The following is a 144,179-nucleotide window of genomic DNA, read 5'->3' as shown; positions in this document are numbered from 1 at the left end:
ACATTGACGCAGCTAACATCTGCAGCTTCTAATTCTAAATTTTTTTTCCCAAATAGCTTCCCAATGATGTTCGAGTCGTTAGGAAGTGAAAGAATCCCAAGGAGAAGTTTAAATTTCCAGCTGGAACTGATGGAGGTTTAAAAGAAAAATTCAAGATGGCGGCTTCTCCCTGAGGTCAAAAGTCAAGCCGTTTTGGTGGTGGCTGTAGACTTAACCTGGGGGCATGTAGGAAGCTTTTTTCTATATTGTGCAAAAATGGGAAATTTGCCAAATTTCACACTTTACCCCAAATTGTCCATCCCATAATGATTTCAAAACTTCCTCTGGATATCCCTGGCACATGTCTTTTGATTTCATTAGTGGTCTTTGAATTTTATTTTGAGCTTCGTAAGAGATAGTAGTAGCCCTTTTTATTTTTAGATGGTTTCTCCCGCTGTGATGTCATCATTTTTTTTAGGATGGTTGTTTACTATTATTACTAAATTTACGTGCAAACACGCAGTGAGAAAGAAAAATTATAAAAGAATTTGGTCCTTGCCACCGAGGACGTCTGCGGGACATAAAAAGACAAATGAACATTTTTACAAGTGCTATAACTAAACCTTAACTTTGACCCGAATCTAACCCTTACCTTTTTGCCGTTACTCTAAAATTTTATGATTTGGTTAACAGGTCTCACAAACAGTGCATGAATATTTATGTCCTTACAATAACACACACATAAACACAGCCCTGTGGGAATATTCGTCTTGGAACTTTTCTTCTTCTTTTAAAGTGACAAAAAAAAAAAAAAAGTTTATTTTTGGCTTTTCTTTCCTTTTCACCTTTTACTTTTGGCGGGAGTTAAATCTCCCAGAAAAACTCAAACATCTTTAATTAAATACAGCACTCAAAGGCACCTTCAGCTGTAGGGCACCACTGGGAGAAGCATATCATCCGACACATGACAACAGTTAAATGTCAAGGTGACACGTACTGCTAGGTGTCTTGCAGCTGCTCTGCACCTGCTCCTCTGCAACTGTGTTAGTGGTCTGGAAAGATGCAACAGAGCTTATCATCCAGCAGTGACACATCCTTCATTCCCGTCTTCTGCTGTCAGAGCTCTGTCGTTCCAACTTCATCTGTTTCCTAAAAATATCCTAAATAATGTATTTTGTTCTAACATTTCCTCACAGGCTGCTGTTTCATCAGTGGAGAAAGTTTATATTACCGACTCCAATCTACATCTTTGAGCTCCAAAGAAGATCCATCATCAAAGGACATTCTCCTGCTGAAATACTTGACCTCAAACCCTTAGCCCAACATCTGATGAAATCGCTTTTCGGGCCTTTCTTTTTTTGGGGAAGTTTGTATGCTTTTTTCTTGTGAAAAAAATGTAGAGAAAGAAACTAGAAAAAAATGTATGTTAAGCTCAAATTTCTCAGAAAAATGCCACAAATACATGTTAAAAACACACACACTGTCTTTCACCCTTGTGCTATCTTAGATGACCCCACCCTTACTTTGACGTGTTCCTCCTACAAAGATAAAGGTGGAAAGATTTCATGTAATCCATGGACACCAGTGAAGATCACAAATCACTGAAGAAAAAAGGTTCAGCACACTGTCTAGTGGGTCTAGATGACCCAACTCCCAATGTTAAAAGGCCTATGATAGCACAAGGGTTACATAGACTGAAATAAATGAAACTAAAGGGGCTGGCAGATACCAATTGCACATTGTCTTCTAATAAATGTTCCTCTCTTGTAGTCTGGTGTTCCCTTTGGCAGCATGCCGCCAGAAAGAGCAACTGTTTCTACTGTGGATAGTTCACTTTCAAGGGTGCAGTGTGAAAAAAGACCAAACCAAAGAAACGAGTGAGATTTCTCAGCTTTTTGGATCCACTCGACCAGTCCACCAGACTTTCTTCCCAACAGTTGTTTGCAAAAACATGGATAATCTGTAAGATGTCGCTTTTTCTCTGTCGTTCTCCTCTCATTGAAGGGTTTCTGTCGACTTTTCTGTTTCTCCCTCCATGTCTGTTTGTCTAGCTAATAATCTGTGGATGAGTGCACTCAACAACATCACCCCATCCACAGATAGACAGACAGACAGACAGACAGGCTGGCCAGTGCACCATCTGTGTATGTGTGTGTGAGACGTACACACACACATGCAGCTAGTGAAAGGGGTGGTCCGGTCTCCACCTGTCCCCTGTGTCATTAACCAGGAGGTGATGGAGGGTAATAGACAGTGAATAAAAAAAAGAGAAAATGAAGGAAGAGGAGCAGGAAGAAAACAGCGAGAGGAGAAAAGAAAACAGAAAGAGCTCTGACGGAATCAAAGGGAATGAAAATGAAAAACAATGACAGACGACTAAGCTAAGAAGAGTCTGAAACAAAGTCAAAAGGATAGAGAGAAGCTTCAATGGATGGAGATAGAAAGTGAAATCTTTGAGGAAAACGGTTATTTTGCTGTTTATAGTGACTCTTAGCTAATTGGATATCTAGGAAAAAGTGTGCCACTCTGAAAATAGGAAATTAGGAATTTTTATCATGAATGTTGAGGCCTTGACGTATACTGTATATCCATGAATACATAACATTAGGAGAAAATAGGAGAAGAACATGTGTTTAGCAAAAGCAAAATGCATCTAAAAATATCAACTATACATATGTTTGCTTGCTTAAGACATACGTCTTTAATACAAAAGAGATTCCGTCTTTGACAAACTAGACCCTGAAAGCTGTTTTTCCATCCCTGACAGCAGGGAAGTGGCAGTCCTGAAGCAGCAGATCCAGAGGAATCTCACACCAGAGCAAATTTTTCCTGGATATTAATTCTGTTACTGCGGATCCACAACATCTTTGCTGAAAGAGGGGGAAAAAAACTGCAGAAGTAAATATGTTTCTTACATATTGGTGCAATGAGGCAGTTCATTGTCCATCTGTCTTCTGCTTAAACCCCTCCATCTGGTGCAGAAGTGCTTGCAGAGCAGCTAATTCACTTCTCCTTTTACTTAATGTTCTCCAAACCTCTTTCTATGTATACTCTATTTCACTCTGGTTTTGTTTAAGGGTTCAAACAAGGTCAAATTGTTTCTTGATGGCAAAAATTTGCATTTGGTTGAAAGCAATAAAAGAGGGGATGAAACATCTGGGCTAAATTTAGCGGCTGGGTTTACATAAAATGACCTACCCTCAGAATATGCACACAAACACACCGATACACACCAGCTTGTGCGTAGTGTCCTCCAGCTTACTGCCAGATATCAGATATCATATGTGTGCTATCCCTGGATCAAAGGGAGGTCATGTTAATTAGACTATTTCATGGCTCTGTGTCAAGATGCACATGTGTACACACACACACACAGGCACGTACGCACACACACACACACACGCACACACATGTTAATTAAAGAGTTTAGACCACAGCACTGAAAACTGATCATCACTTTCAGGCTTGTTAGCATTGCGTGGCACTGATTCCGTCCACATAAATGCTGTTCATGTGAATTCTCTGTGTGCTGCAACTTAAAGAATATTCAGGGAAAGATTTATTCTTAAAATGACTTTCCAGACCACTGAAATAGCAGTGACATGGCAGGTGAGTTTAAAGAGGATCAATTTAATCCTAAATCGTCTTATTTTCCTCCATGGCTCCTCTATACGCAGCTGTCTGTCTGTCTGCCACAGCTGCTTGTCTAACATTGTTATCTGAAGTCATGTCTGCTGCATCTTCTGCTGGTGGTCTCCTGGTGTCCCTGTAGCCTGCAGCAGTAATTAGTGTAAGTGTTGGCAGATGCCTTTTTCTAGCTAAGTTTAAATTTGATGTGATCTTATTTATATTAGTGTGAGCTTTGGAGCTTGAGGGTCATCGGGTGAGGGGTCATTTTCTGAAGTCACCCCTGCATCTTACTACAACAGGATTAAAAATCATTGTTTCAGGAAAGATGTCGTTTTTTGATGAAAAAAAAAAGTGGCTTAAAAATTCTGTAATCTTGTTCAGTGATGAAAATGTACTCATTGTACATATATTTTTACAGATTGTCAATTCACACATTGTAACAATTTATGGACTGTAACAATTTAGGCATTGTTACAACTCACGAATTATTAAAATTTACGTATTGTAACAATTTACAAATTATCATAATTTACACATTGTTACAATTTTTGCATTGTAACAATTTACCCATTGTAGCAATTTAGGAATTTTAAAAATGTAGGCATTGTCACAACTTACAAATTGCTACAATTTATGTATTGTAACATTTTACGAATTGTCATAATTTACACAGTGTTACAATTTTTGCACTGTAACAATTTACACATTGTAACTATTGTTTTGTTTTTGGGTGATCTCTGCCTTTTTGTACTCCCTCCAGTGGACCATTCTGAAAACAGAGAAGATTCCCGTGGCATTTTCACTTGTTGGCCGTTTTTAGGCTCATAAATACTAAAGAATAAGGAAAAGTCAGGTATTGGAAGAAACAGAAAACTGACTGATGGTAGAAAGAATGTTTTAGAATGGATATGATTTTTAGTGAACAACCAAGTTAACTGCAATAAAAGTAACTTGCAAAGAGCAAAGTGCTACACAAACGTCAACACTTACTATTACTCAGCCTTACACAATGAAACATTTACACAAAAAAGTCCTTCCAGTGATAAATGACTTGACCAAATACATATATACATACACATCTACCTACCGACCGACCGACCCATCTATCTATCATCATATATATTTATCATCATGTATCGTATATATAGATCATCCAATACTGGAGCAAGCACAGGTGGTTGCTTTGCTTTCATTAAGATGCTCGACAAGTGTGTTTTCCGCTGTGGAGAAAGAACAACTCTGCTGGTCGTGAAGGATGTTCCCATTGCAGCGCAGTGGATGCAGTTTATTTGCACACAGAACAATGTAAAAATACTTTCTTTGGTATTTGATTCCTTAATGGGAAAAAAAACTGTATGATAAACTTGTTAAAAGATTAAAGGTTGAAGTAATTTGTTCCAATATACTTTAGATTGAAGATAAACCTGATAAAAAACTGAATATAACTGTTAGGTTTTATATTTACACAAAAGGAGACAGGAGAGAAGTAAGAGATAGTTATATGAACCATTAAAAATTCTCTTTTTCTGTCCAATAACTACATTTATTTGAGAGAATATCTATCAAACATCCATCCGTTATATTGTGATTTTAAAACTACATTTTGGCCGTCATTTAAACCGATTTAAACGGATAGATTCTCCTGTGATTGTAGACGTAAAGCAAACCTGCTGCTTGCTGCTGTTTACGCATGTGCATCTGAAGGACTCTGGAGAATTGGACCATCTGTGTTGTTCTTAGGTCTCATAATCCACACCTGGTAACCATCCACTCCCCAACACACAGACACACAAACCAAAGACAAAAACAGATCGGAAAGGTGCTCATTAGGTTTGTTCTTTTCCTTTTTACTCATGACTGGGTTTTTCCACATCGCTAAGATATTTAAATTATAATTTTGTGAAATTATCTTACTTTTCCAACAGCCTGATGTGAGAATTTTTAAGCAAAAATTGGGGTTTTGAATATGATCAGTGTGACAAAGATCAGACCCTTTTTGATTTTAAACGTTTTAAAGCTCAAAGCTGAAAACTTTGGCCCGTCAAAGGCAGGGTTATGACTTCATGGAGCTTTCTTTATTCCCCAATCAGAGGATTTTTATGAGAGCGTAACAGCTCACTTCTATCTCCACGTGAAGACTAAACCCAGCTGCTAAATTCCAGTCGCGTTCACTCATTGATCCTTGCCTGCTCTCTGCTTTCATTCATATTGCCATGTTAAATTGAGCGTGAACAGACAGCACGCCATTGCAACACAAAGTTCAGAGGTCAACCCCTCAGCCTTGGGCAGCTGCTGTTCCCTCTGACCCAAGGTCCTTGATAAAAGAGGCTTAAAGGATGAGGAGAAAGGAGGACTGACAATAAAGGGAGAGGGGGGGGACAAGAGACTGACAATAGACCAATAATGCACCTTGGACACACCAGAAATATAGAAAATATTTTCCCCCTCTGAACACAACAAAGATTTACGAGTCTTTTCTCTTCTATGACCTTTATTACTACAATTGTTGATGGAAAATTCCATTCTATTTGAGTCAGAAAATCACCAATATCGCAACATGCAGCAGTTTCTGTTATTTATTTATTTATTTTGGATTAATGTGGAAAATAATGCAAAACAAATTATTGATGATAGAATCTGCATGTCTGCTAAAGAACAGAAAATATTTTGAACTTTTTCAAATGTATTCACAGGATTAGTTTGTATACTTCATAAAAATTCCCCAAAATGGAAGAAAAGTGTCTTAAAAATGTGGAACAGCTGCAGAATGATCTATCAGAGCAGGACATGGAGGAAACCGAGGATGTTCACGCTGGAGGAGTAAATTGGAGGCAGGTGTGCAGTAGATCTGAAGACGAGGTGTGTGAGACGGGGCGACATCTGGCAGACTGGTGGAATATTTGAATGTGGGTGAGGGTGAAGACAGATGCCACAACAGATTTGGAAGAGAAGACCTTCTCAGAGCTCAAATAGCATTAAATCATGGGATTTTTAAAGTTTGAACATGTTCAAAGTCTTTTTAGTCGTTGTAAACACACAATTGGTAAGGATCATCACTTCTTGGTCCACTTACCAACCCCCTGTTTGGTTGTCAAGCTGATGAAATTTGTGATCTTTCATGTTTAGTTTTGCTACTCGTGCGTTTACTAATTTCTTTTTAGCGCCCAAAACTAATCTTTAGTTCTGCTGCTGGTCCCTTTAAGTGGTAGACAACATTTTATTGATTTTTTTTTTTAACAATAGCATCTATTTAATTGGGTCAAGCGATTCACTATGCACTAACATAAATAAACAAATTCTTAAAACGTTCCTTTTTTTTGTAATTCGAGTTCAGTATCTGCAATAAATTGACATTTTTTAGATGAACTTGTCGCCTGAAAACTGAGACATTTCAGGAGTCACCTGCAACTAATTATGGAGATTGCTTTATAATATACTGTAAGCAGTGTAAAATGACCTTTTTATCTATGCATCACAGTTCTAATATAAGAAAGTAATGATTATTGTCTATGTGATTATTTTTGCTGGCCGTCAAATTGACTCCAAGGGGGCAAGGCAAGGACAGTCTGCCTTTACACCACAGAGAGGACTGCCGGCACCTTTTGTCACATATTTATTACCGAGCTCTTAGAGTCCATTTTCAGAACAATATTTGATACTCAGCCAATCAAAGATGCTATCATCGCCATTTAACATTTTAATCCTTCACTCTATATTGATGAACTTTTCAGGCCACCATCAAGTCTCAAGCAGCTGAGATCTACTTTCAAATATAACAACCTTACTGTTTACTCTGAGGTTTAACTTTGACATGCTGCTCATCCAGCTCATCTGTGACTTTTATGGCTAATTGAACTTGTAGCTTTCCAGCTTGATGCACTCCTCCACCGGCAGTACTCACCGGCATCGTGAGGCAGGGAGTCAGAACGCACAACAAGGTTACGGAAATGCAGGACTTCCAGTCTGGTAATTACAGAGACAGCTACACAAACACACACTCATGTAGACACACACGTGCACGTATCTGTAGGCAACTGGTGCCATGGCAGCCAGCAGCTAATTGGATCGCTGTCTGTAAAGAAGGGAAGAGGAGTGAGAGATGAGAGGAGAAAAAAGAGAAGAAAGCATGGCAGGGGGAGGAAAATGAGATTAATGAGAGCAATAGCTCTCAGAAGACTGCTGGACAAGGTGAACTCACCAGGGATGAGTGCAGCAGCTTCATCAGTTTTCTAGCAGTTAAGCAAAAATGATCCATGTACAACACCACTTTCCTTTATGGCAAATCATCTAAAAATAAATTTCTTAATACTATGCATGTGACTGTTTTGTTGGCGTAAACAAACAGCTTTAAGCCTTAGTTACAACTGCCCTGAGGGTGGCTGTCTGAGGGTGCAAAATGGGCAAATCTGTACGGGGCACGCAGGTGGTCCGCATGACATATCGAGGTCGTAAACCTCTTGGTGAACCCGTAGAGCCAAAATGTTCATGCACGTTTTTTTCTCTATGGACATGCTGTGAGCGACAGGTTGTATGGGTAAGTAAGGGTGGGGTAGGTGAGATGCAGGCATGTCATACGAATGATCCTTTTTTCAAACTCGCCCAAATGTCTGTGGAGTGTGCAAAGGGCTCATTGGTGTTGTTCAGAGCATAGGTTGTGGCGTCATCCTGTGGGCGTCCTATGGGCTTTTATGCATTATCTGCACACTCCATGCATGTGGGATTCACGTGGAGTCGGTCAGAGGCCAGAACTTACATTACTAATGACTAGAGCAGTGTTTTTCAACCAGTGTGCCACGGCACACTAGTGTGCCGTGGGAGATGATCAAGTGTGCCGTGGAAAATTGCCCTCATTCACTGATCTAAAAACATTTTCCATCTCCATGATTTCAGCTCTCTGTTCATCCAAACAGGCCCTGATAAAACACTGAGGAGTTAGGAATATAAAAGATCATGCATTTATTTTATTTTATTAAAGACATTTTGATAAGGTACCGCGATTCAGCTGCACCTTTGGCTGTATTTTGGAAACGTCCCGTCCCTTTGACTGTCTCCACCAATCATTCTTGAAGGCTTAATCACATGTCATCAGTCTGACCAATCAGAAGTGGTTAAAGTCTTCACTTCCTTGTCCCGATTTAGCTCGTAAAGTCCCTCAGTTCTAAAAAAAATAGCAGCTAAAGCTTGTGTTTAGCGGTGTAGCTTCCCACAGAATCCGGTATCAGACCGTGGAACAAGTGAACAAAACAATGAAGCTCCGAAAAGCGATCTTTTGCCGTTTTATGCACTACATCTCCCATGATGCATTGGGTTGTGAGAGTGACAGCGCATACGGAGATCTGTTAAACGTCTTGAAACCAACGAACACACATCAAACTGTTTTTAAATCTTCTAACTTATCTTTTATTGCATCTTTTAGAAAAAAAACCAGCTGCAGTTTCCAGCTTTTTCTGCAACAATTATCTCAAAAATGCATGTGAGATTTTGGAGGGGCTGTAGATCAATACAGACTATGAGTTTCTCCTTTTTTTTTAATTTTTGGATGCTGGTGTGCCGCGGGATTTTTTTTAAGGTTAAAGTGTGCCGTGGCTCAGAAAAGGTTGAAAAACACTGGACTAGAGGATGATTCAAGGGCATCATACAACAGAGAACCCAAACATCATAAGTGGGTGCAACTTACATTATGATTACAAATACTTCACGATACACGTACCGCACTATTCATGACGCTCCTTAAGGTGACCATACAAGCCTCAAGGAAACTCCAGGACACACCTGTGCTACTTTCACATCAGGCATGTGATGTGGGTTCTTGAAATTGCATCCAGCCCACAGTGTTCACACTGAACACGCAGTGAGGGGCTTCTTCTCTTTTGTTTTCTACTGTTTATCACTCCGCTCTATTTCGATGAAGACTTGGTGTCACATAATTCCAGGCAGGCACAAGCCACGTTTACTGATTTTCTTTCTTCATGATGAGTTTTTTGAACGGTTTGCCCTTCCGTCAATTAAAAGGGGACGCCATCCATACGTCACTACCAAATCTGAGTCCCTGATTGGTCAATGGCCACACGTTTTGTCCGTAGAGTCTGAAAAAGGTCGGCCGTAGAAACTTGCGTAGTGACGTGTGAACGTAAGAGTTTTGAACACAGAGCTCGAAACATGCATAGACACGTGTTTACATAGACTTTTGTCGCTGAATGCATGTTGCTGAGGGGGGTGTGAGCGTAGCTCTGTCATGCGGCCGCTCCTGTGTAAGATGCTCCACAAGCCCAGACAACGCAAAAACCTGCAACACCTGTACAGGTCAACCTGTGTCCAGCTTTAAAGACTGCAGGTAATTCAATGCAAAAACATGGCATCGTTGTTTTCTCAGAGATTTTTCATTAATTAATATTTTTTTGGCATCCCTATCACTCATTTAAATTGACTCTGCTCCTGCTGAGAATTTTATGGTGTTTTATTAGCTTACATTTTCTTGTGGTTAGTTGTTTTATAAAGGAACAAATGAAGAATCATGACTGCCTGTCTTATGCAAATACTCCATTCAACTGGTTTAAATCCTACATTTTGGGATGCACTCAGTTCTTTCAGCTGAAATGTTCCAAATCCCATTTTTCTGCTCTTACCTCAGGTGTTCCCCTGGGCACAATCCTGGGCCCCCTTTTTTTAAATGTTTTTTTTTTTTTTACTTCCACTCATTAGTAAATATCGCAATCTTGTGTGTTGATCATGAAGTTAATTAAAGGAAAGAGCGGTTCCCCTGCTGTGTTTTGGTAGAAAAGGACACCATGTTGTGTGTCTCTGTGTCAGGAAATAATGACTCGTTGGGGGACTCTGGTGAGAAAATGAAGGCTGCTGGAAGGTCTTCTCTGGATGGGAATGTGTGCGCGCCAGCAGAGGGAATGCTGTAGAGTTGTGAGAGGTAACCAGGCCAAGTGTCATCAGAGAGCTGGCGGTCAGCTTGGATGGACTGTCACAGCAGCTAGACTCACATTCCCACCGCTCCCCTCCTCCTGTTGCTCTCCAAGTGGTGGCGGTCTGGAGGACCAGTGTGTGAGTGTGTCCAGAACATCAATGTAGCCTTCCAGCCAGATGGTAATGATGCCCCAGTGCCTTCTGTGTTGACCATAACACTGACATGTTGTGAGCGCTGTGGACGGGAGGCCGCGACGAGCGCTGACAGGACCGTCGCTTCCACTGTCACCGCTGGACACAACATGAACAGGCTGACAGCACAACGACAGTCGCTGCATGCGCTGACCAAAGGCTGGATCTGAGATTTGGTTATGAAAAACCAAGCCATCATCACGGCTTTTCCTCCGAGGCATTCGGTGAAAAGAAAAATGCCTCACGAAAAGCTGCAGAGGATTTGTTTTCAAGTCGGTGCTCGGAAGTCAGCATTGAATCCTTCAAGTCTTTGTATCCTGACCTTCAAAATAAAATATCATTGAAAGACAATATTTTCAAAGTGCTGTCTGGTTTTGCTTTTCTTTTTTTTACAAGGTTGAAAGCTTGAATGCCTCTGCTTTCCTTGTGAAACTCAAGGTTTTGATTGAAGGGCTAAACTAAAACACTATTTCCTCCAAAAAAAGGGTCCTAAACCCATAAATTGGGTGCTGCTGTAATGTTCCTACACTTTTTCTGTAATTGTTCCCTATATTGACAGGAAGTCTGAGAAGAAAGGCTTTTGAAATAAAACACTTTTTTGAAATATTTTCAGAAGATTTTCATTCTGTGGGAAATAAATTATAGGGGTTTGGTGTGTGCTTGTAACTGGAATGGAGACACACAAAAAAAGAATAAATATGTCTCTTTGCTATTTGTCACAGTTTTTGTAATACTTTATTCACACCATACGTGGTTTCCCACCGTCTGCAAGGACAAATGCAAAAATCCTGACCCGTCTTCTTCTTTATCAATCATTTTGCAGCTGTGTCTGTGTGTGTGTCTGCTGTAAAAAAGAAAGTCCAGCAGCTTCTGGCCTCTGCACACCAACTGTAAAAACAGTGGCGGCGTGGAAGGCGCTGCTGCGCCTCGCATTGATGTCAGTCTCTTTGTTCCAGTTCCATCAGAGCGAATGTTCCAACAGCGACCTGAAACCTTGAGTCATAGGAGAAGAATTGAATCCACGTGGGAAGTGACCATGTGTGCGTCCATTCATACTTCCTCTTTCCTTTTCCTTTTTCTACAATGGGCTGCTGCAGGATGCTCCAGGTGCAGGAAGGACCGAGGACTATGGGTTACAGACAAAAGAAGATCTGTGTGTGAATAGAAGTGAATTTGTTACCCTTTGCTTCTGCTAAATAGATTTAGCTTTGATTCCAGAGGCTTTGGCCTTTTTTTAGGATTCATTTGTTGCCCAGCTCTCTTTTCATTTGTGTGTCGGGGGTGTGGTTGTGCATCGGGACACAGCAAAGAATGTCATTAAAGATCTGAAAATACAAAATAAAGTAGCTTTTGTACATAGCTCATCACTTCTCAGTTGAAGCTTTTTGTTAATGGTCCAAAATATGTTATTGTGTAGAATACCTATTATGCTATTATAAAATGTTTTTTTATTTATTTTGTCACAGAAATTTGTTGTTTTTGTGTCGCCTCTTAACCCATAGGAACCCACACCCATGTTTCCTTAAATTGAAAATTATGTGGGATGTATACGCAGACCAACAGAACCACGCAACCCATTCTCAGATTACTGATGGGTCCTTATGGGTTAAAATACTTCCTGATGAATCTCATCCAGTGTGTTTATTTGAACAGGTTTGTCATGTTTGGTACTTGGAAACTTCCCGACACAAATTTTAACAACAGAATAATCAATCAATAACATTTATTCTCTTCACAATAAAAGTCAGCAGAAAGTGACAACAATGTTATTAAGTTAAGTTACTACATTCTTGTACCCATCTCCTTATTATGTGGGATTTTCCAAAATTTCAAAGGACAAAATCCTTTTTAGAAATTCTCCAAACATTGAAAAAACACGAACATAATGACTAAGTAAAAGCTGTTTATTTCTCAATAGAAGTCTATGGGAAGTCTGATTTTTGGGCCCAGCAGGTACTTCCTGTTTGACGGTAGAGAGGTCGCTCAGTCCAGTTCTTATTTACTGTCAATGGTGTGTATGCATTTAAATCCCAATCTTACCCACAATTCCTTGCAATGTTTACCCTTTCGCTCCTTAGAGGAAGGTGAACTCAGATGTAAGTTGACTGTATGAGAACATGTTCTTGCCAATCCAAATTTTTTTATCACAACATTTTTTCTTTATTGCAAGTTATTCATGTTATAAACGGACCAATCAGACGCCTCAGTAAAAGTACGTGATCTCACACCAAACGTTCGAATCTTTTGACAGATTTTATGTAGGCCACTTTCAAAACTTAGAGGGGTGTGGACTTCCAACAAGCTTACTCTTGATTGGAGAGTGGTTGCCATAGCAATGATGACTCTGATTAAAACCAATTACTACATACTCATGTCGTCTTGCTACAACATTTTGTTGGAAACAAAAGTAAATTATATTTTTTTGGGTGACATCCCTCTCACTCAGTCCAGTTTTCTTATACATTCACTAGCAGCAACATCCTTTTTACAAGTCAGAAGACTTTTTAAAACAGAACTGATACGAACTAGATTTACGTTGGTGGCTGTATCACTTTTCTCAGACAGACATGAACATTTTCTCACTTTCCTCTCTTCTTTAAACTCTCAAAGCTCAAACCTTCATAGAAAAATAAGACCAGTTTTACAGTATGAAAGCAAAGATCTGATCACGATTGTACTTTTATGTAAATGGAAAAACTGATCGCATTCTGAACAGCAGACATGGCATGGAGGAGATTGATTGACAAGATCTACAGCCAATCAGAACGCAGAACACAACACGTTTTTTTTTAAAACATGCAAAATTGCGCTTCAAAAAAATCAGCGAAAAAGCGAGGGGAACAGTGAACTAAAAACGTGAACTCTTTCAGCAGGAAACACAATCAGGGAAGGTGAAGCTGTTTGGTTAGCAGCAAGTAAATGTCCAGCAGGAGGAAAGCATGTTGTTCTCTGTACCTCAAAAAGTTTAAATGCTTAGTCCAGGCCAAACCAACCTGATGGATTGATTTTTTTTGGATTTGTTTTTAGCATTAAAAGGTTGAAGAAAATCCCATATTTGGCATCAACAAAGTGTGCCAATTTGTTTTGCTGTAGTTTTTCAAATGTGACATCTGCTCTGCTGACAGAATGTAGTAGAATGAAGTATAGGAATTATGTGGTTTAGTTTGGTTTTATGTTGGTCATGCTTTCCTTTTTGTCAGTCACACCAGTTTCAGGTTCATGATCTACACCTGTATTCAGTTCAGTTAATATTTAAGTGTCTGTTTTTCTGTTCATCCTTGTCGGGTCATCTATTCTTCTCTGCTCTGCTTTGTTGTGACACCTTTTTGGTTCTCAGTGGTTTTGTCTTGTTCAAGTTGATTTATTTAATGTCTAAGTTTCTGCCACCATGCCCGGTCTCCTCCATTTTGGGTCCTCTGCTACCAGTTCCTGACATAAACTCTAACAGAAGTGATTTAGTGCAAACTTCATTTATATAGAGGCTGGATAGCTCATGTATGGAAGGTTGTTTGAGGTTGGAGAACAGAATATAAAATCTCTGCAGTGGTTTACATCACCCTATAGGATCCATTTTCATCGCAGTGTGGGCTAAAATGCACATTCTGCTGCATAAACTGACTTTCAAAACTATTTCTGGAAAAACTGAGGAACGAGCGAACCAGAGACGGCAAAGTACATGATTTATTCTGGCCAGCATTGTCTGATCTGACATGCAGTGAGATGGAAGGGAAGAAACTAGAGGCTGCTGTCTAAGACAATACCCCACCACCACCACCACCACCACCATATCACCACCACCACCATCACCCACTCATCCTTTTAGCTTGTGTTTTTTCCCCTCCCAATCTGAGCAGCTCCTGAATAATTTAAAGCTCTACAGTGCAGGCGGTGATGAAGTCAACCAACCAGCAGAAGCTCTTGGCCGAGACCGAATCTGCTCGATATTTGACGCTCAGAAATGAGAAGAACATCCTGTTCTCATCATCTGCACAAAGTGGGCAATTTCTAAAAGTACTCTTCTAGATTAAGATGTTTTCTTAGAAACTGTGTTCAGCTGCATTCAGGTTTTTATGAAGCACCAAGAATTCCCCTCTGCAGATTTTTCATTTTAACTGCACTTTTATTTTTTATTAGAAAATAACAATTCAAGAGTCCCATCTGTAAACCAATAATACATTAGTTTGAACTCATTAGAAAGTACATTATGATTTCTTTTGGGAATTTAAAGACACATGCAAAATGTTGATATCAGATAATCTGTTACCTTTTTTTTTCATTGGGGTTTTTCTATTTGATAAAGCAAAACAACTTTACATTTAAACGTCAGTCACTTCAAAACATTTCAAGTTTTGTTTTTATCATATGAAAAACCTCCTCTTTTTCTGAACAAGTGAACGGCATTTTCATGTTGAGTCTATCTATCTATCTATCTATCTATCTATCTATCTATCTATCTATCTATCTATCTATCTATCTATCTATCTATCTATCTATCTATCTATCTATCTATCTATCTATCTATCTATCTATCTATCTATCTATCTATCTATCTATCTATCTATCTAGATAGATAGATAGATAGATAGATAGATAGATAGATCTATTTATATATAGATAGAGATATAGATATATCTATATATCTATAGATATATAGATATAAATATATATACATAGATATATATATATATATATATACATACACACACACACACACCCACACACACACTTTCTCAATCAAAGAGTAAATAGTTTTCTTTATTTGCATGACTATGAAAACTGTACAGCAGGGGTGTCAAACTCATTTTCACTGAGGGCCACATCAGCATGGTGGCTGTCCTCAAAGGGCCAGATATAATTTATACATATAACTAAATTTAATGAAAAATAAATGTAACTACTCCTTAATGTTAAATAACTCATTTTTTTATTATAACTTTTTAAAATGACAATTACAGTTGCATAGAAAACATATGTTTGCTTGTTACTCTAGCATAAATCCTTTTAAATTTGATCAGGTTCTATGGACAGTGTTTAAGTCCTAATGCATAGTTGCCCAATCCCATATTTCCAGTCTGATTCCCCCTAGATATGAATAAATACACACCTATTTTTATTTTAAGAAATTAAAAACCTTTATGCTCTCGCAGGCCACATTAAATGAACATTTGGCCCGCAGGCATTGAGTTTGACTCATGTGCTGTAGAGTCACACTGAAGGCATCAAAACTGTGAATTAACACATGTGGAATTAGTTACTAAAAAAGTGTGAAACAGCTGAAAAGATGTCATATTGTAGGTTCTTCATACTGTAGCAGCCACCTTTTGCTTTGATTACTACTTTGCAGCCTATAGTTTCTGCAGAGTGGCAGGAGTTCATGTGAAGTTTGACTCTGAGTTTTGGGAGGGATTGTGGGGGTGTTGTAAGCCCACCCCTTTCCCATCATACCTATGTTTACGTGCTCTCCGTCTAGCTTACAGCCCTTCGGCTCACAGTGCTACAAAAATGACGAACAATATTGGAGCATTCCAGCTGTCCAGTTTTCAGCCAGATGCCAGCTTGGACGAGGCAAACGAAAATAGATCTAGTCGTCTTGTGGATGTATCAGAGCGGAGAAGGAAGCTCGTGGCCTGCTGTGGTAGTTTCTACAACACAGAAAAGTTTTTTACAACAGCATTGTTCTGTCTGCTCCTGATTCACCATGATTTAAATTTAAAAAATAATCAGAAATACAATTTTAAGCTTAATATTCTCGATATATGTCCTTCATCAAAATGCCACAAGAACATTTCAAAAACCACAATTTTCATCAGAGTGGGTCTTTAACATCTAAGAAATGCCGGAGACTGAGGCTTTGGTGTTCTGTTAAACACCATCTCATTTTTAAATGAGTCTGAATAAATATTTGTGGAATAAAAAAAATGTAATAAAAGTGTATATATTGGGGCTCCATGTTTAAAAAATGTATGTGAAAAATCTGTGCTGCAGTAAAATCAGACAGCAGAATAATTTCATGCCTGAATTAAGATTATTTTATGTATTAATGTTATTTAAAGTCCTGTAAGGCAATTTAATTGAAATTGATTTGACCAAATTTTACCCTCAATGTTTAGCTGAAACATAGTATAAAATATGGTATAAAGCATAGTATGATACACTATGTATCCACAGTTAAAAATACAATCTACAAATAGTTTTTTTAAAACGTAATCTATAATCCCAAACAAAACATAAACATGATGCAAAATAACAGTAACTCATTTCTTTTTCCTTCCTTTTTTGCTTTTTTGAACAATTATTCCAATTTATGTTACCTCAAAGCAACTTTTTCTGACCTGTACTTTGATCAGAAAAATTAATATTTCCCCACTGAAGCTTTGCATTTTCTAGTTTTACACATTAAAAAAACATAGGAGGCCTGCTGTTTATCGGCAATGAAGAAACCAAATCTTCTTGCAGGAACCTGTAACCCTGATTGTTGATGAGATATTTTCTTGCTCTAGTCTCATTAAAAAGATCAAATGAACCTCCACTTCTTAAACATTTGCCGTGTGTGTTTTTGCGGCACACAGATAACAGCCTCTACGTGGAGGAACAGCGGCTGACGGCGAAGCAAAGATTAGCAGCGATGGCCGTGCGTTTGACCTCCTGAGTGGCTTTAAGCAGCAGATAAGCCTGATTGTCTGAGGAAATCTGCACACTTCTGCTGCAGCTATGGTTTGCACAGACCCCTTCTTCCTGATCTTTGATCCACCTCACTTCTGCACACTCCAGTTCCACAGTTTCTTCCTCATTTTAAGCCAACATGCCTTCAGGCTCCTGTTCTGCAAAGGAGGCTGCAGAAATCGGAATTTTTTGACAAAACTTATGCAGCCAGACAGGACGAAAAAGCAATTAAAGTCTATCACCGCTGAGTCTATCAAGCAGCCTGCACTCCAGACTCAGGCAGGCAGAGTCGGAGCCGATCGGGGTTCCCACCTTCAGCAGCTGGCAGGAGCTGCATTGAGCTTGGCAGCCTGAAACGAAGCGGCGCAGCAGGAAGCCGACGACAGAGAAAAACACCTGCCCGAGAGCAACTCGGTGGGAGACGGGGACGGGGGGGGGGCTTCATTTATTCACTGCAAACACATTACAAGGACGCTGCACTCCTCTGGAGGCTTTCCCCTGATTTATGTAGGATTAACATGTAATTTCTTCAAACCGAATAAGTAATACAAACAAAGTCATCCCAACCTGAGGCCTGCTTTCTAATTCCAACTGCAACCCAAAGGTTTTCTTCAACAAAACAAACGGGAGGGAGTTCAGACGGGAGGAATCTTCACTTTAAAGAGAGGTCTGTCATGGTGCCTCTGTCAGCTCACCTCCCCCTCCCCTCTCTGCTTGGCTCCTGATTCCTCTCAGCTGTGTCCACTCATCTCATCAACCACCAGACCTTCAAAAGGAGATCCAGAACCAGTATTCATCGCCAGTTCGTTGCCCCTGATGGTGCCTAGTCTAGTCTCATGTTTATTCTAGTCCATGAGCTGTCGTCTAATGTTGTTTATGCTTCGCCTTCAGGACCTTCACATCACGAGTGGACACCTGAGTCACCTGTTTACCTGAGCCAAAGAACCTCACGGAACTCCAAGGACCTCCAGCCACGCCACAAGCCATAGCTACCTCCAGCAACCTCACCTGTTGCACTCCAGCCACATCAAGATCCCAAGCTACTCCAAATTAAATTAAAACAATTACTTACCATCTTACTCACCTGTGTTTTCCTTCCGGGTTCCAGCGCCTGGTTCTGTCTTGCCTAGCTTGCCATGACAAGGTCAGTGCTTAATGTGATGACCGTGGCCTTATTCCTGCTTATCTCAACAGCTGTGGATTCTTCTATCTAATGATCCACAAGATAATCACCTCTTTCTGCAGAAATTTAGGAAAAACTGTTGACTTCTTTTCTAACCCCTTCCATAGTCCTTGGTGTAAATACACCTTTATGATTAAAGCATTCAGATCGATATGTGACTTCTGGGTTTTCTTCGTCAACATGTAAATGTTTTTTTTTTCAGTACAAATCTAAAATAGTTGATGGTGCATCAAATACTGAGGTGGATATCCAACTTACTCAAGTATAAATATTTCTACTTTACAATATTTTAGTTAAGTAGAAGTTAAAAGTTGTCCTATGAAATATCTAACTGCTATGTTTTATCAAATATTTTTAAACCACTTTTCAAGGATTTGCCATAAAAAAGGTCAAATTCCCTTTTTAAAAAGTTTAGAATGTTTTATGTTGAGTACGCAGACACACTGCTGTAGACATTTCTTCAATTAGCAAAAAAAAAACAACCCACTTTGAGCAATAAGACAGGACTTTTTTATACCTTGAAAAGAATAAAAATGTGTCTCGTCAGGCTTTTATTACAGGATCTGAGGTTGAATGTGAAAATTCTTGTATTCTCTGATCCCAAAAGGAAGAACAATTAAGAGAATAAAAGAACAAATCCTTGTTTGTTCACATGTTTTCTTTAAAAATGTAATTAAGTTAAAGTAAGGAGTACAGTGCAGAAAGGTTGTGATAAGAGTATAGTGTTTTCCCATGAAAAGTAATTTGAATAAAGGTCATTCACAAAACAATGCATCAAACAGCTACATCACAATACACAACATTAATCACCAAAGCATCCTACACAATTTTTTACAAGATACATGTAAGTTAAGTAAAATGTAATTTATTACTACGGTACTCTCCGCTGGTGGAAATTTGATTTGATGTAAAAATCTCACACACCAGCTTGATGTCGATCATTTCATCACCATGGTGGCTGTGGTGCAGCGGTAGGGCAGTTGACCCCTGATCGTAAGATTGAAGGTTCAATTCCTGGCTTGCACTCCCATGTGTTGAAGTGTCCTTGGGCAAGACACTGACCCCACCTTGCCTCTGGTGGGAGGTTGGCACCAATGTCTAGCAGTGGAGCAGCCATCAGTGTGTGAATGTGTGTGTGACTGGGTGAATGGGACTGTGACTGTAAAGCAGTTTGGGCCTTCAAAAAAGGAAAAAAAGTGCTATAGAAGTAATTGCCATTTACCATAAAGTTCCTGTTTTTCATAACATTTTCAGGATTTTTTTCCTGTATTCTGGTGCACGATGCCTTCTCAGCAACTGGTTCCAATCCCAGCTGGGGCCTTTCAGTGTGGAGTTTGCATGTTCTCCTCGTACATGCATGGACTTTCTCTGGCTTTCTCCCACAGTCTGAAACATTTCTTACACGTTAATTGATGATTCTATCCTGGGTGTCTAATTGTGAGTTTGTAACAGACTGGGGACCTGTCCAGGGTGTACAACGCCTTCACTCAACAGCTGAGATAGGTTCTTGGAGACTTGTACAGACTGATGCGTAGCATCTATCGTTATCTCTGCTGTCAGTGTTTTTCCTATGCATTCATTCGATTTCTGTGCAGTAGACTTTGGCTAATGGTTCCGCTCTTTTAGAAGAATGTTTTTTTCATTAATTGGAATTAAGAATTACTGAAAAAGAGGTGACAGTACATGAATCGAAAAGGGTTTCGCAGGACAAAAACAATTGTGTGGAAGCACAGTTCCTTTTTTTCCTGCGGTGTGTGTGAAACATCCCACTCTCCTCCCACTCCCTTCAGCTCAGCAGAGGAGCAGAAAGCAGAGCTGAATGCAAATAAATAAATAAATAAATAACTACTCAATACTCTGCACTTCCAGGTCCAAATGTGCTTTGAAAAGAATAAAAACAGGATGTAGAACAGTCAGGTCGTTTTGATTTCTTGCAACTGAGTTGTAGGTAAGTGCAGACAGAGGATGACACCACTCTCCTTTGTCCCTTATCTCCCATCAACAGCATGCAAATGTTTAAAACCGTCGTTTGTGACAGACTGTAGACGCCAATTTAACACAACTGGACTGGAAAAAAAGTTTAACCCCTGACCTACAAAAAAAGATTGAAAAAGTGTTAACCTGAGTGTTGTTCTGAAATTGCAAATGATCAGTCTTTAGATATGAAATCAATTATGAATTCATAGTTCAAATAAAAGCAGTGCTTTTTCCTCGATGCCCCCTCCTGACCCGACATCACGAGCTGAACGGCTGCTACGCTCCCCTCACTCTCAGCCTCTACGTCTCCCACTCTAGTCAGAGCTGCATGAGACAAATTCATAGCAACCCCCCCCCCCCCCCCCCTTACTTTTGATGGCTTTCTCTTTATTTTATCTCCATAGCAACCATTGTATGTTTTGGTTACCTGGGGTTATCAAACAGGTCTGTGTAATTTATTTAGAAAAATCAGCTAAAGTAACTTTTTGGATTTCCTTGACAACGGAGGTTTTCTTGTTAACCCGCATTCTATATATATATATTCTGTACATCATATGTTAAAATCTAAAAAAATCTGCGAGAAACAGGGTAATGAGAATTTAGCTAGCTCCCCAATCGACAACTAATAATGTCAACATCTGTTCCCAGTAGCTTCCCAATGATGCTCGAGGAGTTAGGAGGCAGTGGATTAAAACCCCTGGAGGAGTTTTAATTTGTATTTGCTACCAAAAGGTGATTTATTTAGAATATTTAAGATGGGGACCTCTTCCTGAGGGCAAAGGTAAATAAAAACTTTGATTGCGGTTTTAGCCTTGACTTAGTATGTGTGTGACATTTTGTGAAGATCACTCAAACAAACCTTCTTTTCCATATTGTGATCTTTGAATGTCAAACTCTGCCACAAAACGGCCACCAAGCCATAGGTCCTGTGGCTATCCCATCATGATTTCAAAATTCTGTTGGATATCCCACACGTGTGTTTTGGTTTCGTCAACGGATTTTGAACAATTTAATCTAGCTCCAAAGGAGATTTTGGCACCATTTATGGTTTTGCCTGCTGTGATGTCATAATTTGCTTTTGGGCAGTGGGGGTGGGGTGATACACAATGCCTCAAAATTCATTTTCAGGGAGTATGAGGTGTGTGCAGAGGTCAAATCTTAGCTCAAAGACGCTGTAAGAAAGAAGAATTAAGGAAACAATCCGGTCCTTGAAGTCCTGGGAATAATATCTGGAGAGGATGCAGTGATTTTTGTGTTTTGGAAAACGTCAGACTTCTTTTTATTTTTTTTACAAAAAAAGCCTTCTTTCTTTGAAAATTGCTTAAAGACTGGTTACTTTTTCTTTATTTTTTCATTTTAATCCATTCTGCATCTCTTCTGAATACCTGCGTAACACATCAAAGTACATCTTCCACTGTTTTACTTCTCTTAGTACTAATCGAGCGGAGCAGTTCAGTTAGTTCCTTCTGTCCACAAAATGGAAAACTGAAGAGTGAAATCCTGCTTCTTTCCTCCCACGCCGTCCTCCCACACCACTGCGCTCTCACACTTCACGACGGCCTGATTCTTGCCCACAGTAACTCTGAGACGAGGAAAGTGTGAAGCCTCACTGTTAAAATAATATTTACTGAGGCAACGGTTATAGGAAGTATGAATATCATCTCTGGGGAAAGGGCCGCTGCAAAAACCTCAGCGGTGAGTGAGAGCAGGACAGAGAGGAAAACAGAAGTTTGAGAGTTGTTTTTTATCTTAAGAAAAATGTCCTTGGGAAAAGAAAAGCTCAGAAGATGGATGAGTCAGTGGGCACTGATGACAGGAACTGCTAAGTAGCCAGGAAAGAAGTGATGACTTACTCCTTTTATAATGAACCTAACTAGAGACAGAAAACACAGAGGGACGGCCGAATTGGCCACAGTTATTTTCATATGTATAAAACAATGGATGGTTCAGAACACTTGTTTTGTTGTTCTAATCTCTGTGAAACACCAGGTTGATTATTGCTCAGAGTTCCTCTGAAAAGGAAAGAAGAACTGTGGAAAAAGGTACAGATAACCTGTTTTATTTTTAGCATCCCTTTGACCAAATCTGGATTTATAAGTGGATGGATTTGCTCAAAAGTTACAAATCTTTGCAGATGATCAAGGAATGTCTATGAGGCGTTATGCAGTAGATCTTCCTCATATCAAGAAGCATTTTAAAGGGTGTATTCAGACTGAACTAGAGTTTGAGCTGAATAAAAAATGAACTGGAGTTTTTCTCCCCCGATAATCCGGAACACGTTTTCAGTCTGAATACAGCCAGGCAGACCCTGGTCCGGGACCATGAACTGCTCTCTGACCCACCTTTTAACGTGGTCTTGGTTTGTTTCCAATTTCACTAAGCTTCGGTTCATTCTGAGATTCCTTAGTCTGTCCGGTTGAAAGGCAGTCTGAAAACAGACCACATTTAAGGTATGGCGCTCGATCCGGACCAAATTAAGTGGACTCGGTCCAGACCAACAAACCTTTCTACTCTGAATACACCCTGAATACACGGAGGATCCAGTTTGTTTCCAGAGTTCTGTTTGCACCTGAGACTTAGATCAAAGGACTTTAGTCGGTCAGAGACCAACCCATGTTGGCTTTTTTGATCAGAAACAACTGAACCTTCTTTGGACACATTTACTGTTTAATAAAAGGTTGACATTACACAGGTTGATGAACAACGAGGGAGGATTTGTAACATCACGGGTTGTAATGTTATGGACCAAATTCATTCTTACGTACACTTTTCATTGGAGGTGGTCGCTTGAATGTGAGACGCAGAGGACCGTGTGAACGTAGCTCGAGCTTCAACAGCTGCTTGTGGGGGACACACAAGTAAGTTCTGAACTGGAGGCCTATGATAAACTTTAAAGAAGAAGCAAGTTCTGGTTTCAAACTGCCAAATTTGACAGCTTTCTAATGAGTTTGCTTTTAACCCTTGTCCTATGACCCCACCCTTACTTTGACGTGTTCTCCCTACCATGACAAAGGTGGATAAAGGTGAAGAGGATTTCATGTCATCTATGGACACCAGTGAAGATCACAAATCATTGAAGAAAAAAGGGTCAGAGCACTGTCTAGTGGGTCTAGATGACCCCACTCCCAATGTTAACGTGCTCAGGATAGCACGAGAGTTAAAAATTATCCCTTGAGTCATTGTGCTTAACAAAGCATGATGTTACATTGAAGTCACAAACTAGGCTTTTGATGAGTTTATTACTGCCCAAATGTTCAAGCAGGCTTGTTTTTGGGTCATAGATGAAGGGGCCAAATGGGATCCAAAGGGTCATTAACCTGAGACTAGCTTCTGCATGCTGAGAAAACTACATCCTGCAAAAAGGCAAACATTACTTGCAAAAATATTTAAATTCTTGAGTATTATTTGGAGCAACTAAAATATGTGACCAGACTCTTAAAGAACACAGTTTGTATGAAGCTTCAGAGTGGCCTGCCTCTTCATTACAGGGAAAATGTGGCACAGGTTTCTATTAAGACGTGAATGTGTGTGTTTTTCCGCAGTTATCTGGGGATCAGTGGCTGTGGGTGTTTGAACAGATGTAGCCACATCACGCCGGCTCAATGCGAGTCGACAGTGCAGTTTTTAGAGGCTTTAAATGAGCTGACACGGCCCCTCTGAGAGGTAAGTATGGCATATTCCGCGGGGAAATTCGCCACGATTCTGTTTGTCATGCTATTAAGGAAAGCTGATGGTTGCTGTTTCTGTAAACACTTACCAACACGGCGCCGTCTAATGCTGCTGAAGGAGATTGTGGACCGCTTCTTTTTCTGCCTCTGACACAGAGCGAATAAGCCTGCAAAACTCTAAGAATGCCAGCACTAATCAGCGCGGTGAGTTCCCATTTTCTGGCCAACACTGCTGAGAAACGACAGCAATCTGGTGTGTGTTGGCTTTTGCAGAGATGTCTTCATTATGGCTGCTTTGTAAGCAAAAGAAAACATGGAACCACTAACCAATGTTTAAAGGAAAACTCACAGAGAGAGGAGGGAGCTTCCTGTCCAACCCATCAGGCAACTGAGACACTTAGTCACCTCCCGCCTTTAAAGACCCACCGTGATGAAAACTGTGTTTTTTGGTGTTTTAACATGTTCTTGTAGCATTTTTCTGATGATGGAGGACATATATAAAGAAAATTAAACTCAAATTTGCATTTCTAAGCATTTCTACATTCAAATTGTTGTGAATCAGCAGATCAGAAAATAGCACTGGAAAAAGATTGTATTTGTGACGAAGAAACTACAATCGGCGCACACAAGCTCCCTGCTCCGCTCCATTCTGATACTTCCAGACGACTAGATACATGTTTGTCTTTATTTTCCTCATTGGAGCTGGAATCTGGCTCTGATGACCCAGCATTGTAGCAGCATTCAAACGCATCACTTACGCACAAATTTGGAGAGTTGAAAAGAGTCTCACAACCCCTCGTGTACTTGTAACTCTGATCAGTGCAGAAATGTGGTTTTGTGTGTGTGTATCAGGAGCATACTATGTAAAGAGTTTTCTGTGTAGGAGCCGTTTCTGATTAGTTAGTTTTAAAATGCTGGGATTTCTTTTTGTTTGTGCAAAAATTGTAATTTGTGTTTTTAGGTTTCGCACATTTGAGTGTACATGTGAATACACATTTGCAAGTACACACAGTTACGCACACAATGTATTGTATGAGTTACAAATCAAGAATTCGAATTCAGATCTTGTGAATCTATTTGCTCTCCACAGTTATAACACTGTTGCTACATTGTCATGTGACACTTTGTGGCTCATTTCTAAAATGTCGACTGTAAATTTTCTTAACCTGCTGGATCCCTTTTGGGGTCTCGGGTCAACTGTTAATAAAAAAAGGAAAGGTTGACAGTGAGGGCCGCAGCTTTGAGGACAAGAGGAAATTGCCATATTTTTTTCAAGGAAACATGAAGCAAGTGTGTCTGCCTAGTATGCCAAGAGACTGTGGCTTTTTTCATGGAATTCCGTACGACACAACGAGACAAGACAACTAGGACGAGCTAACTAGGAATGAAGGGTGCAAATGCTTGATAGTAGTTTTGATTAAAAGCGTATTTAGATATATTTGTTTCGGTGTCAAGTCAGTAAAAGTCATGAAAATGTTCATTTGCATTTAGAGGGATTAAAATACTTCAAGGAATGCAGGCTGAATGGTTGTCCCTCAAACATTTTCACCTCACCAAATCAGGCCCTCTTTGCAGGGGACTCCTGGTGTAAACAGAGAGCTCTCAACAAAAGGGGAGGGGAAATGAGTGCTGGGTTGCTCTGCTCCGACGGTCCTGACCACAACTCAGAGGTGAATTTCTAATTTCTCTGCAGAAAAACCACACAGGTTTTTCGATTGCGGCTAAAAACCCCATGATCGTATTTAGAAAGATGATCGGAGTGGGAATCTAAGTCAAATCCTGAAACGCACCAGTTTCAAACTCTTATTTTTTAAAAGTCACTTTTAAAAGAATATTTTTTTAAAATGATCATCATTATTATTTTTATTAGACAGAGGAAGCAGGGAACTGGATCGTTCCTGATTAGTTTTGGGACATACATCCACTATATGAGCATCTAACACCCAGTGTAATTGATCCCCAATTAGCTCTTCATTTTATTTTATGACCTACTTCCATTTTCATAACAGGAGTCTCTGTGAATGACACGTTCAGTCTGCAGGCATTTAGATGGACATGGGAGTTACGGGGAGTCACCAGAGCAAATGAAGGTGTAATAAAAACTCTGATTACCCCCGTTGTAAAGAGTATAATCTGTTTTTATGGGATGTTCTGCTTGGCGTCTCAACAGTGTGTCTGCAATGCTGCAGCTGCTGGTCAGGATGTGTCCATCTGCCCTGAAAGAATCCAAGCTGGAACACTGGGAGGTCGGTTCTGCTGCTGCTGAGAGCAAGCAGGTGAACCCTGTTCTGTATGTTTTTCCATACATCCATCCAGCCAGCCAGCCAGCCATCCATCCATCCATCCATCCATCCATCCATCCATCCATCCATCCATCCATCCATCCATCCATCCATCCATCCATCCATCCATCCATCCATCCATCCATCCATCCATCCATCCATCCACAGGGCATCTGTGGCACTTTCAAGAATCTTATGAATCTTGTGCCAGGCTTTTCATATAATTTTGGCTGGGCACAAACTGCGATTTATAATTTCTCCTCCATTATGTATTTTTATTGGCTGGTACTTCCATGAATTAATTAAAAAGGATGCTACCTATATATCACTACCATACCCCAATCCCTCAAAGTTAAACTGGTTTAACTTTCAACGTGTGCTCAATGGCGCATTAGAGCCCCAGAACGGACCTAGAAACTTGCGTAGAAATGCATGAACGCGAGTTTTGATGATCTTATGCCTGTTATTGACTCCTGCCTGCCTGACCCTGATTTAGCTTTGTGGACTTTTAGCTGAGCCAATAAACCTGCTGCATTTGGATCCAGCCGTCTGCCTGTTCTTGTGACACAGCAATTGTTGAGACTACATATCAGGGATGTTACCGGCAGTCTTCCAGGGGCGGCTGGATGGCTCAATTAGCAGCTCGTAGGACTGGTTTCCCAGGGAGCGCAATGAGCTTCATCCAGTGTAGGTCCTTAGGCGAGACCCTTCACACTACTGCCTAACTATGCAGCCACAAGAGGGCCCAAGTCTGGGTCTCCCAGTGCCGGTCCCAAGCCCAGATAAAATACAGGGTCCTGTCAGGAAGGGGCCCAGCGTCAAAATCTCTGCCAAACCAACTGTGCGAATCAGTGAAAGCTGATTCACTGTGGCGACCCCTGAAGGGATTTGCCAAAAGGTGAACAGCAACAGATGTTCTTCCAGTTATTCATTGCAGTGTGGAACAACAGCAAAACTCTTCCAGACAAAAGTAGTTGGTGGTCAATGTTTGGATTGATCAGAAAAGTATTGTGTTAAATTAGAGCACTCCTGATTTTTCTTTTGCCTTAATTGTTTAAGATTAAAAAACTTTCCCTTAGTGGTGTAAAAGTAAAGATTAGAAATCTATTATAATAAAAGACTTTATAAATCCACTTTTTCAATTGTATTTTGATATTTTACTGTTAGAATTTAAATAAAAATACATCAAAAGGAAGATTTTCATAGCAATTATTAGCTTTGATTAATGACATTAAATTATTTACAGGTCATAATTAAAAAATCTGTCAAAAAATAATCATATGACACCACTAGTAAATATATAAATCAATAGTCAAGAACTGTAAAAAAACACAAACATGTTGGGCTGTAACCAGATTCTACTATTTATTACACATATTACATTCTTAAATAAAAATGCTCCACTTAACAGTTCTTGCATAGATATCTTACAATACCAATTTAGAAAAGAATTATGAAACAGACCAGTAACAAAAATAAATTTTCTTCTTCCTTAATAAAGAACATTACCGTACTAACATCATATAATACAAATAATATTTTAAACACTTTGTACAGCAAAAATTGTAAGTGAAACAACAGAACTTCAATCCCAACTGGAGTTGGCAGAAAAAAGAACGGAGAGTGAGAATGAAAGCTTCCAGATCCAACGTTGATATGAAAGTATCAGATACAGAGCTCTGGGAGGACGGATGGGAAGTGCGGTGGAGAGGTGATCAAACACACAGGAGCTTGTCATAGTTTCCACTTCTCCACACGCCATCCCAGAAGAGACAGAGCTGGGATTGCTCGACAGAGGCTGGATTAGGACAAAACAGGAGAATACACTTTCCATGATGTGCTGGATTAGCCAAACAGTATGTGGAAAAAAGGAATTTAGAATTTATGTATAAGGAATAGTGATGTAAATGGGATTTTATAATAAAGATCAATACAAATGAACGTAGAATTGAAACATGCAGATTTGAATTATTACAGCGTGTAAGTATGAGGTGATTTATTTATAAAACCAAAAAAAAAATACTAAAAACTGTATAAATTAGCATCTTCTTATCTGTTTAAAACAATGTTAATGATGGCAATCAAGAGTCTGGTTGGTCAGACTCTTGATTAGAGATGTTTTATTTGTTTTTTTAATTTAAAAAAACAAAGCACGATATCAACACCTTTAACATAAATGAAAGCTAAATAGATTGTACGTTTCTTTCATCTGGCCTAAAACTGATTAAAACAGTTTCTTTTTGACCTGCAGGGATGATGCAGCTGTGCAACATTTACAATCTTAATTTTTATTCTAAGTGGCAGGGATGCAGGGACAGAATTTGAATGAAGTATTTCAATCAAATCGTGAAGTAAAGATTTAAAATTTAGCTCAAAGGGGAATGGATCCAAACACAATATGCTATTTTCTTAATTTTATGGCACTTTAATGACTGTGTATATAGCAATTCTTAAATGATATTTACTAACTTGCTTACTGTTAACTTAATGACAAATTAAAAAAAAAAAACGATTTGCATTTAGCAGTCACGTCAAGAAGAAGGTTAGCGTTTCGTTGTTAGCCTCATTCGCTAAGAAGTGATGGAAAATCGACTGCCAACTACTTTTGGCCTACTATCGTTTGGAGTATTAGTTTTTGGATTATTCCTCTCACTTCTGCACTCCAACATTCTGGCCCCAAAGGACAGCGCTGTATGGTTCTGGTATTTTGGAAGCCAATTCAATCTTCAATTATTTGCTGAGACCGAGTATTGAAAAACGACAGACTAAATGCAGCCCGTCCAGATTTTTAGGGAACCACAATAAAACTAACAAAATTCGTTTTTAGACCAATCCTTTCTTCACATACTGAGAGGCTTTCCAGAGTTTGAAATTACTGAGGACCGACTTCAATGGAAAATGGAAAAAAAAACAAAAAAAAAAAAGTACCATAGGAGAATATTTAGCTGGTGATTTCAAAAAGTTACTGAAATCTCAACAAAGAAGTTGTGGGAGCGCCCACACCCCAGAGCTCATGAAAGAAATTGTCAGAAGAGTTGGATTTCGGAGCATGCTGGGCTCCAGAGGACTTTGACGATTGTGGGTTTTGGGTGAAGAGGGTTTATAGTGCGGAGTGTGGAGTGAAGCGTTACAGATACGTGGAGCTTAGATGTTTGGATTTGTTATATACCTACACATCAAGCATGAACAAACACAGTAGTTAGCGACAGTCATTCTGGGATGCCGTTGATACCACGAAAGTTTAACCAAGTCTGGCTGAGTGTTGGCAAAGGACACTCCCCCAGGGGAACAGTGATTGAAAAAGGCATTTCACTGGAGGGTGGGGGGCAGGTTGGTCTGACCCAACTGGATTAGTAGACGATGGTTCTTGGTGGCAAAGTACATCCTAGTCGTGTAAAAAATAAAATGTTAAGTGGATATTTGACAGAGTGCTTAAACAGACTATGCTAGCAGTGTGAAGAGTGCAATAGCTAAGTATAATCACGTTAAGTGCAATGGCTGCAAGAACTAAAGCAGATCTACAGAAATGTGCTGTTGCCACACATGGTAAGTTTCAAACAGAGAGGTCTGCATGTAAGATCACACGCTATTTACAAAAGCTGCCAGGAGGGGCGCTATAGTCGCTTCAGAACCATACGGTGGGACAGCTGAGGCCTTCGGAAAACACCTTCATGTGGCAACGTTTTCTACCGGAGTTTCTGCAATCGGAACAAGAACGAAGATGACCTCTCCTCACTTTTGTCCTCTGATTCTGGAGCCCGCTTCACAAAAGTGGTTTTGCAAGTATATGAATCTGGCAAACAGAATTTTCTCTTGGTTAAACACGCGTTACATTCAAAAATCTGTTAAAGCGATGATTCCACATTTTCATAAAGGAGATGCAACAAAATAAAAGGGGCCGGATGTAAAGGTTGTAAAGTGATATACTTGGAGTGGCAATTTCTTTTGGGACTGCACCTGAACCTTCAAGGGAACTTTGAGTAGAAGTTTTATTTCTTCTGCACTTTAAGTTAAGAAGATGCAAATATTACCACGTTTTGGCGTCCGACTGACTCGCCACAGTGAAAACAACTCGATGCTTGTGTCCAAATTCCTTCCCTATTTAGTGCTCTAAATAGCACGGTTGCCATATTTCGGCGTGTCCAAATCTACAATTGCAAAATCCAGGTCCCCAGCTTGTGTTTATGGATGCTCACTAGATTGGCAAATATAAACCACAATGCATTGCGATTTAACGATTTGTAATATCATCATTCATACATAGTCTTCATAAAATTTGGTTTTATGTCATTTAAAAGAAAAAGGAGTGAGCAAGGTGTCCAATTGACATAAAAATCCAGAGAACTGGATAGTCCCGCACTATACAGACTTTTAGCTGTTAGGGAGTAGGGAGGGAATTTGGACAAATATTGCTGAGTTAACATTTATGTACCACAGCAGATTGATATTTTATAAAGAGTTACAGTCCGCCTGTGACTCTGAAATGAGACTCTCCCAATGCTAAGAGGCTAACTTCAACTAAAGCTACTTTGCTCTTGTTTTGCTGCTAGAGCCATGACACTGGGTGACCCATAAGACCAAGAAAGCAATTTTTTGTTTTTTACATTTACAGAGCAATTAGTTTGGCTCCAGCTGACAGCAGCCTGAGAATGCTGTGATGCATGGAGAGCACGTCTGCCATCAAGATTTAAACAATCCCTTCAGTTTCCAGCTCCTACCCATCATGCTTTACCTGCGCGCTCCATTTCTGATGGTTGAACTACATTCACAACAGTAACTTTGCAAATCTTTGGGAAAATGTGTTAAGTGTGCATTCAGCGTTCCTGACAGAGCAGGGATCACTGCTGTGGGCGGAGATGGGGGATGACCATGGAGGAAATGGAAAGAAGAGGAACGCTTGATGGACGGGGATAAAATCTTTGTTGGGACTTTGCACAAGAAAAGGTCATTTGTTTAGTTTTTAAGCCATGAAATACAAAAAAAAAAGGTCTAATTTGAACATGTATGTGTGTTCCTGATTATTTTTTTATTAGTCTTACTTGCAAAACGTTAAATGTATGGGGTAGGATAAGATTTCTGGTAAAGGTGTTTCTGTGTTTTCCTCTGACTTTGAGCTATCTCGGTGCAACCGCAGTGCTAAAGGATTACCCAAAGGTATCTGTGCCGAGAGGAGCTGCAGGGTTGCAGCTTGGAGGAACCTGGGGGAAAAAATAAAGAACCCAAGGCTACAGAAAACTTTCTCCAACAGACTTAAACTAATACGACGAAAACTGAAAATGAATTTGTATCTGAAGTGACATTAATGTCAGGGTGGATTTCTGTTCAGGTTGTAACTGCTTTGTGTTACAGTTGAATGTAGTTCTTCTGTTTTACTCAGAAGTATTTAGGGAATACTTAACTAGGCCCGCTCGACCCCTGTATTGCAAGAGAGTAAATTGCGATAAATAGTTTCCTTAAATCTTAACAGACATGCTAAAACACTCTCATGCCGGCTTGAAATATTTAACGAATCAAATGAAGCCATTTACGCATTTGATCGACCCCTTCATGTGGTTAACCAATAGGACGGAGCCCTTTGATTTTAGATGCCCGCCTTCTAAGTGGACGAGGGTTCATTTGGTGTATAATTTAACTTTTAAATGACTGTTGCAGTGAAATGGAAATGATTTATTAGTTATTTTTGTTTTGCTATTTGTAAATATATCGCAAATTTATTTTTCATTGGAATATTGATGACTAATTTCGCACATTGCGAGTTTTTCTTTTATCGTGCAGTCCTGTCGTCTACGTTCATTATCATTTGTTCTTTCGATTTTTTCCCCTCAATCAACACATTTATTAAGCAACTTTGAAAAAGTCAGATTGCAGTTTGAAGTAATTTATGGTTTGACTAATTATGAAAACTGTTAATTATTATTTCTGCACTGAAGATGATCGCCACAAACAGTTTTTTGGGATCAGAGAAGTAAATAAAAAGCTTCATTGGGCTCTCAAACAAATAGGAACTTTTTCTGAGAAGAGTTTGATGAAATCAGAGGAAGCCAGATTCTGTGGTTGTTTGAATGTTTGAATCTTTTGAATGTAACTCAGCCTCTGAGATCAAGGAGTTTTGTTTTCTGCATGAACGAATGAATGAAATTCTCAGGGAGGAGGGGGGTAAATAAATAAATAAATACATACAAGATAAAAAAGTAAAACAGGATTAAAACCAAGCTTGAAAATTGTTTAGCATCAATCGTGTTCTCCCTCAAAACGGTCTGGATGGCCGCTTCCCTCACATTGTGCCTGACGTGAAAACCGGCTGAAAGTGCTCATGATCATCATTCACCTATGATTGTATGTTCTATAGCGGAGAGCCTCAGCCATTTAGAGGGACTCCATCATCCAAGCCATCCGAAAATGACAAATAAAAGCTGGAAAAGTCCAGGAAAACCAACATTAAAACCCTCGTTTTCCTATCGCCAGGTTTTTTAACATCCAGAAGATGGATAAAAGGCAACAGAGAAAACTGCCGCTAGATGGAAAGTTCTTCATCAGAAGACGAGGCTCTGCCCATGGCTGAAGGTTTTTTTGATATTGATCGATCCCCCACCCCCACTCCCCCACAGAGGGGAACATTGCTATTTCACCTGATCATGTTTGGCAAGACCAACTGGCAGAATGTGGGTGTGAAACCCCCCCACCAGCTCTAGAAATCTGCAGCAGTCAGCATCAGTTAGCGTAAAACTGTTGGCATGTGTGCTGAGGCATTTTAATGATGATGAGCAGAGGCGGAGCTTTGGGGGTTTAATGCTTTGATGGCAACAGCCGTCTATTTTAAATATTGAGCAAAGAAAACAGACTTTGATTATGGGTTAGCCTCCATGTTTACTCTTCCAGTCAGTGGTTGGATTCCAGCTGTAGCTAAAACATATTTTTGCCTACTAAAATCTAGTGTACCAGATCGTCCTGCACTATATAGTTTTTAGTTGTTCGGGAATATGGACATAGCCTGGGATGTAATTAGTTAAATTCTAGCAGGGATTTGCTAGCATAATAAAAAAAAGGATGTTTGCAAGACTTTTTTCTGATCATGAAGTCAGAGAAAAGTCACACCAACGTCAGATGCGCAGGGAACACTACATCTGTGGCTAGCGAAGATTTTAAAATCATTTGTTTTTTTTTAAAGCTACAAAAAATTCAAAAAACAGTTAACCAGGATTATGTACCTATTATATTTAAAATCAGCTGATTCCCAAATGTCTTAAAGATTCATGAGTCATAATTTACCTGCTGCCCCAGTTTCACTTATAAGACATGATCAGAGAACTAGCGCGTTTAGATACCCAAACGTATATCAAATGAAGTAGAACCAAACCAAATTTTTAGGGGTACATGCAAAATGAACATGTTTAGATTAACTGTTTAATCAAAAACTGAGATTCTTACTGCAGGCTGGTCATTAAGTTTCTGATTTGACTTGACATGAAGTTTTTCCTGATTTTTCCAAACTGGTGCACTCCGCTGTAGCAAAACATAATCACAGACTCTGAAGTGCTTCCAATGAGGCGCAGAAGTTCTGCGTGAGTTGAGAAGAGGCCGATTTCTGCCATCCAAACATTTGGAGAAGCGTCTTGAACCTTCAGCCAAGAGCAAAGGTTCTCTTCCACTAAACAACACTTTCTGCATCTACTGTGAAAACGATTCTGGAGCAGAGTGTTTTATTCCTGGGGTGTTTGTTCATGAGCTGGAGAGTGTGTGAGTGTGTGTGTGTTTGCCGTGACGTCTGCCATGTCGTGTTTTGTATCTTTTAACCCCGTTGGTAGGTTTATTACTGATCCTATTTTTTTTCTCTTGGAAGAAGCCACAGGAACTGCAGCGGGTGTTATCGGAGTCCATGTGCTTGCTTTGAGTGTGTTAAAGTGAGATAGATATTTTTTTGTATGACTTTAAAAAAATCTTATATGATTTTTTTTTTCATGTTCCTTTTTTTCCTTTTTTGTTGCTGTCAAAAATAAAGCAGAAAAAGCACAGGTAACATTGGAAATAAAGTCAGTGCAGTCAACGAATAGGAAACAGGCAAATGACAGGCCTTGGTGACCTGGTTTGTTCAGAACCAACAGGCATAAGTTGGTTGACGTCTGGAGTCCGATGTGATGAACCAAAAAGCAGCTTTTTTCCTCCTTCGCTCTTGCTCTGTGGTGTTGCCGTGGAGATGAGTCTGAAAGCTCACAGGAGTGACTTTCAGAACATTCTTTGAAAAGAAAAGGACTTAAACAAAAAAACTGCCAGTTTTAGCTGGATACTTCTCCTGGTGGAGAGCTAAACTGGAAAAGGTCATCCCAAGATTTCAGCTGCAGGACAAACAGAACCAAAGAAACCAAGACGTCTCTGCTTTTTGTTTTGAGTCCAAATCAAACTCCATCCACTGATTTGTTGCGGGCTGCAGGGGCAGAGTGAGTTTCCTCGGGATTTGAGTTCTTCTCTTCCCACACATTCTGCTGAAATCATCGTAGATTCTTGAGTTGTTTTTTTTTTGTGTTTTTCTCTCAAACCCAGTGAGTTTTAAGACATTTTCTCCAAGAGAAAAAAGAGCAAAGTGTCATTGTTTTTTAATAAGAACATTATGAAGAATTAACATCCTCTAAGTAGATAAAAAAAGGGAAGAAAGTGTCGCTGCGCATTTCTGTCAGATGGCCTGCGGAGGCGCCAGGCGTCTCGGTGAAGGTGAGAGATGCAAACGCCCCCTGGAGGAGAGCCTGAGAGCTGCAGCAGCTTTTGCCGACCGAGGTCCCAAGGGCGCTCCGAAAAACACCCCCCACTCCCGGGCCCTGGGTCCGATTGTCAGCCATGCTATGAGCCAGTCCATGTAGTCTCTCCCACAGAATAGGCATTGTTGTTTTTCTTCACGTTGATTTCAGAATCTGACTGCGGCAGATGATGGTTTCTTATGTTCGAAAAAGCAATAAAAACGGGTTGAATATCGGTAAAACACGAACAGCTATGAGTATTTCTTCACTGAACTACCTCCTCAAAAAAGTGACTCAATCATGTAAACACAATGGATAAAGAGACAGAAATAAGGCGGCGGAGTGTGAGTAGGGTGTGTGTGGTTTGGCAGTGTCCAAGTCCCCAGAGCGGCGTGACAGCTGCCGGGGTTCACCGGGATGATGCGATCAGAAATCCATGTGCGAAAAACTTGAAAGTGAAGATTTAAAGAAAAACAACAATCTAGCTGCTCCTCGTTTCCATCCTGTTCGTAAAAGCTGGACAGGACGAACGGGGCGGGTGGAAGGCAGCTAGCCTGCGCGTTCCTCTCTCGCTCCTCCTCTTCTTCCTTTGCTCCTCCTCTCCATCCATCGCCTGCTCGTTTTGCTCTCAAATGTGCCGTTTCATGTGCAGGGCCAGGTGGTCCGACCGGGAGAAGCACCTACGGATACAAGGGGAAAGGTCAAGAGTGAAACACTCGAGTGACTTTAGAAAAAAGGGCTACAGGAGATACAGAAGTTAACCCTTTAACAGCGGAGACGTCGCAGACGACACCTAAACGTCACAACTCTTTGACCTATCATACCTCTTCTACCAGCTGGAATTACGCTAATCGTGTAAACCAGGGGTGTCAAACATACGGCCCGCGGGCCGTCTCCGGCCCGCCAGGTGGTTTAATCTGGCCCACACATGAAGAGTAAAAATCATAAGGATGATTAAAAAAGAAAGCAAGTTTCTAGTCCATTCCTGTGGCAAGTTATGATTTTTTTTTAAAATCACCGAAATTTGCTATTCTGCCACTAGGGGGAATCAAAGGAAAGGCAAAACAGGTGAAACAGCATATCTCTGCACGTGCCAAAAGTAAAACATAACAGTTCTGTGTCTGGGTAAGATGCACTTTGGTTCCCTATGAGCCTTACCGCTGTTATCTTGCGATAAGGATGATCATTAGTGACACCCTAATGACCAAAATGTTGTCAAATGTGAAGTGGAGTGAAGAGCCTTCCAGGAAAAATGGACAGAGTTTTTTCTTTCTTTCACGAAGCAGAATGCAAAACCCCCATGCTTGGTATGTGATCAACATCGCAGTGCTCAAAAATTATAACATTCAGCACCACTAAGAGACTTAACATAAAGAAAAGTTTCTGGATTGCTTCCGAGTCAGATGTAAAATATTCAGTCTGTATTAATTTGAATAGACCAACTTTTTTTTATTGAAATTAATTTTGATTTCCATTGGCCCCAAGTGATTAGGCTTCTATGTTGGTTGAGGCATTTTTTCCAACCGAGTAAAAAACTAAGATAAAGCGGTTATTTTGCCTTTACGTTGCTGCTCCGGCCCACTTGAGATCAGACGGGCTGAATGTGGCCCCGGACCAAAATGAGTTTGACACCCCTGGTGTAAACCATTGAAGAGTTACAGAAAAAGTGGAGCTAAAGCTCTGGTGTTATCCGCTTCAGAGTACAGGAGACGAAGTAAAACCAATAACAAAAGACGTATATAAAAAATACTGTTACAACTTTTCTCGTATATTTGTCTTTTTTTCTGTGTGGGGTTTTGTAAATTGTATTGTTGTAGCATAGTTAGCGTTCCTGTCCGTGTGTTTGACCATTGAATGTAAACGAGAACTGGACCGAGTGAGTGTGACCTCTCCCATAGAACACGGCTTACTTACTCGAACCAACTAAAGTTAATTCAGTTGCCATTTTTTCACCAAACAGTCGCCGCCATGTTGCAGCCAGACATTGTCAGTATGCAGCGATTAGCCTGATTAGTCTGAGACAACAGTTATATGGCCGCCACTCTTGCCAATCAGGACTGAGCTTGTTGTAAGTCCACTCCCCATTCAAGTGTCTATCAATCAGACATTTCGGATGTTTGGAACGTTAGACGTGGAGGGCCGACAGGCACCACCTACTTTCATTTAGGCATTGGTCAGTTTATCACTTGGATGACAGAAAAAACACCATGAAAAAATATTAGGATTAGCTAATACATGCAAAAAAAAAAGAAAGTAGAATAGCAAGAATGGTTATTCTGACAAATATGAGCAAATATATCCAGTTGTCATATGCAGTCAATGTGTGGGACCTTCTGTTCCTTATCCAGATGTTCTGGGATTAACTGGTGGTTGTTCTAGATCGGAGGATGGAGAGTTCAAATACTGAGCCATTTTTGGCTCCATTATGAATTGTGCTGGTGAAGCAGTTGGGATGAACCCCTTTTTCAATGATTTTTTCCCCTGCTTTGTTAGGTTCACGAGGTCATGTTACTTAATTTCCTATTATTCAACCTTTTTTAGAAGGTCAGGCATTAGATTAGACATTTGAGTTTGGTCCATGTGGTTTATTATTTTTGCCCTTGAGCTTAAATGCTTCACTTTATGTTAATTTTTCACAATTTTTACATATATTATTATGCTGGTTTAGATGCTGGGTGGCTATATTTCTTTATTTGTGTACAACATATCCACTCTACAATGGTTATGTTAAAGACACTTAGTTTACATCTTCAAATTAATCTAAGGTTATGGTAAAACCTAGATAATTGACAAGAGTGAGGAGTCTGTAGATAGAAAGACCTTTGTGTGTTCCACGTCTAATAAAAAACACTTTTTCATACATTTTAGATCCAGTTTCTTCGTTTATAAATCAAGACTGAAGTATTTGGAGTCATGAATCTCTTTAGGTGTGAGCTCTGTCCATTTTTATCTTATTTTATCGCTTATCCTCTCGTACTACTTTGAGTAATGTATTTGGTGGGAAAAATACATAAATTCCTTCCCAAGAAAGTGAGGCTCCACTTTTTTTTTTGGATCCTCTAAAATATTTATAGGTTGTCTGCAAATACCTGTAAATCTTTTTCCATCTGAAATATACTTCCATTGGGTTTAATGGGAAACTGTGGGCGTTGGAAAATAGATATCTTTTTCTACCATGTGCTCGCTGTTGTCGGTAGCTGTAAAAAGATCAAATTTGAATAGGAATGGAGGGAAAAAAAGCCCACGGACATTCAGAGATGACTTTTGGGTTGCTTCATCACTGACTTAAAGATGAATAAAGACCCGCTCAGTGTGATTCTCTAAACAGGACTGCATCACGCTCGTAAATCACCTCTGGAACTGCGAATAATGTACAACTTTGGAGACTAATTAGATATGCAGAGTGAACACCAATATGGATGCAGGCGGGTTGGCAGGGCTCCTTAATCCCGGCCCGTTTAACTCTGGTACCAAGTGCACCTGATAACATAAAACCAGGAGGCGGTGATGTACGACACACAGCGGAATTCACAAGTGTGTGTCAGTTTTACGACCGCTGCTTTATTGATCGCGGGCGCATAAAAACTGAACATCCGCAATTATTTTCAGCTCAAATGATATGACTAAACAAGAGGCGAGAGCAAATGTGGGAAGACAAAAATGAGAAATAAAAAATTCAATTTGCCAGAAGAGAAATTCTTTATTAATTAGTTAGGCTCATTAAATATGTGTTGGTGTGTGTGTGTTAGGCTGGGTCTTGAACAATAAACCAAAAACAAAACAAAAGCAGACACTGATAAACACCAGCATTGATGCTTTAAAGGTCTCCTTGTATGACTCACAGTCCTGATGTTCTCCTCCAGACTCCACAAAGTTCAAAGCTGCATCGATCAGTCAAGAACTGCACAAATTCAACTGAGCTCATCGGCTTACAGTGAAGCCCTGGCTGGCGCCCTAAATATTTATGGACTTATTCATAGACTGAAATGCCTAAACCTCTTATATTTCGTGTCTGAGCCTCTGTCTCCAATTCAAGACTGTGAAAGCAACATTAGAGTAAATTCAAGCTTCAAAAATCTTCATTTTTACATGCCTCTCATAAATAACATGAAGACTTCACAAAGCAAGTCTTACAATTAACAGCCTACACGAACACCCGTTTGATCGATCAGCAGTGAAACAAACAAAAAAGATCAAACAAAAATTACAACAGAAATTCAAATGAACACTTATTTGCAAAAAGAAAAGTGAAATATGTTCTGCAATATTGGCATGTTGTGCAATTCATCCTCATAAATAATATAGTTAACAGAACAAAATAATGTACAAAACTGACATTCTCGTCAATGTGTCCGTCTGGCGGAGCAGATATAGGTGCAGACAGAAAGACAGATGGATAGATAGAGAGAGATGCATTAATTGTCCACTGGGGAAAGTTGTTTTCATGTTAAAACATTTCTTCATAAGCTACGGAATTATGGTTTTCATGCATATGCCTTTAGTTTGTTTTCTTCTTCTTCCACTTTCGGCTTCTCCCATCAGGGGTCGCCACAGCGAACGAGTCGCATGGTAAATTTGGCAATGTTTTACGCCGGATGCCCTTCCTGACGCAACCTTCTCAAACCGGGCTTGGAACCGGCAGAGGTACATGCCTTTAGTTTGTTTTATTTTTGATAAAACAATGTATGGCGTATGTCTCAACCATTCAGAAAGCAACAAGAAATTACATTTGCGCTGAACAATTTCCCATTTCCACGTTGATTATTACCGACATCTGTAGCTTGTCAGATGTAATTAAATGGATGGAAATAAAATGCCCCATCACAATGCGTAATGACGCACAATGGCTGATCTTGCGCTCTTAGAAGATGTGGCAAATGGAAGAATTCGGAGTGAACGCATCTTTAGACAGCAAGAAGACGTGCTGGCAAACGAGGACGAGTGGCTTATGAGCCGGTTCCGACTTCCTCGAGCCGTCCTGTTGGAGCTCTGTGGGCTTTTATTTCGGCCACAGTCCGAGGTTGTGAGGCTACAGCATTTACGTCGTCAGCCACCGTTTGCCGCTCACGTGCCTTTTTGGCATTAGTAATGCCCACACTGTGCCCTCCAAACAACATTTTCTCCTCTTTTCCACCTCGATAACTTCTACTCCACATTGAGTGAAGTTACGTTTTTTTGATTTCCTCTCTGTATTTGTTTGCCATGATTTCGCAATCAATGAATATTACCTTGTAGGCGTTTCACGGACTATTTATGGGCAACTATGGGGCGTGTCATGAAGCCGCAAAAGCTGGGCTACATTTAAAATTGATTGTGATTTATTAAGAGAAAAAATCCGTAGGATGTGCGTGCGCCGTTACACAACACTTCACGTTGGTGTTGCATATTGGTGCAAAGTTGGTATGAAAAGGCGCTTTCATCAACTGAATCAACATTTTAACATTGATCGCATAAATGGTCAAAAAGGATGTCAAGGATTGTGTGTTATTTAAATGTCGCTGGTGAGATCTAGCCGTAGGGTTCAATCTAATCACTCATGTGACTAACTTTTATGGAAAAAGACTGTGAGCCAGTTTACTTCTGTAAAACTCAACAGTTTTATTAAAGGTTTGTACTCATGTTGTCCTTTTTACCTTAATTGATGTCCAAAGTGCACAGATAAATATTCACACTCAACATGTGACCACCAGAAGAATTTCTGGAGTTCTATGTCTTACCCAAGGACACTTTGACGCATGAACAGGCAAGGTAGGAATTGAACCTGTGACAAGAGGTTGACCACTCTACCTCTGCACTACTGCCGCCCTGATGGGAATCGATTGTATGAAAAGTCTCTTTGATTCCACTGGTAAACAGACCTGGCTCCAACTATCAACCTTTGTGAAACAGGCTTCAAACAGGAAGTCAAAGTGTTGCCCCTTGACATTTTAGTCGAAAATCGTAATTTTTATCTTGCAGCTTAAAGTTGGTTAATTTTTACTGCAAAGTCCATCCAGTTTCAGAAAAAGTTTAGGTTTTCTGCGCCGTCACAAAACATCAAAGAAGCCAAGTCTGTAAACATTTTGATCAGATTTAAGTCTACTTTTCATAGACATGAAGATGGTCACAAAATGTTCCAGGTTTTTATTTTTATTTTGACCTCTGTTTTTGGAGGTTGGAGTGTAACTTCCTCGGCATCAGTGTGAAAAAAACCCCTCTCCATTGTGAAAACCAATCCCAACAGCTGAACTCTGCTCTTTGTTGTCCCCAGTCAAGCGTTTCACTTCACTCCTTCGCCGGCCATGTGGTACCTACTGTACACCTTCACTGATCTGTGCATGTGTGTGTGTGCGTCTGCACAGATGGCCATGCCAGCTTCGGTGTCACTGTTGGGGGGCGTTGCAGCCAGTCCAGCTGGTACCTCCTCACCCCTCCTTCATTCCCCTTAAATGCACACATACTTCCTTATTATCCTCCTCTAACCTCTCCTCTCTCCGCCGGTCCTCCTGCTCCTCCTCCTCCTCCTCCCATCCCCCAAAAGCATCGGGGGGTCTTTGCTTGATTAGGAAGGATTAATAACACAGCCCTGTGTGCATTTGTGTGAGTGTGTGTTTGTGTATCCCCTGGAGGAATAGTGTCACATTGAACATTCTATCAAATGTTAACTTCTCCATGGCTGCCACTTTCCGCCATTCTTATGGAAATGTTTGGCGCTCTCCACCCACCACAGATGTGTCTGCGGTGGATGGAGAGGGAATCTGTCTGGTACTGTACTGTATGGGCTTCAGGTCCCGCTTAGATTTGATCAAAGAAGCTCAGAGGGAAAGGGCAGAAGTGTCTTTAAGGGCTACAGCTATTGAAATGTCGTTAAAAAAAGATAAGAAATGAAAGAAAATGCAGTCTCATTTCTGTTTATGCAAACGTTCAGCAAAATCATTGAACATAAACAGATCAGATTTGAAAACGTAATATTTAATTTTAAACTCTTGAGGGAATATAAAACTCAGATACACTTTGAAACAGAAAAAGTTACAACTAAAAACCAAATAGTTGTACAAATGCTGTTTTGTCGTTACAATCGTGGTGAAGCTGGGTTGAAAAAGTTTATGAAATCACTTCTCTGGAAACTCAAACTTTTTTTTCATTCAAAGCTGTTTTAAATTTTGTTTTTAGGTAAATGAAACCGATTATTCCACATTCTGACATGTAATAAGGAGTCATTTTGTCATTTAAAGTGTCCTCTTTGCTCAGTTTGAATCTCTATTTGTGTTAAAACTGTTGTCGTAGCTTGACTGAGCAGCGTTCAAAAGGGAAAGTTGAGACATAAATGAATTTTTAATGATACTGTGCTAAGTCAAATCAACTTGTCAATCAAATGGATGCAGTTGTGATTATGGAGAATACTTTCTTTGGCGTTGAACATGGACAAACTCCCACACTGAGTGAGTTAAGATCATCCATTCATCTTTCAAACCCACTTGATCCCCTTTTGGGGTCATGTCTCCGATGCTGTGGGGCAGAAGTGGAGTTCACCCTGGATGAGTAAGCAGTCTGTTGCTGGTCCACACAATCCCACCAAGGAAACATTTAGAGTCATCCATTACCATAGAAAGCATGTTTTTGGACTAAAGGAGATGCCGGGTGCCCGGACAAAGCCCACGGATACATGGGGAGAACATGCAAACTCTACACAAAAAAGAACCAGCTGAGAGTTGAACCAGGGTTCTTGCTGTGAGGCTAGAGTGCCAACCACTACACTGCCATGTAGCCCTGAGATGAAGGCATTCACAGTAGTAATAATCAGAAAGACAAAAGATGGGGTCATGTGACCTAAAACTTCCTACAGACGTCACTCCTTCAGCAGGAAAAGTCTAAGAGTTGCTGGAAAATGTTGAATTAGCCATCGCCTGTCAATGAAACTCTTTTGGCTCCCAGTGTTGAGATCAAAGAGCCTCCTGAGTATAAGCAGATTGAAAAACCAGACTCCATCTACACTGGATCACTTCCCATTGGAGTGACAGGGAACTGACTTGTAACTTGAAGACCCACTCAGATGAAAGTTGTGTTTTTGGTGTTTTTAACGTGTTCTGTAGCATTTTTTCTGATGATGGAAGACATAGATAAAGAAAATTCAGCTTAAAACTACATTTCTGAGTATTTTTTTACTCAAATCATTGTGAATCAAATGCCATTTGAAAAAGCTTGTAGCTGTGACTAGGTGCTACAATGGGTTGGCCACAAGTTTTCTGCTCCGCTCCATCCTGATGCGTCCACTGGACGGCTGGATAGCTGTACCGGTAATGTTAGGTTGGGAATGCGAGGGACTGTGTAAACAGAGAGCTCTCAGTAATTGGGAGGGGAAGAGGGAGTGGCTTTGCGCCAAGGGATTTGCCCACAAATCTGAATTAAAATGATAAATGTGTAAAAGACCACCGGGAACACTTCTAAAATAGATCAAAAGAGGATGGAAGTGGGTCTTAAAAGTTGCAAATGTCTTTCAATCCATGTATTATACTAGAGTAATGGTTAATGATGAAGGTAAAATGCTCTCATATATTGCTGGTAAATCTAATATGTTGTGAATTAAGATGTTTGCAGATATTTTAGTGGAACCCAATAGATCAACATTTACTCACGGTCCAAAGAACATCAGGAACCAGTCCTGAACTCAAAGCAAAAGAACTGTGCATCAGCAGCTTAGGCCTTCGTATGTTGTGAAACAGGCTGGTAGAGTCTAGTAACCGTGGTTACCATGTTAACCGTGAAGCAGAAAGTACATCTGAAGGCTTACACTCTAAAAAAAATGCTTGTTTAATCAATTCTTGAATGTGTTTTGGCCAACTTCTTCTACTTCATTTGAGCTTCAGAAAATGTCAGCTCCTCAGTGACAGAATTCGTCGGCCCCCGCTCGCCATGTGAGGCGGAGCAAGCCGCAGACGTGAAGCAGCTTACGCCTTTGTGTTTCCCACAATTCGTGTTATGTCTTGACATTTAAATATTCATGCGAACCAATTATGACTTTGCATCTAAATGCTTTTGTGTTTCTGCAGTTTTTGTGTTTGCGTTCCAGGAAGGAGCGAGCGCAGCTCCGGCGCTGCTCCGGCTCTTAGGCGGGATTAGAAGCTGCCAGCAGGTTTGGTGGGGATTTGATGTCTAAAACCCAAACTAGAGGGAACCCAAAACAGCCAATTACTCTGTCTCTGGGGCAAAAGTTTATGTGTGTGTGTTTTGTAGATTGGAAAGCTACTGCAAGCCCACACACACTCACTCACTGACACACACACACACAGTGGAAGTGGAGCTGGCATTTGGTGCCACTCAATTAGATGCAACCTGCTTGCCAATAGCCAGAATCTATTTAATAGGAGCATGAGTAAGCGCACATACACTTTTCTCTCCTTCTTTGAGGGCCAGATGCCAGCTCTGATAACGGTAATGATCCACGCAGGTCGGCCAACAGAACCCGGCTCTTGAAGGTCCGTTGTTTCTTTATTTTTAGGCCTCCACTTCAGTTTGACTAACAGGACAGACGAGGTAAATGATGTTCACCGAGGCGTGCTGCTCCCTCTCAACGGTTCCCCCTCTGGAGTGTTGCCACTGCTGCTCGGGTCAGAGCAGACGACAGGCTGTTCTGCCGGGAAGGCTGCGGCGCTGGTATCAACTCCAGTCTCTCAACATTTCTACCCGGCCGTGGGGGTTTTTATGGCCATGACAGTTTGGAATAGTCAGAAACTTCCCAACTGCTGCTACATGAGTGTGTCACACAAAGCAGTTTAGTTATTGCTACGCGCCCACTTACTTTTGCTGTATTACAATCCACAAATGAACCTGCAAGCTAACCCAGCTAACTGAGATGGTCTACATTTATGAGTCTAACACGTGAATGACATGTTAACATGCTTTTGGACTAATGCCAATAATTGTTTTGAGGCACTTGTGTGAATTTTCCTTTTAATATTTCAGTTTAATCGAAGTCTTTCACTTTGATAACTTGATCAAAGTGAAAGTTGATAACGGATGTCGCTATGTATTTTCCAAGCACTCCACCTGTAGAGCTAAATGTAAGGGTATGGAATGAATTCAGATTCGGATTAAATTCCAGAACACATTTGTGTGGCAAGCCAAGCGGAGCCAGATGCAGTTCGCTCAACAACCACTAGGAGTTTGTCGGGAGTTTTTCCCGTTCTTCCCCAATCATTTAGTTTAACTGTATCTGTCATTTTTAAAGCTAAACCTTCATTCTAATAGTTAAAATAAATATTATTTGTCTTTGTAGCTCAGTTCTATTCTCTGGGTGTAGTTTAGCAACAGCGTCTCACCACTACAAGCAATCTTTACGTGAGAACGTCCAAACCCTAAGGCAGCACTGTAGTGGTAGACACTTATGACCACTTAGATGGACGCTACATGGTGTTGTTTTACCAATATGCTTTTTTTTGGATATACCATCATGCTGGGAGATTAAATCCTCCCAAAATGGCCATACTGGTTTAAAAGAAACCAAACGGTAAGAAGCCCACATGTATTTTATTTACATGCTAATTTTAAGGACTGTAGTAGAAGCTTGAAACCAGAACTGAATTGGACCGAAACGGTGCATGGGGTTCAAACCCCGAAAACACTTTACAGCACACCCACAATCTTTAAAGTAAATGTTAAAAGAGCAGCACTTTGCTGCGCTGCAGTTCTGACAAACATTCTGTGAGCTTTCATCTCCTTATCAGTTTATTTCCAGCCCGGGACGGACATCCCCTCATCCGTTTGTCCTTTTGTTCTCCCCTGTCTGCAGAAGCGGTGTAAAACAAACACACTGACACAGGATCAGTGAACAACGCAGCCGGCCGCCTGCCAGACAACATGACTGGAAAGTCAATAAATCTGCAATCAATTCCTGAGTGGAAGCAGGTCCCTCATTGACCTGAATCCACTTCCAGCTAACTTGGTTGAAGATAACAGCACTGCTCATCACTGCATCTTCTATATTTAGTCTTCTTGCATAGCAGCTACAAAAAATAACATGAAAAAACAGTCATTTTTGCTTTCAAAGTGACTGTTCTGTTTATCTTTACTTATTTAAAGAAAAAAATGCATTTGTTGTAGAACATTTCAGCTTTTGATCACTGCACGACATGCACTGGATGAAGAATGTAGTCTTATTTCTCATTTGTCAGAGACTTTGACTGATTCCCCGCTGTGCTGCATGCATTAAAATATGTTCAGAGGCGCTTTCAAAAAAATGTAGCAGCCAACTGTTCTAGTGATAACTCTGAGGATTTAAATAAATGAATCGGCAGCTAATTTGTCTCACATCAGTTTAATCGTTTTTCATTTAATGTGTTCAGTGAAGCAAAGTCAGTGATTAGTCTTTAAGCAGAATAGAAAAGCATATTTATTAGGGCCCGAGCACGGAGTGCAAGGACCCTATTGTAATTCGAATGTTTATTATTATTATTATTATTATTATTATTCTACCGGAAGAGTCGCCTTTTTGAGGCCTTTAACATACCCCAAAACTCACCAAATTTGGCACACACATCAGGAGTCGCGAAAAATTTCGTATTTTATAGGAGATTGGCATGGGCGCAGAAAAACGGCTTGATAGCGCCACCTACAGTGACTTTTGTCCCGACGCCCCGCATACGCTTTAACGTACAAGCTTGATTTTTACAGGGCATGTTCTTCAGATGGAGACCTACAAAAAAGTCTGAAAGGACCCACCTGTCACTCGCACAGGAAGTCTGATATATTGAGGTCAATATGTCATTTTTGCTTCATTTTGGACATTTGCAGGCCTCACTCTAGAGCGAACTCCTCCTAGAGATTTGTGAATAATGACTCCAAACTTTGGTTTTGTAAACTGAACACATGTCCGATGTTAAATTGCGAAGCTTTTACGTTTTTAAGGTTGTTTGTGACCGTGGCGGCGCGTCGAAAATGGAGGTCATTTTGAAAACACGCCATGAAAAGAAAAATGGCCATTACTCAGCCATGCAAAATCCAATATTATCCAAAGTTGATATGCATGATTGTAGTCTGACTTTGAACACATCTGCAGTGGAAGAATCTGGAATAGGTGTAGCGCCACCTGCTGGTAAAAGGAAATGACATGTTTTACTTGGAGCATCACTGCTCCAAGTAGGATGAGCCGACACACCTCAAAATGATGTCCACCTGTTGAAAAGCCATTGATGTTTACTCTGATAAAAAGCCATAACTTTCAATGCGGGGGTGTGGTCGTGACAGAGCGGCGAAGTTGGGCGTCTCGCCATGCACACAAAAGTTGCTCTCACGTGCACATTCCTTGTCCAATCTCACTGAAATTCAATAGAGGTGATGAGGCTTCCATTCTGAACCCATGGATATGACAATCTTGGACGAGCTCCATAGCGCCACCTAGATATTGACAAATACATTTTATGTCACATTCTGACCTATCTTTTCTCTGTGCTTTGTCCGACATTCATAAAATTACAACAGGAGATACTCATAAGGGTCTTCTCTCATCGTCTAAAGTTTCATGGGTGTACACCTGACGGTGCCTGCGCAAGCCACCACCAAACAGGAAGTGGTTGATTGCGTTGCAGTCAGATAATTAAAAATTCATAAAAAATCAGCCGTTTGTATCACGAGGCTGAGATTTCAGAATGAGAGGCCTCTTACATATCTCCAACTTAGATACACAGCACTTGCATGGGTGAACAAAAAACGGCTCAATAGCGCCACCTACCATGTTTGTTTTTGAGAGCCCCGCCATGTTCTTTAACATACAAGCTTGATATTTACAGGACATGTTCATCAGATGGAAACCTACAAAAAAGTCTCTTGGGACCAAGCTGTCAGTCGCACAGGAAGTCTGCTATATTGATGTCAATATGTCAGTTTTGCTCTATTTTGGTCCTTTGCAGGCCTCGTTCTAGAACGAACTCCTCCTAGAGATTTTTGAACAATGACTCCAAACTTTGGTTTTGTAAACTAAACACATGTCCGATCTTAAATTGCGAAGCTTTTAAGTTTTTACGGTTGTTTGTGACCGTGGCGGCGCGTCAAAATTTGAGGTCGTTTCGAAATCACGCCATGAAAAGAAAAATGGCCATTACTCAGCCATAAATAATCTAATCTGATCCAAATTTGTTGTGCATGATTGTAGTCTGACTTTGAACACATCTGCAGTGGAAAAATCCGAAACAGGTGTAGCGCCACCTGTTGGCAACAGGAAATGACATGTTTTACTTGGAGCATCACTGCTCCAAGTAGGATGAGCAAACACACCTCAAAATGACGTCCACCTGTTGAAAAACCATTGAAGTTTACTCTGATGAAAAACAAATCTTTCAACGCGGGGGTGTGGTCGTGACAGAGCGGCGAAGTTGGGTATCTCGCCGTGCACAAATGTTGCTCTCACGTTCACATTCTTTGTCTGATCTCACTGAAATTAAATAGATTTGATGAAACTTCCATTCTGAACCCATGGATATGACAATTTTGGACGAGCTATATATGTTCATAAATGATCATGAAGCATGATCATATAATCAAGCTTCATAGGAAATCAGCCGTTTATCTCAGGAAGCTGAGATTTCAGAATTAGATGCGTCTTACAAAGCTCCACGTTTGAAAAGCAGCACTATACGTACGAGAAACATTTAACCACCTTAATCACCCTATTGTGCTGAAAGCAAATTTTTGGACATTTTGACTCAAGCAAATATTTTTATCATAAAATCTGTTTAGTTTATCAGCACCAAAATAAAAAATATTTACATTTATAAAATGAACTGGTCAACTCTAGGATTTTATTTATTCAATCTTACATCCTCAAGCTTTTCATCAGTCTCCCCTGCTGCAGGAGTGGAGTTAGCCCCCCCCCCCCCCCCCCCCCCCCCGGCTGTGTGCTCACATGTAAATTAGCCACGAGTGGCAGACAGAAAGTAGAACAGTTAGAAAGCCTAGTTCAACACTAAAATACAGCAATTTCCTTTGTTTTGTTTGTCTTTTATACATCCTTAGCACTAATCATTGCTTTTTTATTCATCCAAAATACAATTAACTTTATATTTTATCTTTTTTTTTTTTTTACAAACAAAATATATGAATGTGCTCCAAAACAAAACCCAGTCTCAGTACACTCCTACAGATGTAACATCAGACAGTAAATGTCTCTTTTATGCTTTTTTAATCAATGCTGCAACTTCTTTTCATTTCCTTTCTATACATCCAAAGAAATTAAACTACAACGACAACAAACACAACATATAGCAAATGTCTCTAAGAAGATTGTGTATATACATTATGTACCACCTTTAAACACCAAATAAATAACAAATCTTTCTAATACAATCACAAAAAATGGAACACAAAATGTAAAACCCAAATTAGAAATTGCAATTTTAAAAAGATACATTTTTCAGCAGCTTTTCAAAATCAATCACATATTTTACTCTTCTGTGGATGAAACAAAGAAGTCCAGAGCAATGTAGCCACTTCTCCAAAGTCTCTGTCACCTTCAGTTTTACACAAAGTCTGTGAAAATCCACCATACATTGGTCACATGTATTCAGAGACCTGCTAAAAGTCCACAATTGTAAAAGCTCTTATATAGACAACTGTTTGTTTGCTTGGAGCTCTAAATATAAAAAAATGCTTTTCTATCACCTAGACACAGATGGAGAACCATATCAACTGGATTAGTAACAGGGAAACATGTTTAGGTTTAAACTTACATCAATAGACAACATGAAACTGTTCATCACATTTTTGACCTAAACATGTAAACACATCCTTGGCTCTGCGGTTAGGAAATGGTACTTGGGAATCTCTTCATACCAGGAGCCAGCCTGAACATTGGAACATCACCACAGTGCCCATCCAGACTGGGACAGCAACGGGGTCCACTTCACAGCCGTGAGGCTGCTATGTTTAACTCCAGCTGTCCCAGCAAGGGAGACAACTGCAGCAACATCCACTGACCAAGCTGGCAAGCCCTGGCAGAAAAGATCCCCACAAGAAAAACACTGGCTCAGACAGGCTGGTCAATAAAAAAATATAGTTTTGCCAATGTCTTGCAGCTCGCAGATCAAGTGGTTTAGTTTTCCAGTAATGTCAGTCAAGAATACAAGTTCAGATTCACCATATTCAGCAGATATCTCCACCAATAGCACCTTAAAAATCCTGTTCTGTTTTGCTTTGCAGCTGAGGTTTTTTATGATTTTCACAATAGGAGTCATTATATGTCCAGAGCCAATCACTTCTGCACATAAGGCCTACTGGTGAAAGAAGCAGCAGTAATGCAGACATTTTGGAAAGTCTTGGTCAGCTTTACAGTGAGTGATGAAACCTGTTTGTCGGTCAATCATAGCAGGAGCCCCGTCTGCAGGTATGGCTACCAGCTTTTCTAATGGTACCTTTTTCTGCACAAAAACTCCTTCACCGTGTTATACATTTCAACTCCTCTTGTAGTTGTCTGTTAGGGCAGATGTGTCAGGAATTCTTCTCTTGTGGAAACCAAAAGCTATGCTGAACTGTTGCCGTCCACAGACTCATCACACTGGACGTTAAACCACCTGCACTTTGTAAGATCCCGGTCCAGCTAATTGGCCAAGTTATCAGACATAGCTGACACTCATCTAGACATTGTAGTGGAAATTGAATGAGTTCTATTGTTCTCATTCTTAGGAACAGTGATAGCAATTATCATCATTGCTTGTTTCTTAATCTGATAAAAACCTTCTTCTACTTGATGAGAAAATGAGCAGGTCTAAACGAGGCTTAGATTTAAGAATTTTTTTCATGCTATATGCAAAAGTCTTTGTCCTTTAAGGCAACAGATTATAGTCCCCCCCCCCCCCCCCACAGGCTGCTGTCATATTAACATTAGCTTGGAGCTCCAGAATGGACAAGAAAAAACGACGAGAATGGCTCGAGCAGGGCGTTGCTGACGGGGCGGTCGCTCGTGCCAGGCGGTGGCACGTGCTCGGGCCCGCTAAATGCTACTTGTAGCTTTAATTATTATTCTTTTTCTTCCGACGGAAGAGTCGCCTTTTTGAGGCCTTTAACATACCCCAAAACTCACCAAATTTGGCACACACATCAGGAGTCGCGAAAAATTTCGTATTTTACAGGAGATTGGCATGGGCGCACAAAAACGGCTCGACAGCGCCACCTACAGTGACATTTGTCCCGAGCCCCCGCATATGCTTTAACATACAAGCTTGATTTTTTCAGGACATGTTCATCAGATGGAAACCTACAAAAAAGTCTCCTGGTACCAAGCTGTCAGTCGCACAGGAAGTCTGCTATATTGGTGTCAATATGTCATTTTTGCTCTATTTTGGACATTTGTAGGCCTCCTTCTAGAACGAACTCCTCCTAGAGATTTATGAATAATGACTCCAAACTTTGGTTTTGTAAACTAGATACATGTCCGATGTTAAATTGCGAAGCTTTAAAGGTATTACGGATGTTTGTGACCGTGGCGGCGCGTCGAACTTGGAGGTCATTTTGAAAACACGCCATGAAAAGAAAAATGGCCATTACTCAGCCATGCAAAATCCAATCTGATCCAAAGTTGATATGCATGATTGTAGTCTGACTTTGAACACATCTGCAGTGGAAGAATCTGGAACAAGTGTAGCGCCACCTGCTGGCAGCAGGAAATGACATGTTTGACTTGGAGCATCACTGCTCCAAGTAGGATGAGCCGACACACCTCAAAATGATGTCCACCTGTTGAAAAGCCATTGAAGTTTACTCTGATAAAAAGCCATAACTTTCAACGCAGGGGTGTGGTCGTGACAGAGCGGCGAAGTTGGGCGTCTCGCCGTGCACACAAAAGTTGCTCTCACGTGCACATTCCTTGTCCAATCTCACTGAAATTCAATGGAGGTGATGAGGCTTCCATTCTGAACCAATGGATATGACAATCTTGGACGAACTCCACAGCGCCACCTAGATATTGACAAATACATTTTATGTCACATTCTGACCTATCTTTTCTCTGTCCTTTGTCCGACGTTCATAAAATTACAACAGGAGATACTCATAAGGGTCTTCTCTCATCGTCTAAAGTTTCATGGGTGTACACCTGACGGTGCCTGCGCAAGCCACCACCAAACAGGAAGTGGTTGATGGCGTTGCAGTCAGATAATTAAAAATTCATAAAAAATCAGCCGTTTGTATCACGAGGCTGATATTTCAGAATGAGATGCCTCCATACATATCTCCAACTTATATATACAGCACGTGCATGGGTGAACAAAAACAGCTCAATAGCGCCACCTACCATGTTTGTTTTTGAGAGCCCCGCCATGTTCTTTAACATACAAGCTTGATTTTTACAGGACATGTTCATCAGATGAAAAGCTACAAAAAAGTCTCTTGGTACCAAGCTGTCAGTTGCACAGGAAGTCTGCTATATTGATGTCAATATGTCATTTTTGCTGAATTTTGGTCATTTGCAGGTCTCGTTCTAGAACGAACTCCTCCTAGAGATTTTTGAACAATGACTCCAAACTTTGGTTTTGTAAACTAAACACATGTCCAATCTTAAATTGCGAAACTTTTAAATTTTTACGGTTGTTTGTGACCGTGGCGGCGCGTCAAAATTTGAGGTCGTTTCGAAATCACGCCATGAAAAGAAAAATGGCCATTACTCAGCCATAAATATTATAATCTGATCCAAATTTGTTGTGCATGATTGTAGTCTGACTTTGAACACGTCTGCAGTGGAAAAATCCGAAACAGGTGTAGCGCCACCTGTTGGCAACAGGAAATGACATGTTTTAGTTGGAACATCACTGCTCCAAGTAGGATGAGCAAACACACCTCAAAATGACGTCCCCCTGTTGAAAAACCATTGAAGTTTACTCTGTTAAAATACCATAACTTTCAAAGCGGGGGTGTGGTCGTGACAGAGCGGCAAAGTTGGGCATCTCGCCATGCACAAATGTTGCTCTCACGTGCACATTCCTTGTTCGATCTCACTGAAATTCAATGGAGGTGATGAAGCTTCCATTCTGAACCCATGGATATGACAACTTTGGACGAGCTCTATAGCGCCACCTAGTTATTGCATGGGGCACATTCTGCCCTGTATTTTCTCTGTGCTTTGTCCGATGTTCATAAAATTACAACAGGAGATACTCACAAGGGTCTTCTCTCATCGTTTAAAGTTTCATGGGTGTACACCTGACAATGCCTGCGCAAGCCACCGCCAAACAGGAAGTGGTTGATTGCGTTGCAGTCAGATAATTAAAATTTCATAAAAAATCAGCCGTTTGTATCACGAGGCTGAGATTTCCGAATGAGATGCCTCCTACATATCTCCAACTTAGTGTCCAGAGCCAATCACTTTTACACTTAAGGCCTACTGGTGAATGAAGCAGCAGTAATGCAGACATTTTGGAAAGTCTGGGTCAGCTTTACAGTGAGTGATGAAACCTGTTTGTCTATTGATCATAGCAGGAGCCCCGTCTGCAGTCACTGCTACCAGCTTTTCTAATGGTACCTTTTTCTGCACAAAAACTCCTTCACCGTGTTATACATTTCAACTCCTCTTTTAGTTGTCTATTAGGGCAGTTGTGTCAAGAGTTTATCTCTTGATGTTAATATAACCCAACAGCTGCGCTGCACTGCTGCTTTCCACAGACTCATCACATTGAATGCTAGACCACCTGCACTTTGCAATATCCCAGTCCAGCTAATCGGCCAAGTTATCTGACATAGCTAACTCTTGTCTAGACATTGTAGTGGAGATAAGGTCAGTTCCATTTTTCTCATCCTAAGGTACAGTGTTAGTAATTATTATGATTGATTGATTGACAGCTTCTTAATCTGAAAATGCCTTCTTCTTGATGAGAAAATGAGCGGGTCTAAACGAAGCATTGGTTGAAGATTTGTTTCATGCTATATGCAAACGTCTCAGTCCTTAAAGCCAACAGATTTCAACCCCCCCCCCCCCCCCCCCCCCCCCCACCGACATGCTGCTGTCATGTTAAATGTAGCTGGCAGCTCCAGAAACCAGAAGGAAGTATGAAGCCAAACGGTTCGAGCAGGGCGTGGCTCGTGGGGCGGTCACCCGTGCCAGGCGGTCGCCCGTGCTCGGGCCCGCTAAATGCTACTTGTAGCTTTAATTTTGTTTGTTTTCTTGTTCTTTAGTTTTCTTCAGATTTGTCCAGATTGTTCCAACTGTAAAGTTTTTGGTAATGTTGGATAGTAGTCCAGCTTTATTTTGGTAGGGCTTTTCATTGTGTTCCTATGAGCTTTTCTTCTCATTCTGCATCCTATTCCTTGGTTTTTTCTTGTTTAGTGCATGATCATTGTTGTGAGATTAGACCCTCAGTGCTCAGCTTTCTTTCCTTTTCTCTTTTAAATACCAGTGCTATCAAACCTGGTTTTCTCTCATCATTTCTTACATTTTCTACACCAACAATGATAACATTTCTACTGTTACAATGAATAACTGTTGCTAACATTTCTAGAACCTTTTACGATCCAAAATAAAATTTAAAAAAGTGGTAGGATTAGTATTCTGTCTTATTGTGATGATTATGTTAAATTAGTTTGACTTGTCGAAGTTGATTCCCTATTGGTACTGACAAAGAGTTTATAGAATTTCCTTTGTGTTGAACAATGACAGACCCTCATGAAGAAAATGCTAAAGCTGAGCTAACAAGCTAAACTAGGAATGTTTGAGTCAATCATATACATATATCACAGGATTTTTACAGGTCATTTATCATAGACGGACTTACCATTAGGCAAAGTTAGGGGCTTGCCTGGGGCCCCAAGCTGAGCACTTAAAATAATGTCTAAAATAATTTCCACTCCTGTTATTATGTAGCTCTGTCATGAAAAGGTGAATCCGTGGAATGACATAAGACTGCTCAGATGAAAGTGTTTTGTCCTCCCCCGCCTCAATGTATCAATGGACTATTCCATCAACAACAGGTTATATATGAAATATATGAAATACCTGAGACCTGTCAGTCCAGAAAAGGATCATGCTGCATCTATGCTGGTATTTTTGTAAAGTTTGGCTAAAAAAAAGTTTAAAAGAGATTTGCTATATGTTTGCTAACATGATAAATTAGCCTTTTTCTTTTTAAATAACCAGTTTTCTTTTTTTTGCATCCTTTTGTGTAAGGTTTACCAAAAATCCCCCATCTTTTTGGGTATCGGTAGAAATGACTTCCCCCTGGATGAACGACACAAATGATCTCCAAGTAAAAAGTGTGTGTTTTCAAGCAGGTGCTGGTGGTGTTTACCTGTCGCAGTGGTTGCACTTAAATGGTTTAGCTCCGGTGTGTTTGCGGTAGTGTCGCGTCAACTCGTCACTCCGGGCAAAGCGCCATTCGCAGCCCTCCCATGAGCACTTATAGGGCTTCTCACCTAAGACGAAGCCAGGAGAGGAAAAAAGAGGAGAAGGTGTCACATTTTATTACAATTTCTTCATTTAATTTCACACGTCTAAACTACAGCTGTTCACTAATAGGCAGGTTACCACCCCCACTTTTTTTTTTTTTTTTTCTTCCAGGCTCACACCCCCACACACCCTGCCTGGGGAACGGCCGGGCAGAGCGGTTTTAACACAACAGGCATTTCAATGAGCCAACACACTCAATTAGCTGTAAATGAAGTCTTTCAGCACTGCAGCGTGTTAATTCATAATCCCAAATTCACCCTGAAATGAATCTCGTTTTGCTCCCTTTATTACCATCCCTCCACCCCCACACACACACTCACACACCCCGAGGTGGTGGTGATGGAGGGGGGGGGGGGTCCTGAAATGTAAATTAAGTTTTTTCCTCCAGTTCACCAGATGGGAGAAGAGATGGTCTATTGTTCTCCGCCTGTAGTTATCTCTCCACGAAGGAAAGCCTTCCAGCTGTGATTTTTTTTTTAGACACATGAAGTCACTTTCTTTTTGGCCTAAAAATATTGAAATATGTTTTACTGTCAATGTCTATTAAATCAAAATAAAATACAGCAAATCTGGTCTTGTACTGCTAAAAATATACTCAAAAATCCCTACTTACAGAAACAGGAAACAGTTTTTAACAAATCTACTTTATGAACCATGAACATCTGAACATCTGAACCATGAAAGCTGCACGTTTTATAGCAAACCGTAACTCAGTTCACTAATGGAATCAGCATAGCCATTAAAATCAATTTTCATTTTTAAGTCCTACAACAAGCGAAAACACAGGCCAACGACCACGGCGAGCTCTGTTTTGAAATACTGTCCAAATCAAAGCAGAGACCCCCGGTGTGCGCACATGTGAACTTGGGGGGTGGTAACCATAATTGGGATCTTAATGACTCTTAATGGGGAGTAATACAGCAGTTTACAGTCAGTTAACCAGATGTCCCAGCAGCCCCTCCACAGCCATCGTCGCACACCCCCAATCTTCTTAAAAAAGACAAACGTCTACCAACAAGCCGCTAACTAGAGCCAATGAGGAGTCTAAAGTTATTCCAAAAAGAGTCTACGGACAACTGGTTAGATTTTCACATTCAAATGGGATCATGAAACAATGTAAAAAAATAAAAAAAAAAACGTTCTATACAAGCTGTTAAATCTTTGATAAAAAAAAGAGTAAAAAATAGAATAATAAAACTAAGTTAGAAAAAAATCCCTTTGATGTCAATTACTTTATCTGCTCAGTTTACACTTCAAAAAGATGAAATGATTTCCCCATCTGTAGCTACGTTTGCGCTAAATGCAGGTTCTTAAACGTACATTTAGCCCATGGTGTTCACACTGGACAAGCAGGGAGGGGCTTCTTCTACTTCTTTCTCTACTGTTGTGTAACCCTTGTGCTATCCTAGGCACTTTAACATTGGGAGTTGGGTCATCTAGACCCGCTAGACAGTGCGCTGAACCTTTTTTCTTCAATGATTTGTGATCTTCACTGGTGTCTATGGATTACATGAAATCTTTCCACCTTTATCCATCTTTGTCATGGTAGGGAGAACACATCAATGTGAGGGTGGGGTCACAGGATAGCACAAGGGTTAATAACGGCACCTACAGTTAGGAGAGGTTTGGTCTAAAATGTTGTAGTGCTGCAATTTTTGTGAATCTTGCTCCAGGCCTTTTCTTTCACAGCTCTATTCCGATATATGAAAGACGCGAGTTTACGGGCGTTTACACAGACTTTCAGTTATAGCTGCCCCTTGAACGCCCGTTGTCAAGAGTAGTGTAAACATGGCTTGTCAGTTTCTAAAATATTAAACTTGTAGAGGTTAGGGTGTTCAGTGTTTCATGATAACAAGAAAGTGAAGTTTTTCTTTGTAAACTTAAATTGAGTTTGACAGATTTGCCAGAATAACCAGGACAGGGAATGTCAGAGCTTCTCACGGACTGAGGTTCAGCTCTGAAAGTGAGATGACGAAACTAACAGTAAAAGATGATGTGTAAAAGGAACACCCTGCTTTGAATGATGTCCTCTTCCCTTTTATTTCCCTCTCAAACTTTGTCTCTCTTTGATCCGATTCGCTTTTCATGCACATACACGACGTGTCTGCCATTGCTCTCAGGCTAAATTGATTCCTCACCATGAGCTCTGCTCCCTCCCGTTTGCATATTCAAATCCTGCAGTCGAGTCTTTTGCATACAGAGACTCCAGTCCAGAATGACGCATATTGTTTTACTGTAGTTTCAATGTGCACTCCAGCGTGGTCGTTGCACAGAAACCTCCTTTTTTATTGTTTCTGTATAGGTTGTCCAGTGAAAAACTCCAGTTTTTAGGGTTTCAGAGAAAGAAGGCGGCACTCGACTGAACCAGGTTAGACAGCATTGTGACTGGGTTCAGTTACAAATAATAACCAGGGAGAAAAAAATGCTTACCTTTAAAAATTTAAAGCAGTAAATTAGAATTTAAACTTTCCATTTCAGCATTTCTGCTGTAAACAGAAACATAATCTGCTATAAGAGACTGGAAAAATGTGCTGGGCTTTTAAAAAACAGAAGACAGATGTGTCCTCGGATGACTCTACATCCGTCAGAGTGTTGCAGCCAAAGGGCTTTTACTGTTTCAAAGCTGCTGAAGCTCAGGTAGAAGCTGCTCCTCCCAGTGACAGGAGCACACAAAAGCGTTAGCTCCACCCGGCCCAACGATAATTATCGGAGCAAAAGCCCTGGCTCGCAGCCCCACTGAGCCCTGCTCAAGTGTGCTCAAGTCCCTGAAGTGACAGTGGGGGTGTTATTAGCCAGGGCACACACTCGCCCACTTTGGCACGCTAATTTGAGGGCGCCTAATGACTCATAACTGAATGTTCAGGCAGGAGGTGCACTTTAAGAACCATAGCTGAATTCTTGATCAGCTGGTACATGACACATTTTTGACAGCAAAACACAACACCGATGCTAAAAGGTATTAAATAATAACAACATTTGAATGTGCTAAAAGATTAAAAACATTGCTTTGAATGGGTACTAACACTTATCACATCTGGCATCTATAACACTTTATGTAAATGAAAAGGGGAGCTGCTTTTTCGCTGTTAAGGTTGGTAGTGTTTTGAATTGCACAAATTCACAGTTCACATGCAAGTGAACCCTGGTGCACTTCACTACAGTGTGAATGCACCGTATTTTCTGCACTATAGGGCGCACCAGATTTGACGTAAGAGGCACCGTCAATGAAAGGTCTATTTTCATACTTATAATAAATAAGGCGCACCAAACCATACGGCGCATTAAGAGAGACAAAAGAGTCAGAGATAAGTCCGTCAGTCAGACTTTATTAAATGCACTCAGAAAAAATCTAGATACTGTATGTAACACAGAAAAAAGCTATCATATTCCCAAGGCCTGTAACTCCTAACCTTGTTTGCAACTCGTACAAACATTACTGTACAACATTACTGTGACTACGTTAACTCCCAGCCTTCATAGTAACACGTAAAAAGAATAAAAAAGTGACCCCACTCTTACTTTGACGTGTTCTCCCTACCATAACAAAGGTGGAAAGATTACATGTAATCCATGGACACCAGTGAAGATCACAAATCATTGAAGAAAAAAGGTTCAGAGCACTGTCTAGTGGGTCTAGATGACCCAACTCCCAATTGTAAAGTGCCTAGGATAGCACAACGGTTAAACATGTTAGCCTATTCCCAATAATTCCCAATATTGTTTGTGACTTAAAAAAAAACAGGCCGACATTTTGATAGAGCGCTGTGTACCTCTCAAATTGCTTCGACATCAGTGAGTACAACCAGAATTAATCCACATTTAAGGTGCTCCCGCTTACCATTTGCACTGTCGCTTTTTGAATGAAATAAAAATAAAAGGCTATTATGTGTTCCTTATAGTACAGAAAATAAGGTAAACAGACTGAAAGAAACTTGAAAAAAGAATAACAAAGTGGTGACAGTGAAGTATTAGGATTTAGGTTAAAAAATGCATTTGAAGATGTAATGGTTGTTACACACCAATTTAAGAACCCAGAGAGAGCTGTGTAGATTATTAGCAAAGCGTTAGCTTAAACAGAATGAGCTTTAAATGACCTGATGATTTACATAAGCTTTATATGACATTCATGCTAAGCTTTAACTTCATAAACTCAAAATAAAGAAATGAAATCCCTGAACAGCCAACAGAGATTGGTGTATTTAAATTTAAAAAACAGATAGTTGAAGCCACTTCTACTTTACTCGTCTGTACTATGAGTTTGTTGGATGTGGGAGGGGCTGAGTCACTGACTGCAACCCCTTACTTGTCAAAGTAATTACAATCAATACATGCTTAACACTGGTCTAAACGAAACTCGAGCAATACCTGCGTTTTGTTGTAAAACAGGTTATTTGTTCAAAAGTTGCCAGATGGGTTTGACAACTCATCAAATGTAATGATTAAATTGCTCAGTTGGCAAAGCCGCGACAGACTTGCTGTTAAGAACGAGCACACTGGTGCTGATTTAGCATGAACCAAGCGTAGACGTGCTTTAAAAGCTCATGGCAATTCCAGCCCAGTGAGTGTTCCCTTCAAATAAATCCGGTATTAAACTGTTTTTCAAGTGTGATGAGAACGAGCGCGGCACTTAAGACAACGGCAGACAGCTCCAGAATTTGACACTCTAATGTTTTTGTACAAACTCAAACTGGCTTTATTCCCCCGCTGAAAATACAAAAAAAGGAGGTTTGATTTCCGGGGGTTCATGATCCTCTGCTGCTCAGGTGCAGCTGCCAAAAAAATGCAAATGTCTGTGATTCCCCAGATTACTCCAGGCTGTGAAGAGCCCCCACAAGTCACTTCTTTTTCCTGACAGCATCTGCACATGTGAGTCCTCCTACTCACAAAGTCCCCCCTCCCTCACTCGGAAGAGATTAAAGTACCGCATCTTCAACATATAATAGCAAACTACTTGGCAGCTTATCCTCTTGGAGGAAAACTGACATCCTCAACCTGAATGCGAGTATGTGCGATATGAGTAGGTGGGGGGGCTGCAGGTGCCAGACAGGTGGCTGTTTCACACCCATTTTCTGTAATTGGCCAGAACACTCTATCTTTCTTCAGTAGAGAGCCACTCAAATGCGTGTGCACACTCTCCATAAAACATGCACACACACAGACACACACGCACAGTTGGAGGAATCAAGCAAGGCCAACTCGGGCGTGACGCCACAGCAACCGTGACGCCAGCCAATTATAACACGGCGACTCAAGGATGCATGATAAAGTCACCTAGCAACTGAGGGAGAGAGAGAGACAGAGAGGGGTTGGTGGTGGTGGTGGTGGTGAGGAGAGACAGTGAGAAAGATTAACAAGCATGGACAATCCACCAGCCACCTACCAATTATTGAGGAGTGTGATGCAGTTGCTTGGCAACCCAAACTAAATGAGCAAGTGGAGGAGAGAGAGAGAGAGAGAGAGAGACGGGGCTCAGACCAACGTTCAGTTTCAGGTGTGTGTGTGGGGGGTCAGCAAGGTGTTTTCCTTGAACCACATGAGGTTGTGGTGGTATCTTCTGTGAGGAAAAGTGCAGCAACGGTTGACGTCTGAGGAAGTCCACTGTCAACTGAGAACAGGAAGTCAGTCCAGAAAACTAAAGGTGGAATTGAAATTCCGCTTTTTTTTTTAATTAAACAAAACCATGTTGGGGATTTGACTTGCTCATATCCAAATTCACACATCCAAACATCTCACCACAACAGCTCTTCTGACTTCCTGCTCATTAACTGATGTATAAAACTCCACTTTATCTCTTGTTAAAAAATAAAGATGACTTTTTAAAACACGATCACAGGGGCTTTTCCTGTGTTGATGCCAACCTGCGAGTCAACTTTGACGTACGCCGCAAAAAAAACCAAAAAAAAAACAAGCAGCTTATAAATGTGAGCTTATAAATAGTCAAAGACTCGCTCATGTGTTCGCCAAGGCCTTTTCACTGTCAGTGAGGAAGATTGACTGTGACAACACTAGCAGCTCAGAGGAACTCGGAACACCAACAGTTTTTAAGTTGCCTGTGGTTAGAAACTATTCTAATTGCAGCAGAAGAAAACAAAAAAAAAGAGTCTTTTGTGGATTAGATGTCTTTTGGATAATATTTTTAAACGTCAGCAATAGAGCTGAGAGTACTTATTAAACTAATTAATTGATTTCAATTTATGTCACAAATTCAGTTTCCATTTTAGTCATTTAATTGAATATTTATGTATTTGGCATGGATAGTCAATTTTCCATGAATTATGTATGGGACAAAAAAACGTTTTACATAACTGGTTAAATAAAGACTACAAAAGTAATATTGTCTTCATAAAATTATCACTTATTACATTAAAAATTAACAAAAAGGTAGATTTTACTGTCTCAAAAACGAGACTAGATTGCATTACAATAAAACTCTAGGTTTGGTTAACAGTCTTGCCTCGCAGCTCGACAGTCCTGGTCCAAATCCCAGCTGGAACCTTTCTGTGTTTCCATTAATTCTCCAGTTTCCTTCAACAGTCAGACATGACTTTGAATCCTCCCTGGGATAGGCTCCAGCAACCTCTATGACACTCCACTGGACTAAACCAGACTAGAAGACAGTTGGATGGATAAATAAATGGCTTAATGGATGGATGGATAGACAGATGGATAGTGAGATGAATAAACAGATGAATGGGTTAATAAATGGGTGGATGGATGGATAGTTCCATAGTTGAATGAATGAATGAATGAATGAATGAATGAATGAATGAATGAATGAATGAATGAATGAATGAATGAATGAATGAATGAATGAATAAATGAATGAACGAATGATTGACAGTTTTGACCCAGATGCCAGCTCGGACAAGGAAAACAAAGACGTTCATGGATCTATTTGTCTGCAAGTGGATGCTTTTGAAGCAATTTTAATCTTAATTTTCTTAATATGTGTATTTTATAATCAGAAAAATGCCACAAGAACATTGTAAAAACACCAAAAGCATGATTTTCTATCAGAGTAGGTCTTCAACCCTTGTGCTATATTAGATGTCCCCACCCTAACCTGACGTGTTCTTCCTACCATGACAAAGGTGGATAAAGGTGGAAAGATTTCATGTAATCCATGGACACCAGGGAAGATCACAAATCATTGAAGAAAAAAGGTTCAGAGCACTGTCTAGTGGGTCTAGATGACCCCACTCCCAAAGTGCCTAGGATACCACAAGGGTTAGAACAGCTCTAGAACCACAGTGTATCACTACAACTACAGTGCATCACTGGAGCCAACAATGTTCCCTCGATGCTCCAACCTCATGGAACATCTTCAGGTAGGAGAACATTAATCGCAGCGGCTCTGGATGTGAACACTGCAACTGAATTACCAGCATCAGGCAGGATTGCGGCGCATGTCGAGTACAGACACTCACACACATCAATATAATAATGTTGCTAATGGCCTCCGCTGCGTGCGGCGGCTCAAGGAGCGCCGCCGCCGCCAAAGCGTTCCTTTTGCTGCTCCTCCCTGTAGTCTCTGCAACGTTAATCCCTGCCTACATGTATGTTCAATGATTTATGGTCATAATAACCCAAAAAGAGGATTAAGCTAATTAAACCACAGCGCTGTGCTTGTAATGAACACATCGGGAGGGAATACACCACGACACCCACACACACACACATTTATGCCACACACTCGCACACAAAGTGAGGAGTGTCTTCGGGGCGTCTGTTTTTCTTCTTCTCGGTGAATGATCCTGGCTTTCGGAGCGGGTTGTTGGTTAGCATGACTCGACTCCAGAATCATCAGAAGATTACGAATGCGGTAGCTGGCGGTCACGCTTCCAGACTGTGTGCTGGGCCGTTCTGGATTAGCCACAATAAAGCAACAGAAATAGAAACTTGCAGCTACACCCCGTGCAGCCCCGGAGTGGAAGACGCCGCAGTTGAAGCTCTGCCACGGCTGCAGGGACATCATAAGCCTGTAACACGCTGGATTAAGGATGCCAAGGTTGAAGATGCTAACAGTGGATGTCTTCCGGCAGCGTGAACCTGGCACGACTGGAAGATTACAACTGGAGGAGACGAATTAAAAGTGAATTGAAAGTGAGGCCAAATGATGATGGCGCGCAGGTTTCCTGAGCTAAATAAATGTTGGACTCAGGCTGGTGGGGTTTTACAATCCTCTCCAAGAACACAGTTGGAAAAGCAGGGAATTTTCCGGTAAACGTTTGGACGTAGCTCTGCATGAGGAAACGCAGTGCTGTTGCTGAGACGAAGTCAGCCGCTGTGTCAGTTTCTGTCATGGGAGAGCGCGAGGGCAGCAGGCAGGCAGGCAGGCCGGGAGCTCCGCGGTTCACTCAGAGGACAGCAGCAGACAGCAGCCAAAGCGGCGAGTCAGGCACAGCCGGACAACCGGCAAAGCCATTTACTACCCATCCATCAATCATCTGGTAATTACCAGGGCAGGTTCTGAGTTGGTGTTAGGTAATTCTGCAGGATCGTCTCAGAGAGCAGAGTCCAAATCTGTTCAAACGCTTCGTATAGATTTTCACAGCATGTACAGCAACTCAAGTGATGATCTTTAGACTTCTTCCTTTAGGCATTTGTTCTCAGGCTCGATTATATCATCCAGACTATTACTTTGATTCCATATAAGTGTAATTCTGTGTCTACTTTCGTACAAATCTTGAAATGAAAAATAAAGAAACCTCTTAAAATCACATTGTTTTCACCATTAGCAGATAAAAAATGTTTCATTTACCCATCTTCCTAGTTGAAAACTATGACCTTAAATCTTTGTAGTGAGGTTTGGATTGAGTTCAGTCTAACACCAGAACTCGTTTGACTACTGTCCCTCTGTTAATGTTTACACCAGTGATAACCAACTCTTTTGAGCCCACGGACCGATTTAATGTCAGACGAGATGTTCACGACTTCCAGTTGTAACTTTTGAGGGTAAAGTGAATCCACAGTTTAAGCAACTTTACTAGCAACGTCCATGAGAAATTAGAACGGCTGGCTGCTGGATATTATGCATTATTATCATGGTGTGTGGAAACAACTGTAGCAATAAATCCTTTCTTGGAGTAAAGACTCCTGGTTTTGTCAGCAGCTTTCTTTTATTTTGAAGTCAAAGGCTCTTTTTCTGTTTCCTCACTGACTCTTCTGCGAAACAAACTTTCCAAATACCTTTGATTTTGTAAACTTTCCTCGCATGGGAGTTTCAATTTAGCGGTCGGAGAAGCCGCTTTAAGAAAGTAGCAGGTGGATTTAAGACATCGAGTGACTTGACATTCACAGAGAATGAGTCGGATTTGGTGAAGAATCCAGTAGTTTTCCAAAATAAAGCGTCCTTCAGAATCAGATTATAAATGAATGAATAAATAAATGAAAAAATGTGGTTTGTGTTCTCCACAATCCTGTATCAGCTGTCCCCCCGACCACTACCTGTCTGCAGTCTGGGGGCTAGGGACCATCGGTTTATACAAACAGCGTGATTCAAAGTGTTTAAAGTTATAGTAGTTTGTGTCATTTAGGTGCCACTGGCGAGACATTTAAGGCTTAATGAAGTTCAGAATTCATGTCACACACACCAACAGCTGAAGGAACACAAAAAACAACAACATATCTTTCATTGTAAGCTGTACAAAGACGAGGCACCAGAGGCTGTAATGGCCACCCTTAGGGGGTATTCCAGTGTTTACCTGTGTGAGTCCTCTGATGCGCCTTCAGGTGGGAGCTCTTGGTGTAAACCTTCCTGCAGCCGTTAAACTGGCACCGGTGGACTCTCTTCTTGTTCTCGGGTACATCTCCTCCCAGGCTGCCCCCCTGCTCGCTGTCGCTGAGGGCTCCCCCTTGGCTTGGTGGGGAGGGCAGCGCCTCTGCTGCCACCAACTTGGCCGCTCCTAATCCCACCTTCTTGGCCACCAGCTTGAGTGTTAATGTCCCGTCGGCGTTGGCGGTGAGTGTCTGTGCGGGCTTGACGAGGTGGCGCCCGAGCTCCGGCGACGACGGCGGCGTTAGGGATGTGACGGCGGCGCTGAGCTGCACGGCGCTTACGCCTCCGAGGGCCTGCTCCTTGGTGGTGACGGCCTCCACCCCGGCTACTGCGTGGTTCTTCGTGGGGCTGGAGACCTGGAGGAGTTTGGTCTGGACCTTGGGGAGCGTGACGAGCAGCGGAGGCGGGCTGGGCTGGTCTGGGAGGCCTGGGAGGAGGGGATCCATCAGATCCTCGTCGCTGTCACCACCCTGCATGAAAGCTGGCGTCAGGAGGCAGTCCAGCTCCTCGTCAAAGAGCTCCGAGAGTCGTTTGGGCTCCGTCTGTAGGTACCTCTCCAACTCGAGACACGTCTGCAAGAGAAAGACAAGCTGAGAGTCAGAACCACCTCTCACTTGTTGGACTTCCATGCGATCAAACCAAAGGATTTCAACGTCTATTTTCAATGTTCTCACAAACTCAGCACACATTCTTTTTTTTTCAAAATAAAAGTTCTTTCAACAGATCTCCTTTGCTTTGGTCCCTTTGCTCCTCTGTATACTCACTCTTTCACCAGCCTATTTAAACTCAGATGCCCGCTGCAGGCTTTATGTTTCTCTCAAGCTGTTGACCATGTCACCTGGAACACGGCAGTCCTGTGAGAGTGTGGGGGTTTAGTCTGTGATTGATTGCCGCTGCCTGGCCAAGTTCTCCAGAGCTCTGAACTGTGGAGGCCTTGCCTGCTTCCCTCTGGTCGCCCAAATCAACCAGCCGTGGACGTTTTATAGAGAGATATAGACAGAAAGGGGGGAAAAAAGATGACAGATTGAGAGTCAAACAAGGAGTCAAATGATAGAGACGAATGAAGAGAGACAAAAGGGGAAAAAAAATGTTGTGGGCTGAAACTAAGAGACATCTGGGCTTTGATGTTTTTTGTTTTTTTTGCTGTTGTTGTTTGTCAGCTACAGTTGTTGGCAGCAACACAACATCTCCACAGGTGTTGGTCCGCTAGCCTGCAGTGCCTTTGGTGAAGGGCACCTGCCACGCCACCTCAAGGGACCCACGCCAAAACGCCTTCCAGTTCTTCTCAAAGCTTTGATTTGTGTCCTGTACTTCATGCAGATGCTCAGGGGCTTCTATTTTCAGGCTCTTTTCTACTTTAAATTCAGATTATGACCTTAAATTGACAAAGTACCATGTTTTTCACACTTTAGGTCGTAGCGTCAATGAATGGTCTTTTTTTGAACTTGCAGTAAAGTAATTTACAGTCAGTCAGACTTTATTAACTGCATTCACAGTAACTCTAGAACCTGTTTTTAATGTGCTACACTTTAGTCATGTTATAGTGTTAGCTGTGTTAGTGTATTCACAATGAAACAATTTTTGAAAGCAAAAATAAAAAATCTGAAAACACAAAAAAATGTGGAAGCAAAAAAAAAAAAGAAATTTTGAAAGCAAATATTTAATATTTTCATTTGCAACGTAGAAAGTTTTGTGTGCAACGTGGGGGCAAAAAGATTACTCCATAAGTAACTTGTAAAAAAAAAAAACAGTCCACCACAGCTACACGTTAGCATATTCACAATAATGTTGCTTCGACATCAGGAAGCACAATCAGACTTCATTTATATAAAGGTGCTATGGATTTTAAGGCGTCATTTATAATTTTAAAAAGGGGGCCGATTCCAGGCTGCTCCCTATTCCCTTCTCTGCTGCTATGCCGGTCCCAAGCCCGGTTGGATTGAGAGGGTTGCGTCAGGAAGGGCATCCGGCGTAAAACATTGCCAAGTTAACCATGCGACTCATTCTCGAGGGAGGGTTGTTTCGCTGTGGCGACCCCTGATGGGAGAAGCCAAAAGTGAAAGATGATTTATAATTTAAAAAAAGGGTTTAAATTGTGCCTGACAGTTCAGAAAATACATAATAGAGATGAAAAAAGGCCTTTAAATGACGAAAATGTTGAGATTGAATTTTATTACCTTACAAATTATAGTATTAAAGTTTTGTTCATTGCTGTATTGAAACTAAAAACATCTCCAATTAAGTTTCTATAACTTTTATTGTAAATCAAATTATAAATATGTGAATAATAATAACATACAGGTAGCTTTTATTTTGAGAACAATTCTTTCTGATAGCTGCAGTTTGGTCTTCAAAATGTTTCTAAAACCCGGATCCAACGGTTTTTGTTTCCTCGTGGATTCAGCAGCCTTTCCTTCGCTGCACTTCCTGTTCTGTATCCTCCTGGAAAAGTCTATTTCCTGTTGTGTCCCAGAGCGGTTCTGCAGCCGAGGGCTCTCTCACTGCCGTTTTGGCTCATTGCACTGCAGAAAGATTCAGCCCAGGCATCCATGTTCTGGATTTTTCTTAGCCTTCAGCAGCAGCTGGTGGCCTCAGACCGAATGTTTCTCCACGGAGCGACGAACCCTCACGTTCAAGCCCGACGTCTGTTGAGTGATGATAAGCTGAACTCGCCTTTCCCACCATGTCTGCTCTTTTTTCTTAAGGAAGCACATTTGCATATGAATTTAAATCAAATACATTTCTTCTGGCGGTTTTATGTTTTTTTTTCCTTTTTGTTTTTTCATTTGAGAAAGCTGAGCTAAAGGCTGCCAGCAAAGCTGCTGTCCATGCAAATTCTTTTTGTAACATATCCTTTCATTAATTGACATTGGTTTTCATTTTTTTAGCACAAAAGAAGAGGTTAGCATTTGTATTTTCTTTAGTTTTGTTGTTTCCTCTGCAGCTCAGCTGAATGCTGCTTTTCCGTTACCTACGGTACTTTGTCATTATGAAACAGCAAGACAGATTTTTCCCTAAAGATGCTGGCGGCCATTCTTAAAATATGATAACGTGTCACAACCCACGTCTTCGGGGAAAAGAAACTAAATGGAAAAGTCAACTGGAAACAATTTACTCCACAAGATCTTTCAAAAATAATCAAACAAATAAAACACAAAATATTTTAATTAGCGAAGAGAACAGAAATCATGGAGAAGTGAGATGCAGGTTAGGAGCTCTTATGGGTTTTTCCCATGTGGACGCCTCCATGGACGGCGAGGAATGGGGTTTCTGCAGATGTTTGGTAAACTGAACCATTGATATTAATAGAAAAAAGAGTCTTTGTTGGTATACAGTCTGATAGACTGACAGTCAAACTGACTTTGTGTGATGCTACGTTCACATTGTCCTTGGCAATGTGCGTTCAAGCCACCGCTTCCCATGAAAAGGCTATGTAAGTGCGTGTACATGTACATTTTGGAGGAAAAAAACATGTTTTTTAGTCCATTTTAAGGCTATACGTCTAAAACTCAAAGCCATTGACGGTGAATTGAAAGTTAAGCCAACGTTGACCTATCAGGAACTCTGATTTAATAGTGACGTATGGATGGCGTTCTTTTTACTTCACAGAAGTGTCAACTGTTTGAAAATTGATCATGGAGGAGCAATTAATACTGAGCGGTTTGTTATGTGACACCAAGACTTTCAAGTGTCGGAGTAAAAGAAAAAGCCTGAAGCAAGACTCGTACGATTTCCACCACTCTGACATTTCGCAGCAAACCTCTTCCAACTGTAGATAGCACTAGTATGGGGTAGCGTCCGTCCAGTGTGAACACCATATGCTAAAACCATATACAATATGCTAAAACTGCATTAAAGAATGCACGCTTTGCGCGGTCTTAAATCGCATCAAATACCCGGTGTATGTTGCAGAAGAGTTCAGCAAATATGATTTATTCATGTTTGTGCAGGTGGCTGTTCATGAACATTACATTTGGGTATTTTCCTCTTAAAACTTGAAAAAGCGAAATGTGTTTTGTGCTTTTCTTTTTCCTATGGTCTACTTAGGTTTCAACTCATTCATTCATTCTTGAATTTATTTATTTGTCTGTTCATCACCGTTCAGGCTTTGTGGCTGCAAATCATTTGAGGCATTTTAAAGCTTCATCACCAAGTCAGTGGCCAAGCGGGAGAGTGTCTCTCTAAAGGTTTGCCACACTGGTAGTCTGAGTCCACAATCAGTGCATGAATGACTCTAAAAACTTGAGCAAATGCTTCCACACTCCACAATTCAGTGGTTGGACCAACTGAAGCCTCCTGAGCAGCTCATAGCGTCCTCTGAGGATGGATCAGAGAACACATTTCACACTGAAGAATTTAACATCGAAAGAACTTTAAGCTCCTAGCAAAAAAAAACACAAGCAGGCCATGAAAAGAACCAATACCAACTGGGAAGAATAAACGTCCGATATATTGAAAAGCAAAATGTGAGGTTGAGTTTTGAATAAAACATTAAGACTGAAGATTTTTGATAAAAAAGAAAAAAAAAGAAAACATGATTTTTTCCATTAAAATGTCGACTTCATTGCTTATCTTAAAAGTGGTGAACCTCACCACCTGCCTGAATGAGGACAAAAAAAAACCAAAGCCACAGAGCTCCTAAATGAGGAACCACTACCTCCACCTGAAAAAAATCCAGGCTGCTTTCATTTAGACGGACAAACTGCCTAAACACATCGTTTGTACGAAAGTATTGCAAAACTGAGACGTTTTTAGACAAAATGCAGACAAATCCTTTACACCAAGGCTCAAACTGCTTTCTATTACATCTCTACAAAGTCATTTCATCAGGTTCTGCTACAGATTACAAATATGTCCTATTTTTTTTTTTTTACATCTTCTCTCCTTTTTATCCTCCTGGAGCAGTTTCACCCGGGTCTGGTACCAGAGCGGGGGCCGGGCCTGCCCGTCCACGAATCGGCGCCACAGTTTTGATTGAGTTTCCCACTTGGTATCGTTGTACACTGAAAGGGCTAAAAATGGACATTTAAAACTTGGCTAAAAAAGCCAGCACAGAACGTGCAAGCAGTAGTGATACTACTACTAAGCAAGTGCAGCATCTATTTCATTAGCTCTGAATAGGACCTCGTATATAGGAGCTAAAATTTTACTCTTGTATTTTATATGATATTTTATAACATATTTATTTGTTTAATGCTTTTCAATCAAGTTGTACTTTTTTACGTCTTAACTTATTCTAGTTTATATTCTAGATGTTTTACACTTTTTGATGCACTTTTTAACTTATCTTAATGAATATTTTCACATTTGAGCTGTTTTTATGTTATAACTTCTTTATTTATTACGTCTAAATTTTTAGACCGTGTCTTCTCACCCTTGGCTGGGGTGATTGTGTTCGGGCAGAGTTTTGGCTCTGTTTGTCCTCTGCCCGGCCTGGTGTGCCCACAGTGGGTGGACCAGGGGGTTGGGGGGGTTGGGGGGCTGCGGGGCGGGAGGTGTTGGGGATGAGTTGTGCTGGTGCTGCTTAGATGCCGACACCCTGGCCAAAAGGAGGACAGGGCAGACGGTTATTTATGTTTGTTTTTATGTATTTTATTAAGAGGGGCTTATTCTATTATTTTATTGTTTGTGTGGAAATTAGTGTTCTTGTTTGTTTTTATGCACAGCACCTTGAGCTGCTCTCCTTTTCATGAAAGGTGCTTTAGAAATCAAATTAATTTGAACTTGAAGTGCCGCAGCGGGGGGGCATTTCAGCTCCGCTTTTGTGTTCTGACGTTTCAGAGGGTCCGCAGCAGCAGCAGCAGCAGCAGCAGCAGCTCTAGGATTCGGGTCCATGTGACGTTGGAGTTGATAAACCAGAGCAAGTGGACCGCGAAAATGATCCAGTGCAATATATCTCTGGAAAGAAATGTAGTTTATTTAGTTCCTGGTATCAAAACAGACCCTGATTAGAATATATACATAAAAAGTGATGCTGCTGTTTACCATACAGATTCACCACCATTTAATTTGATCTCAGCAATGGTTTTATTGAGTTTTTTTAGAGTTTAAATGAACGCTAAACTCATCTGGAGCCGGATTTGGTTTCACCCTAAAATGGAGTCGTTTGTGTGTCAGAGTGTTTTTCCTCCAAAGGATTATGGGACGCTGGCGCCTGAAACTGATGTGCAAAAAATATTTCCCAGATTAGATTTTGAAAGAGTGCAAAAATTTTGCGTGAAGCCATTGTTCTCCTTCTACGGCCTCAGATGAATTGCGTGTGCCTGCTGTACCTTTGCGCTCCATACATTATTCATCGTCCTCAGACACTCGTGCAGCACCACGAGTATTAGGCGCCTTTGATACACTAAATAAACTGCATGTCAGTGGTTTCTGAGAGAGCGGCCCGTCGGTTGCAGCCTGGCATAGAAAACATAAATAGAAGGTTCTGTGTGTTTTCCTGGCGGGGGCTGAGCTGATGCTAAGGACTGTGGGAGGAGGGCAGGGGGGTGGAGGTAGCCCCAGGCTGCGCAGAAAATATGAGTGAGCGGGGATCAGACTCCAGGCCAGCGGTGAACGCACCCGCTCGGGCGTCACGGGCGTGACCTTTTCCCTTCGTCTGTTTCTCCCACACACCGTGGAGATCAGGTACGGGTGACATGTCGGGCCGGCAGCACAGTTAGAATGTTTCACCGTATCCATGGCGATCTAAGGTAGCATCTCTGTGTGGATTCAAAGAGCAGGGTGGGGGTTCAGACTCAGTTTAAAGTTAGGAAGCAGCAAAAGGGTGGATGGACCGCCATCTGTCCCCCAAAGACAGGAGTATGGGAATATATGTGTGAATGTTCATTGATATACACACACATACATATAGGTGTGTGTATGTGTGTGTGTTTGTGTGTGTGTGTGTGTGCGAGCGTGTGGCTATTGGCAAACAGATCAGATTGATAGCATGTGTAGGGCTTACCTCCACCCTCCAATCCACACCCCCCCAGTCCCACACCATATGGAAAAAAGGTCAAACTAACACAAACACACACACACACACACACCCACACACACACACACACACACACACCCACACACACACACACACAGTAGAATTTAAAGCTGCCAATGATATGAAAGTCTATTCATTGCTGCAACCAATGACACACAGAGGTGGAAAAGTGTAATAATTTAAGATTATACACAAAAAGTGAGAGAAGTGAGTCTACTTCTGACCTCAAATCAAAAACAGATGTTGTGTTTCTAACAGTTTTAGCGCTGATTACACCAATATAGAAGTGAGCCCAAAACAGCCCCCCCCCCTGCTGGCGCCTACACATCCTACAACTTCTGCAGCATCGAGGAACACAACGACCCCCGGCTCAAGAGTACCTGGGCAGGAAGAAGCAGAGAAAGAGATCACAGACAGACAAGGCCCACGGTAAAGAAGAATTCATCCGAGATGTAAAAATTACAGATTTTTTCAAACTACAAGGTTTTTTTTTTTTTTAACAACCAAACTAATAATAGTTTTTTAATAATTTAGGTAGTGGTACATGTTTTTTTTTCTTTCCAGAAAAGGAATGAAAACACGGTCAGAAAATTTTAGATGAGCTGCAGAGTTCTTCCCGCTCATTATTTTTCCCTGATCTTTGTTGACCTAAAGCCTGAACAGTTCGGATTTTTTTTCTGAGAACACAGAAACATTTCTAACTGTTCTTCCTCCATAAAACAGGTTACACCCCTCCCTCACATGAAAGCCTAAGTCTTATATAATTTATAGGGCAGTTTTGGAATATGACCACAGCAAAATTCAGGAAAAAAAACTCTTTAATTGTGTTTTCATTGCAGCAATCCGAATATGAAAAACCTTTTTGAGGCTGCTTTTCACTGAATTCATCCAGCAGATTTAGTTTTTTTCAGGTCTATAGGGTGAAACGTGTTAAATATTTCGGTCAGAGTTCATATTGTTGAGAACCTAAACCTTGTTTAGAACAGATCTTCCCTTTTTCTCTCTTCTGGGGCCTCATTCTTCTGCTAATTAACCTGAGCATGGGCTGCTGTTTGTCTGTGAGCTACCAGCAGCTCATGTATATTTTAGTCTGACCACATTTCTGTCAGCATGGTTCTCTGCACGCTCCATGTTTAAATTATGTTTACCCACAATCCTGTGTTGCGTACTGTTGCCACTTTTTTATCCTTTGATTTCAGTCAATGTTGATGTTTTTAGGTGGGTGAATATTCCCCTTTTTTATGGGATCAAAATGTAAATGAACATTTTACATGGGACGTTCTAAAGAAATGACCGGGGTTTTAGGTGCAGAGAGCAACACGGCCTGCTGGGAACGCAGAAAGAAGCCTGATCATGACTCAGTCCCCCCCCCCCCCCCCATGTCTTAAGGACGAGAGACATCGGGGGATTTTAGGGGGTTTAGGGGAGTGTAATCCAGCGTTTAATCCTAAACTGGAAAAACCACTGTGTCCCTCATCCAACAGCTGCAGCATAACATTGACTTTCCTCCACAGAAAGCTTCACGGCAATTCACACCTGGAGGACTGAGAGCACAACCCCCCAGGTATGAAAGATCTCATCAGAGAATAACACAGCTGAGGTCCAGTGATTCTGGACTCCAGCATCAGGAAGCTTTGCCACAAGAAGGATCAAGGAACTTTGGGCTGCTGTTACTTAAATGACTTGCCTCTTCTTCCTCGTCAACAGCAAACATATTTTCACCTCAAAATTCACAGATGTTTATCTCTCCACACTCCAGACAGTTTCCCCGGCTCCCCTCTACCAGGAACGATGCTTTGGCGCGCTCAGACCCTGAACCACCATCAGCGTTTGTGCATCTATAGTCCCAGTTTATTCCACGCATGCAAGACGTCCTCGGCCCGGACTGTAACTGCCAAACATTTACGGACATACCGTGTTTTCCGCTCTATGAGGCGCACTTCAAAGCCTTAGATTTCTTCAGAAAACCTCAGTGTACCTTAGAATCTGGAGCGCCTCAGATTTGGATCAAATCCGCTTATGTTCACTGATCTGGTAGCGTTTTTGAGAGATATCCGTCGCTCTGTCAAAATGTCAGCCTGTTTGTTTACGATTCCCAATCCAGGTTGGGTGTTAATGTCAATATGCTAGCATGTTAATAATTTACGTATTTTTAACAAGGTTTAGGAGTTAGCCTAGTCTCAGTAATGTGTGTTTTAGCGGTAATAGTCTGTTTTTTATTTTAGAAGGTCCGTTGTTATTGTGACTGTGCTAATGCCGGCTAACGTGTAGCTGTCTTTCTTTCTTTTTACTAAAAAGTTTTGGAGTTGGCGTACACACAGGAACATTTGTTTTAGCGTTATCTTATCTCTGACTCTAAATGTTGGAAAGTAGACCCAACCTGTCATCGACGGTGCGCATTATAATCTGGTGCAGAAAACATGGTCAATTCCAAAGATCTCTTTTTATTGAAATAACGTGAGGCAATTGAGAGCAGTTTCCACACTCGGAATTCCTTCTGGAGATGAAACCTCTGCCGGATGATGGGTGTGATAAGATGTGGAATCTCAAAGATGATGTGTTCAGCGACTGGAAACCAAACTGGTTTCCTCACTGCCCGGCCATCCAGTGAGGGTCAGAGCCGGTCAAGCTGAGACGTGTCTGACGCCGGTCGCCACTCGGCCGATCGGAACATCCTTCAGTCCTGTGCTGCATCGTCCACAGAAGTGAAAAGGGACCATTCTCCTCCACGGTTGGAGTTACAAATAATTCATTTCTGGTTTTTCTTTGCAGCTATGAACTCATCACTGGGGTAGAATGAGGAACCTAATCAAAAAGCTGTTATATATCTTCAAAACGAGGTTGAATAAGGCAGCAGGAGCTTGATTCTCAGTGCGTTTTGATGCGACTGACCTTTTCTGAAAAGAGAGAAGGCGGAAAATCCGTCCCCTCCCCTCTCGCCGCATCTCCGTCTTTCCGTCCACAGTGTGAGTGTTTGATTTAATATTTTATCTAAAATAGCTGCCGCTGACGTGCGAGCGGGCGGGCCCTGCCTCTGTGTGTGTCCTCTGCTCGCCGACGTTCATTAATAATGAACGCGGAAAGCAAAGGGCCCCTGGATGGAAGCGCTAAGAGCTTTTGACAGACAAAGGATGATTGAGGACAGAGCTCAACAAACAGGCTGAAGTGGCTTCAGCAGGGGATGCTCCGTCTGTGTTTACATACACTCTGTTATTGGACTATTAGCGGCGCTGCCATTAGGACAATGGTGATTTAAGCCATTTACATGCTTCTGTAAAGTGACACTTCCTCTGAGGACACAACACGGCTGCATAAATGATTGTTTGACCCCAGAAAATCTCTAAACATCCAGAAAATGGATTTAGTCCGAACTAAAAGTGCTGATAATGTACCTTTGGGAGTAGTTAACAAATTCCTGAATCTCATTGTTGGAATCAGTCAAAGAAAATATTGCTTTTAACATCTTCCTCTGAATTTTCTGTCAGAAACATTTGGAATGTCAGAATGATAAAATCAAAGAAAATTGTTTCAAAGTTTCACAAAACGTCCCCAAAATGAAGCTAATAGGCTTAATATGGAGAAAAGAATTAAAAATGTTTCACTGCCACAATCACAAGAAAACCTGAGTCTTAGCATGAAGCTGAGTTGCTATATTGAGGAGATGTAATTATCCATCTTTTCTTTCCGTCTACAAGTTCAAGTTGATACGGAAAACTTATCCTAGATCATTTTCCTCTTGCAGATGCAATCTGAATTCTCAGCTGCAGGACAATAACAACATATGAACACAAAGAACCAAAGATTTAAAAAAAATATTGACCTGTTTTAGCCTGTCTCGCTTCCGAATTGAAGCCTATTCAAAAACAAAAGCGCAGATCATTAGCTTGTTACATGGACACATCTGTTTGAATTTTATTCTTTACCCCAATTTAAAAAAGTTGAACGTTACAGTAATAAAAAAAAGTGCTTAATGGTCGGTTAACGAAAACATTTCAATGTATTTTATTTCACAGTTTACCATCAGGGTGTCTTCTTTCGATCGACAGGTGATCACTACATCCTCAGTATTACTGTTAACTAAATCGTCAGGGTTACTTGTCTAGATGTTTATTCATTTTCAAAATATTCAAGTCTGTGATGTCTCATCCTGCCAATATAGTGATAATCACAGAGCAAAATTAAAAAAAAAATTACTTTTTTTTTTATCTCAAAAGCTAATCAATTGAAAGACAGACCTTTAGAAATGATTTAGACTGGCATCAACATTATAAATAACACACAATCATTTTGAATATTAGTATTTCATTGGCTGGAATTTCCAGATTTATTTGAAAAAAGGTGATTGGGTCAAGAATTAAAAACAGATTTATGATATGGAGATCACATTCAATTATGAACATTTCTCATTATCACTAAATAAACGGTCAAAACTTTCCGTTACATTGCCTGTTATCTTCTGTCTAAAATGTCTAAAATAATAGAATAAATGATCCAAATATCCACCTCATTACTTCCTTTAGTATAAATTATTTTTTTCTGTGTGATTTCATGATGAAATTCTTCGTCTTGCTCCATAGCAACCGGCCGTTTTCAGACAGGAATGTTGATTGTAATGTCTTAGAATAATCAGGCAGCACTCTGCAGACTGAGGTTGCTCTGACTTGACTTTGTTTATTTTCTTCTCCACTCTGTGCATCTTTTTTTGCTGCAAAACGATAATTTTCCTTCTTCTTTCCAGACAAATCAGCTCTAATTAGAGCGCTTTGGCTTCCATAAACTGTGCTTTGAAGCTTTACCTCTTGATGGATCTCACTCCCTCCATCTCTCCACAAAAGCCGGCTCTGATGGCTAATTAGCCACTCGAAAGCAAAAAAAAAAAAAAAAAAAAAAGAAGCAAAAAGAGCCTCTTTATCCTGCTAATTTGTTGATGTGGCTGTGTACATAGACGATGCGAACGCCTGTAAGAGTGAGAAGAGCGTAATGACTTTTAACTGATGTGTGTGAACATGAGATGTCTGTAGATGAGAGTGTGCGATATCAGACGAGCAGCTGCCTTCACGTTCATGTGAGGCTCGGAGCTGCAGAGGAAACGTGTGGAGCCGAAGATGCTGGGGCTTCATCACTGAGTAGCAACACATCCCATAATAACACTTAAACCCATTGATTGTATATGAGAGTTGGACTAAGTGACCCCTCCCCCCTGGCGGTCCAAGCAGGAAGTACCTGCCGGTTCTAAGAAACCAAAATCCCCTAGACTTCTATAGAGAACTAAACAGCTATTATCAGTCATTCCATGGGTCAGGATTACCTTTCTTGCTCTGACACCTTTTATTAACACAGTTTTGCTATTTTTTTTTTTCTATATCGCAAGTTAATCAAGTTATAAGCTGACCAATCAGAGGCCTCGCTAAAAGTATTTGGTCTCATGTTGAACCTTTTAAAACTGAGCCCACTTTTTTGGTTGGGGCGTGGTCTTCCAGCCAGCTCACTCCTGACTGGCACGAGTGGTTGCCATAGAAACAAGGGTTTAGAACGACTTAGACCAATCGCTGCTTACTGAAGTCATCTTGTTCCAGCATGGCGATGTCTGAATCAGGAAAAGATGGCGACTTAATTTAATAATTTTCGATGGGGGACTTCACACTGACTCACTTCAGTTATCTTTAGAGGCAATGCTTTAATCCCACAAATCAAACATTGATCAGAAATATTGATTACAAATCTTTTTTCTACAATACGTTGGATTATTGATATCTTCTCAATTCATATGTTAATTGTGCCCCCTAAGTTAGAATATTGGTCATAAGTACTTTCAAAGCTCCAAAATTAACATTTTTAACCCTTGTTCTATCTTGTGGGGTCAAAATGACCCCACCCTTACATTGAGGTGTTATTCCTACCATGACAAAGGTGGATAAAGGTGGAAAGATTTCATGTAATCCATGGACACCAGTGAAGATCACAAATCATTGAAGAAAAAAGGTTCAGAGCACTGTCTAGTGGGTCTAGATGACCCAACTCCCAATATTAAAGTGCCTAGGATAGCACAAGGTTTAAAAAGCTTTTGCACATCCCAAAACCTAACATTCTAACCTAAAATGAAATATATTTATCTAAATCCTGTTTTAATCACTTATTTTACATGATCTAATAGAATCAAACTCCCCAAGTTGTTTTTTTATTATATGAATGGATGTGAACATACACTGGGTGACATTGCAGAGAAATGACTGCATTTTAACTGGAGGATGCCTTAAAGGACCTGAAAGTGCCTTAAACATCTTGTGCTCTCCAGGTTTTAGCCTGCTCCGGAGATTTCAAAGCCCGTCAGGTTTAATCCTCTTCAGCCGCGGGAGCAACAGCACGGTCCAACACTGATGCCGGGAGATAAAGGCCCCCGCTCTCCGCCGGGGGTGGGAACGGGGCTGCAGGTAATCTCAAAGGTGTTGGATGGTGTTGGGGTCAGGGAAGCATGGCATCCTCTCAAATATATCGGATTGTAGGGGACGGCGTGTAATGACATCCTTGGCCAAAACCCCCAAAAATAAACCCCAAGATCATAAAGTGTGGTGGTGGTAGTGGAGGGGAGGGGGTCAAAAGCATTTCTCAGTGTAGTGGAGCATAGCAGCATGAATAATACAGCATGAAGCTCTTTGGGTTTAGGAGCAGCTGCCATTTTGGATCCCAGAGTTCCCCCTGTGCCGGACCCTAACCTTCATCTTCTGCTTTTGTTGCAGAGTTTTCACGGATGTTAGTGTTTCCTCCTTATTGTAAATGTCAGATGATGTAAAAAAAAGAAGAAAAAAGCTGCACAGATTGGAGGAAATTGTAAAAGAAATCAAACCAAAACAAAAGTTTTGATTTGATTAATATGTGAATTTCAGGAATCTTGTTAGATTTGCATCACAAATGAAACCAACGACACTAAATCTGTTTCATTTACACTTATATTCTCTGCAGGCCGTTCCATCTAAATATGAAAATCCTAAAATAATATTGTTGGATCTAGAAAAAAGAGCCAGATTGTCACATCCTTTGTTTTACAGTGAGGCAGAAGTGGGACTACGCTGAATTTGCATTTCTTTTTTTTGGTTTCTATTCATAAAGTCTGTTTTCCAGAGGATAAACGAAACAGAAAGCATCGATTCATCATTTTCACTGCGCCTACTGTCAAACCTCTGAAAGGTTTCCTTTTGATGGATCAGTCGGCGTTGTGTTGACTGTGCAACTGTACGCACACACACAACCAAATAAAAAAGAAAATGAAGATGAAACCACTAACAGCCAACTTGCTCTAAGTCCAAGATTGTGCTTGTGTTCATATATTATGTACACAACAACACAAAGCTTTGACAGAAATCCTAACACAGTCAAGGACACCTGAACGCCTCGGAGTCCAAACTGTGGAAAGATTGAAGCCTAAATCTGGCAGATATGACAGAGAACAGACAACAGCACCGTCATGTGACGGCAACTGCGCTGACAGATACACACCTGAGTGTGTGTCTGTGTGTGTCTGTGCCCTCTCCTTCTGCTTTGATTGAACTGCAGCAGGATAAACGCAGAGTCCTGTGGGGTCTGATTTGAAAAGCAGGAGAAGAAGTCAAGAAGAAAGGAGGTTAATGGAGACAAGACCTGAGGGGGGGAGGAGGCGGGACATCGGTGCTGTCACTCATACGGACAACAACCCCTTCCTTTGCACTTTTAAGACCCACTCTGATCATCTTTTGATCTATTATTAAAGTGTTGCCAGTAGTCTTTCCATTATGATGATTATGCAGTTTTTAGGCAAAATCTAAAAACCTGTCGTTTTCTAGGACATAGTTTCTGCAGAGCGGAAGTAAGTCCATCTGCCCTCTACTCCGTGTTTACACATTCTCGTCCTAGCTTACAGCCCCAAGCTAACATTACAGGTGCAACAAAAATGGCGAGCAATATTGGAGCTTCAAACCAGATTCCAGCTCAGACGAGGAAAACACGGATCTATTTGTCTGCAAGTGGATGAATTTAGCTAACGTGTTTTAACCTCTGTAAAATTATAATAAAAACGTTCATGAATAGCTTTCACCTGGTAAAGAATAGCAGTCTTATCCAATAAAAAGTACTAAATGTTTTAATATTTTACATAAATTACATAAACATATTTAACATTAAATGATCATATTTAGTTTAATCAGCAAACATTATTTAATATGCTCACTTTTATTGTCACTCGAGGCTTTTATTTTGGTAACCTCACCTTTTAAACATCTGCAGCTCAGAAAATATTAAAGCACGGACATTTCTTCTTATTAAAGTCTCCTAAAGCAGATTATGAACGTATCGTTTTGTAAAAAGTTGAAGGTTTATTTCTAAGCTGCAGTAATTTAGCAAATATAAAGTTTAGTTACTGCTGCTAACTAGAATCCTGACTAGCTTAACCAGCCGAGGTTAATTTGTAAACCTGGAAGTGATCAGAGAGCAGGGAAGCACGGAGAAACAAAGAAAGCAATCAACCACTGAGGGTGAAAGGGTGAGAGAGCAGAGCATGAAGACAAAAGCAGGGGTATTTTCCTGCTATGCCCCTCCTCCCCCCATAACACATACGGACGCACGCGCACGGAGCATCACCTCCGACCTCTCGCCACCGCCAATGAAATTTTAATCAACAGTCTCTGATGGAGGAGAGCACTCAGACTTTCCTGCTGTGTACCGGCCCCCTCCTTCTTTCCATCGTCTCTGTTCTCTCCTTTAATGCATTTAAGCAGCGGCCCCACTTCACGACCCCCCCCCCCCATCACCTGTGCTCCTGTCGTCTCACTGAGGTCATGGACTCAAACCTTTCTCTCCTTTTTGTGTTTTCTATTCGTATCCATTCCAGGCTTTCCATTTCGTTCAAAAGGCGTCAATCTTTTTTTATATCTTTGATTACACAAAGAGGTTTTGTTTCGTCCGCCGTCTGATTTTCCTTCAATCAACTGCTTTGATTTGAACCCCAAACCACACAGAAGACAAGAGTCCCCCCCCCCCCCCCATGTTCAGATCAATGAGAAAAAGGAGTTCATTTCCTCATCCATGAGGATCACACAGAGATGTTCCTGTAAAAGAAAACTAGCCCTCATTTAGACAAAAAGTTTGATTAAAATGCATATTTATGCCAGGATTGATGAAATATGAAAGTGTTATCCCCATTTTTATTAACAACTTTTAAAAACTGAAAAGATTCTATAGAAAATAATAGGATGGCATCCTCACAGTACAAAAGACAGTCAGAGGCAGAACCCCCTAAAGTGATGCTCGGCTTTCGTTCACTATTAGAATAGTAATTAACGCCAATTAGGTTCTAATTTCTTTTAAGGAAAATCTTGTTTAGTCTGGAAAATGTAGCTTAGATTGTTTTTAAGTCCACCTGAGACTTTACGTTAAGGCAAGAGGTAGGTGCAGAAAGGTTGTGGGTTTAAAGATCCACTCCAATCATCTTTTGATCCGAAAACCTGTGTTGTTCTCCAGGACATAGTTTCTGCAGAGCAGCAGCAGTTCATTAGCAATCCCCCTCTAAGTTGTGGGCGGGACTGTTGGAGAGAAGCAAACCTGGCCCCCTCGCCGTTGCTGAGAGCTTTCTGTTTACATGTTCTCCCACTAGCTTACAGCCCTCCCAACCCCTAACCTGGCATTATCGCTGCAGGAAAAATGAAAATTACCATCTATGTATCTCTTCTTAGAATTGCAACCTGCAACCAGCACTTAGGTGTTGATTCTCCATCAAATCTCTACCGCACACCTGGGCGGGAGTGGAGCAGACAGGCTCAAGATGAACAAAGGTGTTCAGTTAAGTGTTTTCAGACCGTTGTTTTCAGGTCGACAGGTCATGTGACTGAAGCTATGTTCACCCCCTCCACCCTCGCCCAGCAAAGCGCATATGAGCAACCACTAGAAACCAATGAAAAGTCTATAGAAATGTGCGTAAATGCGCCTTTTGAGCTTCAGCATTCAAAAATGCTTCACTAAGCAAGATTCTACGACCGGTTTTGGGCTTTACATACAAAACTCGTGTCCATTGAAGGTGTGCTGAAAGTTGAATGTTAGACGCGAGTTAAAGAACAAACTTTCATTTATTTCCTCTGGTTTGTATTTGATCCATTATCTGGTTAAAGATTACTAAGTCCTATTTCTGCCTTCATCAAGCCATGGAAGATCTTAAAGGGCGAAATTAATTACCTCAATTTGCATAAACAGAAGGAAAAACAGAGTCCTTAGGTTTTCCCTGGTACTGCTCTGCATTTCAAAGTATTTGAATTAGCACCCTTTAAAAAGGCCAATAGTTTTGAAGAAAATAATAGTGAAGAAAAAAACAAAAAGCTAGTACACTTAAGATTTTAAAAATGATTTTTTGATGCAAGTGTGAGTCTTTTTTGTGTGTTTTTTTTAAAATCAGTGCAGTACAGTTATAAAGGTACTGCAACAATTCTAGTAAAGGTAAAAAATAAATGCGTTTAACCACAAAACCATCATGTATTCTGAAAGGAGGGCAAAGGAGTCACGCCTCCAGAGCCATCTGCGGTTTCAGCACCACGGACAGCGGCGTGGATTCATCAATAAACAGCACGGTTAGGTGGCAGATCTTCCAGGGTCACTGACAGGCCGCAGACTTAAATATGCAAAAGCTGCCGCCGTATAGAGGTCAACGAGTCAGACCGACGAGACCAGCATGCTCAGCAAAAAAACATTTACCCAGCAGTCCTTCGGCTAGGAAGGGGGAGGAGGCAGCAAAGAAAGAGGAATTGAATCCCACTTTGAATAAACGTATTTCTTCATTTTAAATTATTTTAAGAAAAAGGAAATGGGAGGTTTTTGTTTGCATCCATGCTGCATTTAAGATCCATTGTAAACAAAGTGAAATAGAGCCCAAAAACCATCCAAGGGGGATTCACAAACATCCTGCAGAGATGCTTGCCTAGTGACTTATGGGGTCTTTAAAATGATGTGGTAAGCCCTGTCAGCTGAATGGGGGCCCGACACTGAAAAACGGTCCCCCCTAAAAGCCCGCCGCGTGCGGGACACGCCAGGCAGAGAGAAAAATGAAGTCATCCCCTCAGCGGAGCAAATAAATACGTTTCAGACGGATTTGACAGTCCATTCAGACGCTGGGCAGAAGACGCTCCGCAGCACGCACAAATCATTTTTAATGTCCACGATAATGAAGTACAAGAGCATAAAATTAATTACCAGCCTAATCATGCACATGCGCGCGCACACTCTGCAGGTACAGGCTTTTAATAGGAGGAATAATTTAATACGCTTAACCAGGCTTATGGCTTTTCACAGCCTTCCCCAGTCTGTGTGACATGTGTGTGTCCTTGTTATTTCATTAATTGGCTAACATAGAAGCATTGAAAACTGTGGCAGAATCATCTGCTCCTGTGTTTTCTGTCTGTCTGTCTGTCTGTCCGTCCGTCCGTCCGTCCGTCCGTCCGTCCGTCCGTCCGTCCGTCCGTCCGTCCGTCTGTCTGACTGTCTGAATGACTGTCTCTGTCTGCAGCTCATTTATTTCTTTCAGACAGCCTGTCCTCCAGCGTCAGGCATTTTTCCAGGATGGAAAAATAATAAGCCCCCCGTCTGCACGTGACCCGCACATGCACACGCAAGCACACGGGAGAACTGACTGTTTCGGAGAACAACACGTTTATTTCTCTTCTAAAAACAAAATACATTTTGGTTTCAAGTTGAAATAAAACCCCAAATGAAAAAAAAATGAAACACTCTTTAATTTACTCTTGGTTTATAAGAATGTGCTAACACAGAATAAGTGTGGTTTGGTAAAACCTTGTCTAATCATTCAAATCAGTTATTGAAATTAGCTATAGTGAGTTTAAAAAAAAAGGATTTTTATTTAAAAAAGCACCCTCCATTACTATCTGCATGGCTCGTCGTTATGCTGCATTTGCTCCATTTCATTTGAGTAATCTGCCGAAGTGTGCCCCCCCCCCCCGCTGGAGTCATTAAAATCTGCTCATGTTTCATTTGAGAATAAAGGGCTGAATAAATCTTCCCTTTTTATTTTATGTAAATACATCTTTTTTTTTCTTTTTTTCCCAACCAAACGGTTTCAGATGCTTGAAGCTCTGAGAGGTTTTTCAGTGTAAAGTGCCTCGGTTCACTTCCATTAACATCAGCACGCCGCAGCCAAAAGTCTGAGAGCAAACCTTAAGCTCCAGACGGCCCGAAAGCCATTGACTCCAAAACTTCAATGGGAGTACATGTGAGCAGCGGAGAGACACTTCTGCGGAGTGCTTTAATAAAAGCTGCTGCAGCTCCTGATCCAAGACAAAGGATGACAGATGTAAAAAGAAAAATGAATATCTGACTGAACCCAGTTTCTATTTAAAGCCTCAATTGTTGAAGATTTTAGTTCAGTACCAGCAGTAAAGAACCCACTGAAAATAAAGCCTGACATGTATAAATCTTTACAATAAACAGTATCCCTGCTGCCTACACGTGCCACATGTAAGGCTTTTATTCTATAAAGGCTGTTTTAAGATAAATCAAGTCCCACTCTGATCATTTTTTCTAAAAACGCACCAAGTGGTCTGTTATTTATGATTTTTCCATTTCTAGCCAAAATTAAAAAACCTGTGTCGTTTTTTTTTTTGGAGATAGATTCTGCAGAGCAGCAGGAGTTCATCGGAAATCCGGCTTTGAGTTGTGGGCGGGACTGTTGGCGTGGAGTAAGCCCGCCCACACATCCTCTAAACAAAAAAACAGCTGTGGAATTGACCTAAGCAGAAAGATAGGAGGGAAACTTACATTTTCACCTGCATCCACCTGCACAACAATGATTTGCCCCCTTTACAGCCTTAGTCACATGCATGCTATTATCGTGGTGTCCTACCCTTTTTGAATTGGATTCATTGAGTAGTCGTTTGGGAACTTTTGCATTTGCAAGGAGAGATGAAAGAAAATAATGTCACAATATTGGTACCAGCAGATAATGCTAATATCAAATCATCAGCTAATATGGACATTTTAGTCACTAAATATCTGATAAAGCCCTGCTTTGACTATTCATTTATGGGGACTGTAGGCCTGCAACAAGGTGAAGGTGCTTTTGGCACCTTGTTGCCCCATAAGGCCTTAGTCATATGCACTGGTACAGGGGGTTGAATCATACAGGTACTGTTCGTTTTTGGGTTGAAACTTACCATTGTCATGCGTGTGGTAAGTGTATCGTGAAGTACTTGTAAGGCTAAAGGAAGTTGCACTTATGCTAGAGTGCTGCACTTGAGTCATTAGGAAGGTGTGAATACTGACTCCTAACTGGCCGCATGCGAGTGCCCCTAGGATGCCTGAAGAATGCCAGGCATCCAGCTATTGGTGGTGACCATGTGCTAGTAAACAGTAGATAAAAAACAGAGGGAGCCCCTCCCTGCTTGTCCAGTGTGAACACTGTGGGCTAAAAAAGAAACGCCTTTAGCATGTTCTTAAACGCGCCTCACAAGCCCAGTGTGTCCATAGCTTGAGATTTAGAAGAAAATGCAAGGAAGCAGCCAGAAGAAGTGGTGAGACTTTAATCAAACTAGAAGGAGCTGCATTTCCAGAAGAAAATGCAGCGTTTAATGCTATATTGCTGAATGAAAATGACACTTAAAGCAAAAAAAAGAACAATAAGGACAGAAATGATCAAAGTTGACCATAGATAAAGTGAAGAAATGAATGTTTAAAATTGCTGAAAATTGTAGGAGCTAAGTGGCAAAAAACGGCAGAAAATTCGATAATAAAGAAAGAGAGACAGGAAAGCAATGCCTGAGGCTGAGCAGGTGAGAATAAACCTAAAAAAATGTATGAGAGCAGAGAATTCAGTGTTTTCACTATGTAGTTTTAAAACTGTAAAAACATTTAGAGCTGCAACCTGCAACAAGTATGTCTTACTGTCTGCTGTGTAATCAGAATGAATGTGGGATCATTTGATTTAATAATTAAAAATTGGGATTAAGGACATCACCATAATTAGTTAAAATCCAATTAGTCAACAGAATGTTCAATGAAACTCTGTTAAGTCAAAGTGACAAAATTGTATCAGATAAAATGTTTATTTCTGGTAATAAAGCAACTGACAAAGGTAAAAATACACATCCACAACTAAAAAAACAACAACATAATCCTCCAAGTTGCACAAAAAAAAGGGATTTCGTGGCACCGTTTCTTCTTGAATATTTCAAAAAGGTACAGACAACAAAAGCAGATAGAATCATTTTTTGTCCTGTCCTTCAAGTGAAAGGTGCACACTGCTCCCTTTTCTATCCAAGGAAAGTAAAAAAAAACACAAAATATAAATAATAATAGCGTAATTTATAAGGTAGTACAGCAGAGCAGCCATTTTTATGTGATTCTACTTGGAAACCCCTGCAGTAAAAACAGAAACCTTAAATGCTGAAGAGGCGGAAAGTTATAACCATACCCCGACTTTCTGTTATGCTTCGCCTCGTTGGCTTCATTGACTCATTAGGGCTTTGTGCGAAACTGCTACCTCAAACTACTGGACCGTGTCATTCAAAGCTTTTTTTTCTCTGAATGTGAAACTAGAGACAGTGGGGAAACCTGGACTACAGCAGCTTCCTGCTGCTATTTGCAAACTAAAAATATCCACAGCTGACTGCAGCACCAACTCTCCGAGGAAAACTGCGGCTCTGCAACAGAGACAGTGCAGAGGTTGTGTTTCTGTGATTGTGAAACAGACGGCAGTGTATATTTAACACAAGGGTCTGTGCACACCTCAGCCTTAGCTGTCTTCCACATTGAGTGGACTTCTAACAAGTTTATTACGAATTCAATGACTGAAACTTATAGCTTCATGTCAAAAAAGCAGGTTTCTTGGTGTTAATAAAGTTTTAAACTTTATGTGTAAAAGTTTGGATGACTTTAGCAGCTTTCTCAGTCCAAATACATACATGTTAGCATGTGAGTCAGCCTGCTAGTTAGCTTGATTCTTGAATCTTTGGAGTCCTGCGAGGAGTCCTTTAACCAGCGTTTTATATAATAGTTTTGTGCTTTTTCTTCTTTGTACATGCAATGACTATTGACTGTATATAGAGGACTGGACTAAGTGACTCCTCCCCCCTGGCATTCCTAACAGGAAGTACCTGCTGGCTCCAAGAAGCCAAAATTCCATAGACTTCTAAAGAGAAATTAACATTAACATGAACTCAGTCATTCTGTTTGTCAGAATAACCATTCTTGCCCTGATAACTTTTTTTTATAAACATGTTCTTTCTAATCCTAATTTTTATTGAAGTTATAAACTGACCAATCAGATGCCTCATCAAAAGCATGCGGTGCTCGCTGGCCCCCACCTAAAACATTTGATCGAAGCGTCTTGATTCTACCAAGCCGCTTTTAGTGGAAGAGGTGTGGACTCCCAACCAGCTTCCTCGTGACTGGCGACAGTGGTTGCCACAGAAACGTTGTCAGACCAACTCGGACCAATCACTGTTGTCTGGCTCCAACATGGCAACATCCATATTGTGGAAAAATGGCTACTGAATAGATTTCATCTTACTGAAGCTACAGGTAAGGCATTTCCTTTTTTTCTAAAAGAATTTTCTATTAGTGACGTCACACCCACTCTGTCCAGTTCTTCATATACATTCAAGTACAATAACACAATCAACGGTTGGCTAGCAGAGTAAACTTATTTGCCTATGTAAAAAATAACATGCCAATGCTAACATTGGTGTGTTATATCAATCCAAAGCTCCTTGGTTTAGCCTTTGGGGATCTTCATTTTTTGTATTTAGAAATAAACTGCAGAGCAAATTGCTGCTAAGACTAAATGAGTTAAGAACTCAAAAAACAGATCCCCTAGTAAAAAGTTGTTTATTCACTTGTACTTGTAGTGATACAAATCGCCTATACTAGCAGTGAGGCAGTGAACTTGAAGTTTTTTTGTTTACTTTCTTTATACTGTAAACTTAAAATACTCTGATAGAGTTTTCAGTTAGTTATACTTCCAACTATCCACGTACCGGTACATGGCCTTTAGTTTACTTTCTATACCTTTACTTATACGCAAGTAGACCTAATAAAATAAACGTAGCGTTCTACTTTTGAAGTTTAGTCTAAAATATTCTGCAAAAAGCTGAATGCTAACCTAAGGAACAGTAAGATTTATCAAACTAGTGATGGCCCAATGTGTAGCTAGAGTTCTTCACTAATTGACCCAAACAGGCAACAATCTGAAAAGGAAAAATCACGGCTAAACTGCAATGCGATCAATAGATCAATGGGTTAGCTGTTGTCATTTTACATTTTGATTTAGAACACAAAACACCTCAGTTGTGGGTTTTATGTCAGAATCACCCAAATTAAAGGTGGAAGTGACCGACTTATGCCTGTCAACGTGGTATGGGTTATAACATCTAAGATCCCTATGGTGAAGTCCTCCATGAACTTCTGAAGATAGGTCCTAACTGCAGTCATCTGCGTAGAAAGCAGATAATAAAGGATGTGAGATGGTGAATCCAGGAGGAACTCATTTTTCATAATGTCAGACTTTATTGTTCATGCCGAAATACTGACGTCTGGGGGATCCCCAGGTTTTAATCTCTTACTCACATGGCTGCATGTAATGAGACCCAGTTACACATTGACGGCATGTTTATTGTCCACGGCCTCAGTCTATCTATATGCTGATCGCACTGACACGCATCCAAGTAGTATCACTCAGGACAATATTGACAAAACAGGCGTAACTTTGTCTAAAACTAATACACTGGCACTACACACACGCACTCACACATCATGTCAGCTATCAGAGCCATCTCTTCTCTCTCCCATCCTAATTGACCATGAAAGTACCCCATAAATTGAGTTACTGCATTGTGCCTGTCTACTCATATAAAAGTGCTTTAATGGTTTTGCTAGGAGCTCTGTTGGGAACATTAGGCAGAACTCTCTACATTCAGGAGCCCATTAGCCTGTTTCAATATTGACACTGTCTCATTTGTCCCCTCCCCCATCTGTTAGGGTTGAGACACAGCGGGACCAGGCCTGAAATCTGCCCCGTGGCTCTGCTTTGGTCCAGATCAATTGGTGCTGGCCAAAATATTTGACATTAAAGCTGAGGGGACAGCCCGAAAGAGGGACACCAGTGATGTATGAGAGAAAAATGCTAGACTGTGACTCAAAGTTGTGTGTTTTTTAACCCAAGTAAGCAACATTAATAACATTGCAGTAGGAATTTTAAATGTCCCATGGAGCACAAACAGCCTGGAGAAAGAGATTCAGCCTTAAACATTCTGCCGTGAGCTGAAAGAGGCCTTCATTACATTTTTTTATTATGTGTGTTCCTATCGTGTTGCCAGACATTTTTGTGACTGTTTCCAAAACCAATTTTTAAATGTCAAGTGTCCTTCAGTGTTGAAAGGAGTGCAGTCAGAACCTCAGACAGTCAGCGCTTTTGTTGCAGGTTGTAATCATACTATCCTGTCAACGTAGTCCAACATTGAAAACGACCTCAGGTCACAACCTTCGGTCAGAGTTGTGGTTGTTGATTGTGCGCGGGTGCTGTATTAGGTTTAGCTTTCCTGAGTTAAGTGATGTCCCCGTTCAATTCTACTCTGTTTTCAGGTTTTCTGTTTCACCCCAGTATCATAACATCAGGTTTGAGTTTCCAAACAGTTTTTATTTATTTATTTACTACTCCCAAATAGATTTGGGTCTAAGGATTGCTGTGTGTCACTGTTCTTGTTGTGCCACGTTCAATCCATATTTTCTAAATTAAAGTTCATTAATAAATGTTTTTTCCCGTCAAGTCATCAAGAATCATCTATCTTACAAAAGTAACCCAGGTGTTTATTCAACAAATAATTAGGATATTCTGGCATTTAATAGAAACTGCCATTTGTCAAAGAGTGGCAGTTGTTCGTCTCATAGACATAATGGTGAGGGGTAAACGGGGTTCATTTGGGAGTAAAATGCAATAAGGTACAGTGTTTGTTGCCAAAACATATAGGCAACAATAGAGGATAAAGATTTCAGGAATAAATGAAAATGTCAGTAAAGCAGGTTGGTTTTGTAAAGGGGGAAAGGTTATGACCATAAGCGTTAAAAAACTGGTATGGTAGATATCAATAAAACGTTTATGCCAATGATGGCACCAGCACTGGCTGAAACCTGTCCAGATTTCACACCAAAGCGCTCATCAGCCTGACAAATGAGCTATAAGCTCCAAACGTACACATGAAAATACACATACCGACATGAAGTTGGATAGGTTACAATTAAGTACAATACCCTAGTTTTTGGAATAACCCTTGTGCCATCCTACCATGACAAAGGTGGATAAAGGTGAAGAGGATTTCATGTAATCCATGGACACCGGTGAGGTTCACAAATCATTGAAGAAAAAAAGGTTCAGCGCACTGTCTTGTGGGGTCTAGATGACCCCACTTCCAATGTCAAAGTGCCTATGATAGCACAAGGTTTACTAGCTCCGGTTTTATTTAAAAAAGTAAACTGAGATCCCAGCATTTAAAAGAATCTGGTGGTTGTTGGCTTTATTTGCCCTTGCAAATGGATTGGTGATGGGTAAACAGTGCGCATTAGCCAGTAAAATACAGTATGACACTGTATTTACGCCACAACATTTAGGCAACAACAGCTGATGAAAATTTCAATGATCAGTACAGCAGTATGGTTATATCAAAGCAGAATAGGTTATGACCATAAGCAATAAAAACACGGTAAGTTACAGTATATGTCTACGCAAATTGTATGTCAATTATGGCACCAGCACTGTTTTTTTTTTTTTTATCAGACCATATTTGGCAAAAAGAGCTCATCTGCAGAATGTAGAAAGATCTCTAAGCTCCAAACTCACACATAATTGGAGACTTCACAACATTAGATTTGATAAAATACAATAAAGTACAATACACTATCCTTTCCAGTAGTAGTCATGTTTTTTTTACTCAATAATGTATTCAGACATTCTGGTATTTAAAGAGACTGGCGTCTATTTGATGCAACATCTTCATTTATAAGAAACTGGGGTCAATAAGAAACTGGCCACTACTAGAAGTAATAGAATATGTGAGCTTGAATATTCAGAGAAAATACCACTTATGCTTATATGCTGGGATGTTAGGCAATTAAGTAGTTTGTTACAAATACAATCAGGAAAAAAAAAATTGTGAATATTTTATTTTAAGCACATTGTTCATTTTTAAATCTCTAATGTAGTATTTACAAACTCAAATGGAATCGTTCTTATAGCTTTTGTAGGGATTAAACAGGCATTTTGCAATAATAAATACAAGACCATTAAGCCACAAAAGTTCTTTTTTTGGTATTTTGTGCCTAAAAATCTAATTCCGAACCCTCACATGTATCATTCAAGAGGAACTTTATGTTAAATAATATTTCCAGAGTTTTTAAATAACAAAGTCCACAAATCTCTTGGCGTTAGATTTTATAATGAGTAGATTAATTAATCCTTAAAACTGAGCTTCATTTTTTAAGATTAATTATTGGGTCTGAACATGTTTAACATGCATTTTCCCAGCTTTTGATGGTGAATAACAAATTAGGCAGAGCAAGTCAAATTTATGTTGACATTCTTTTCCTTTAATTAATTTTTATGCCTTCAAAAAAAAGGCTAATAATTAGTTTGATTTCATTTTGACATATTTTATATTGTTTTTCCACAAATTTGATTTCATTTATTCTCTATTTTAAAGTAAAACTGACATAAAATCAAATCGTATGAACTCCCAAATGTACAAGTAAATATTTAGCTGCTGTTTTGCCGTATGAACATGTCCACATCATAAATGCTGTTTATGCTACTTCAAAGCTTGAAAATGTGACCAAAGGAAGAGCAGAGCTTTATTTGAATGAGATGAACAATCCAATCTGCCAGTGGGGAAAAAAAAAAAAGAAGCTGCGCTGAACTCAACGAACTCAACAAGGCAAATCATTATGATGCTGAGAAATGAGGCGGCAATCCTACCAGCCAGCCTGAGATGAGACTATTTCTGCTTCTGCCTGTGCAAAGGGAAACACACATACATTTCATGTACCAAAGCATGTGTGAAAGTTGTCATTTTGTTCATTAAATGTCGGCAGTACTGCTTGCTCCCTGTTCCATCCACACTGTCACCATTTCACAGCCCACCTGTAAGCCGGTGTGTGTCTGAGCATGTGTGTGAGTAAAGAAGCCGCTCAAACTGCGCCGAGTGTGGCCTTTACCTTCCTGTCCCACTGCGCCGGATCCTCAAGGGCTCTCCTCGTGGCGTGACAGAGTTCACGGCCAATGTTTGTGTCAAAGGGAAACATCAGGAGGAACTGCCACCATTTACAAATCCTGTCACAGGGTCACATCACTGTCTCAAACATACAAATGGAGAAACCCCCTAACACTGCAATCCTAATTCTGTGACTGCAGCCCCCTGCTGCTCCAAGAGTCGCTGAATTTGAAGGCGTCACGCTTAAGAGCATAAAGTATTTATGCCACCTTTCAGTCAGACTGGATAACCAAGGACATGCAGACTCCAGAGGGGAGAGGTCGGACCGTTGCAGCATGTGTGCTGCTACAACTAGCTAGCTTTATAAAAACAATCAACTGTAGTTTCTGCAGTTTAAGGCACACGTAAAAGTCTTAGTATTTTATCAAAACATGACACTGCACCTCATATATGCATTCATTCTGGTCGTTTTAACTGACATCGAAGCGATTTTCAGAGGTACACGGCGCTCTGTCTGTGTTTGGTTGGGTATTATTGTGAATACGCTGACGTGTCCAACATGTATTGTGTTGGACTGTGGTTGGAAATGAGAGGTTTTGTGAATACACTAACATAGCAAACGCAGCTGATGTGTAGCATGTTACAAATAAGTTTTACTTACTGTGAACCCTATTAAGTCTGACTGACGATCTTTTTCTCGCTTAATGGATAGTTAGTTAGTTCGGTCCTTATATCTGAAATCATTTCGTGTGCCTTATAATGTACCTTTTACTGCGATATTTATCATCAAACCAAAGGACAAGTATGCAATAATAGTAAATGCCCTTTTTCAGGATCAAAATATTTTATTCTGAGTCCAAAAGCTAGGAGCCAATTTACTTTATTGATGAAGGGGAACATAGGACCACAAAAAAAAAAACGTGTGAAAATGCACTTTTAGGCTAAAAAACGAGAATCTCTGCTACTTTCAAATGAACCCTGGTGCGGTTCAGCTATAGTGTGAATGCAAGCAGACTAAAGGTATCCCTCATTTATTGGGAGACTTGCGTTCTAAAGATAACCCAGGATAACAGGTGAAACCTGCATTGTTTTAAGGTGGTAAAACTCCTCACCACAGACTATGTATTTTCCAGAGAAATGAACATTTTAACCAGTTGTGTCTTTCTTAAACTCTCAAAGTTCGAACCTTCATAGAAAAATTAATCTAGTTTTATAGAATGAAACCCAAGATTTGATTATGATCCAAGATTTATGTAGATTTATCAAATTGAACGTATTCTGCACATGAGACACGGCAAGAGATTGATTGACTAGGGTGCAGTGGTAGGGTGGTCGACCTCCGATCAGAAGGTTGCAGGTTCGATTCCCGCCTTGCCTGCCCATGCATTGAAGTGTCCTTGGGCAAGCTGAACCCCACCTTGTCTCTGGTGGAAGGTTGGACTATACAAGCTATACAAGTATACAAGCTATACAAGTATACTCCATTTACAATGGTCTACAGCCAATCAGGACGCAGGGTTTAAAAAATAAAAATCATCCACCAAAAAAAAAAATCCACGTTACAGCAAGTAAAACAGAAGTTTGGGGAGGAAAAGGAGTTAATAAATGTTTCACACACTAGAAAACAAAACAGCGTTTCCTAAGGTGAAGATATCCTGAAAAAGTGATAAAATTGCTCATTTCTTAACATGGTAAGTATACGATAATCACAGTGGTTGGCGGTCCTCGTCTTTTCTTTTTTTTCGTTTTTATTCCTGGTCAGTGCTTATTGGAGGGAAATGTCACCCCCCCAGACAAGCAGCTGCTGTAAATGCCGCCCCATTTGGCAGTTGTATTTTTAAGGTGGCAATATCAGCTCCACAATATAACAAAACAAATCCAAATCCAAAGACATAAGACACAACTGAAAGACATCCTTTACCCACTAAGTAACAAACATTTACTGGGCTATTAAAAGACGCATAAATTAGAAGACAAAGCTGTTATCAATCTGTTGTGTTTGACTGAAACAGCAGCCCATCAGCGCGAGCGATCTCATCAGCTCATCCAGCGTTTCTCTGAAAAAACGGCAGCTCATCATCTGCCTCTCTTAAATAAGCACACTGTTAGCGTCACATTCATTTAAAGAGACGCTGATTTTATCCACACAAAGCAGGCGCTGCGGGCTGTTCACTGATGTGATGCGCCGTGATCATGTTTGTTCAGTGCATGATATCAGAGTTGCGCTGTTCGAAGTGTGTGTCTGTGAATCCGTCCTGTGAGGACACACAACACACCAGCACACACATGCTGACTTTAGCTCCCGATGCTCAGACAATATATCGCTGACACGCTGCAATCTAAGGAGTCTATTTGTTTAGACTGCTGGCTACAGAATTTGTTATATACAGTGTGTGTTTGGCACATGAGGTGTGTTTGTGTGTGTGGAACCAAAAGTTATGAACCAACAGCGGACTAATCATTTAATTATTTAAAGACCCACTGATGGAAATGGCGTTTTTGGTGTTTTTAACATGTTTTTGTGGCATTTTTCTGATGATGGGGGACATATATGGAAGAAAGTTAAGACTAAAATTGCATCTCTGGGTAATTTTATATTCAAATCATTGTGAGTCAGGAGCAGATTAGAAAATAATGTTGTAAAATCGTATTTGTGATGTAGAAAATGCGCTGGGGCGGCCATAAGCTCCCTTTTTCCGCTCCATTCTGATGCATCCACTTGTAGACGACTAGATTCATGAGCGTTTTCGTTTTCCTCGTCTGAGCCGACATCTGACTCAAAACTCTACAGCTGGATAGCTCCAGTACTGCTCGTCACTTTGGTTGCAGCGGTTATGTTAGGTTGGGGTTGTGAGGGGCTGTAGGCTAACGGGAGTGTGTGTAAACAGAGAGCTCTCAGCAACGGGGAGCAGATTGCTTCATGTTAACAGTCCTGCCTACAACTCAGAAGCGAATTTCCAAGGAACTCCTGGCGCTCCGCAGAATCTATCTCCGAGAAAACGTCACAGGTTTTTGGATTTTAGCTAAAAACGGCATCATCATAATTAAAAGACCACTGGGAACACGTTTACAACAGATTAAAAGATTCAATTCAATTCAGAGAGGGACTATATAGATCTTAGGTCTAAAGTTTACTAAGGCGTTCTAGGTAATCTGGCGGTGTTTCGTCTTTTAAATCATTCTTTACATTCTCATTCATGTATTTTCTCTTTTTCTGCATAAATTGGCTAAATTTGTTCAATTCAAACATTTGATTCTTGTTTTTGATGGATTCACAAATATGGGAACTATGTGAAAACTGCATATGTGAAGAAAAAGCACAACAGGGGTGGGATTCCACTCCTTTTCAAGCAACAAATCAAACTCTATGTGTGTTCATTAGAAAACCATTGAATTTACTGAATCCAAAGGAACATGTGTGTTTACTGTATGTACACCTGCAAATCCATCCATTTATGATAAAGAGTAATACCACTGTTAAAAAGATGGCATCATCCTCCTCATTAATTTTCTTTATTTTCTAATCAATGTCTGACTTAATGCTTGAATCTAAAAATTATGTATCATATACATAAAAGAACACAGTCTTTTTGAAATCATGCAGTTTATGTCTAAAACTTGTGTTTAAATGGTAGAAATGTTAAGCACCAGCGGTTAAAAATAAACCATTTTCTCCAAACTTTTCGGTTGACCTCTGATTGGAAGGTCGCAGGTTTAGTTCCAGCTCTCTCTGCTGGAAGTGTCCTTGGGCAAAAACACTGAACCACATTGCTCCAGGGGGTGTGGCCGGCTCTCAGTGTGTGAATGTGTGTGTCCATGGGTCAAAGAGACTGTGACTGTAAATCGCTTTGGGCCTTAATGAAGTATGCAGCATTTAGTGTGACCAGGAAACCAAAGATGGAGCAGTTTAGTTCCAGAGCCTACATGGGTCCAGGATTCAGGATGTGCAGAGTGAGAGGAATGCATCACGTGCAGCATCCTCTGGACGACCTTGCATGAAGATCATGGATGCCAAACATAGTGGCAGCAAACAGAAATCAGCACATCAGTGAACATTTCTGCAGCAGAACAATGCTCTTGTCTAAAAAAAGTGGCTACTTTGGTGAGTCAAAAATTGGAGGGTTTTCACATCAGGCTAAAGATAGTGAACTTTTGACTATTTGTACCATTTTCCACACGTTTCTGTCCAAGCGAATGCAAGTTTGGAGTCCACTTCCACTCCGTGTTCCTGTGGACTGGCTGTTTTGAAGTTGGTGAGTTTTAGATGTTTGAGCTCTGTTTCTTCTAAAAATACCTCCCCAGGACTGAAGACTCTCAGCACTTCCTGTCATCCTGTAACATCAGTTTCTACAGACATGAAAGCCAAAGAGCTATAAAAAGAAAACGTCTTGTGTGTTTGTGCTGGAATAGAGTCGACTATTTAATGGAGAAAATCTGGACGATCCAAACGCACGACGGGTAGAATGAAGGACAGATGAGCATCTGCTCATTTCTGCAAACTTTGCGTGAACTCCACTGCGTTGGAAAGGTTGCAGACAACATGTGTGTGCGCTCCAACGTGCTCGCGTGTAATCTATTTAGGATATGGAGATTACCATTAAATCGTCCGGCAGGGATTACACTCCCTTTCACTGAGCTGATTTACAGGCCACACTTATAAATGGGGGTTAACAGCTTGTTATAAGACTCTGGATCGTGTGTGTGTGTGTGTGTGTATGTGTTTGTGTGTGTCCCACGTGTCAGGCTAATCTCTGTTGCTCGGAGCGATGGGAGAGCCAAAGAAAAGACGGCGACACGGCGAACAACGGCTGAGACAAAGACGTGACGAGAGCTGGGAGGAGGAGGAACACGGAGAGAACAATAGAGGAGGCGCCGAGAGGAAAGGTTGGGTGCGCTCAGCCGCCAGGAACACACAAGACCGCGGCGGCGCCGCTCCACAGCGAGCTGGCCCAGCATGTGTCAGAGGCAAACCTGCATCTGCAAGCAGACAAGTAAAACTTCTTCTAGATGATAAAAGAGGCTTCAAAGTGTTGAAATAGCCCAGATAAGGGAGAGTTATTGCTCACAAAAGAGCTTCTCCATTTACCCAAGATGTTTGCTGGAAGCCTAACCTGCACAGAAACAGGTCAGCTTTCAAGATAAAATATCACCACGCAGAAAAGCAACAACAATGACTGTAGGACGGGAATAGAAAATCTGGCTTTGAGGACAATTAGAAAGTCTTACCTTCCTAAAAGCTGCTCATAGAGTCAAAACGTCTGTAAAATCTTTAGGTCTGTTATATGCATAAGTCTGTGCAGCCATGCACACACAGGAATTTCTTTCTTATTGGGTTTTCCACGCTGTAGGCTGCACCAAACCGCCAATAAATGGTCTGTTTTCAAACTTATGGCATATATAAGGCGCGGGATCAGTGCGTCAGACGTTATGAACTACGTTTATGGTAACTGTAGAACTTCTTTGGAACACGCTACACGTTAGTCACCTCAGACGTGTTAGCCATGTTAGCGTATTCACAATACCAGTACTTCCCAACTTTGTTTCCAACACGTATATAAAATACAGACTTATACCACTAAAACGATCGATAATGTGACCACGCTAACTCCCAACCTTGTTAGTAAATAGAAACACACGTTCACACGTGCTACACTTCGATACTAGTAAACAGGATTATTGGATATAGGAGATGTTGTTTTTTTAATTACTGCTTTTGGGTGAACCGATTAGAGCAGAAATACAATAGTTAAAAAAAAAAACACTTTATTGGTCCAGGTGTAGCCTGGATTATAAAGACTCGTGAGCACCTAGGCTACATATAAAAGGGCAACTATTAGTGATTTATGGTTTTGTTTGTATAATATTAAGTGTAAAAAGCACAAAAAATACACAAAAAAGACTAAAAATGGAAAACAGCTTTAAATGAAAACAGAGGGTTTTCTTTTTAGGTTTTTGTGTTGTTTAGTGCCTCAAAGCCTTAAAAAAGTGTCAAGAAAACCAAAAATTTTCAAAGTTTCTCTATCAGAGTTTTTTTATTATATCATTATTTTTATTGCTTGATGTCCATAGTTATGTATCATCAACATGAAAGGGAAACCGAGCTTTTATAAAAATATTTTTTAAACTTGTGCTGAAAAAAACCTCCAGCTCGAGTCCGTTTTCTCAGCATAAAATGAGACGTGTGGCGTTTCAGGAGCTTTTATCTCTGTTTGTTGGAGCTCACAGCTGCTCCCAACATGAGAGCCGACTGAAGGAAGTCAGACAAAACAGAGTTCCTTCCAACAGGAGCTTGATCGGAACCAGATCCACGTTTTTTCTTCGGTTCTGTCAGAGTTGGGGAGCAGCTTTTGCCTCTTCACAGGCATTTCACTTTAAAACAAACACACAGAAACAGCGTTTGTAGGGAGTGGGAAGGCTTGTCTGATGCGTATCAGAGAGTCAACAACACTGTTGTTGTTGACCTAATTCACATCATGTTTACAAATCACAGAAAAAGGGTCTAAACTCTCTCCTCTGAATTCCTTCACTTCTTTCACCGATGTCTCTGTCTCCGAGTAGGAGTGTCCGAAATAATCTACCACTTCCAAATCCAGAGAGCTGGAAATTTCCCAGAAGTCGATGCTCATTAGATTGGTGAAAGTAGACCACAATGCATTGTGTTTGACCAATTTGTTAGTCAAAAAACTTAGATTTTTTTATTATCCAAGCTGTCATCTTCAGAACACACATAAAACATTTATATTCATCAGGTTTGACGTCAGTCAGGTGACGTCATATTTACAGTTTAAAACAAAAAGTAGTGAGCGTGTGTCTGAATTACGTTCCAATCCAGGGCACTGGACCGTCCCGCACTTCATGGGGAATCCTGAGGGATTGAGGGAATATCCTGAGTGCTAAAGAACTACACGACTGCTGAAACATCCGTGAATTTTCTTTCAAAGCTCATTGGCGTCCTGACTCAGACCCCGGTTTGATTCCTCAGCATCAGCTGGCCGACACATGCTGCTGCTGCTGCTGCTGCTGATGCAGCCTAATGGCAGAAAGAAACTGCTGCCGCGCGCTCTCTGATTACAGTCAGGACTATCAAATAGTAAAATACCAAATAAATAATACCAAATAGTCCTGCTGTCTTTTCAGTTGTGCATCATTTGCGTTGAATCCCGCCTGCAGCTCTTCAGTGTGGACTGGTGGATGCGGCCTTGGTCTGTGCCTGCGTGGGTTTTTCTCCACAGGCTTCCTCCCACACTCCAGAAATATGCACACTAAGATAAGTGATTATGCCAAATTGTCAGGAGGAGTTTGTGCGAACGTGGATAATTGTATCATTTGTCTTTGTGTTGGCACGGTGATAGACTGGCGGTCTGTCCAGACTGTGCCCCGCCTCTCGCCATGGTGACAGATGGCAGAAGTGTAAACACCGTTCTCTGCCACCCTGACAGGAACCATGATGGGACGGAAACATGGATTTTTATTTTTACATTTTTTTTAGAGCAGGTAATCTATTAGGCCTGATGCAGAGTTACATCCAACTAAAACCATCTTCTTTAAATACTTTAATTTGAATCAAAAAACTCTAAAACGTCTTAAATCTGGCTCAACTTTTTATAAAATATATGAACCCAGACGATTGTTTGCATCTAAGACATTTTAAACAGTATCTGTGAATTGTCCTCACTTTTTGTACTCTAAAGAACAAAGGTACAGTTTGATTTTTCAAAATAAAAGCAATAATTGTCCATCTTTTAAAAGTGGGAGAAAAAAATAAAGAAAAGAAAAGGGATTTGTCACTTTAATGTCACATCCACTCATTGATTAGTTCAACTTTAGTGAGTTACTTGACAGCAAGTATGCATTAAAAGTTAATAAATTGGGAAAAAATAAATAAATAAGCAGGATTCAGGGATAGTTTTTGTTTGGAAACCAATTAGTAAAGTATGTTTTAGTTTTTTAACCAGCGAAAAATGTAGTTTGTCTAGTCTGACCAAGAGCTTTGATAGACAGACCTAAAATAGGACTATCTAAAGACGTAGACAGGGGTGCGGAATTGGTTTTATAGGCAAAGTATAAAGCCCCTTTATTTGGCCTGCGTTCACACTGCGCTGATGAGAGTGGACCACATCAATGTGACATCACAACAAATAACAGTTTGAGGCTGGGATTGTCAGAAACAGCTGTAGCAGGAAGCGTGCGCAGCTGCTTCTTCACGACCATGAGTCAGGCGCAGCAACAGAGGTCATTCCTCAGAGGTCAAACCATTGACTGTATTGTCATAAATGACACCTGGATGGAGTGAGTCTGACGGCACCCACAGAAAATGACTTCCAACGAGACAAAGTCAATTCAGTTGCCATTTTTTGGCGATACAGACATTGCCATGTTGTAATCAGCGATCGTCAGTAAGCAGTGATTGGTCCGAGTCGGTCTGGATCAGCGTTTCTATGGCAACCACTCACACCAATCAGGACTGAGCTTGTTGGAAGGCCACACTTCTGTCACTCAGGAGAATCAAAACGCTTCAGTCAAACGTGAAGCTGAGACCACATCCTTTTGTTGAGTCATCTGATTGGCCAATTTATTACTTGAATAATCTGGACTACAGAAAAAATATTGTGAAAAAAATGATTATTATTTGTTATTCTCACAAATATATTGACTGAGTAACAGCTGTTTATTTCTAGCCACCTAAAAATATAATAAAATTTTATTTAGGTTGATTGCTTGAATTCTTTCTTACAAACCTTTTATTGAGCTGAGTTGAACTAAAGTAAATTTGAACTCTTAAGGAGAACTTTCTTTTATTTTCTCTAAGATTTAGTTTGTGGTCAGATCCAAAGCAGGATTTTAGATTTTCCTATTTTTCTTGTTTTCTGGTTTATTTTATTTTACCAACTACTTTATTTTTCAGTGTGTAAAACGTTAAACAGGTGATATATGTTAAAGTCCCAGTGCGATCATCTTTTGATTTGGTCTTTTAATTGTAATTATTCTATTTTCTTACCCAAAATCAAAAAACCTGAAATAAGTTTGTCCATTTTTTTTTTGTTCAGACATTTCCAAACCAACTTCTATAAAATGTCAAATCTGCTTCCACGGACGAGTAAAGACGTCTCTGTTGGAGGTGCTTCTGCTCTGAAGAGGTGGATCTACGACTCACGCGGCGCTGGAGGTGAACATAAATAAATGCAAAAGGAATGAAGTCATCACTTCTAAGCGCTCGCATCGCATTATATCTTGCACACACAAAGAGTTATGCACGCTCACGCTACACGATGACCTCATCCCTCCGCTGTATCCCTCCTCCACCCCATCACACACACACACACACGCACACACACATAGATAGGGTCAATCCATTAAGACTCAACAGCAGCTGATCCCCTCCTTTATGTTCCTCTCCTTTCACTTCATTGTCTCCAATTGACTAATGCAAATATATCAAAGAGGCCCATTAGATGACCAGGATTAGTAATTGAGTTATCACGCTCTGAACCCGAGCATTTCATCTCGGAAGCGACGTTCAGCAATATTTCATGAGTGTTGGAGTTCCTTTGTGCCGACCAGGACTGGCGCGAGCTTCATCCTCAGAATGCAGATGGAGCCGTCCCAATGCCAGCACCCCCCCCCCCCCCATCCCAGTGAATAGTTTTAGAAAAACGCTAAACGTCGTGTTTGTTATCAGACATCCTTGTGGATCTGATCAAAATCTTTTTTCCCCCCAAAAGTACATAAATTATGCTTTATGATAGCAGCAGAAACACTTACCAAAATAAAATATTCATATTCTTCTCATTTACAACCATTTGAATCAGAGAAAACACATAAAAAAAAGAAATCTTCTTTAGTTAACAGCTATAAATCATTTAGTTTGTAATTACTGATTTTTCTTCTAACTCTCATTTATATGTAATACATTTTTTGTTCATGTTAAGACTCTCTCTCAGCCACGCTAAGTTCTAAGCATTTTTTTGAGTTGACCAACTTTATTTTGTAACTGAAAAGGAGCAAAAACCCAAAGTTCAATGCTAACTTTCCTTTACTGGACAGAATTTTTTTTTAATTTTCTAAATGCTGTCCTCATTTAAGGATGAAAAAAAAGGATTTTCATGGATCAATATTGTGCAAAACAAATAAAATAAAAATTGTTTTGACATCAATGCAGGATTTTAAACATTGATTTACTGTCAAACAAAGCTTTGCTGGATTTTAGGAAAGAAAACTTTAGGATGTGGTAGAATGGATGTGGTTTTGCCACGAAGAAAGCCATGATGGTATTGTGGGTTTGTTTTTAGACTCCTTGTTCTCTGCACTTTATTCTTACATCACCCTTCCATGTAAAAACACAAACACACACTGTGCGAACAAACTGAGATTGCGTTGACACCAATGAACAAAACGGACGCAGAAAGCCATTCACTCAGGTCCTCTGTAATGTTTCATAGCTGCACAGAGTCACCTCCATGTCAATAAATCCTATTTTTCAAGGGTTTTTTGCCTTTTTTAATGCATCTTTTTAAATTTAACTAACCAACTTCTATTTAAAAATGTAAGGAAACATGTTCTATTTGTGTCTAATCTCACAACTTCCACATTTATTGTTTAGAATCAGTTCAGTAGTTTCATGTAAATGTTGTCTATTGTTCACATTTCTAGCACTCAGTTTGGGGAATAAACTGCAGATGAAAAAGGAATCCAAAGCTGAAGCTTTGGATTCCTTTTTCATCTGCAGTTTATTTACCAAACCTCAGTGTTGTGTTAGAAAAGGAATCCAAAGCTTCAGCTTCCTGCTTTCCCTGTCGGGTCAGAGGTCAAATGATGACAGGAATATGTTTAGTTCCTGAGCCTTTCTCAATAAATGAAATAATAATAATATCCATTTATGATGTCGGCCTTTTGGTGTTGGCAGAATTCTTTTGTCGGGGCGGCCGTCGTAAGTCGAGACTTCGTGTCCGTTTGCCTCTTTTTCTCTTCTAGAGACAACAGGAAAACACTCCGTGGTCAACAGGTCTTTCATGCTGGTTTGGATGTGCTCCACACGCCTCCTTTGGCTTATGAGTTTCTCTAACCTTTGTGCTATCCTATGGGGTCCAGATGACCCGATTCTTACATTGACGTGTTCTCCCTACAATGACAAAGGTGGATAAAGGTGGAAAGATTTCATGTAATCCATGGACACCAGTGAAGATCACAAATCATTGAAGAAAAAAGGTTCAGAGCACTGTCTAGTGGGTCTAGATGACCCAACTCCCAATGTTACAGTGCCTAGGATAGCACAAGGGTTATGCGACACCTCAACGTTTTTGTAATCTTCCGTGTTCTGTCACATTCCTCCTCTGTATGACGGGTCTGTTACGATAGTTACGATCGAGGTCGAGGAAACATGATACATCAAGGAGCGTTGATCGTAGGGCTGCACGATGTGAGGAAAACTTGCGATATGCGATAATAGTGATCAATATTGCGTTGACAATATATCTTGCGATACCAAAACAAATAGCAAAACAACCAAAAACATAATTTCCATTTCACTGCAACTGCTTAATGTAAACAGGAGTTAACCCTCGTCTACATAAGAGGCAAACATCTAACATTGAAGGGCTACATCTGATTGGTCAACAACGTGAAGGAGTTTATCCAATTGGTCAAATCCATAAAGGGATTTATTAGATTTGTTAAAAACTTCAAGCTGCCATAAGATTGTTTTAGTCCATTTAAGGTAACCATTTATTGCAATTTTCGCCGTCTTTTGCGATATGCATATTGCACAGCTTGATATCGCGATAACGATAAATTTGCGATTTATTGTACAGGCCTAGTTGATCGCGTAAGCACTTCGCTACTGGAAAATGTTACATATCACCACAAAGCTGTTTTTTCCCACGTAACAATTATGGTAATTGCATGAACAATGGAAGAGTTACGTTAACTCAAAGAACGTCAACGCTGAAGCTCAAGCTCTGCTCTTAAAGGGTTATAGACGTCAGTCAATCAACCCTCCTTTCTTCCCTTTCTTTTGAATGAAACACCCAGATACTTAAAATCCTCCTGGGGGGCGTGGCTCCTTTTAACCCGGATGCACTGTTTTCCGATAACCAAATTTGGAGATCCTAATTCTTCCATCAGTCCCCTCCGAGTGAATTATGGTTTGGAAGTCAGAGGTAGACGAAACCAAAGGCCGTCAAACCCTCCAACTGACACCTAGAAATTCTGCTCTTAAAACCACACGACGATTAGCAGGTACAACTTCCTGACATACGAGAACCCAGAGCTCTAATGAAGACAAAGCGTATGCAAACATGGAGGAACCAGAACAAACCAAACCTTTCATCGCTTTCTGCTTTTCAACACTGACAAACGCTGCTTCCCACTTCCACGCCGTTTTCAATCAGTGGGTTTCTCTGAACCCGTCCGCACACGGAACTGGAACACTTCATCCACACACACACTCCAGCCCCTGTCTACTCCCTCAGGTATTCCTGGCAACATTGTGGATTAAAATAGGCGACCCACATATCCCCGTGAAGCCAGCGTGGCTCTGTCGGCCCAGACAACACAACCATTTCTCCACGTACGACAGCGCAGCCCGGGTCGATGCGGAACTTCTGCTAGTGAAAAATGCTGAAAGCGGGGATCATAAACGGCCTTCCAGGCTGAACCAACACTCTCTGGATTTGGGTTGTGGCAGGCTTTCTAGTCAAACAACATGGTGATGATTAATTAGCAGAAAAAGTATTAAATTAAAGCCATTATTTTCACTATGTGGGTCATTTGTAATCGCTTAAATCAGAAACAGAAAACACCAGACGAGCTTTCCCTTTAAAATGTAAAAACCTGATGTTTCTGTTGTGCAAAGAGCTATCTTTATTCTGTCTTTGAGGATATTTTTCATTGGAGAAAAAAAAGCTCTTTTGTCTTCCAGTTTGGACAAAGATTTGTTTTTTCTTTTTTCTTGCTTTGCATCTTCTCGAATTAAAAGCGGACAAAAGACCTGGAGAAAAGCAGCACAAACGTCCAAGGTCATCCTCCTCTGTGGGATCTGACCCACTTACTGTCCCGCTCTGCACACATGTGTACACACACACACACACACACACACAGACCACAAACACAAATGAATAAAGGCATGCTCCATCCACTCTGCAGCTCCGTCACAGTCACACCTAAACACACAGTGGAGCTGCAGACTCTGGTAATGGGCCATCTATTCCTTGCTTTCAGTGGAGCTTGTTTGCGTAGACACAGCGTGACCCATTGTAACGCTTCACAATGGGTCAGAGAGCCATGACAACAACTAAACGATTCCATTAAAGATGCACTGAAAAAAACACTGATGTATCATGGATGAACGTGTGCAGTACGAATGGATGCACATTAGTAAATAAACCCTTTAGAATGATTACTTTTCTTCTATCGGTTATATAAAAATGGATTGGACTGTCACACAGCAATCCTGCTTTTGATTTATTGATTTGAATAAAGAAACACTCAGATATGCAATTTTAAGCTTAATTTTCTTAATATATGCCCTCCATCATGAGCAAAACACCATAAGAACATGTAAAACACGTAAAAAAATACACAATTTTCATCAGAGTTGGTCTTTAACAGACTAAAGTTTGGAAGGAAAACTTTTATTTTGTCACTCTTCAAACCGTCTTTCCCTTTTTTATTTTGTAGTAGTCCCGACAAACTTTGTTGCTCTTTTCATCAAGTTTTCAAAACGAGAGAGAGAGAGAGAGAGAGAGATAAGGGGTTTTTAGAGAGCGAGCGGCGTGTTTTGCTCCAGGCCACTCCCACGTCCCACAGCACTGGCAGCATAGACTGTAAATCAGAGCTACAGGCAGACGGGGCTTCTTCCAGCTGCAGGCGGAGCAGGAAATGTTTACTGCTCGGATAAAAAAAAAAAACGCTTTAAATACAATTAATATTCATCAGCTGCTCTAATACAGGGTTTTTTTTCTGAGAAAGCCAGCATACTTCCATGTGCGTTAAACAGCTACATGACCTCATTTTATTGGGCTTTAATGGACTTAATTGGATCTTTTTCTTAAACTAGTTGAATTAAAGACTTTACATGAAGAACACAAATCTCAGTCCAGTTGAGATGCAATCCAGTAGTGTACTGTGTTCCGGTGAATACATCTTTTGCAGGGTCCAGCTTGTTCCAAATGGACAAAAGTCTTTTTTGTTTTAAAGTTTCACAGCAGATGCTGTCATTTATCATAAGTACACTTTGACTGGTCTTTATCTGAGTGAGCCCTGCTCCTCTGTCCCCGACCTGATCCCAGTTGGTAGCTGGTGGGATTTGCCTTCATTACAATTGTTGCCCAGTCCTCTGAGCCGTTATGGACCCCTTTATTGACGCCACACACCCTCCTTCATGCTGGGGTATGCTTGTCCTCTTCCCCTCTTGGCCACTTTGGGGGACTGATGGGAAAGCTGCCCCAGTTGTGAAGTTGGGCGCCTGGGGGTAGTTGTCTCCCTGGACCGACCGTAGGCTTTTGAACTCTAGACATTGGATTGGAGTCTCTGCTCACACGGGGAAGCCCTCTTTTAGGTCTCGGTGCTGAGGAATCTCACGGTGGCCCTTTCCTGTGCTCAGGGGTCCATCTCTCTGGTTTAGATTTTAGATTTGCCTCAGATGAGCCTTAAATTTAATAAAAAGACATCTAGTGTTTAGGCTGATGGGCATTTATTTAACTAGGCTATTAGACTTAAGCTTTATTGTCCAAATGACAGAAGACGACATATAATTTCGTTTAATACAATAAGAGTTCCTATCCTCCAGCCAGACTGAAGTGTTGTTCCGTTAATCATCTTTGTTGTGTAAACCCAAAATGAATATTTTCCACATTGAAAAAGAGGAATATGAAGAAATAAAGAAAAGGAAGCAAGCCAGGATGGAAAACAAAACACTGTCATTATCTGTCTCCATTTTTATTTAGTTTGGAGGCAAAACTGCAGCCTGCGGTTCAAATGTTACTTATATTTCCGTCTGTGTCCGCACCGAACGATGTTCTGAGAAGATTCAAGGACAACAAAGGAAGAGAGGTTGGACGGCAGCCAGGTCAGCAGACTTCATCCCTGAGCCGATTGATCTAAAAATATCAGCTCGGCGGGATGTGGAAACAAAAAGATCCGGAAAAAAACAACGCCTAAGTGTGGTTCCTACAAGACTGTCAAAAAGATTCCTGCCATTTAAAAAGCAGGTCATTCAGAAACAGAGTTTTATTTTAAAAAATGGCTTGTTACTGGACTGAGAGAAGCTCATAAAAAGTTCAAGACGAGGTGTTGCCAGCATGTGAGGAAAACAATTTTAGGTCGAGGTTTTTTACAGACGGAGGTCAATATGATTGAAAAAATCTGAATTTTGTAAATCCAACCCAAAAGAAAATCCTTCCTGATTGAATGTATCAACCCTGAGTTTGGTTAAAAACGGCTTGACTATATTTATACTTTAAAACTAAACATGCTCTTGTTTTTAAAAGTAATGGGAATATGAATAATGTATAAACAGTAGAAACATGTTTTTCTTGAAATGCACGCAAAAAAACCTCTAAAAAATGCAAAATAAGAGCTAAAGAGACTGATGACATTGTTTCATTTAAGACTCAAAAAGTTCTAATAATAAACTGCAAAGTTAATACATTAATTTTGAGATGCAAATTTCATATATATATATGTATATAAAATTAAAATAGTCAATTATGTATTTTTTAAAGTATTTTAAAAGGACTTGTTTTAGCAAACTGAACTTCAGTCTCATATTTTGTCAACTACACTTAGTTAGCTTTACTTTGAAAAGTAATTTACTTCCTGTCATGGGGGCACATTCGGTTTGTTCAGTTTTTACTTGAACTGCATAATATGAGGAAAACTTGCGATGAACGATATCTAAATCCATAATGCAATTATAATACGACTTAAGCTAATTGCAAAACACAAACGAGCAAACACATCATTTCCATTTCACTGCAATAGTTTATATTAACAAACGACAAAATAGTTTAAATTATACTCCAGATGACCCTCACCTACATCGGAGGTGGGAATTTGACATAAAAAGGCTCTATCCGATTGGTCCAATGCGTAAAGGACTCTATTTGATTCATAATTATTTTAGCGTTGTTTTAACATTCAAGGGCTTCAGTTTACGCCGTCTTTTTGCACAGGATATCGCAATGACGATAAAGTTTTGATTTATTGGGCACATCTTGATTATATACTTCATATCCAACATTATTCTTCAATTTTAGAACAATAACAACAATGTCTGAAGTTTATTTTTTAATAAAGATCACAAATCAGCCATCTCGGACGTCAGAAATATTCGTACTTCTAGAGCAGATTGTGAAAACCCGAGTCTTTGGACTTGTTACAGCCCTGGCAGCTGGGGACAGAATTTAGCAATTTGTAGATCCATTTTTTCTTTCCTTTTTGTTTATTAAGTGACTTTTTTTGGTTGTTTTTTTGCATCCAGTTTGGCTGATTTACTCCCAAGGCGTCCCCCCTGTGACGAGTCTTCAAACTAAGTTAGGCTAAAAGTCTTTCTAAATGCCAGCACACTCAAACTGACAGCATATATCCTGGTTGAACAGCAAAACAGCCGCCTTCCTAAAAAGCTGTCAGACTTTTTATTTCCTCCAGTGGAAAAAGGGGGAAAATCAGCAACACAAGAGATTTACTGGGCTAAGTCGGAGCTCAATAGAAAAGCTGTGTGTTCTTGGAGCATGAAGAAATGAGGGGCTAAATCTTTCTTTTTTTTTGGTAAACTGTAGTAATCGGGCTCCGTGCCGCTCAGGACTGCTGGCTCTCCTTCACAGCGAAGCGCTCGTCTTGAAAGATCAGGGATATGGCTTTCCCTCCGTCACGAGTGCAGTTCATTTGTTCTGCTTTGATGCCACAGCGGTCTGACTGCTCCGCTTCTTATCTAATCTCCGCCGCTGTAGACTCGCTGCCTTATTCACTTACTGAATTATGGGTTCCCGGGCGAGTGTGTTTGCGTTTGACTCGAGTGGTTTCAAATTAGGAGGAAAAGGAAACAACTGTATGTGTTTTGGGCGCACAATAAAAGAGAATTAATGAATGTGGGCTGATTGCAGCTGCTCAAACTGAGAAGAATAAAGGCGCCAGATTGCACTCGGTATGAAGCGAGAAGGCATGCTTGTGTCAAAAGGCTGATGGACTGTAATGTGCCTTGCCAGGATTTGTATTCTTTCAAATTCCATTGAGGTACAGTGGTAGATCTATTTAACATAGGGGGGTTAGGTCATTTTGGCCTCATAAATTTGAGGGGAAAAAAAATTATCTATAAAATTTGCAAAGAATTTATGTAAAACCACCACTGCAGACAATTCCAGACGTGGATATATGTTTTGCAAATGAAAGAAATTCCAAAAAGTGCAATAGCTAACTCAGGTTTCGAACTATTCCATAAATGTTTGCTTGCACAAATTTAGCATTTGTGGAGAGATCAGATGGTTGCTTGAACTCTATTTTTCACATTTACACCAACTCCATCTGGATTTTTAAAAAGAAAAGAAGCCGAGACACAGATACTGTCAAGGATACCGCAGGATCTAAATGCAGGAAACCAAACAGCAGGTAAGAAAAAGGTTAACATTTTAGTGCAAAAGACTAGACAAGAAGTTAAAAAAAAGGAATCTATGACTGCAGGGGCACAGCTGAGAAACTCAGGGTCCAGGGCAAATATTTACAGGGGGCCCCGTCCCTATGTTGTTCATCCCTCTAATACAAAAAATAATTCTAAAACAAATACTATGTCATTTTTTATTTAAAAAATAAAACGCTGTTTGCGTTGTAAGCAAAATGTTAGAAGCAAAGAAACAATCCTAAAAAACAACATGAAAGGACTAAAAGTAGAACAACGGTCGTAAAGAAAAAACAAAAAATGATCATCAATGAAAGACCATCGACGGTATAAGAAATCTGGACAAAGTGAGTGTGATGTCACCCATAGAAGATGGTTTACTCCAACCAGATGAAGTCACAATTTTTTGGCGCAAAGGATGCCGCCATGTTGGAACCAGATGTCGCCAGTAAGCAGTGATTGGTCCAAGTCAATCTGAATCAATGTTTCTACGGCAACCACTTTCGTCAATCAGGAGTGAGATTGTTGGAAGGCCACACCACTAGAAAGCGGGGACGAGAAAATCTGTCAAAGATTTCGAACGACCAACGTGATCTGATTGATCAGTTTATGACTTGAATAACTTGCACAACAGAAGAAATATCACGAAAATAATTAGGATTAGCAAGAACATGTTAAAGAAAAGTATCAGAGCAAGGGTTTGTATTCTGACAAATAAAATGATAGCTGTTTATTCCTTTAGAAGTCAATGGGATTGTGGCATCTTGGAGCCAACGGGTACTTCCTGTTTGGAATGCGAGGGGGGAGGGGGTCACTTAGTCCAGTTCTCACTTACAGTCAATTTAGAAAAAATCATTTCTATGTGTGCAGCAACTAACCTTAAAAAAACTGTTAGCCACAATTGTGCCAATATCAACATAAGCTTCATAGTATTCTCTTTGATAGTCTCCCACTTTAATAGATGATTTAAGTGTACCAAGTGGTAAAAACAAACAAACAACAAAGCTAAAATTGTCACATTTATGACCCTGAGTCAAAAGGAATGGTAAAATGAAAAAAAAAAGACTAAAAAAAGGATTTTCTGTTGATTGCTCCAAGAATTTAAATATTTTACAGTTAACATGAAATGAAAAAGTCCATTTTTTAGCTGGTGGAGGGGAAAAAATCTCTGTGGACCCACTCAATGTGAGATTTTACCAGAAAGGGCCAAAATGATAGAATTTCAATGTTAAATGTCATAGTGGCGTGCAGAGGAACACCAGGAAGCAGGATTTCCATGCAAAAACATTTATTCTGATGAGAAAAGCAGCTTCCTGTCAGGGACATTTATGTTGTAAATATGTGTGTGAAAAATCTGTTTGAAAAAGTCTTTATAAAAGGACTAAAACTAACAATTCAAGCCAGGTTTGGATTTGAGAAGAAGCATTTGTGAAAGAGTCTGATCAGGTGTCACGTAAGCAGCAGCTCAACCAGCTCGGTTTTTTTCCACTGTTCCTTCCATTTTTCTCTCGGTTGCATCGTTTTTCCTCCCTCTTTCCCCTCGTCTGTCTGCTGCGACTACGAGGAAGCAGCTGTGCTCCACAGACAATTACATAACCGCGAGCGTGAGAGGCCGTGTGCGCGCACACGCACCGCCTGTAACACGAGCTGGATGATGAGACACAAAAGAAAAGTAGCAACAACAAAAAACAAAAAGGGAGCAGTGTTTTGTCGTCTGCTGGTATTTTTTCTTTACAGCTTTCTTTCTTTTCTTTTTGTGCCGCCACCCTCTCCATCCCCTCCAAACTTCATTCTATGCGTACATGCAGAGTTACTGGGCTGTGAAATGTGAAAAACTGCAGCATGCATGGCAATTCATTATCTTGTCAAACTTCCCCAGGCCGGCCTCCAGCCACGGGCGGACAGCGAGAGAGATGGAGCAAACAGAGAGGTAAAGGGGCTGAGACGGAGGGAAAAAAGGAAGAAAAAAGAGAAAGCAGTTCATACAGTGGTCACTGCAGCAGGTCAACGGGTCATCAAAGAGAGGAAAACTGGGAAAATAACACGCTATGCATGAGTAGTCGCAGGGCCAGCAAGTGTTTTCAGCAGTTAGAAGATGCACCTGCGGCAGCGTGGTTTTAATGTTTAAACCCTTGTTACTGCAGGACACTCCAGCAGACTGTTCTTCAGAAAAACACTCAAATCTCGATTTGCCTTCACAATAAGTCCACAGCCAACCAAGGGCCGGTATAACCGGAAACAAGCACTGATTGTGAAGACCGAAATATAAAAAACACCAAGACAACAGATGAGTCCTCCTCAGTCGGTCACGTCTTCATCACACTTCATCTACTGTCAGAAATCACGCTTTTGTAAACCATACCAGAGTTCGCTTGCAAGTGATCCACGGAGGTGCCAACAGTTCAGTAAGAAAAGTAGGTATTGGTTGACCTAGAAGTTATGTCATCATCATCTAGTTTATCGTCTGCATAGAACATTTCTCATAAAATTGCAACAAATGTTATTGTTGTGAAATTGGTTGTAATTTATTGTGTTTAAGAAACACAACTTCGATCAAAAACTTACTGATGGTATTTTCACAACGGTGTCCCCCAACCACCAACAGACAGAGACAAAGCTTTCTCCTCCCCATAAGTGACTTCTTTTTATGATAATGCTGGCACTGGTGTGTTGTATCTACTCTGCTTCATCACTAAGCAGCCTTTGTTTTATATGTGTATATGCAAAGGTAGTTCTGCATGCTTTATAGACTTTTTTTAGAAAGAGGAAACAATTTGCTTCGCTGTGAGACGGCCTGTTTCAGTTTTGGCCTGCTAGTCACCATGGCTGGACAAGACAATGCAGAGCTGAGTGAGGAACAGGTGGGATTATTGAAGACAAAGACAAAATCCTTATCAGCTCACTACTTAGAAGACAGGAGTTAACCCTTTAACAACGAAGCTTCAGCTCCAGTGTTGACATTCTTTCGACTACCGTTAACTCTTCAACCGTTTACACCAAGGGTCCCCAAATCCAGGCCTCGAGGGCCGGTGTCCTACATGTTTTCCAACCAGCCTGCCATTGAAGCTCCTTATTGGCTATATTGGCTAAACACACCTGATCCAGGTAATCAGCAGCAAATACGGTAGGGTTTCTGGAAAACCAGCAGGACACCAGCCCTCCAGGCTTGGATTTGGGGACCCTTGGTTTACACAATTGACGTAATTCCAGCTGATTCCGAAACGGCGAAAAGCCAATCAACTGAATTGACCATGATCGTGCAAGCGGTCAAAGAGTTATGGTGCGTCAAAGAGCGTACACGTGTTAGTTAGGTGTTGCTGGCGACATATCCGGAGTTAAAGGGCTAAACTTGTCACATTTCATGGAAAAACCTTTTGTTAAAGAAAACAAGTCGACCCTCTACTTCTTCCAATGTAGTCAGGGATTACTGCTGCCGGTTTTGTTCTACCGTCCGATCAGATTCAGCTTGACAGAAGGTGACAGTTTACATTTTTTCCTCACAATAACACACACGCAAAGAGCACGTCCTCTTTGACGCATATAACTCCTTCCTATTCACATTTCAGCAGCTCCGTTTATGAGAAAAACTCCAACCAGTGATGTTTCTCCAGAAAGAAGTATTTGGTGTTGAGGTGCTTTCAGCTCTAATTCTGTCCTGGAGCTACACGGTTGTCTTTTTTTAAACTACGCTCTACTGGTTTTATGAATCATAAAAGCATTTTGAACTCAATCCAGTCAATACGTTGGCATCCGAATAGGCCAAACATGAATGACAGATGTAGTCTGTGTTCGCCTGGGCATCTGCTTTGCTGAAGTGTGCGCCGCTGTTGCACCTGCAGCAGGCACCAAACGGCCTGCTTCCAGCGCCAGAACAGATTTAGGGTTGTAATCTTGGTAGTCGAAGGGAGAGCTGTATCTCAGCAACTAAGAGCGGTCCGCTGTAGCACGGCGCTGTAATGACTCCCCGGCAAATAAATCAATATGCCGAGAAGAACTACAGGCACGCAGCATGCAAACGAGGAGCAGAGATGAGGAAGGGATTGTTGGAGCGAGCCGCTCTAAAGGACTGTTAGATTTTTAAACAGATACCTGCAGAGCTTGTCAGCGTCGTGTTTCAGCCGTGTTAACGCAGCTCCACAACAACCGCATGAAACTGAAACCTCCACCTTCATCATCCTCCTCTCCATTTTCTCTCTCATTTGTAGGGCTTTGGAGTGGCTCTGCTTTGGAATAAATGGATTATGTCTAATTGGGAAGTCTGGGTTTGAACCTTGACCACTCCACACACGCACACACAAATCCCTGAAGTCCATCACATCATTCTGCGCCTGGAAGGATGCTGCAATTATAACCAGTGTGGGCTTGTTCTGTCAAAGGCAACAGAGTGTAGAGACAGGTAGGAGGGCGTTCGCCCAATGTTCAGGGGTGATGCAAAGCAGCTGATGAAAGAAAACTGTGAGGAAAAACACAAGATCAGGAGCAGGGACAGCCTGCAAAGATATATACGACACCCACAAATCCGCCTGCGCGTATTTGTGTTTTTGAGTGGGTGTCAGCATGTGTGCATGTATGTGCGTGTGGTTCTGTCTGTCTGTCTGACAGGGAACGGCCAATTACTGTCGAAAGTGGCGGGATGAGTCCTGCCAGACCATAGCTTTCCATTAGTGCATGCCAGCCAAGCATGTGTGTTTATGTGTGTGTGTGTGTTTATGTGTGTGCAAGACAGAGAGAGGAGGATGACTTGAACGAGGAAAAAGAGAGACATAGAGGGATCAAGACTGGAAAGAATGTGTGGGTGCCGGGTCTCTGTGGGTCCATGTGTGTTTGCCTTTCCCATTTTCTAAAACCATGCTGCAGCCATGTGGATTTTCTAAAAAGCCCCGTCTTGTCCACTTGACGCTATGTTTTTAACCACAGTTAAGCAGAAAATTCCACCTTAAAAAACCCAACCCTACAACCTCAAATGTAGAAAATACTTCCAGAATTAACCTGCACGTTAACAAATTACATTTCATAAACTGGTTTGGTGTCTTGGAGAAAGTTGCTTTTTAAATTTCTGTTAATAAAAAACAGAATAAATGAGACAAGTTTTGCTAAACTTAATTTAATGTTTATTTCGCACTATAAGGTGCACTTAAAAGTCTTAATTTTTTCAAAAAACAACTCAATATATATGGATTATTTCAGTTTTGCTTACTAATGTGAAAGCGATTTTGAGAAGCACGCAGCACTCAAAATCTTTGTTTGGGTGTTATTGTGAATACGCTAACTCCGCTAACGTAACGGCGTCAGACTGTGGTTTTTTTTACGTGTTATTATGGTTGGGAGTTAGCGTAGTCGTAGTTTCTTTTGTTCTGGCCGTATACGTCTGTTTTTAAGTGTTGCAAACAAGGTTGGGAGTTCTTCCGAATACGCTAGCTAGGCAAACGCTTGTAACATGGCTAACATGTAGCGTGTTACAAACAAGTTCTTGAATTACTGAGAACCCAAGTAATAAAAGCTGAATGACAGACTTATCTCTGACATTCATTGACCCGGTGCTCCCTTTAGTGTGGAAAATGTCTTGTTAGCTAGCAAGCGTCATTGTCCCAAAAGAAATATCTGAAAATCAAATGTTGCTAATAGATGAAGGCTTTTATGATAATTATGTAAACGTCTAATAAAACATTTATATGGCTTTTTTGGGAAACAATAGGTATAAATATTTAGCTTTTGCAGATTTAAACACCCAAACTAGAGGAAGGAAAGGTTTTAACAAGAAAAATCTTTGCCATTTTTTATATATAAAGATGTTTTTTTCTAAATGTCTTACATTCTTTTTTTCTACCAGAAGATTAATTGTAATGATGGAGAAACTAAATGTACTAATAGACAATATTAAAATCACAAAATCTTTCAGATAAGTACTGAAAACCTAAATATAACCTAGAAGAGCTAACATTTAAGCTAAAAGATGCTAAAACGCTAATGGGGATAGTTTTCACCGAAACTATTCCTTTTTTGAGTGTGTGAGTTACATTAAATTAATGTATATCCATAGTGTATAGTGAAGTAGTATTAACTGAACAAATCAAAGTCATTGACTGTAAAAACTTTGAAAATGGGAAAGGAACCTTTGCCAGAGTTTAGCTAACTAAAAGTAACCCTTTTTTTAAAACTTATTAAAGGTGTAGGGTAAGTTTTGATTACATATTAACATCCAGTAACCTTTGAATATGAACACTCCTCATTAACAGAACTGACAATTTTCCTAATTTGGAAGTATGAAATCAAATTAAAGATGCTAATTTAGTTGAATTTGGCTGCATATATTTCGTTTTCTTTGGTCTCACTGTGATTTCAGGGCGGTGTTTTGTATAAATAAATGAATAAAGCAGAAGATAGAGGAAGCATTTTAATTATGTTTCCGTTATCTGGGATCATCTGAGATACATTTGTGGGTAAAATCATGCAAGGCTATAGTCACACAAGCATTTGTTGCAGATTTTGTGTGGGTGTTTCCCTCACATGTGCAGTCTGTTGCTCCACCGAGTTAATTATATTTCCAAAAACTTCTTATAAACTTTTGATATTTCATATATGTAGCAGATAAATTATTCACTAGAAATAATCAGATGTTTATTACAAAACCCATCTAGCAATCAGACTGTAACAAATTGAATTAGGATTAAGCCACACTGTAATTACACAATAATTAGACTGAATGTGTTTCGTTTAAATGTAACCTGAGATAAGGGAGGACATTGGTGGTGGACTGGTGCTAAATAAATAAATTGAATCAAATGAGTAACACAGATTTCCAAATTACCACATCCTGCCCTGGAGTGAAGACGGTGGCAGTACTCCCGAATAAGCCTAATTAGTTTTCCTCATGAACGCTGAATCAATTAACAATATGATAACAGACAGGAGGGACAAAATAGGTTACAAGGAAAGGAAGTTATATCAAATGTGAACTAATGAGACATAAAAAAACACACAAAACGAAGCACTGAATCCATAATGCTAAGGATTTCTAAAAAAAAAAAAGCTTTTTACACTTTATCATGTATAATCACACCTTCAATGAAAGTAGTTAGGAGGGGTCTGTGAGCTTTTCTGCATTCTAAGCTGCATGCTGCACCGTGAGTGACATGCATTATTCAGCAGGATTATCTGCAAACAAACTGTGGCAGATGTGGATATATTATTTAAGAACGAGTCAATTCCTATTAGGCACGTGTCCATCCTGCACACTCTATATGTGTTTGTGTGTGTGTGTGTGTGTTTGTGTGTGTTTGTGTTGAGAATCCAAATATATCAGACTGACAGACTGCTGTATTGATCACATCAGTCACATCACTGCGCTCCAGGATGCAAATGCTTACCTTTATCATCAGCAGAAGGAGGAGGATGAGGAAAAAAAAACACATTTGCAAAGTTTTACTGATAAATTGGCACATTCAATTATTCTGAAACCAACATTTTTTTGCTACATGTTGGGTTTTATTTTTGGCTGAATTTTTCACTTTTACTCTTAAAATGTGTGTGTGCCTATAAATTTATGACCAAAAAACTTGTATTATATTTAAAAAATTGCCCTTTTTAATGTATTTGTTGGTTGCTTTATATGTGAGAAGTGTGCGCCCTCCTCCTCCATCTCTTCCTCCTCCTCCATCTCCTCCTCCTCCTCATGTGTTTTCCCCTGTCAGCGGACCTCGCCGTGCTCCATGTGAGGAGGGGAAGAAAAAAAAAACTACACTAACACAGGAGCGCCTTCATTATGCAAAACATGAAACCCAAACAGAAACAGACACTTTTCAGCTTCTCTTTCTTCTTTTTTTTTCTCCTTTTCACCTTTCAACCAAATGAGTAGTTTAAATGCATCATCTGACTGACCTGCTGCCAGTTCTCCTCAAGGGATGGCATCGCGGAGAAATAACCAGTGTCGTGGACGAGTTGAAGTTCCTGGAAAATACTGTAATTCGCCAACACATCCATGTTTGATGTAAAAAAAAAAGAAAAAAAAAGAATAAAAATAAAAAAGTCAGGAAAGATGTACGGAATCCAAACGATTAAAAAAAACGCACTTTTTCTTCTTCTTTTTGTATCTCAAATAAAAGGAGAAAAACAGGGACAAAAAAACGCAATTGGTGCAGGTAAACACCTGGACACTTCAATGGAAAAAAAACAGCTTCGCGAAAAGTATAGTGTTTGTTATCTGTGTCCTCCTCTCTTCTCTGCTCGCGCTCTGTCACGCCTCTCCTCCTCAGTGCGGGCTCGGGGTGCCAGATCTATTTCCGCATTGCCAGATTGCCCGTCCGCCTGGTTGCCAGGTTCGCTCCTCCAGCAGCAGACTGTGCCCCCCCTTTTCCCTCCTCTCTCCTATCTAAGCGACCGGCGCGAGGAAGCATGAGGGAGGAGGAGCCACCTGTCAGTCTTTTTCATGCGTGACCTAATAAGGCAAATAGGAGTGATGATGTCACTGGCGTCCAATTAAGGAGGCGCTGAGACAGAGTGAGGGGGCGGGGCGTTCAGGGACGCTTGTAGCCCATTGGCCGCGCGGCCCCGTCAGTCTGAGGTCAGACGGTAGAGAGGGGGGAAGTTATTTTTAGAGGCCTATATAAAAGCAGCAGCATTCCTCTCGCAGTCACAACAGGCTGCGCAAGCGGAGAGGTGAGAGCGGAGAAGTGCGCGAGCTGTGGAGGAGCACGAGCGAAGTCACAAACAGCGGCGGGAAACTGCTGAAGAAGGAAAGGGGGCGAGCTAAAGGGGCTGTGGGCATGTCGGTATGGAAGCGTCACCTCTGTGACGCGTGTTTTTTTTACCTGGGGAGGTTAAGCAAAGGGTTAGAAGAGGTGAATTCACCAGCTTATTTGAAGTACTTGAAGCAAAAGTTGTAAACTTTTTGTCCATTTGTGAAAGTAAGAACTTATAAAGGCACCTTTTTTTTCTAAAGTCCCACCCCAATAACTTTATTTTTAGCTGTTTTTACAGTATGACAGAGTTTTGTCGCCAGTTTACAAATAATTCCTAATTTATTTTCGACTTTAAATATCGTTAATCTACGAGAAAAAAGTCAAACATTTACGAGATAAAAAGTATGATATTTAAAGTCCTAAATTAATAAGAAAAAGTAATAGATTAATGAGAAAGAAAAAACACCAAAGTTGTCTGTTTATCACAACCTAGCTTGAAGATGAAAGAGCATTAATACCCAAACTTGTTTGCAACTCCTAAAAGCAGACGGACATTTTGACAGAGAGCCGTGTATCTTTCAGAATTGTTTCAGAATCAGTGAGCACCACAAGCATAAAGCGCTTTGGATTTCAAGGTGCACTTACATTTTTTAAAGAGAAATTAAGGCTTTACGGTGCACCTTGTAGTATTTCATTCTGTTTTTTGGGCCAAAATCAGAAAAACAACCTGTGTAGTTGGCTAGGACATACTGCAGCACTAGTTCATTAGAGATTCAGTTGAGAGCAGGACTGTTGGTGTGGAGCAAACCGCCCCCACTTCCTGTAGCTGAGAGTTCTCTGTTTACAAGCTCCCCTTTCACAGTGCATCAGGATACCAGCATTCAGTGGATAAAAATGATCAAAATAAATACACGATTATGTTATTCTCTAACAAATACTTTTTGTAAGTTTCAATCTTACAAAGAGAGGAAACCAGCTGCAGGTGATCCTGCCCCCCAGGACCAGGAGAGAGTACATAAGTAGTTTAAAAGAAAGTTAGTTGAAGTAACGTCAGTGAGTGACCTCAGTATTTTGTGGGACTGTGACTCAGAGAGCAGTCATTAACAGGTAAATTACAGGAAATTGGGTCATGCCACGTGTCCCTACTTCGATTTTCCATCAGAGCTCACTGTAATGACTAGAACTCTTTGTAGATATTAGATCTGTGAGGCTGGACAATCAAACAGAGTAAAGTAATGTAGATACTGCCCTGGACAGAGTTTGAATAGTACTTTTCCAGTTTATACCCTTTTTCTTTTTAAAATATTTTTTGTGGTTTCTATAGGAAAAAAAAAATCCAGGCTTCTCTGTGCTCAACCATTTATGCTGAGACAAACATTAGTGAGAAAAGGTTCCAACATTTTATGTGTTAACTAATAAAAACTTTGAATATATTTAGAGAAGACAGGGAAGTGAAATATAAACAGGACACCAGGAATTCTATATCAGAAAATGCAAAGAGAAAGTGAAATGTGGATCTTTGTTGCCACACTTAAGAACAACACTTTATAGAACATTACTGTGGTTTCCACAAAGCTGTTAAAAAAGAGAATAAGATAGTTGGGGTAAATAGTCACGCCTTAAAAGTCCCACTCTTATGTATGATCTTTTGGTCTATTTCAAAATCCTTTCCAGTGATCTTTAATTATAATGATGTCGTTTTTAGCCAAAATAAAAATAAAAAAGTGTTGTTTTTCTGGGACTTAGTTCCTGCAGTCTAAAAATCGTTTCCCATCATCTCCGTGTTGACATGCTCTCCCTCTAGTTTACAAACCCCAGCTAACAGTGGCAGTGCGATAAAAATGGCGAGCAATATTGAAGCTATCCAACTGTACAGTTCTGAGCCAAATGCGACAAGGAAAGCAAAGACGTGCACGGATCTAGTCGTCTGCAAATGGATGCATCAGAATTGAGCAAAGCATGGGGCTTGTGGCCTGCAGATGGTTTGCTCGTAACAATCAGTTTTAATCTTAATTTTCTTTATATATTTGTTTTTGACCATGAGAAAAATGCAACAAGAACATGTTAAAAACATTTTTTTACCATCAGGACCCCAAAATACTTTTCTTTCAGTGCAAGTACTTTTTTTGTTGCTCAAAGGTGGGATATACTATTTTATCAATGTAAAGACAAACGGACTGTCTGGATGAGGTTTGTAGTAAAAAAATAAAAAAAAGGACACTAGGTGTCCTACACTACACTGTGGTGTAGTGGTTTTTGTCATAGCCTTACAGTGAGAAGGTTTGAACTCTAGCTGAGACCTTTCTGTGTGGAGTTTGCATGTTCTCCCCATACTGTACATACGTGTGTTGTAAATGTGTGTTTAACCCTTTGACAAACAGGTAACCTGTCCCAGTTGTACCCGCCGGCACCCAACAGCAGCTGGGACAGGCTCCAGCATCTCTGTGACCCTGAAAGGGATCCAGCAGGTGAAGAAAGTGGATGATTGGACCCCATGCTGTTAAGCCTTGGTAGTCTCTGCCCTCACCGGTGCGTTTGCCAATCACGTTGGTTTTACACAATGATTTAGAAATGAGGCTGACCTGCAAGTAGTATAGTTTTCAGTTCAAAATGTACTGTAAAGGTTCAAAAGGTTTTTAGTTTTGGTTAAAAACAAACAATCACAAGAGTTATGATGCAAAATTGTGATATCTCTTGGATTATATCTTTGGTTTCTTTTTTTTATTGGTTTCTCCCTTTTTTTTTAAATACATTTTTCACATTTCAACAATATCTTGATATATGAAATATTAGTTTTTTTATTGAAGAAGTGCAATTAATATTACTGAGATTGCCTCTTCTGAAAGATTTCTGTGTTCATTCATGGGTAAACATTTGTTCAACCTGCAAAAAAATGACTGTGTTAAAACAAAGAAAGTGTTACTTGAGACAATCGTATGTCACAAAAAGGTTACGTGGTTTTTCAAAGTTCAAAAGAATTAGTACATCTTTTCAAACTGGGTAAAGAGTTAAAAAAAGAAGAATTAAAGTAAGTCATCTAACCCCTTAACCACTTTTTTCTTTAAGGAATTCTGTATTTGTCAACTACTGTATAACGATTCAGTATGCCTCTAAAAACACTGAGGTGAATGCTACAGACATCCAACAACATAGACAAAGCACCACGAAGGATATATCTTCTCTCACATACACACTTGTCTAACTACTTGCATACTAAGTCCATATGTCTTCTTTCTCTGGACAAAAATCTCCATGACTATAATATAAAATCCTTTTTATCTTTTTAGAAGTCTTTCAGGGAAGTTGAGTCGGTCCACCATTGATCGTCTCTTCATTACTTCACATTTTTAGTAAAATTCCAACTTTGAAAGATTTTATATTAAATCTGCAGTGTTTGCACTCAAGCTGAGCAAAGCATAAAATATGGACTCCTGTTTAACTTTTTTAGCAACCACCAAGGATTAAATGTAAGCTCACAAGCGCCCTCTTTGGTGAGGCAGTGCTACTGCCTGCCTCCTCTTCTATCTTTTCAGTGCAGCTTTATGTCAGGTCTGAACAACAAAGAAACAGTGGACAAATATGAAGTACATTAACTCTTAAATGGAAAGTGTACAATGTATTAATCTTTAAAAGAAAGCATTACGCAAGATACAATGATTTTGAGGATAAGAATGATTAAAATGATTAGAATCATAGATATAAATTTGATTTGTAGCACATGGAACTGACCACATTATTTATGCAAATAAAAGGAGGATTTCTAAAATAACTACAGGGAAAGTACTTTACCATTGAGTTCATTTAAACTTTCAAAGTCAGAATTTTTTTTAAAACAAATTCCAGAAATGTCTTATCAACCAGTTTAGATATATTGAACAAGCCCAAATGGATACAAACGTGCCTTTCTGACAATAATTGTTCAAAATGGTTCTGTTTGATTCACATATATGTTTTCATCTCCATCTTGATTTCTACCATTTCATTTCTTTTACTCTAAGTACCTTTCATCTCACCCTTTCCTCCCAAACTTTTCCTGTTCCACTTTTGTCTTGTGTAATTGTAAAATTCATATCTTATCATTGTGTTTTTTTTGTTCATTGTTTTGATTTGTATCCTTTATTAGTCAGAAGCTTCCAGTTTTTCAGATGACTAAACCTTTTTGCTCAGGCCCCCTTTTCACTGCACACAGAAATATCACTTAAAAAACACACAACACAAGCACTAATAATTAGCTAAATAGGACACATAATTTAAAGGTCAAAATTCGAAACCCAGATGTGTAACCACGACAGTAATTTTTGGCTTATGTTCTACTAAAGCAGATTTCATCTCACAAATAATAATAAAAGTTTACTTTTGTTGCCAGATTCATTAAAACAAAACGGTCTCCAATGTCTTGAGTATTGTTGAGCCCCTGCAGGCGCTCATCAGTCAGGATGGACGTGCTTTGCTCAGTGTGAATCACAAAACTTTATTTTTGTGATGCGTTTGCTGCACATACCAATTTTTTTTTTTTTTAAAGTAGCAAAAACTTCAGAAGAAGCCTTGAAACTGTTTGTGTCAGTCTGATGTAACAAGCACAGGATGTGGAGCCCTTCCTGAGGATTTAGGTGTTATTGAGTTTTCTCTTGCTTTGTGTTGCCGTGTGCTTGTGGCTCCTCTCGCTGCCTGTCTGCATTGTTGTGTTTTCTGTCTCTGAGGGACACGCTGCTGCTCTCAGAGGACCACCGGGGGCCAGATGGCTTCTGGATGGACTGTTTCATGACTGTCTCCCCATTGATTTTTGCAGCTAAAGTTGCTGCTGAGGACAGAGAGGGAGGGGGCGGGAGTTACAGAGGAGGGGGCGCAATCAAAGCGACACTGAAGAGGCGCCGAACAGATTTATAGGAAATGGAATTGAACAAAAACAAAAAAGAAACTGTTTCAGATCTTTGATTTTGTTTTCTGCTTAAAGCTTCTCCTTAGGGATGAGTTAGCCCAGCTTCAGGCTTTGTTTTTCTCTCAAATTGTGTTCTTGTGGTGTTTAGCATTTCACTTCACACTGTCTAAACTGTCCGTGTGAACTTTTAGCCTTAGCCTTTTCAATTGTCAGTCTGTCTGTTTTTCTTGTTCTTTGCCACATTTTAACCAAAAGATTCGCTTACTGGAGCTCATGTTGTTGTTGCCTTTTAGTGATTTTTAAACATTCAATGATTGTGTTTTTTTGTCTAAAACAGGTTTGTGGGGAAAGCCTAGCCTTTCTGCAGAACTCTGACGGTTAAATCTAGTGTAAATAACATCCCAATAGAAAAAATAAGTTGATTTCTAGTTTATTGGCACTTATAGGCTATCTTAACATGTTAACATGTTCTCAAAATTTACACAAAGGGTCTCTAAAATAATAATAATAATAATAATAATAATAATCCAACCCTGAGTCAACCCATCCTGCCATTCAAAAAATAACATTATAATGCACAAAACACAAATGATGCTGATTTAAATTAATACAACGAATAAATGCACAAGCTATATAAATGTTACAAAAGAAATAAACATAAAAAAGGTATTTAAATCAGAATGTTCATAAGTTAATTACTGCTGTGACCTTTTAAACACGGGTATCACTGGAAAGCTCTTCTGACACCTGCCTCCAGTGGTGATTTGAAATACTGCAACCTTTTTGCGTGCATGTTTTTTTTTTTAAACTACCAAAGCCGGGATCCAGATTGATCGAATTGATCCAGAAATTTGAACTCTGGAAGCAACGCACTGCTTTGTTGAAAATGATATGCGTGCTGCCTTGCCACCAAAAATGCATTGCCGATGGCGAACTCTCAAAACGCAGCACAGACCTTCTCTGTGCATAGACCTAACAATGGAGCTGGATACCTCTGAAGCACAAATCATGTTTGGTGTAAACACAGACTCAAAAGGTTGATGAGTTAGCTTAGCTTCTATTGCAATACGGCCCTGAAACTTTTGTGCACTAGTTCACCACAGCTTGACACGCCAGGAAAGTTTCCAAAACAATCTTTTTCACATTGCATATTAGTTGTGCTATCTGGTCACCTGTGTCATTGGCTTTTATCCATCTGGCACTATTTTCTGCCACATGACAAAGTCAAATGTGCAGCTACCAAAGTAAACTTTCTTACCATGCCTAACGAAAGATTGTCAATTTTTTGCTTTTATTGATTTATAGAACAAGTCCACTGTCAGTGTCAATACCCACTAGAGTGGCTGCTATCAACAGAAGTTGCGTGTTGCAGACCAAAAGCAGGGGATATGCCTTGCCCTGGCACAAAGATGAGACACAAACACCATGTCCTCCTGCAAGAATCACTAAGCTGGAAGATCAAGATGCTGCAAAATATTTGCGTCTGCTGAAAACATCCTGGGGCCAAAGCAAAATCTGCGAACCATGAGAAGAAGCACAGCTCTCACAGTACCTGAGGAGAAGCCGTTCATGCACAAAAGTAACTAAAATATCAACAACAAAAAAACTGGAGGACATTTTTCATCTTTACCTTCCCTGACGTTTGGATATTGCTGTGTTTGGAAGCAATATCCAACAAGGGGGTTAAGGTTTTCAGGACGGCACTACCACACCACAGCAGACAAAGGTGATCTATTCCCTAGTCCCATCTAAGAAAGTTCAAAACATGTAGTAATCTGGAATTTATGGCACCGTTTAAGGATTTTCAAAGCATCTCTGGTATTAAAGGAAGACGCATCTTTGGAAACGTTCGCTCGGTCAAATACAAACTACACTTTATTTATGGAAGCCGTTTTACAGACAGCCCATTAGATTGAAAAATGCCCATAATATGTCCACTCATACATGTGTTAGTGCTGTCGTTTGGGGACATCACAGCTCCAGGCACCTTTACACTCCACCAGTAACCATCATTATCACCATATTTCACAAATAATGTCACTGACATCCAGGGAATCCATCTTCCTCACAACGCTCAGTCACACAGAAACAGCACCTGTCTGCCTTCCAGCCAGCATACATCTTCAGCCTCTGCTATCTATCTGTTGCAGCATTTCCTGTCTGCCCCCCTCCTCCTCCTCCTCTCATGCTCGGGATGTTTTAACTAATAAAGGAGAAATAATATGTCCTCAAGCAGAGGGAGGTATATGGGGTTAAGCATACTCTGGAACTAATTGCACTTTCTGGTTTTTAATAAAGACAAACCTTGTGCCTGCCGGCGTGCTTTTGGATGCACATTTGGATACATATGGGGTTGGGCTGTGGCTAACATACTGATTTTAATCAGTTGCTTGATATTTAAGACAGACCTGTTCCAATGGATATCCCTCAGATTAATTACAGTTATTAAAAAGCAGAAGAATATATAAAGAAAGTTAAGCTTGGCATTGCATTTCTAAATATTTCTTCATTCAAATCGTGGTGAATCAGGAGCAGCTAAAAAAATGCAAGAAATATCTATTTTATTAGATCATCTACACATAGTAAGTAAGAACATAATGCTCACTTTAGTACATATGTCAATCTATTCCATACAACTACAACTACAAAGCCTATCTAATTTGCAAATGCAAAATGCACCAAGCGGTGTCATTAGCTTGTATTTCCAGTGAAAGCTATTATGAATGATGAGTACAGTGAATACATTGTCATAGTTTTACATTTAGCAATGGGAACATGTTCATCTGGTGTGTATCTGCTGTAGGCAAAAGAAAAAAAAAAGCATCATCTGAGGCAGGTTTATTTGGTTAAACTACAATTGTTACTTCATGGTAATAAATAATTTGGCTTCAATGCCTAAAAATGGCACCAACAGTACTTTCACTACATAATTATTTTTTCTCAAAAGCCATTGCTTACAAAATTTTGTCTGTTTGCACTGAAATCCTTAGTTTAATATTCATTTCTTTTTTTAGAAACACTCAAAAATGTTTATTTTAAACCAAACTTAGGTATAAATAAAAGAAAAAGTGGACCTTGTGGACATAACAACCATTGACTGTATAGTAGAACTGGACTAAGCGAGTGTGACGTCACTCATAGACAGTGACTTGGTTTAACGCGATACAGACACGCTGGAACCAGAAATCATCAGTAAGCAGTGCTTCATCCAAGTCGGTCAACATTTCTATGGCGACCACTCTTGCCAATCAGGAGTGAGTTTGTAGGAAGGCCACACCCCTGCCACTCAGATCAGAGAAATCTGTCAATCAAACATTTCAAATGCTTGATGTGGGCGCCACACACTGTTATTGAGACATCTGATTGACTGACTGATTCTAACTTGAGTAACTTGCTGTAAAAAACAAAACATCTTGGAAAAAAATAGAATTTGCAAGAACATGTTATTAAAGGTATCAGAGCAAGAATGCTTATTCTGAAATATAATAATGACTGAGTAATAGCTGCTAATGTCTCTACAGAAGTCTACGGGATTTTTGCCCTCTGGAGCCAGAAGGTACTTCCTGTTTGAAACACCAGGGGGGAGGAGTCACTTAGCCCTCATATACAGTCAAGGATAATGATATTTTAACAGGCTGTAAACGTCAGAACTTTGTGACACTACGTACTATTGGGGGTTCCTTGAGTACTTACACCTGTGTTGATACTTGAATGGCAGGATAAATACTTTAAGGTACACTCTAGGAGAATATAATCCTTACTTTAAAACAGTGCTGGAATATTTTAGAATTTGAACTTTAATTTTGTGGGAGCGGTAATGTGTTCTTAAAAACCAATAATAACTAGGACCAATTTGATCATTAGAAAACACAATCTTTTTTTATTAATGTTAATTTAATAATACATTTAGTTTAGATAAATCCCAGCACATTGAACAGATACCACAAAACTACAAAGATATTTACTCTTTAGGGAACTTGTTTCCTGCATTAAACCATACTTTGTTGAGGTAAAAACCAACAGAAAACATACAAAAGTGAAAGGTGCACACTTTTGAATGCTTTGGTTCAGGCAACAGTGATGAAAAAGCTGTAAAACACAGAAACAATGAGGTAAAAGACGACTGTGAGAACTTAAACGCCATGAAAGGGAACTGTGGGTGGATGTTGGATGAGTGAGGAACCAGTGGAGACATTATCTTCTTTATGAAGCCATAAAACGAAAGGCTGCTGCTTTTCCCTTCATCCTGTCGTCACAATGACCTTCATTTGATGGCCAGCCCTGCTCGCCGGTGCTTTAAAGGCCAAGGTAATAGATGTTTATACATGGCAGACATACACCAGCGCACATAACATTGTCACCCTCACAGCGCTACATCACACCAGACAATAACAGCTCCAGGTCTCATGATTGACACATCTGAAATAATCCTCTCGTTTGAAATGCCGTGAAAGGAATTAATTACCAGGCAATTGTGTGTAACATATTAATTTAGAGAAGATTATACGATACATTAGCCCAGGCTCTTATTGAGCTTGGTTGTGTTTGCATGGGAATGGGCATTGAAATCACACAGGCGGAAAATTCTGATTGATTTGGCAGGCTGGTTTTTGTGTTCTGATGCCGTCGTGTCCCTGAAACCTTCCTCTCCCTCTTGACCTCGACTGAACTCCATTTTAACATCCAGCTTTCTCTGACAGAAAGAAGTCCAAACTGCTGTTAGTTTTGCAAGAAACCAAAAAAATATTGTTGCCAGATCTGTGTAAAGACAGAAGGATCTTTTGGTTTCCTCCAGAGGACCCATGTGTTTCTCTCCAAAGCTGTCAGAACCAATAAGCAACTGGTTCCTAACTTTTTCCTCTTTTGTATCCCCCAACCCCTCACTGACGAGTTAACATTTTTTTAAAAGGGCTCAGACCCCCCATGAGATAACTATCCATCCATTTTCCAACCCTTCTTGGGGGTCATGGGGTTGCTGGAGCCTATCCCAGCCCTTAACTGTATATGACAACCAAACTGAGGGACCCCTCCCCCTCATGTTCCCAACACCTAGCCAGTTCCTGCTGGCTCCAAAAAGCCAAAATCCCCTGGACTTCTAATGAGAAATAAACAGAGATTACTCAGTCATTCTATTTGTCAGAATAATCATTGTTTTTAACATGTTCTCAATAATCTTCCTTTTTTTTTATAGTGTCAGTTGTTTAAGTTATAAACTGAGGAGTATTTGGTCTCATGTCAAACATTTGAAATGTTTGATAGATTCTCCCGAGCTCGCTTTAAGTGGAAGGGGTGTAGCCTTCCAACAAGCTCACTCCTAAATGATGAGAGTGGGACCGACTCGGACCAATCCCTGCTTACTGATGATTTCTGGTTCCAACAGTCTTTCTAGCAAACAAATTGACTTCATTTCGTTGCAGCTGGAAATAAACCATTTTCTATGGGTGACTTCACTCTCACTTGGTCCAGTTGTCTTTGTTTCCACTGAGCGGCACGGTTTAGTACGGTCAAATCCAGGATTTTCCATTATAAAATGGACCGACCAAGCAGGACCGAACCGTACCATTTTTGGGTCCCTGTTGGTTTTAGGACCACAGAAAATGGAACGGACCAGTTAGGGCGGAGATACTATTGAAAGCCGTTGATTGGCTGAAGGTCAAAACTTCAAGAAAGTGGTTGTATTTCTTTTTGCCACTTGCAATCTTTTCTCAAACAACATTAAATAACTTATATACATAAAGGACCAAAAGCAGAAAGAAATGAGCGGCTGGATGACCGCCATTGAACTATAGTAGACCATACGGAACAGTAGAAACAAGGGTTTATGCTATCAATGATCCCAGTCGTGGTTGGGCAACAATACTGATAAAATCCCCACAAGCTGATTTGGAAAAAAACTTTAACTCACATGCTTACAGTTGTCTTAAATACAAATAAAGCAACAAATTTTAAATTGAATTTTAAAACCAGATTGTTTCTTTTTGGAGTAAAGTCAGACCGTCTCCTCTCCTTTTAAGTCTAATCCCCAATTTTTCCTATCTGGCCGCCTTTGTTGTGGCAATTTTGTTGTAGACGTATTGTTGCAGTGACAATAAAGATTCAATTCCAATCCAATTTTGTAAAATGGAAGTCGATGGAAAGAGAGAACAGATTTTGATGCACCAAGCTGGCAATCAGCAGAACACAGTGTCAAGAGTATCAGTGAAATCATCATCTTTGTGGTGTGTTAGTCCTGCTCTGCCCTGATGAGACCCATGCTTTTTTGGTATTTAGTAGAAAAAAAAGGTTGAATTGGTCCTTTCAGTCAGAGCAATAAGTGTTTCTGCTTTTAGACGCCTGGTTCTGTACATAACTGGGACATTTCCTGTTTCTAGGATGCCAAACTCTGCTCACATGGGCTAAAACCACATTCAGCACAAAAACTGCAATGACGATGAATAATTCATACTCTGCTCTCGCCTTTATGACAGAGATTTCATATGCAGGTATGGATAGTGTGTCTGGATGGACTGGCACCTTGCTGTAGTGATCGCTTAGTTTTTATTTATTTTTTCCCCATCATCCTCCTGCTACTGGCTGTCAGGACCTCACGTAAAGAGTCCCACTCTGAGCCAGCCCCTCAGGATGATGTCGAGTTTTAAGAAAGGAAACTCTTAACTTCCAGCAGGATCTTAATGATTGTTTGTTTGTCTGTTTGGTTAATCTTTTTTTGACAGATTGCGTGGGTTTGCAGAGGGGGTGCAGGAGCTGCTGCAATCTAAGCTGAAGAGTTGCTGTTTTGCTGGACTGCTTTTGATTTCAGAAGCACTGCTATATCATGAACTGTGTTCAGGCTGAGGGATGTCGGCTGCATCACCAAACAGATCGGCTGTTTCAGGCTGCCGCTGAGCTGGTTTGCTCTGCTGGGATGTGACTTCATGAAAAGAGATCCATTTGTCACAAGCTCCTGCATTTTAGTGGATTTATGCATTTTTGTTAAAATATTTGCAGATTTTTTTGTGTGAAAATTGATTTTTATTGCAACTGAGTGATGCGTCTGATTGTACAATAAAAAAAAAAGATATTACACAATGCAAATACACAACCAAAAAAAAGAAGTGCTCCAAAGCAGCCATAAATAAGTATAACAAAACCCTCACAATTTTCCTTCATGTCATACAGAGGAACATAAAGAAAGACTAGATTATTTTGGAGAAACATTTTCAATTGTCCTAAAAAGACTTACTTAAAGACATAATAGAAAATGTTTTTTTAAGGGAAAATTTAGTGAAGCTTGTTAGACTTTTACAGAATCCTATAGCAAAAGTTCCATTTCATTTATATGGCATATTAGCCACGGGAAAATCCCATTTATGGTCAAAGTCAAAAGTTTACATTGTTTTTTGTTGTTTGAGGTTTTGGATTTAGTTTAAAAGCGTTAAATTGAACATAAGACTCACAAGTAAAGTTGCCCTTAAAGACCATGACTGAACATTTTTCTTTTTTTTTTATTTGATCCCAGAAAGAGTAGCTGCAAATGTTTCCTGGAGATCACAAAAAAAACACACATTTAAATTCTTTTAAAATTAAACTTTGAATGACAGAAAACACATTTTAATTAAAAAGCACAAGACATGAATTTCTGAACTTTACAGAAGAATTAAAAACAGCACCACTGTTTGACACATCACAAGCAATAAATACTTTATTTGTTGGAGATTTTTGTACTCGAAGTACTTTACATGTCAAAACAAAACCACTTTTAACCTAAAAAACATTCTTGACAACATTATATAGAATTTTTATAAAAATAGTAATTATGACATTTACATGGCTCAGTCTGGGAACACAGAATAGAAAGTTACATAAAAATATTAAAATTTAAACTATATGAACATATATTACCTGGAGCACTAATATTTTATGTTAAAGGTGGGAAATAAAGCATGAACTGACCAAACTATATTAACTGAGGTTTACTCTGTTGGGTGATTGGGCAGGACAAAGGAAGGTGATAGCTTTGTTCATTCCTTCTCCTAAAAGCATATCAGTGCTAAATAAAGCATAATTTGTCCTAAATCATAAATTACTTTATATTCTATACTGTTCCCTGGTTTAACCATTTTTAAACTACTGTGTGGAGGTATGGGGAAACAATTGTAAAAAAAAAACATTACATTCAATGTTAATACTTCAAAAGAGGGCGATACGAATCATTGCATTATGCATTATTCCTTCAATCAAAATTATTGAAATGTACAGATCTGGTGGAGCTGCTTACAGCACTAATCATGTTCAAAGCCACAAATAGCATGCTACCAGCAAATATTCAAAAATTATTCATGAAAAGAGAGGGAGAGTACAATTTGAGAAGAAAAAAACATTTTTTACATATACAAAGCACGCACAAATAGAAGATGTTTCAGTGTTTCTATTTGTGGAGCAAAACTGTGGAACAGTTTAGAAGCAGATATAAAGCAATGTCCAAACATAAAACTGTTTAAAATAAGATATAAAATATGATTTTAAAACGATATTCAAATATATCAGATGGATAGTAGATGTATATATGTATGTAAGTATACACATGTAAATAATATGTATGTGTATATTATTTTAATCTTAATATACGCATAGTATTTTTTTAATTATAATTCATGCTCAGTATTTATGACAGTACTCTATAAAAATTTTTATATTTTATAGCTACATAGATTACATTATAAAACATATATCAATAAAGAAGCTGCTTGCTAATGTAAGTAATATTGATGTGGAACAGGGAGTGAGTTTATATAAGTTTAAACATCTTCTCACACCATTTCAAATATGTATAGTTGTATTATTGTTCATAATGTGTTCAGTTTTTTTTCTGTGTTTGTGCTTATATTAATGTTTTTGTTTATTTTTTTCTCAAGTATAAACGTTTTCTTTATTTCCTCTTTTTTTTAAATGTGTGTTTTTTTATATTTAAAATAAACTTTTTTCCATTCCATTCCATTATGAAACCAGCCCCCAATGGTCATTTGAGGAACTGCAACACTCAGTACTTTTGTGGTAGTTTCATAGTACGTAAGGGAATGTGGGTTTCGGTTACTGATGTGGAAACGGGGTAAAAATGTTAAATGGAGAATGAAAAAAAAACAACAAATATACGATTTGAAATGTACAAAAAAAGAAAACGTAAGAATTATCACAGACTTTTCATGAACTACCATCAGATATCGTGGTATAAAAAAGTAAACTTGTACATGGCAGGATTGGGGGGGATGCAGCAAAGAGGTTTGAGTGCTGCTCAAAGTGGAAGACTATTTTATCAAAACTGTGATGGAGAGTAATGCTGTGTTTCTCTACAGTAATGCAGTGTTTATCTACAGCCTGAAGGAGCAACACCTTATCAATTTTCTGATAACAACGTTGCAGTGACATGACAGCATGAGGACCTTACACACTGTTAGTAAGAGTCAGAGTTCTTTTTTTCCCCAGCAAAACATTTTTATCTGTATTTCATCACAAAATTGAGTCTTCTCCACCTTTGCCCCAGTTTGTAGCTCACCTGTCAGACCACATTCAGAATTCCATTTATGCACAGCATTCACTGTCTAAAAGCAGCCAGTAAACAGAGGCTGGAACACCATTCCCTCAGTTCTGACTAAAGCTAGCAGTAAAAATAAAATAACCTGGAAGTCCATCGTGAGATTTTATAAGTCCATCGTTATAAGTTAAGTCCATCGAGATATATATATATATATATATATATATATATATATATATATATATATATATATATATATATATGTACAGTATATATATATATTTATATATGTACAGTATATATAAGGGGCTCACTCCCAGAAGAAACATTGAGGACAATTACAAGTACCTTGGAATTCCTCAGGCAAATGGCAACCTGGAGCAGGCAACAAGGAAAGCTGCAACAGCTAAATACCTCCAACGAGTAAGGCAAGTCCTGAGAAGCCAGCTCAATGGCAAGAATAAGACCCGGGCAATAAACAGCTAAGCAGTGCCAGTTATCAGATACTCTACAGCAGGGGTCGGGAACCTTTTTGACCAAGAGAGCCATAAACGCCACATATTTTTAAATGTAATTTTGAAAGAGCCATACAATAATGTAGTGTCCCTTTCCCACACTGAGGCACGGAGACTTAACCTCTTTTAAGGTTCTTTGTTCTGGTTACTGCAGACCCCTAACAAACGCCGTACAATTAATTCAGCAACTCCTTATTCTCGCCCGCCGAGACGAGACGAGAGCGCTTCTCTCAACTTTTTATTCCCCTGCTCCCGCTCCAGTCCTCCCATTTCCCTTATTCGGCCCATAGCTGAACCCCATTGGTCCAAACTCCCTAACAACAGGCTGAGCGACAGAACAAATGGCCAATCAGATCACTGCTTGATCGATGCGTTCCATGAACTCCAGAACTTTTAACGAGGCCCAACAGCCAAGTTAAACTCAGTCCGCGACAATATTTTTAAAACTAAAAATACAAATGAATGTGTGCATTTGATTTAATTTTAACACTTTTAAAGTACAATAAGTCATCGTTATGCTGTTGCTAATAAATGATTCGTGGTAGTTTTGCTGATGGTCTTGTCCGGTTGATACGTGGTGAGTTTCTGCTTCATGCAGACGTTGAGACTTTAAACGTGATCGTAGGTCTGAATGTTTTGTAGATGTGAGAAAGACTGATCACATGCAGACCTGGAGCCAAACACACACTCACGCTGCAGTGAGTGACGGGCAGCGGGGTTTACGTTTTTGCCATCCCTGCGCGATTCACCTGCTGCCCCCCCCCCCCCCCCCCCTTCTCCCTCACACATCCCGTCCCCGCAACTGCGCGCTCTTTCTCAGAGACGGGAGCGCGCCGTTTTAGGCACGGCAATTCACAGGTTTAAGGGTGGTACAAACTCTGTGAAATAATAGATAATAGTAAACTGATAGTTTTTTCTCCAAGCAACGCTACTACTGCGCGCCTCTGGCATCGCATCGCGCCCGAGAAGGACTGGTCTAATGAAAAAAAAAGTATAATTAAAGATTTGTCTGCGAGCCACATGTGACCATCAAAAGAGCCATATATGGCTCGCGAGCCATAGGTTCCCGACCCCTGCTCTACAGGAATAATAAGATGGCCAAAGGAAGAGATACAGACCATGGATGTTAAAACACGAAAGCTCCTCACCATGCATGGAGGGTTCAATCCCAAATCCAGAACCCTGAGACTGTATGCTAGCTGCAAGGAAGGAGGCAGAGGACTAGTGAGCGTAGTGCTGGAAGACAGATCCTCATGGGAGGACAAACCCCTGCATGGGATGTACCACCGGACTATAACTGAAGTGGCTGATATCAAGAAGTCCTACCAATGGCTAGAAAGGGCTGGCCTACAGGACAGCACAGAAGCGCTCATCCTGACAGCTCAGGAACAAGTCCTGAGCACCAGAGCGATAGAGGCTCAGATTTACCACACCAGACTGTGTAGGCTGTGCAAAGAGGCGCCTGAAACAATCGAGCACATAACTGCGGGATGTAAGATGCTGGCAGGTAAAGCATACATGCAGTGCCACAATCAAGTGGCTGGAATAATATACAGGAACATGTGTGCAGAATATGAACTGGAAACCCCAAGGTCAAAATGGGAAACACCTCCAAAGGTGGTAGAGAATGAGAGGGCAAAGATCCTGTGGGACTTCCAGATCCAGACTGATAGGATGGTAATGGCGAACCAACCAGACATTGTAGTGGTGGATAAAGAACAGAGGAAAGTCGTTGTGGTGGATGTGGCAGTGCCAAGAGATGGAAACATCAGGAAGAAGGAAAATGAGAAACTGGAGGATTACCAGGGACTCAGAGAAGAACTGGAGAAAGCCTGGAAAGTGAAGGTGACAGTGGTGCTTGAGGTAATTGGAGCACTCGGGGCAGTGACAGTGCTAGGAACAGCTAAGATACTGCGCAGGACCTTCAAGCTCCCAGGACTCTGGTAGAGGACCCAAGCTTGGGTCCAATAAAGCTTAGCCTCAAATACAGAAGTGGTTTATACAAATATACAATTTGTTTGTTTATTGTATCTGTGAAATCTGTCCAACATAAAAAGCCTTCAGCTCTGATCTGGTTGCTCAGCTGTTGGACAAGACAAGTTTGAAAAGAAAAAAACAAAAGACCCATCAGCCGAAAACCTCGATGGACATCGATGAATGACAAACACAAGAAACACATATGCATTACGTATATCACGCATGTATAACGAAAGACTGGAATTTCATACGTGGAAAATTGGCAAAGTGTAAGTAGTTGCTGTGTGACACGGCCTTTATAGTCCCGCCCACACTTCACTTTATTAGAAGAGTTTTCCCTTCAGCCCATCAACAAACCTTCACCTCACATTACTTCTCTGCAATTAGAATTCAGGACTGCTGCCATGCCGGCCTGGGTTAGCTGAGGTGTTTTGAACTGCAGCATCATTAGCATTATCAGCTGCCACCTCGCCGGCTCTGAACTATAAAGGCTGCTCAGGTTCAAAGAGCTTTTCTCCAAGAACAGATCTTTGGGAAAGAGGAGCTGGCAGAGAGAAAAATCTCACTTCTTCAAGGAAACAAGTTTAACTTACAAAACAAAAATAAACTTTAATTGAAACCAGGAGATTGATCTTTTTTATTCCTACAGATAAAGTTTGCAGTTTAAATTTCTAAAAATAAGATTCAATGTCACAAGTATTTTTTTTATGTAAAAGCTTTAGTTTTTGCATAGTGTCATTATAAAATATTGAAACAGATGTGCACGATTTTGTCATGCCAATACAAATACATAAATAAACTCTGAATCTTTTGACTACTAAATTTTCCGCTCTATAAGGTTCACCTGGATTTTTTTTTCACAAAACGACAGTGTCCCCTACAATCTGGAGCGCTTATTTCAGGATTGATTTTGGTTGCGTTTACTGATGTCGAAGTGATTTTAAGAGGTACACAACACTCTGTCAAAATGTCAGGGTTTTTTTTACGTGTTCCAAATGAGTTTGGATGTTCTTATGAATACGCCAACATGGATAACATGTAGCAGTGTCAGACTATAGGCGTTTTTACACATTACTAACAAGGGTGGGATATAGTGTAGTCTCAGTAACGTTTGTTTTAGCGGTAGCCGTTTTTTTCCGTGTTGCAGTAAGGTTTGGCAGTCACGGGTGAATACGCAAACATGGTTAATGTGTAGCGTGTTACAGAAAAGTCTATGCACTTTATTATCCAGTGCCCAGAAAACAAGGTGGTGAAAACTGAACTAGTAGTCAGAAATTCTGAAATTCATGAAATCCCTGTGAGAAAGGACTATCAAAATTCATATAGGTTTTGAAAAAGACAACATAAACAGATAAGAGGCTTAAGTCTGACCTAAAGCTGGCCTCCCTGGGGAGGGAGGGATCTCAGAGTCACCTGGTGGGACAAGGCCATGAAGTGGGAGGGACCAAAGTTTGGACATTGGAGGTTTTTTTTGGGCGGAACATGAACAAACTGTGCTTCAGGAACGCATATCGGGTCTACGTCACTTCCGTTAACCTGATCCCAACCTACTCGTTACGTGAAGACGTAATTTTTGTTGTTAACGGCTTTTTTAATGTCTTAAAGGAACGATAATGCCGCCCGGATGTTGATGCGTTTCGCCCACGCCCGCATTTCGAACCACTGTGAATGATCCTTTGTTTAATTTATTTATACTTTGTGTAAAGCATCATTAACTTTGTACTTGTCTTCCCTGCGAGGATTCTTTCTAAAATATTTCCCAGACAACAGTGCTCAATACAACTGGCTGAGAGATCCATTCAACGCAGCAGCAGCTGCTGATTTGAACTCTGCTGAGGAGGATCAGTTCATTGAAATCATGTCAAACACCACCCTGAGGATGAGGTTTACAGCACAGACACTCACTGAATTCTGGATGGGTGTGGAGAGGGAGCATCCACTCATGGGGCTGGGGGCATTCTGCTTCCATTCTCTACATCCTATCTTTGTGAGATTTTCTGCTGTTGCCACTTTGAAAGCAAAGAACAGAGCTGGGTCATAGGGTTAATTGGTTACTCCGAATCGTTCCTAGGTGTGAATGTGAGTGTGCATGGGAGTGTGATTGTGGTCCTGTGACACACTGGCGACCTGTCCAGGGTGTCCCCTGCCTTCACCCGCAAGTGGCTGGGACAGGCTCCGGCAGCCCAGTGACCCCAAAAGGGGAAAAAACGGATTAGAAGATGAATGAATGAACGAACGAACGAACGAACGAACGAACGAACGAACGAACGAACGAACGAACGAACGAACGAACGAATGAATGAATGAACAGAGCTGGGCTCCATATTGAACAAGACTTGAGAGTTGCAGTAACAAACCTGCAACCTTGTTTTGAAAATATGTGCAGCACAAAGCAGGCACATCGCAGTCATTAACACAACCTTTTGTTTCTTTTTGCACATAGGTTCAATGTTATTGTTCCTACAAAGTGAATGATCCTTTATTTAGTTTTTTTTTATCTCTCCATCAGCAGGAATGTTTAAGATTTTGATATGGTATTAAAGTTTAACATAAATGGCATAAATGTGCAGTAAATTGGAGGATTAGTAGAGCTGCAACGTCCTCTGAAACAGGCAGAGGGAATGTGATGGAGCTTGATTTGTCATGAATGCCCTCTTGGTTTATTACATCAACCTGGATCTTGGGGTAGACATGTTGGAATATATATTTAGTTTATCTTTTGAACCATACTGCTTGTTTGTTTTTTTAGGTTATAGTGGTGTCATTTGAACTCAATTATATTTTTTGGCTGAGTTATTTTTATTTTTTATTTTTTTCCTGAGTTCCCTTTGTAACATTGGAGTTAAATTTGAACCAACTCAACTTGGGTTATGTTTAATGATGGAGTTTTTAGTCTTTGGGGCTATAATTTTTTTAAAAGCGTGTTTAAAACACTGTGGGAAAAGAAAAAGAAAAAAAATCAGATAAAAATAATTTGGCAGGTGACCCAACAGAGCTTCAAACTTTTTGGAGCTTTATTGAGGGTGGATGGTGTAAACTCTGGTCCATGTGCTCCTGCCCTCTTCAGGCTTCATTTTTGTCCTTCAGAATCCTGTGGATGATTTCAGACACACAACTGAAAACCATTGATTTATTAGGTGAAACAGGGACGATTTAGATTGAATGGGGAAGATACAGAAAAGCTGAAAAACAACTGAACTCGAAGCACCACTTCAAAACGCTGAGCTTGAACAGTCCTCACAGCTTTGCTGTCCTAATGTCTTTGTTTTTTTCCAGGAAAAACGTGACCTTGCTTTTAAAGATGAAGAAATGAAAATGTTCCTTTAAAGCACAGCTGTTTTAGAGCCTGCTGGTGAAACTGCTTGTATGCACCTGCATGAAGCCACAACATCTTGGTGAGACAAAAGTGGGATTACCAAAGCTGATTTAAAAGGATTAGAGGGTCCGACAGAAACGGAAAACCGCAGGATCTCCTGCAAACCCCATGGGGGCATTCGCTCGCAGAACACATGCTTGTAAACGCCTGTGCGCATTCACCTTTTTCAGTTGAATCGCCACAAACGCTTTGTAATTATTTCTACACAGCTGAGAGCAGCTGACGGATATGAAAGCACTAGAAGGAGACACATGGAGAAGGATTGAGATGACCGCGGAGCGATGAAGTGAAAATCAATGTGACTGAAATTGTTGGATCATCACAGACAGAACAAGTGGAGCTCCAGTGGTTCGTGAAACTGAACATGCTTCCAAGGAAATGCTTTTAGTTTTATGAGGTTTTTTTTATGAGAAAAGTATATTCAATTGATTACTTGCACCCCAGCAACAAATGTGACATTTGAAATGGATCTTCAAAATAGAAGAGATAGAAGAAAATATTTAAAAAAAGGAAATAAAAGTCATGTGGAGCTAGTTTTTTACTTTAAAGACTCTTATCTAAGAGTCAGGTTAAAACTAAACCTGAGATTAAAACCTCTTCCCAGAATGAGCACTCTTCAGGTAAATGCAGTTTTGTTTCTCTTTGGCAAAGTTGGATCCTGGATTTCTTGGCAGGTAAGTCAATGGGGAATGCCTGAATGATGTAACCCTTGTGCTATCCTAGGTACTTTAACATTGGGAGTTGGGTCATCTAGACCCATTAGACAGTGCGCTGAACCTTTTTTCTTCAATTATTTGTGAACCTCACTGGTGTCCATGGATTACATGAAACCTTTCCACCTTTATCCACCTTTGTCATGGTAGGGAGAACACGTCAACGTAAGGGTGGGGTCATCTTAGATAGCACAAGGGTTAACACTGCGTTGTTGTCCTCCTCTGCTTCCCTTGTTAGTCTGCCAAACTTCCTTGCATCAATGTAAAAAACCAGGTCAATCAGAATAAACATGTTCACGGGGTTGCTGGAGCGACTGTCAGGTGAAGGCGGGTCACACCCTGGACAAGTCGCCAGTTGGTTGCAGGGCCAAATAAACACAGACAAAGTCATTCACACCTATGGACAATATAGAGATACCAATTAACCTATGAACCAAGAAAACCGAAGTTACCGGAAAAAACCCACAAACTCCACACAGAAAGGTCTTAACCGGGAATCAAACCGGGGCTTCTCGCAGTGCAATGAGAGTGCTAACCACTTTGCCATTGTGCAACTCCTAAGGTGACAAATTTACAAACAAAACCCTGTGAATTTAAATCCGTACAATTACTATTTTTCCTCAGTACTCATTAAAATGACCTTTGTCCTCTAAGCCCAGTGATAAGTGGACATAGACTGTGTACCAGATACATATATGCATTTAAGTCTGACTCGTTTGTTTGTCGAATTAAAATATTTTTTGTTTTAATTCCAATGTCATTGTATTTGTGTATTACTGCTTTCAGTATCATCTTCTTGCATGACTGAATGTTAGTTGTCTGCCTGCACTGATTCACCAAAAAGCTGCTACCTGCTGCCTGGAGCAATATCCTAAATCATTCAAGTCACTACTGAAGCAGAGATTCATTTACAGACTCCCTCAGACTGCTTTTGGTCGCCTGCTGCTCCGCAACTGAGGGGGAGTTCCCCTGGGGTGAGGGGGAGGCTCCTCATCGCCATGGCTACAGGGACCAGGGATGACAACGGCGGCATTAATTATTTTAGCACGGGGAGCAACTGAGGACGACGCCTGGTGGGACAGCGGAGAAGGGCTAGGAGTAATTAACAAGTGTCTGCTCTCGCGTGTCACTTCCTGGGCCCTGATACCTCAAAAAACTGCTCTTTTTGTGTTCAGTTCTTTAACTTTGTTCTGGTTGAGTTGATGACTTGTCTAAAATGAGCATAAAATTCAGATTTTATGTTTAGACTATGATGTCCTTGTGAGGTTTTAGAAGAGTTTAAACCCAAACATGGTTGCATTTTCAATAACAACCTTCTTAGTGGAGGGAGAATGATGATAGGGGCATTATTTTCAATAAGATTCAGGGCTTTCTGCACTCATTTAGCCACCCCAAAATTCCTTTGTCCACCAAATACTACAACAGCAAAAGCTTAACCAGACCTACCCTTTGTTAGGCTTTAACAGAAGAGTTTAAAATGAGAAATCCTCCATCCATAGTCTTCTGCTTATCCAGCTTCCAGCATCCTCGCCTCCATCTCTTTGCCGTGGTAACATGCTGCAGGTTTTTGGGTTGCTTATGGAGGGTCGTAGAGAAGAGCGGAATGTCATGAAAATGGAAGGTACCATTGTTGAGCATATCGAAAGTGTATTGTAAAGTGTTTGTACTAACGCCACACGCTAGTCATTAGTGAGGCGTATGCATGGGCACCTTACGGTTGAAAAAAATACAATAAAAATCCTAAAGGCCCGTACACACCGGGACGAATTTCGAGCGCGATTTTCGCCGACGTTTAACGCCTCGTGACTAAACAAAGGGCACCAATGAGAGTGTGCACACCGCCGCGAAAAAACGCCACGCGTCCAAAAAAAAAAAACCCCTCGGGTTCGTTTTTTTTTTTTGACGCGTCGCGTCGAAATTTATTCGACCAATGAGAATGGCGCTTTTGCACACGTGTCTAGAGCTTCTGAAGTTACAACTTGGGGGCGCTCAAACACAAAACTGCCTTGCTGAGCACACATACCAGCGAAGAAGATAGACGCCGAGTAGAGTCTACACTGCCGCGAAGAAATAATGACGGACATTCTAAAATATCCCCGAACCAAACACCAGTTGGAGAAACTGGTGCTTGAAATATTCATGTTTTCTTTGTATTATTCTGACAAGCGCGTAAATACTTGCTCTCTTCTTCTGAGGGAAAAGCGAGTTTAAGAAGCGTAAAGTTGCGCAGCGCCACCTTGTGTACAGGAGTATTTCTGTTTTACATTAAGCGCCATCTAATGTCAGGGAATGAAATTGCATGTTCGCTCGGCTCATCGTCAGCGAAAATCGCCTGGGTGTGAACACAAAAAACGTGGCGAAAAACGTCGGCGAATAACGCCTGGTGAATATTCGTCCCGGTGTGTATGGGCCTTCACGCTGTGCCTGTATGTCACCTACTTCCCCCCTTATTTACCCTCGCGTGTTGTAGGAATAAATATGCGAGAGCACTTCTATAGGCTCACCCAACAGTAGCTGGGTCAGGGCTTCAGCAACCCCGTGACCCCAAGAGGGACATAATGGGTTTAGAAAATGTATGGATGATTGGACTTCTACGGGCTCCTAGAGTGGATCTGCAATCTTAACATTTTGAATCTGTGCGTAAGGGGTAGTGTGAATAAGGCAACAGTATGTGGTAAAATGATGAGAAAAGTGACTAATGAATTGATAGTTTTGCCTTTAAACTTACTTCTACCTCCATCCCAAAAGTTAGCATGAGAGCAGACGTCACACCAATACGTCAGTCAACATCTCAATCCATTCTTCCCTTGCTCCAGATAGCCCACATACAAAAACTTCTCCACCTGGGGGAGTGACTCGTACCTGAGATGGACCCTCGTTCAACCTTCTCCTGACTCGCAACCGAGGCCTCAGGCTTAGGATTCAAGGCTGATACCCCTCTAATGATGATGTCCTTAACATAAACCTCAAACAAACACAAAGAGTCTGCAAGGAAGAATAAAAGAACACTGTTAACCCCTTTAACCTTTCTATTCATTACTGAAACTCTTCAACCTTTTACGCAATGAGCGTACTTCCACTGGATTCTGAAGAGGAGAAAAGCTGCTTTACGGCATCACGGAAAACCATTTTTTTCTGTCAGAATTCCCAGATTCACGTTGATCACACAAACAGTCTAACTGTTACGGTACGTCAAAGAGCGTGTTATTTAGGTGTTGACTGCGACATGTCCGGTATGGAAGGGTTAATGCAACAAATACGGATATTCAGCGCATGTACGGAAGCCTTTTGAACCAAAACAGGTCCATTTTAAATGTGTACGTGTTCATTCAAGGGCTTCACATCTGTTCCGACTACTTCAGAAGGAGCACTTCAAAAGTTAAGACCTCCAGTGAGAACAGTTTCAGAATCTGATGTAACGGGGTGAATCGGATTTTATAATGAGCTGTGAGTCATTCCATGAACACACGGCGTATATATAGAAGTCTGTGTGTGTGCAAACTGCATCCAAATACCTTCAAATCCAGGCAGTCACCGTACATTTTTAGATCTGACGTGTTCAGAGTGATTTCACCAACGTTTCACTACTTTAAAGGGTTTTCGCTGTGAAATAATGACATCATTTTCTTATTTTTCTTTAACTGAGGACTGAGCTCGACTCCAGCATGTTTTATTCAGGGATGACATCATGTTCCTCCCTCTCCACTGAAGGTCACACGGAGCAGAGGCAGGGATAAAAGCAGAGGGGGCACGCATCTTTAAAACGCAGGAATACCGTCACAAATGCCCCAACAGTTTGCCGTTTTTGCTGCTAAGAATTTGATCGAACTGGAAATCCCATAGCTACACATGCACACCCACACAAGCCACAGCTTTGAGCCTCCTACAAAATGAAAGGAAATGCCAAGTTGTTGTTTTTTATCTTGTCTGTGTGCATTCAAGGAGATGAAACACTGCTTTAACTCATCTTTTTCTTCTCATCCAGATCAATTCATCACTTTGTAACAACTGTGGTCAAGTAAATGCGAGTCAAAAGCAAACGTCTGCTTTAAACAAATGAACATGATCCTGTGGAAATGTGAAAACCAACGTAGGGATGCCTATAGAACCAGATTGAAATAAACAACAACAACAACAAAAACTCTTATGCTATTGTAAAACACAAAATGAAATAAATACAGCAGAGAGAATCAGATCTGTGGGTTGTTTGTGGAGGAATAATAGAAGATTGACAGTTTCTGGGCTTGATGGTGTACATGGAAATCTACTTTCACTCCCAGCATGCGACACAAAAATTTAAAAGAGAAAGTTGGTAAATTGGTAAATTTAA

The 144,179-nt window shown here is 40.4% G+C and overlaps 1 protein-coding gene and 1 long non-coding RNA gene across 2 annotated transcripts; one reads left to right on the top strand and one right to left on the bottom strand.

Annotated features, from left to right (window-relative positions):
* Positions 1-27,829: 27,829 nt before the first annotated feature.
* LOC101156209 (Krueppel-like factor 7) lies at positions 27,830-118,547 on the bottom strand. Its single transcript, XM_004081436.4, has 4 exons — positions 118,079-118,547; positions 65,321-65,966; positions 55,459-55,582; positions 27,830-35,898 (listed from the first exon to the last, which is right to left on the bottom strand). Exons 1-4 carry the CDS (start codon positions 118,178-118,180, stop codon positions 35,847-35,849), a joined length of 924 nt encoding a protein of 307 aa, XP_004081484.1. The 5' UTR covers positions 118,181-118,547; the 3' UTR covers positions 27,830-35,846.
* Positions 118,548-118,847: 300 nt separating this feature from the next.
* On the top strand, positions 118,848-126,566 carry LOC105356747. The gene is made up of 3 exons (XR_910840.3): positions 118,848-118,968; positions 121,260-121,407; positions 125,063-126,566. It is a non-coding gene; the product is annotated as an uncharacterized LOC105356747 (long non-coding RNA).
* The last annotated feature ends 17,613 nt before the right edge of the window (positions 126,567-144,179 follow it).

Source organism: Oryzias latipes, chromosome 21, assembly GCF_002234675.1.
Source record: "Oryzias latipes chromosome 21, ASM223467v1".
In the NCBI taxonomy this organism is placed as follows: Eukaryota; Metazoa; Chordata; class Actinopteri; order Beloniformes; family Adrianichthyidae; genus Oryzias; species Oryzias latipes.
Note: the sequence above shows the minus strand (reverse complement) of the source record. Positions and strands in the feature narration are given on the sequence as shown.

What these genes read in the sequence shown, in the direction of transcription:
- LOC101156209 (XM_004081436.4), bottom strand. Translation starts at nt 118,180, where the DNA reads ATGGATGTGTTGGCGAATTACAGTATTTTCCAGGAACTTCAACTCGTC. An exon ending in TTGAGGAGAACTGGCAGCAG is followed by an intron (nt 65,967 to 118,078) that starts GTCAGTCAGATG and finishes TTTCTCTTGCAG; the next exon opens with ACGTGTCTCGAGTTGGAGAG. An exon ending in GCATCAGAGGACTCACACAG is followed by an intron (nt 55,583 to 65,320) that starts GTAAACACTGGA and finishes GCTTCGTCTTAG; the next exon opens with GTGAGAAGCCCTATAAGTGC.